The 144,179-nt window shown below is 43.2% G+C and overlaps 1 protein-coding gene across 2 annotated transcripts; it reads right to left on the bottom strand.

Moving 5' to 3' along the window:
- Positions 1-14,626: 14,626 nt before the first annotated feature.
- On the bottom strand, positions 14,627-115,447 carry GALNT4 (polypeptide N-acetylgalactosaminyltransferase 4). 2 transcript variants are annotated; one of them, XM_088442300.1, is made up of 12 exons: positions 115,185-115,447; positions 92,762-92,866; positions 87,310-87,740; positions 83,016-83,185; positions 81,042-81,231; positions 76,617-76,802; positions 42,482-42,599; positions 31,004-31,180; positions 28,509-28,640; positions 23,502-23,612; positions 23,157-23,309; positions 14,627-19,804 (listed from the first exon to the last, which is right to left on the bottom strand). In XM_088442300.1, the coding sequence occupies exons 3-12, from the start codon at positions 87,687-87,689 to the stop codon at positions 19,673-19,675; spliced, it is 1,749 nt and encodes a 582-aa protein (XP_088298426.1). In that variant the 5' UTR covers positions 87,690-87,740; positions 92,762-92,866; positions 115,185-115,447; the 3' UTR covers positions 14,627-19,672. The 2 variants fall into 2 exon arrangements, with proteins under 2 accessions (XP_088298426.1, XP_088298425.1); XM_088442299.1 differs by lacking the exon at positions 92,762-92,866.
- Between the last annotated feature and the right edge of the window lie 28,732 nt (positions 115,448-144,179).

Genomic DNA, 144,179 nt, shown 5'->3' on the forward strand with positions numbered 1-144,179 from the left:
TGACAAAAGAGGACTGTGTTAAAGAGCATACACTCACTTTAAATAGGACATTGTATACTTCTTACCTTATACTTTGAATCTCTAGTGTTGTAATAGTGTGATTGGATTTGTTTAATATAGCGTTATAACAGGGAGATAAAGTCATTGCTTTAGGAGCAAAGAACCCAATAGCTTACAGGTCTTTTTTGTTGGAGACAAATATTTATTTATTTGTTTTCATTTTGGAACCATGTTAAACATTATCTATATATAAACAGTATAAGCAAAGAAAAAGTTCTTGTTCAAACATATCATTTGCTCAAAGTCTGTTTTAGCAAGGAAGTGTTACACAAGATGTAGATGTACTTGCTTGTTCATATCTAATATATTAGTAAGGACTAGGGCTTTTCTTTACTTCAAATACAAGAAATAAAAATTGAAGAATGTACAATCATCCTGGAGAAAACATAAATAGCGATAGTTACGTCAATTCTGGGGAAATAAACACTCATGTTATCATTTTCAGAAAACAGATAAATAAAAAATATATATTGTTTTACATACATTTAGAAAAACTGATCATGATAATTTAAAGTGAAAAAAAAAGGAGAAAAAAAAATTAAGTGCTTTGTCTTATAATACCCCATGGAGTCTTTTAAATAGCTTTCAACTATAGGTATACAAAATATAGTTATTTAACATGAGGACAATCTCCCCTAGATTGTAAGCTCCTAGGAGAAGGGTCCTCCTCCCCACTGTCTCACTTCTTCTCTAGCACTTCTATGACAGCCTTCACCTTCTGAGCTGTATTGTATATGGAGAATTGTGTTGCTAATTGTTACTTGTGTTCTGTTTATATTTTGGTTACTGTATTGTTATGTAATGTTCTGTGTACCCTTTACTGTATGTATGGCGCTGCGGACCACTTGTGGCGCCCTATAAATAAAATGTAATAATAATAATATTAACCAAGATTTAAAGACCATATCATGTACTAATGTGCTATGGGTAGGTGTGCATGAGGGGGCGTACTCGTGTTATCTCAGTGGTTACTTTCTGATAAATGCTTATATTAATTTCTATGGAATATGATTAATAATTGTATACCAATTAGTCCCATACCAAAATACATTATTAAACGTTTGTTGTGCTATTTGTTCAAAAGCCTCTGAAGGTGTCTGCTAACTATCTTTTGTTTCTTTGAAATCTCACAAGGTTTAGTAGTTACTTGACTTTAATTAACAAATTCTCCCAGGAGAGCCCATGTGCATAACTTATTTCAATAAATGCATAACATGGAGGTAAATTTGACAGTGGAAATCATGTAAGAATGTGCGCAAATCTGTCATAACCAAATTTTTAAGTAAATAAGTGTATGTGCTATCAATAGTAACTGGGGCTTAAGGCTGAGTTGATATCTGTTCCTGCGTGTACCCACTATTATAGCCAAGGTACTCACAACTGTTGTTAATTCTTGATTATTTTCCTTATATTTATGTTTACTAGGTACAGACACACTAGTAATCAGGTTTGTGGTTGGGGCTGGAGTAAGTGCTCGCATAATATAGTTACTTCTATTTATTCTCTGATAAGTTTTCAAATTTGGATTTATATTAATGCCCATAAGATTAAAAGATCCCAGCAGGAAATGTGGTTCTGTGAAAGTTTCCATATGTTTGGTTTTCTCCCTAAAATCAATTTTTGGGTTTCACTCTGTAATAGCAAAACTTAATTACCCATGGGGTCCCTTATATTGGAATCTTGGGAGGTTCATGCTCAAAAACACATAAGGTGTTGCACTTGTGCATTTGTAACGGTAATATTTCTAATAGTTGAAAATGTTCCTGCTCCCTTATGCTGCTCCTTGTGTCTGTACCTGCTAATTACATATTGTGTGGCTTTTCCATAATGTCTGCAACTGAGCTGAATTTTAAACTGGCAAGTGGTATGACATGTGGCATTGTGGATCTGCAAGTTCAGTAGTATATCTTTTTTGGACAGCATCTGAAAGTAACACATTAATTCAGTGCCAAGACACCAGTTTGGGAAGCTTTTAAAGTTAGTATCGATGTCACCTGGGTCACCCAGGTATCAATCAATCACCGCTTGGGTCTTCCAAAACTGATTCTTGGTTCTGAACCAGGGTGTCACTTTTAGGTAAAATAAGGCATAATGTACTTGTATTGTGTAACTGTATGATTTCCCCTGATCAAAAATGGGGGAGCATATCCCTGGGGTAAATAACTTTTGTGATACAGATGTGCCCAGCTAGTTTGTTGTTCATGGCGTACATTCAGGGCTCTGTGTCGCACCACGGAATGTTACTTGATGGCTGGACTTGTGGTGTACCATGGTATTCTTCAATGAAGGATAGGCTACGGCATGTAATAAAGCGCTTAACCGTTGTATGGTGAGTGCTCCACTGTTGTAATTTGTACTGAATACCACACTGTTAAATTGGATGGATATCACATTCACGCACTGTACAGTATTTGCATGTTAGCACAACCAATTTTTTTTAATATCACATACAGTACAGTAAGCTCTTAGAACAGGAGGCAAATCAATACACATATTGTACATAACTGTATAGTAGTGTAGTTGCCCGAGTTGTTATCACGGTATAACTGATACTGTAGATTAATGAGATGGGGCGAATTATTCTCTAATGGTGGGGTACTGTGTAAATACAATATGTACTAGTACTGTATAATACCTGGAAAGGAAGACAATTTTTTTTATTATTAAAAAAAGCAGCGGGTGAGTGGAGTGCACAAGGATGAGCCCGCTACAGTATGTGTGGTTCTTCATATACTGTAGCTGGCTTGTGGGCTAGTGGTTAGGTGATCGCTTTGCAACAATGATTGCCCCAGGTTCGAGCCCTACAAAAGAATAATTTTTTGTTGGCACTGTTGGCTCTGGACACTATAGTGAAACTACTGTAGTAGTGAGCTGTTTAAAAGTAAAGCATTACAAACTGATTGTGCGTTTAAAAAGTGCAAACTTGCGTCAATGTCTGCGCTGTGGCGGCTGTCAGCTCCGAGAAGTTACAATGGGATCTCTGGTACATGCCCAGTGGAGGGGTTACAATGGGATCTGCAGCGCATGCCCAGTGGAGCCAAGCCATATGCCATGTATCGCTATGCCATGGCGTTTGGAAGATCATTGCACTGCGCATGCCCAGTTGTCTGTATAACTGTGCGGTTGGAGGGGGTACAATGTGATCTCTGGCGCATGCCCAGTGGAGCCAAGCCTTACGCCATGGCATAAGGAAGATCACAGCACTGCGCATGCCCAGTGGGTCAGGAGTCACACAGAGTGCATCAGGTCCCTTCCCCCAAAGCAAACAAGAGCCTCTCATTACCATAATAAAGGACACTCTGTTAGCCATTTACTGTAAGCAGTCAGTACTGTTCTTGTGTCCTGAGAAGGCTACGAATGGTGACCATTGGGACGCCATCCCCTATCTGCTAGGACAACTAATGTGCAGCTATGTGTCTGTACTGTATATTAAAAACTGACTGTGCATTTTTAAGTGCACACTTGCGGTGACGTTGCTGTATTATGTACAACACAATGTATAGTGCATTGTGGTTTCATGTAAATTACAGCTGGGTGGCAGGTGGTGGGAAGTTGAGGAGTGTCTACTGTACCGGAGTAAACTTGCTTAATATTGAACTTCAATTGCTCGGTATTTATGCAATGCTGTGTGTGCGTCGATACCTGTATGTGTTGGTATAATTGACAGAACTAACACACCACCAAGTGATTTCTGTTTAATCCTGTAGTGAAGATGTAAAAAAAAATCATAATAAAATTCTGCCCTTCCAGGATTCAAACCCGGGACGCCCACACTGCCTTGCGTTCTCCTAACCACTACACTACAGACACCTGCCATACCATATTTTGGGAACACACGGTGCATCTTGCTCGTCAGAACTGGAAGCCTGCAACGAAACAGAGCATCAGTTTGATACTAAACATTGTTCTATACCTTAGATATCAAATACATGCATTTCGTATTATAACTTATATTTTTAATATAAACCATATTGTGCAGGAACCTTTTATAAGTGTAAATATATGTATATGATTGTGGTCGCTAATGAGCATTTGTATTTAAAACTAAGTGAATGCTCAACAATGTGTATATAAATCAGTCAGCTCACGTGCATCCATGGGTACTTAAATAAGTATATATACAATTATCAATGTGTGTATATTTATGATTATATGTAAATATGTGTCTATGTTTGTGCGTTTATGTAATTCCGTGCATTTTGTGATGATTAATATATATATATCCCTCGCTTTATCTATTTACGTTGCTTGAACCAAATTCACAGCTGTTTGTAGGTGCCACTTCGTCTGATAGCCAATTCAAAAGCTTTCCTCTGCCCATTCAGAATACACTTGTCAGTACTTCCCAAGCAAACCTCCAACCATTGTTTCTGACTTCTCATTCAGACAAATTCAATTGTGCATATCAATGTCTGGAGTTACATTTCAATTGCCACAGCCATACCTGTCCGCATGTGGGGGCTTCTCAATCTACATGCAAAACACTCACAGTATCCTGGTGTATTTAATTACTTTTCTCAGACATGTACACAGAAGCTGTTTCTCATCACTCACCAAACCCTGCATGAACACTGTGTTTATCAGTGTGAGAGTGTTGTATATTATTCACTTATTTAGTGTTGTGAGAATGTGTAGATACTTGAGCACACTGAGTGCGTGCGCACGCAGTGGTGCATCATGGATTGTACCAACATAAATCGGACAGCGGACGACCAAATCGTCCGATAACAGTTGAATTGCGGTCGCATGCAATTATTCGACAGCTTCATCCGGGAGCACCCCATCATCAGATGACATATTGTCATCATAACACAGAATAGATTGAGATGACGGCAAAAATCTTTTAGCCGGTCTACTTTGGGGTGCCTCCCCCTGCCACACCTCAGCCACATTCTAACAACGCATTGGGAATCGTATTAACCCACGGGGGGGATAACACCTGCATGTTTGCAGCCGCTTGAAGCAGGTTCTGAGAGGTCATAAGCTGCTGGTGTGTGAACCCCAGTGGGGAAAACACAGGAGGGATAGCTAAACGTCCCGCAATGGCCATTAGTGCTTGTGCAAAGCACACCCAAGGGGGCTCCTGCGGAGTGGCAGAGACCATAGAGGGACCTGGAGGAGCATGGCACCTCAAACATAATCCCTCAAGGACCAGGTCTCCCACCCCTAATTCCGCTGTGCACTTTTTACATAACAGCTGGGCGGGAGTCAAATTTGACATATCACTCTCACTACCAGACATGGTGTAGAAGATATACACAAAAAGTAGGCAGCGTCTAAGAACACATATCAGGGAGTGTATTTATAAACCACCTTTATTTAAGGCTCAAATATCAGTATATATAAACTTTCAAAAATAGCAATAAAACTCCCGGGAGTATAAGAATAATTCTATACACACAGTATGTATTTAAATAAATAACATGTCTTCAAATGAAGCACAAAATTACAATAAAAAAATAAACAATCACAGTAAAATATCTATATTATTCTCAAATTGATGGATTGAACATCTGAGCTCTGATGCTTCAAAGAGCCGAGTGAAAATGACCCAGTTAGCAGCAATGTTCTGAATAACTGAGAAAAATAATTTATATTTTCATGTAGCAATGAATTGAAAGCTGAATGGCCCAATAAAACTAAGTAGCTGACAGTGTTCCACAGCAATTAGCAACAGTGTGTTCAATACTGAGAAAAAAAAGCTGCTGAGCAGCAGTACATTGAGAGCTGAGTGGCCCAATATAACTATATAGCTGACAATGTTCCACAATGCGCTGTGAATGTGCACTTCCAATGTGATAATGCGGAATGAGAGAACTCAGTTCTCCGCTGTACTCACTCCCATCTTGATGGTCCTCCGCTCCAGCAGCTTACAGATGATGGTAGCTCCAACTCCAGCAGCATATATAAAATATAAATTGCACACAAAACCACCGTCTATCCTGATGGAGAAATCCGTCCGCAGTCCTCCGAGTGTCTCACTCACAGGAGGCATCGCGGGTCTTCAGCTGTGTGTATGATGTGTGAGCAGGAGAGATGTATGGAAATAGTCCCAGGGGATGAGTCTGCTGCAGCAATTGGGTTCAGCTCTCACAAGTGGTCCGTGTAGAAGATACCAGTATACTGTATGTGACCCACCACACAGAACAACAGACTGTGAGGCTGCACCCTAACAACCCAACACGTTTCATCCTTATAAGGCCTTCCTCAGGGTTTTTTTTTTCTTTTGACTGCAGCTCCAAACACACCATGTCAGTCTCTGTGAGGTCACAGAGACTGACATGTGTTTGGAGCTGCAGTCAAAAGGAAAAAAAAAAACCATAGGAAGTCCTTATAAGGATGAAACGTGTTGGGTTGTATTAATTGGAGTCCCACCCATTATTTTTACCATACCAATATATACAGTGCATCCGGAAAGTATTCACAGCGCTTCACTTTTTCCACATTTTGTTATGTTACAGCCTTATTCCAAAATGGAATAAATTCATTTTTGTCCTCAAAATTCTACACACAATACCCCATAATGACAACATGTAAAAAGTTTTTGAGATTTTTGCAAATTTTATAAAAAAAAACCCCGAAGAAATCACATGTACATAAGTATTCACAGCCTTTGCTCAATACTTTGTTGATGCACTTTTGGCAGCAATTACAGCCTGAAGTCTTTATGAATCTGATGCCACAAGCTTGGCACACCTATCTTTGGGCAGTTTCACCCATTCCTCTTTGCAGCACCTCTCAAGCTCCATCAGGTTGGATGAGAAATGTTGGTGCACAGCCATTCTAAGATCTCTCCAGAGATGTTCAATCGAATTCAAGTCTGGGCTCTGGCTGGGCCACTCAAGGACATTCACAGCGTTGTCCTGAAGCCACTCCTTTGATATCTTGGCTGTGTGTTTAGGGTCATTGTCCTGCTGAAAGATGAACCGTCACCCCAGTCTGAGGTCAAGAGCACTCTGGAGCAGGTTTTCATCCAGATGTCTCTGTACATTGCTGCATTCATCTTTTCCTCTATCCTGACTAGTCTCCCAGTTCCTGCCACTGAAAAACATCCCCACAGCATGATGCTGCCACCACCATGCTTCACTGTAGGGATGGTATTGGCCAGGTGATAAGTGGTATCTGGTTTCCTCCAAACATCACGCCTGGCATTCACGCCAAAGAGTTCAATCCTTGTCTCATCAGACCAGAGAATTTTGTTTCTCATGGTCTGAGAGTCCTTCATGTGCATTTTGGCAAAATCCAGATGGGCTGCCATGTGCTTTTTTTTTTACTAAGGAGTGGCTTCTGTCTGGCCACTCTACCATACAGGCCTGATTGGTGGATTGCTGCAGAGATGGTTGTCCTTCTGGAAGGTTCTCCTCTCTCCAAAGAGGAATACTGTAGCTCTGACAGAGTAACCATCAGGTTCTTGGTCACCTCCCTGACTAGGGCCCTTCTCCCCATATCACTCAGTTTAGACAGCCGGCCAACTCTAGGAAGAGTCCTGGTGGTTCCGAACTTCTTCCATTTACGGATGATGGAGGCCACTGTGCTCATAGGGACCTTCAAACCAGCAGATATTTTTCTGTACCCTTCCCCAGATTTGTGCCTCGAGACAATCCTGTCTCAGAGGTCTACAGACAATTCCTTGGACTGCATGCTTGGTTTGTGCTCTGACATGCACTGTCGAGTGTGGGACCTTATATAGACAGCCTTTTAAAATCATAAATCATGTCCAAACAACTGAATTTACCAGAGGTAGAGTCCAATTAAGCTGTAGGAACATTTCAAGAATGATCAGTGGAAACAGGATGCACCTGAGCTCAATTTTGAGCTTCATGGCAAAGGCTGTGAATACTTATGTAAATGTGATTTCTTAGTTGTTTTTTTAATTAAATTTGCAATAATCTCAAAAAAACTTTTTACACATCATTATGGAGCATTGTGTGTAGAATTTTGAGGACAAAAAACAAGAGATATGGTAAGAACTTACCTTTGTTATCTCTGTTTCTACGAAGTCCATAGGGTCCACAGGGTTGACCTTGGGGTATAGCTGGATCTGGATCCACGGGCACCACGCAGTTAAAGCTTTGCTGCTCCCAGGACGCACTTGGGTCCGTCCTCCTCTATACCCCGCCCCCGAGCCACAGGCACCTCAGTTGGTAAGCAGCCAAGGCAGGAGGAGGAGACTAAACAGAGAGAAGGAAGACTGGAACACACAAGAACCATACTCACAGAAATGGGAGACGGAAAACCGGTGACCAGCCACACAGCCCATATGAAGCCAGGTGCGTCAGGGCGGGCGCCCTGTGGACCCTATGGACTTCGTAGAAACAGAGATAACAAAGGTAAGTTCTTACCATATCTCTTGTTTTCTACTTCAGGGTCCATAGGGGGCCCACAGAGTTGACCTTGGGGATGTCCCAAAGCAGTTCAACTAAGGGCGGGGATGCTCCTGTGCTGAAAGGAGCACCCGGCGCCCGAAGGATGCATCCTGAGAAGCGATGGTGTCGAACGCATAGAACCTCAAAAACGTTTGAATCGAAGACCAAGTGGCTGCCTTACACAGCTGAACAGCAGAGGCGCCACTTCTAGCAGCCCAAGAGGGACCCACAGAACGAGTGGAATGAGCCTTAACAGAGGCTGGCACAGGCAAACCCTCCTGTGCATAAGCCTCACAAATAACTGAACGAAGCCAACGGGCTAACGTTTGCTTGTTGGCAGGCCAACCCCTCTTGTGAAAACCGAAGAGGACAAACAATAAATCCGACTTCCTAACCGAAGCAGTCTGGTCCACGTAGATTCTAAGTGCCCGGACTACATCTAAGGAAGCTTCACCAGCCGAAAGATCAGGTGACTGAAATGCTGGCACGACAAGCTCCTGATTAATGTGGAACTTTGAGACCACTTTGGGCAAAAATTCAGGACGAGTGCGGAGCACCGCTCTGTCCTGGTGAAAAATCAGAAAAGGGGGGCGATAGGAAAGTGCCCCCAACTCGGACAGAAGCAATTGCCAGAAGAAAAACGGTCTTGAACGTCAGCCACTTGAGGTCCACCGACTCAAGAGGCTCAAAAGGAGGACCCTGCAAGACCCGAAGCACCACCGCCAAGTCCCAAGGAGCCACAGGAGGCACGAAGGGAGGCTGGATCCTGAGAACACCCTGGAAAAAGGTGTGAACATCCAGTAGTGTAGGAATCCGTCGCTGAAACCACACGGACAAAGCAGACACATGAACCTTCAGAGAGGCCAGGCGTAAGCCGAGGTCCAAACCCGATTGAAGGAACTCCAAGATTCTGGAAACCCGGAACACCTGAGGGTCATAGTTTCTGGATTCACACCACTGAAAATAAGTGCGCCACACCCTGTGGTAAATCCGTGCGGAAGCAGGCTTGCGTGCCCTAAGCATGGTACCAATGACCGAACTGGAGAAACCCCTAGACCTCAAGACGGCTGTCTCAAGAGCCACGCCATCAAAGACAGCCGACCCAGATCCGGGTAAAGGCAGGGCCCTTGAGACAACAGGTCCCGACGCTGAGGGAGAAGGTACGGAGCGTCGATGGAGAGGCACCTCAGATCGGAGTACCAAGGACGTCTGGGCCACGCCGGATCTACCAGCACGAGCGTGCCGCCGTCCTGCTTGAATTTCCTCAGAACCCGAGGAAGTAGGGATATCGGAGGAAACAGATACGCCAGGTGAAACGTCCATTTCACTGACAGCGCGTCTACCAGACTGGCGCCTGCGTCTCTTGTCCTTGACCCGTAAACGGGCAACTTGTGATTGTGACGGGAGGCCATCAAATCCAGCTCCGGCAGCCCCCACCTGTCCACAAGTAGCTGAAACACCTCTGGGTGAAGCGACCATTCCCCGGGATGCACGTCGTGACGGCTGAGGAACTCCGCTTCCCAATTGAGGACTCCGGGAATGAAGACTGCTGAGATCGCTGGAATGTGACACTCCACCCAAGCAAGGATGCGAGACACCTCCAACATCGCTGCCCGACTGCGAGTTCCTCCTTGGTGGTTGATATATGCCACCGTGGTGGCGTTGTCGGACTGCACCTGAACCGCCCTTCCGTACAGAATGGGACCGGACGACTGCAGGGCCCTGTATACTGCCCGCAGTTCCAGAATGTTGATGGGAAGAAGAGCTTATTCCGCAGACCAACGACCCTGAAGTGACAACGAGCCGGTCACTGCCCCCCAACCCCGAAGACTGGCATCCGTCGTGAGCAGGACCCAGTCCGGGATCCAAAAGGGACGCCCCTCGAGCAGATGAGCCGTCTGAAGCCACCAAGCCAAAGACTGCCGAACCACCGGGGACAACACCAGCAACTGAGAGCGGATCCGGTGTGGTAACCCGTTCCATTCCGATAGAATCAGCCCCTGCAGGGGCCGGAACGGAACTGGGCAAATTCCACCATGTCGAATGCCGACACCATGGACCCCAGAACTCTCATAGCCGAATGAACCGACAGGCGGCAACTGCTCAGGCAACTGTGTATCCGCAGCTGGAGGGAGGAGACCTTCTCCGGAGTCAGGAAGATCCTTTGCTGACGAGAATCCAGCAGAGCACCCAGATGAACCATCCGCTGAGATGGAATCAGGGAGGACTTTTTCCAATTTATCAGCCACCCGTGCGCTTGCAGGCAAGCGATCGTCAGGTGGAGATGTTGAAGCAGTACCTCCGGGCAGCTCGCCTGCAACAGATCGTCCAGATACGGCAGCAGCCGTACATTCTGGTTCAGCAGATGTGCGGCCATGACCGCCATAATCTTCGTGAACACCCGCGGTGCCGTGGAGAGACCAAAGGGTAGCGCCCGGAACTGATAGTGGTGTTGAAGGATAGCGAACCTCAGATACCTCTGGTGCGAAGGTGCTATCGGAACATGGAGGTAGGCGTCTTGGATATCCAGGGACACCATGTAATCCCCAGGTTCCATCGCCAGAATGATGGAACGTAACGTTTCCATCCTGAACCTGGGAACTCTGAGGAATTTGTTCAGAGACTTCAAGTTGAGGATAGGGCGATGAGAACCATTGGGTTTCTGCACCAGTAACAAAGAATAGTACCCCGTCCCTCGTTGTAATTGAGGAACGGGAACAATGACCCCTGCTTTCAGCAAGGACTCTATAGCTACCTGAATCTGTAAGGTCTTGGTCGTATCCTGAGAAGGACTGGTGCAGAAAAACTGGCAGGGCGGTCTGTGCCGAAAAGACAGGGCGTACCCCTGGGAGACCACTTCTCGAACCCAGGCATCCGTGGTGGTCCCCAGAGGGAGGCCCGTCCCATCAGGCAGAGGGCTTATCCTCCTGCTTGGAAGAAGGGCGCCTGGCACTCCAGGCCTGCTTCTTGGGCTTAGAAGCGGCCTTGGTCGCCGACTGCCTCGGGAAGGACTGACCTTTTGCCTTGCCCTGAACCCGAAAGGACCTAAAGGCAGAGCTCCGTACCTTGGTAGGTGCAGAAGCCGAAGGGAGGAAGGCTGACTTAGACTTAGCCCGCATATCCACAATTTTGTCCAAGTCTGGACCAAAAAGCAACTCCCCATTAAAAGGTAAGGCCTCCAGGCCCTTTTTGGAGTCCGCGTCAGCTCTCCAAGACCTCAGCCACAAGGACCGACGCGCCGACACAGTGGCAGCCGACACCCGAGAGGTCAGCAGGCTCGCATCTAACGAAGCTTCCCCAATGTAGGAAGCCGCATCCCTCATTTGTCCTATCAATGCTTTCTGGATCTCCGGAGCATCTTCCGGAAAGGTATCCTCCAAAGCGTTGGCCCAGCTCTCGATGGCCTTAGCCACCCAAGAGATGGCCATGGACGGACAGGCCACCGCCCCCGAGAGAGAGTAAATAGACTTTAAACAAATGTCCACTTTCCTGTCCGTGGGATCTTTTAGGGAGGAGATAGACGGCAGAGGCAGCGTAGCGCTTTTAATTAAGCGGGTAACGTGGGAATCCACCGCAGGCGGAGTTTCCCACTTCCTGCAATGAGCCTCAGGAAACGGATAGTTTGAAGCCAACCGTTTCTGCGGTTGGAATTTCTTGCTGGGCAACTGCCAGGCCCCTGCCATATGATCCGTTAACTGGTCTGACAGGGGAAAAACCGTCGAAGTCACCTTGGCCTTTTTAAAGTTAGGGTACTTTGACCTGGGAGCTGCACATCCTCCTCAATATGAAGGATGGCCCGCACCGCCCTAACCAATGCCGGCACATTAATGGAGGACTTAGCCTCCACCTCCTGGGCCCCGGCATCTGGGTCAGAGTCTTCATGGATCTCCCAGTCATCCGAAGACACATCCGTGTCCGGAAACTGAGCCGCCAGTGAAGCCGGAACGGGTCGCTTGGACGCCCGCGGGGGCAAATCACTGTGCAACATAGATTGAAAGGCCGATGACGAAGCCGCCAGGCTCTGAACAGAGCTGGAGAGGACATCCACCCAGGGAGGGGGCACCGTTTGATACCCCTGAAACGGCACCATTGACTGCTGCGGCACCGTGGGAGATTGCACAAATACAGGCAAACCCGCATAAGGACCCACAGTCTGAGACCTGGGCGGAGACTGCACCAGATGCGTCACACCTGGGGAACGGGGGATGGTAGGCTGGGGCAACGCCCTAGAAGGGGCCGCAGTCGGGACCGCAAGCTGGTCCGCGATCGACGCCAGCACCTGCGTAAACATCGCCCACGGAGGATCCTGCGCCACCGGGGGTTTAGAGGGACCAGGCACCAGCTGGCACTGCCCGCACAGACCGTCCTGAGACAAATCCGCCCCGTCGACCCCTGCCGAACAGCGACGGCAGGAAAACAACACAGGAGCCTCGGGGCACTCATTCTCCTCATCAGACATGACACAAACTTTTTTGCAATAAACGTGTATCACCGAAACGAGGTAAGGCGTACAACACCCACGCACTCCCAAGTATGCAACACAAACAGCCCACAATCTGGTACTGAGTAGCACACCGCTGTATGTGACGGACCTCACAAATACGTTGATCTATAAAAGTGAGGTATACAGAAAGAACACCCCTCCCCCACGCACCTGCGGACCGTAGAAGGAAAGGGATAGGTAAAAAGCTGACAGTAAGTAAAAAAAGCACAGACAGCAGCACTAGCAAAAGTCACATACCATGCAGAGAAGTATACTCACTGCACCTTCAGCTACAATCAACCTCCCAGATTCAGTGTCTGGGAGGGCTATAGCGCTGCGAACACTGTCCTGATCAGGGGAGAGGTACGCAGGGGGACCGGTCCACTGGAAGCCTGCCTGGGAGCTCTGCGTTGCTGCCTGGGAAGATGGCCGCCGGAGAGCTTTGAGGAGTGGCCGAGAGAGTACAGCCCAGCGACGCCAGCACGCTTGAGAGAAGGCGCGCTGGGCTGAGGGGAGGAGCCGCTCAAGCAGGGAAGGCTGCCTCCCCTGCTAGTAATGGAACCCCAGGGACGCCATTCCCTGACGGCCTTACACCCTGGTGGTCCAGCGGTCACGCGTGGTATTCCTTTGCAGGGGGAGCCCGCCGCCGCTACTAGCGCCGCCGGTCTGTCCCCAGAGACCGGCGGCATGAAGACTGCATTTACACTTCCCCCGCGTGCAGCGCTGACAGCGCTGCACATGGCTTACCTGGCTCCTTGTGTCCGGCAGCAGTCTGTGGGAGGTCCCGGAGCCACGCTAGCACTGACTCCGGGGTCCCGCTGCGATCCCCAGATCAGTACCGGCGTCGCAGCGCCAGCGGGGCTGTTGGAGTGGCAGCATGGACGTCCAGATGGACAGTCTTATGCTGCCGCTCTGAAGATAGTAAAAAATAAAATAATAAAATCTTCTTTAAAAAATTAAAATAAAGCTTAGGGGCTGCTTATGCAGCCCCACTGCGCCAGGGTGACCCGACTCCGGCCGGGCACCAGCTAAAACTGAGGTGCCTGTGGCTCGGGGGCGGGGTATAGAGGACGGACCCAAGTGCATCCTGGGAGCAGCAAAGCTTTAACTGCGTGGTGCCCGTGGATCCAGATCCAGCTATACCCCAAGGTCAACCATGTGGACCCCCTATGGACCCTGAAGTAGAAATTAATTTATTCCATTTTGGAATAAGGCTGTAAAATACAAAATGTGGAAAAAGTGAAGCGCTGTGCATACTTTCCGGATGCACTGTACAAAATATTTACGGCTTTTTTTTGTGGCAGTGCTATATAATTTATGCTGACTGTCCACCTCTAACTCCAAGGGCAATTGCCCCTAGGAGATAGAGTTCTAGATTTTGTGTGGGTGTTATTCTTCTCACATTAGAAAGTGCTATAACCTGTTTATTGGATGTTACTTCTGTTTTAGAAAGGATTAGTTTACTAAAAGCTTTAGCATACCTGTAAAGGTTTAGAGCTATGTTCGGAACTACAGTAGTTAATTTCATGGGTATACAAAGCCTTGCATTCCTCTGTAAAATAAGTACTTTGCCTCTTTATGCATCACATTTTGTTATATTTGCTGTGTTCTTGAAGCCTGCTTGCTCATTTCCATGTACTGAATCTGTTTATTTGTCTGTATACTACAAGCTGGTAAGTCTACTTTACAGTATGAGTTCATAAACATTACGTAACAATCTAATTGAAAAGGTTTTTATTTTATAACAAATTTAAATAAAAATTTTGCATGAAAATTACAACATTAATAAGATTACAATTACAATTATGATCAGTAGTTTAAAATGCTAAATTATTTTTACCTGTTTTCAATTCCCAGAACTCAGACCCACTAGCTTTTAAACATACAGTTCTTTCAGTATGGTGAATGCAGATTGAACAACTATATTAAAAGGCGATGTAGCCGGCGTCCCGACGTTCAGGATGCAGGCGGTCAAAATCCTGGCTCCAGAATCCCAACCGCTGACATCCCGAAGGGGAGTATTAGGGTTAGGTTAGGGGTAGGCACAAGGCGGAGGTTTAGTGTTAGGCTTTGGGAGGGTTACGGTTAGGCTGCGGGAAAGGTGGGTTAGGGGGAGGGTTAGGGTTACTTACTAAATTCTGCAGGGAGTCTGACTGTCGGGATGTCGCTGTAGTTATTCTGACTGGCGGCATCTTCACCGCCAGGATCCCATAGCCAACCCATTAAAAGCTCTCGGGATGTATTTCCTTAGCCCAAACTCAAGTGTTGGAACACAAGTAGTCACATTATTGGTACATCCTGCAGTGTGTGCCAAGTACTCATTTCCAATAAAGATCAATGAAACCTTAGTGGATATGTGCTCTCAAACTGCTGATACCAAGTTTAGAAAACAATAATAAAAATAAATCAAAATAACCCTAATGTATTTTTGGATCAGATTTTCCAGAAAACTGTGCATTATATTTATCTATACTTATGCATACCATGTTGCATAGAAAAGTCTGTACATTGACACAAGCATTACAGCTGGTTTGGAATCTATAAGGTCTTTTGTTGCAGTGAGAATTATAAATAGCTACATAGTAAGGAAGCACTATCATTTTTTGGACGGTATTTAAAGAATTTTAAGAATACGCAATCAGACAATGTTATCATTTAGAAAGGGAACAGAGAGGATAATGAAAGTAATCAAACTTATAACAATATATTATATATTTATATTAAGATGCTCTAAATTGTCCCATCTATGTCACGTGCAGTGGGAGACAGGTCGTGCTCAACCACAACAGCTCTCATTGCAGAAGCCTAGGAACTACTGCACCATGAATGTGGTTTGGTTAGTAATACAGTGGGGAAGGGGTGGGATGGCAGAGGGTAGGGTGTGGACAGAAGTGACATGGTGCAATGTACTAGCTTGCGTGTGTGTGTGTGTGTGTGTATGTATATATATATATATATATATATATATATATATATATACACACATACATACACACACACATACACACACACATACACACAACTATTTCATTTCTCAATGTGACATTATGAACAACAATTATGTTTCAATAACGAATATAGACAATACATGTAGAAATGGATTGTATATTAATTGATGAATGGGGTTATAGTAATGTCAGGTATGACATTACACAGTGGCAAAGTTTGAAAGTTAGAACTAAGAGTTCGAACAAAAAATGTTACTCAAACGGTCATTGATATTTCCTAGTACTAAAGACATAGGGTTCTATGTACTGTACTAAGCCTTAGGGAGATAAAGTACTAACCACCTTGGAGAGATAAAGTACTAACCAATCAGCTCCTGTTACTTTACAGGCTGTGGCCCATATTCAATCAGAAGCGAAAAGCAGAGATCCGCGTAAAAGGATCGCCGATTGCGACTTTTCGCCAGGCAGAAACTTATCGCCGTATTCAATTGCAAACACTTTTCGCGTACGCCAAAACGCACTGCAATGGGCAAAAAAGATTTGCCTATGAATAGGTGGAGAAAAAAAAAGTGCAAAATCGCTATTTTGGGGTGCAAAGGTTGGGAAACCACTCTGCACCCTTGGGAGCCCCCCAAAGGATAACTGCGTCAAAAAACCCTAAAAAAAAAAAAAGTGAGGAACAGCCCAAAAAAGCACTTTGAAAAAGGGGGCAAAAAAATGCAAAGTGGGGGTACAAACTTAAAAAGTAGCGAAATAGACATTTGGGGGTTGCAAGTATGGGTGAGGTGTTTTTTTATTGCAGGTGTTTGCTGAAGGTGCGTTTTTTTAAGTTTCTTATAACTCCACTTTAGCAACTCTTTAATATGCTTTCACCCATTTTCATGTATCCCAAATTTGACAGGACTACTTAATTTCTCCAAAAAATACTGCTTTGTGCCATTCCTCACCACTTGTGCAAAGACGCTAAATAGAGGCAATTGTGCGAACTTAAGTACCCCAAACTATTTCATTAGGGCTAATCGGGCACTATACATTGATCCCCAAAGTTTCCGCATGTTTTTGGGGGGTTCAGGCTGATTTCCCCGATTCTGATACCACTTTTCGCCTGTTCTGACATAGTGTATATCTGTTTTTGCATCTTTTGGAATTGAATAGGGCGAAATACGGGTATGTGCATGATAAGTTTCCGCGGCTAAAATATGTAGGCGAAATATCTGGCAGGCGAAAAAGTATCACGGGTGTGAAACTAATTAAATACAGGCCTGTGTTTGAAAAGTGATAGTTAGGAGCCGATTGGTTAATAATTTATCTCCGTCCACTTTCTCTCTCTCCAAGGCTTAGTACATTGACCCCATAATCACAAAAGGGAGTGTTAAATGTGAATTTGCCTCAAGGACCTGATTCAGAGATGTACACTAATGCCACCGCTGCTGTGTATTTGTACACAGCGGCTGTGCAAAAATATGCAAACAACACAGCAGAAAGGATTTGTACATCGTTTGACTGAGAAACAGAACACACACAGGAGACAGCCGAAGTATTTGGATAGAGTGATTCTAAGAAGTCACTATTTTATGAAAGGAAGATTATTCTACTAATTCTCTACTATAGCATACACCCCTGAGTAGAGGGATTGATACCATATTTGGAGATGCTGGTCTAAACATTGAACACCCCAGAGGAAGTCGATAATTCGACGGAACGCATTGGGTGATTAATGCAGTAGTGAAAGGTATATGAGCTTACACATCAAGTTTAACAACAGCTGGCCCGCCTAAATCACTCTGTATTTGCTACGTAAGATCCTTTTAAAACTTTTATGAATAAAATTATTTTAAAGATACAGTATATACAAGTTTTGATTTGGTCTTTTGGGTGAACTCTGGTATGATGGTCTCATTATAGAAATCTAAAGAAGAAATCCTCTCAAATCCTCCATCTTCAGAAAACATCTACAAGGAACATATCCATCCAGGTTACTGAAGTGTTAATTCAAAGACATTGTGGTGGCGCATCCTAAAGACCTCCAAACTCTATTAAAACTACATTTGTCCGTGGACTGGCAAAAGGACAGACTTTGGGATTGCAGCCCACATTATTTAATGATTATATTATATTGTTTTAGAGATGTTAGAGCATTGTGGGTAATTGAGATTACAGATCTACATTGTGTGTATATATATATATATATATATATATATATATATATACATATATACACATACACACATACACATACATACACACATAGATAGATATCTATCTAGGTGCCAGAATCCCGACATCACTATTAGGGTTAGGTACTAAGGGGATGGTTAGGGTTAAGGGACATACACACTAGATGATGTGCTGAAAGATACTGGTGAAACATATTGAGTGTACACACTGAACAATATGTTTAACAATATCGTTCAGCGACGTCGTCCTGCCACATCCCTGAACAAGCACTTTCTAAAGATATGTCAGATTGGCCTGCATGTTTGCATGACAGCAAACATCGTTAATGACCCGAGGGAGCACGTATCGTTGGTCGTTTGGTGCATACACACTGAAGATATGAACGATATATCGTTGAACGATATCGTTATCGTTCACTTTTATCGTCTAGAGTGTATGCCCCATTAGGCTGCGGGAAAGTTGGGTTAAGGTTTGGACAACTCACCTTTGAGCGTCGGGATTCTGACTGTTACACAATATTGTATAAGGTGTTTTTCTATTGTAATCCTAGAATATTGGTTGCATTTTCAGGTTTTATTAGGTTTAAATGTTACTAACAACATTCAGATTTAAAATTCTGTCCAGTGCATCATTAAGATAACAAATCTTTGCAGTGTATTTAAGGAACAAAAATACAACTTCTTATGTTGCTGCACGATTTGTACGTTCATTATTATTAGTAGCCTTCTGTACCCTACAGGTGGAACTCCTGCTATGGCTTTCCAGAAAGAATTATAGTGACCATCTACAGAAGAATTTGTCCATAGACAACAGATATAGGCGCAACTAAGCACTGGAAAATGATCCACTGGAGAGTGATAAACTGCCAGCCAATCAGCTCCTGTCAGTTTTCAAACACAGCCTGTAAAATGACAGTTAGGAGCTGACTGGCTGGTAGTTATTACTCTCCAGAGCTTAGTACATCTGCCCAACAAGTGACACTAGCTTGCTGGAAAATGGAACTTATGTTCCATCAAGTAATACATACACAGATCTGTGCATAACTATTGTCTCCTCTCCCAGCAATAACAGCACACTTCATTTTTAGCCATAGTACATCATTTCCTAGCTTCTATTTGACATTTCAAGTTGGCCATCATTGCTAATGTACATACCAATGGAATGCACATAAATTGAACTTTGTACAAGAACTTGGTGAAGACGCAAAACAAAAACAAAGAAAACTGGACTGTATTAGCGACATATGGCACAAGGTAACTGCATACCATGGCACAAGAATACGGAGTGCAAATTTATACCCCACTTTGTAGTAAACCACCACACTTTCTAAAATTGTATATTACTTGCAAGTCAGATAAAAATAAATAAAGTGTTTACTGTAATTAACAGACTTCTTATGTACCATTCAATACATACTTAAAAAATCCAAGAAAAGAGCCTCTAGCAGCACACAATGTGTATAAAGGCACTTTTGGATATGAAGAAAATTGTTATATGCTGGCAAGTCATTGTGTTGCAGTCAGGCAAACTAAATTCCATCCAGTAACCAGTCTTATTTTGTCAATAAATCTTAATGGTTAGGAGCTTTTTGTTTAACTGCAGAAAATTATATTCCGTCTGTAGTCCCATCTTTTTTTCTACCATTCAAATTTCCAAAGTTGGTTTTTATCCACTGAGTTACAGGGCTTCATTTCCACATCTGCACGACCTTCTGATGTACGGTATGAGCTAATACATTTGGCTGAATGAGGATGATAGATTGTTCCATCCTAAATACAAATACAAACAGTTTCTCAATTACAAATAATTAGACAAGTATTTCAGAACGGTTAAATCAAACAGCTGGGTACACACCTATACAATCCTCGGCCCGATGATTGTAAACAGCTGGGTACACAACTATACAATCCTCGGCCCGATGATTGTATATGTGTGTATGCAAGACCGCAGGAGCGTTAGCTGATAAACGGCTTATAACGCTCCTGCGACAGTCGGGAACCAGAGGTCGCATCTTATGTGCTGTTTAATATTTATCGGGCCAACCTCCCGATCCCCTCGAAACCCGTATACACTGAGCTATGTCTAACACAGTGTGTACGAGGCTTATGTAAAAGCAAAGTGACCCATGTCAAGAAGGAGCAAATGTTTTCTCAAGATGTTTTCAATCCATACTTTCTAGACTACATTTTGCACCAGCCTGATAACAGACATTCCTAATGCTGGCCATACACTAGTGCGATTTCGGAACCAATTGTCCAATTTTCAACGCATCGTACAATGAATCGTGTGGAAATTGTGTGATTTTTAAGGTAGGATACCATCCGATGCACGCTACCGCCGCTCTTAAAACGTATCGTGTGATCAAATGTGCAGCCCATATTATCCGTCGTAATCGTATGCTGTTCGTGCCGTGTATTTGAGCATGTGATGCATCATGCATCCGGTCGTCCAAGCGGCGTCATTTAAAAAAAATAATAATAGACTGATGCACGCACGGGTGGGGGATGGTTCAGTGAGAACCATCCGTGCATCTGTGAGGAAAAAATAAAAAAAGAAACTGATTCCACCCCACCAAAGAGCAACCAGCCCCAGGCTAGAGCGAACCAGCCCTGGTTGCGCAAAATACGGGGGTCAAACGACATAGCTGTCCCCCGTATTCTGCGCAACCAGCATTGGACCCTGATCCGGTCCTGGTTCTGGAAATACAGGGGGAAAAAAAATACTTAGGGTCCCCCTGTATTTTCCAGAACCAGCACCGGACTTTTTCTAGCGGTGGGCTGATGCCACAGCCCGGAGAGCCCTTTCACCGGGTCCCCAAGCCAAAGCATCAACCTTGATCGCTAGTCAGTCCAGGCAGGGGATTCCTGGAGAGCAGGGGACCCACCCAAATAAAGCCCCCCCCAACCCTCCTCGATTGCACCTCAGGCCTAGGCTGATACCCCGAGGCTATCTCCGGCACCCCCCCTGGGGCCGTGGGTGCCGGGTTGATAGTGTATAAGTGTAGGGTTGTCTACTTTACGAGTAGAACTGCAGGTCCCAGCAAGCCTCCCCCGCATGCTGGTACTTGGAGAACCACAAGTACCAGCATGCGGGGCATTAAAAAGCCCGCTGTTACCTGTAGTTCACCTGTAAACAAATGTTCAAATAAACACAATACACACACCATGACAGTATAGTTTTAATACATACATACACACTCACATACATTACCTAGACTGGTCCTCTTGTCCCTGTAGGCATCCTTGGTCTTGGTAAAAAAAAAAAAAAAAAACCCACGAACTAGGTACCAACCACGATGGTTGATACCTCCCGAATGAAGAGCTCAGATGCGGCATTTCGCTTTGTAGTGCCGTGTCTGAGCGTTCATTGGCTGAGAGGCGGGGGCTGACCTCTCACAGCCAATGAACTCTCAGACACGGCACTACAAAGCTGCGTCTGAGCTCTTCATTCGGGAGGTATCGACCATCGTAGTTGGTACCTAGTTCATGGGTCTTTTTTTTTTTTTTTTTTACCAAGACCAAATGTGTGAGAGTGTATGTATTAAAACTATACTATCACGGTGTGTATGTAGTGTGTTTATTTAAACATTTCTTTACAGGTGAACTACAGGTACTAGCGGGCCCTTAATGCCCTGCATGCTGGTACTTGTGGGTCTCCAAGTACCAGCATGCGGGGGAGGCTTGCTGGGCCCTGCAGTTCTACTCGTAAAGACAATGTTTTCACTTCTTTTTTACACTACACTTATACACTATCAACCCCGCACCCACCACCCCAGGGGTGCCGGGGATAGCCCCGGGCTATCAGTCCAGGGTGCCCTGGAGGGGTGGGTCCCCAGCTCCCCAGCCTGGACTGACTAGCGGTCAGGGTTGATGGTTCGGCTTGGGGACCCAGTGAAAGGGCTCCCTGGGCTGTGGCATCAGCCCCCCGATAGAAAAAGTCAGGTGCTGGTTCTGGAAAATACAAGAGGGTCCCTACGCATTTTTTCTCCCCGTATTTCCAGAACCAGGACCGGATCAGAGCCCAGTGCCGGTTGCACAGAATACGGGGGACCCCTACGTTGTGTGTCCCCCGTAGTTTGGCAACCAGGGCTGGTTCGCTCAAGCCCGATGCTGGGTCACTAAAAGCCCGGGCTAGTTGCTGGTTTTTCTTTTTTGGTTTGGGGTGGGGTAGGGGTATGCATGCCGTTTTTTCTCACTGAACCATCCCTGCATCTGTGTTTATTTTATTAAAGACATATGCATGCACCATGAATCTCCCTCACCCGTGATTACATCAGTCGTCTTTTTTTAACAAGTGACACCGCTCGGACACACGATGCATCAGGGCAAATAATCATATTAACATTGCGTGTCAAAAGCACCAAATGGTGCGTCCGGGACTGCCAGGGAGTTCAAGGGAAACTGTAAAATGAATCTAATCTTATGCTGGTCGTACTAGTGTATGGAAAGCTTAAAACAAGTTTGTCAGGTTTGCAACTTAATTAAATATCATTATGAGAAGACAAGGTTCACTGAGGAAAAAAAAAAATCTATAATTATAAATATATAATTTAATTTTGAATTAATTACTACTTGTGTATCAGAGTACACCAAATAAACTAGTCTTAAAGGTGCCTATCCACTTGACAATTTAAATGAGCGATTGAACGATAATGATATCGTTCGAACATCGTTTGAAAATTTGGTCTTTTAGACATCTATCATCGTGCAAACATGTTGTTCAAGCTGACGATATCGTGAGGCTCAGCATGTTTGCAGATGATTGATTGTGCCTGCACTGAACGACATATCGTTCAGTGTGGGCGCCCTGCAGTGTAGTGAACGACTGAACGAAAACGATATCGTTATCGTTCAGTGGATACCCACATTTATTGTCCAGTATTTTTAAATACAGATATATATGATACTCAAATCACTAATATATGTGAATTAATAAAGAAAAATTTAGTCTAAAGTGAAACAGTTATAGAATGTTTGGTGCAGAAATGTAGATATAATAATAAGAACAATCACACAGAAAGAAATTAACTCATTCTAGAAAATGTTATAATTAAACTTCCATGACCATTTTAATTCAATATTACAATATATGTACAAAGTTTTTTTTTTTTTTAGTACTTACAAGTCTAAACTCCCATATAATATGTTCAGAAACAGGACTACCATCTTTAGGACAATGCCTCATTCCAATATATTTCTGCTCTTCGGGGACTTCTGCACATATTTCAGTGACCGAATTGAAGCGAATCTCTTGATTTGTTGTATACTCAAAAAACTGAAAAGCAGACAACACATACACGTATGATGAAAGACCAATCTTTTTAATTTGGTAAGATTGATTATTTTGTTTTGCAGTGTCTAATATTTTACGATAGATCAGCAAACCTTAATTTTATTTGCTTGCTTTATAATTAAGCAAAGGATATTGTCGTGCACAATATGTATGAACAAAATATTAGAAATGTACCTGATTGCCACCTTGCCCATGGCATCCAAACAGAGAGAGGTGAGCCCCAGTGGGGTTATGGTCTGGGGCATTATAATCTAGACACTCACTTGATATGCCCATGCTACGGACCTGAAGGAAGAGTCAAAGGTCTTGTGTTACACAGAATAGTAGAATATGCTGTAAAATATAAAGAGATTTCACTCTACACGAGGATGTTTACTGAAGCAAATATCAGGAAAGCTTGAACATATCCTACACACCTATTATATACACAATGACAAACCTTTCCACCTTTGTATGTAACAAGACACACCTAAAAGCACACTCTCAGGTACTGTGCTGCAGAGTCATACTGCAGGAGGAAACCCTGCCTCACACCAAATACCTGCACCATTCAGTCTTTTTATTTGTGGTAGGTAAAACATTTTGTAAGCTGCCCAGAGGCAGTGACTGTTGAAAATGATTAAATATTCTATAAAGGGCTCCGTAACTGTAGGCACTATATAAAACAGTTAATAAAACTAAAATATAGTTTGTAATTAGTACTTCTGTTAACACTTTAATGACACAATAAAGTTTACACAAAAGTCAACATTTTACTGTAATATTGCTGATAATGATGTGCTGCTACAGTTATGTTGTGGTGTCGCTTCTATTAATTAGCAGTCAGTGCTGCATATAGACGAGCAGATTAAGTCTTTCTGTTTCAGTAAATAGAGGTAGAGACATAACCATGGCAAACATAATTGCTCTTCGAGGCTCTAATAGATTCAGGAATGGTTCTGCAAAAATTATTCCAATTCAGTGGTCAACATTTCAAAAGCAGTAACCCTCCAGCTTTTCAATTCCATAGTGAGTGCACATGGACACCACTGACATGAAAACCATGACAGTAAATGCTTACAATTCATTGAGAAGGCTCAAAAACTAGCACCATAAAAAGTCTCTCATTACAATGTCCCTAATTAAAAATATTATTAAGTGTATATAATGTGTGAATGGTATTGCATTATTAATTGTGAGATTACTGTACAGTATGTAACAGATTTGTGTAGAATGGCATTTACAGTACAAGTAAAACACACTATTAGGGGGAAAGAAATGTCGGACAAACAAAACTAAAATGGCAATGGCATTGGATAGCAGGGAATGGGAAGGATCAAAAATAGGATTTTTGGTACTCACCATAAAATCCATCTCTCTTGGTCCATCTGGGAGACACTGCTCACCATGGGGTGCAGAGGGCGCTGTGAGGAGTTGATGCATCAAACAATACTTGTTTGTTAGTTAACCCCTCCCCCTTACATCTCATAAGCCGTAGATAACATGAATCAGTCAAACTTTATAAAGTCCTAAAAGACACCTTACTAAACAGTTGAGCATACTACACATAACCAAAGAGGTAAGAAACATGTAGTAGACAACAACAACAACAGGAGGGAATGCAGTGTCCCCAGATAGATCAAGAGTAACAGATTTAAAGGGGAGTACCAAAAATCCTATTTTCTCTTACATACAATCTGGGGGACACAGCTCACCATGGGGATATTCCAAAGCTGCCCCTATAGGGAGTGGGAACGCCCAGCCACCGCAGCACACATAACACTACGCCCGAAGTTGGTATCCTTTGCCAAAACACATAATTGCTCCACTGACGCAACATGCTGCACAAGAGGCGCTCACTGACCTGGTCTAATGAGGCACTATACCCTCTGGAACAGAAAAGTTCTGAAACGTACACTTGACGTATGGTTGCTGTTATCCATCGCGCTACAGACATCTTGAATGCAGGCCAACCTTTCTTGTGCACCTCATACAGAACCAAAAGACTACCCGTTTTTTGCACAGGACCTCAAGCGATCAACATAAACCTGTAAGGCTTGCTCAACATCCAGCAAGGACAAGTCATCATCTTCTTGAGACAAAACAGGAAGAACAATTTTCTGATTTAAATGAAGATGAGATAACATCTTGGCCTGAAAAGATTATGTAGGCCTCATAAAAGCCCTAACCTGGTGAAATATCAAATATGGAAACCAGCATGAAAGAGCTGCCAGCTCCAACATACATATTGCACAAGAAATGGCCAATAAGAAAGCCACCATGTGAGATACTTCAACTGAAAAGCATCAAGGGGCTCAAAAGGAGATTTTTGTAATCTATCAACATTAAATTAAGATCCCAAGGGGTCACCGTTGGCACATAAGGGAGGTAAACATGTAACATCCCCTGAAGAGAAGTCTGGACCTCGGATATAGAGAACAACTTCCTTATAAAAAATAGACAGAGCTGAAACCTGTGCCTTTGTCTAGTCCATCCCACAAAAGGACAAAAAATGTTGCAAATTAAATGCCAAAGTACTACCCTCCCTTTCTTCACATCAAGCAATATATGTCCTCCAGACCCTATTTTTGGAAGACACCATTTTCATGCCCTTGATCATTGTCTGGGTGACCTTGTCAGAAAACCCGTTAGCCTGGAAAATCATGGCTTCAACACCCATGCCGTTAAAGCCAAACAAGCTACATCTGAGTGCTGGATGGGACCTTGATTGAGCAGGTCTCTGGTGCAGAAAGTTGCTACGGAGGTTCTGCTTCCAATAGAACGATGTTGGCATGCCAAGCCATCTGAGGCAACTCCAGAACCACAAGGATGATGACAGTCTTTTCTGCCTTGATTTTTTTGAGAATTCAGGGAATCAGAGGAATTGCAGGAAGAGATACGCCTGCGGGAAAGGCCAATGTGCCGTAAAGGCATCCACCATATACACTTGAACATCCCTGTTTCGAGTCCCGTACTGCTGCACTTTGTGGTTTTTCATATAAGCCAATAAGTCAGAGGTTGGCAGACCCCAGCGCTGTACTAGCTGGAAAACACATTAGGATGCAAGGACCACTCCCCTACGTGAACGGCTTAATCTGTGGAGGTAATTGGCTTCCCAGTTTTGTACTCAAAGGATGAACACTTGTACCCCCTTGGTGGTTTACATATGCCATTGCCAGTTTGAGTATGTAAGGGTCTGCCCTGAAGAGAGCTCTGAGCAGAGCATGGTGTACTGACTGTAGCCCGAGGACATTCATTGGTTCAGGACTAAAGACCCTGAAACTGAAGACACAATGAGACAACACCCAAATCGGAGAAACTTGCATCCGTGGTTACTATAATCCATGCCTCAACTGACAGGAGCTGCTCCTGATTGAGAAAACTCCTAGCCAGATACCAAAGTAGGGAATGGAGAGTTGCTGGGGACAGTCTGAAGTACTGAAAAAGTCAAATAATGGAAACATGAGTAGGGAACCGCCTCAAAACAGGACTGCCTAACAAGTGCATGCACTGGAGTACTGAGACCTGTCTGCAAGCCAGTATTACCAACACCTGTTTGTGCACTGCTGAGATCTAGTCTTCCTGCAGGAACACCCCAGAAGGACCTGGTACCAAACAAACACCATGTGCTGCAAAAAAAACAGACGATGTGAAGCGGACTTCACCTTGATCAGCAGATCATCCAGGTATGAAATCACCATCACCTCTTTTGACCGGAGAAGTGCTGCCATTAGCACCATGATCTTGGTAAAGACTATGGGCCTGATTCAGAGCCGGACGCTATTTGCGCTCGCTCGTTCAGAAAAAGGGGCCGTCTATTTTAATAGAGCGCTCGCTCTTTGCGGTCTGTTGACGCCTCTATGTCTGAGCGAGCGAACAAAATATGCGCTCGCTATTTTGTAAAGACGCCCCCTGGCCGTTCGCATCATACGTCATCTCCGCTATTTATTAGATTAATCGAGTACATCGAAAGGCGTCTGAACTGCTCGCAGTGCTTGTGGTTGGATTTTCCTACCGCAATCATGGGAACAGTTCAGGCTAAGAGACAACCAAGTGACGTGGCAGATGACGCTGCTTTGTTAATTATGCACACCCTTAAAACGCCAGTTTTGACCGTTTGGCACGCCTGCGTTCGGATCTCCACTCCCCGTTTTCAAGCACCTTCCCCTGTTACCACCCACAAACGCCTCATCCTGTCACTCAAATTAGCAGGCACTCGCTGTTTTGCGAACACACGATTTCCAACCGCTCTGACTGGTTGGCGCATGCCCATTACGACCCATACGCATGCGCAGATGTGCGAACATTGCTAGGAGCTTACGAATCAGGCTCTATGGGTGGTATGTCCAACCCGAATGGCAGCGCACTGAACTGAAAATGGACCTTCCATACTGCAAACCTGAGGAGGCTGTGATGACCTTCCCAAATGGAGACATGTAAGTTTTTGTCGGACATCTATAGACGTCAGAAACTTGTCCCTCTGTATTGCAGCAATCACAGACGAAAGGGAGTCCATTCGGAATGTTGCTACTCGCATGTATTGAATCAGAGGCTTTAGATTCAGAACATGCCGAAAAGACATATCTGGCTTCTGTACCAGGAACAAATTTTGTTCCTCTGATACTGAAACAATAACACCTGACTACAGTAACCTTCAGAAGGGGAGAAGGACCTGTGAGGTCTAATACATAGCCTCTAATATATTATATTATGTATATATATTTAAGTCTCTTTCACAAACAAAGAAAACGGCAGCACTCGAGCATAAAAAATTCACAAAGCTGATCCCGCAGCAAGCCGAAGTTGATGCCTACGCTACAGACACATATATATTTAAGTCTCTTTCACAAACAAAGAAAACGGCAGCACTCAAGCATAAAAAATTCACAAAGCTGATCCCGCAGCGAGCCGAAGTTGGTGCCTACTCTACAGACACATAAAATAGACTGATTTCTGTTCACTCTGGTGGGGCTTATGGCATGTAGAGGGGAGAAGTTAGCTTGTAGTTTGATGTGCTTAACTCCTCACAGCACCCCCTACACCCCATGTGAGCAGTGTCCCCCTGATTGGATGTAAGAGATATAAAAAAAGTTAGTTCAGTCAAATCATCAGTTTAAGATTTTACTATTAATAGTTAAGATACCATAAGAGAGATTGGTGAAGTTCTTAAAGAAAAAAAAAAAAAAGTAAATGAATACGTACTGCCCCATGCCAGCCAGGACGATCTTCGGGAACATGCAATTCGGGAAAAACATTTTTCAAGTACCAATTAAAATCGTTACACTGCAGTCGCTCTCTGAGTAATTTGCGTTCAGAAATATCTCCATAGTTTTCCTAGAGTAAATTAAAGGAAGTTGGAAGTGTGCTGTGCAAAAGCAGAAATGATACTGTACTTTGAGTAGAACTAACACAGCAGAATGTATCCCTGGATATTTATGAAAGCATTAAGCTAACAATTCTGGCTTGCCAAATTTCTTCTCTCTAACCACTTAACTAGCTAATTGTTTTTCCAAAAAGGTCTTAAAAAAAATGTAAGTTTTTTTCTTTTTGAAAGAATTTGGTTAAGAACATCTATTTAAAACTTATCCAAGTAATATTTATTAAAAAATATTTTTTCTTTTTTGGAGAAATACAGTATAACTAAAAAAAACCCAATAAAACAGAATGTATCAGGTGGTGCTGTCTGACAGCTGCTGGTTCAAGGAGGATGTCACTCTCCTAACTAAAAAGACCACAAATAATGAAAGAACCTGCGCTAAATTAGGTGTATACCAGATGGTTGATCTAATGATCACATGCATATACCATGATAACTGAACAAACAATGATGAAAATATAAATAAATGTAAATCACTGAACTGGAGTGAATTGAGATATAGCTTCACAGATCTCAAGTAAATAAAACTTGAATAATAATAAATAGATAAGTGTAAGGCTTGACTGACGGTATAAATATCATTTAATAAGCATGTCTATCATGCCGTAAGAACACAGGAGTGCACAAATAAATCAATAAACAATAATACAATAAAAATGTATGAATAGGGGTTAAAATCAAGTAAATAAAGTCACAGGGGTGGGATAAAAATAATCAGTCCATGGGCCAGTGTTAAATAGTCAATTGTACTCCTCAATGGACGGAATCCGGAATAATGTCCAGCTAGGATATAAATAATTACCAACTTGAAGTAGACAAAGGTCCTGACGAGTAGGCAAGTACCCACAGATGGTGAGGAACCTGAGGTCGCGACTTGTGGCTTCCGGACCGGCCTTCTCCATTTCTCCAACTACGGTGCCTCAGGTTCCTCACCATCTGTGGGTACTTGCCTACTCGTCAGGACCTTTGTCTACTTCAAGTTGGTAATTATTTATATCCTAGCTGGACATTACTCCGGATTCCGTCCATTGAGGAGTACAATTGACTATTTAACACTGGCCCATGGACTGATTATTTTTATCCCACCCCTGTGACTTTATTTACTTGATTTTAACCCCTACTCATACATTTTTATTTTATTATTGTTTATTGATTTATTTGTGCACTCCTGTGTTCTTATGGCATGATAGACATGCTTATTAAATGATATTTATACCGTCAGTCAAGCCTTACACCTATCTATTTATTATTATTCAAGTTTTATTTACTGGAGATCTGTTAAGCTATATCTCAATTCACTCCAGTTCAGTGATTTACATTTATTTATATTTTCATCATTGTTTGTTCACTTATCATGGTATATGCATGTGATCATTAGATCAACCATCTGGTATACACCTAATTTAGCGCAGGTTCTTTCATTATTTGTGAAAAAAAACAAAAACCTTTTTTTCTTTATATAATTTAAAATTGTACTTTAGAAACTTTGGGCTAAATTTAGGTCCATTTAAAGGCCACAGGAGTGGGAGGGGGGTGTCATCACTGTTGTAACGGAGAGCTTGGGAGGGTGTGCAACTAGGTGGATGTGCAGCTCATCGACTGCAGGAAGCCATAGGTGCGCAATGTTATGACCATTTGTGCAAGAATAGATGGGGAGCAACTGGAGTGGGGCGCAGAAGATGACGCATGATGCTATAAAAATAAATATTACATGAAATAACTAGTCAACAGTAAAAAGGGACATGACAGTGAAAACGTATATGCTTTGTAGGTTCCTTCAGATTAAAACAAAGTACTTTAATATCTGAGATGGGGTTTGTGCAACAGTTATTGCTCAGAAAAGCCAAGAAAGTATTCTAGCATTTTGGCCACTGACTTTAATGCTGCTACAGATTCTTAAACCAAATATTTTAAATTGTGTAATGTAATCATAATGACAGCTTTAACCACTACTATGAAATAGCAGCCAGTCTTCCTTAAGCCTTTATTATAATAAGGGCTTCTGAAACTGGTAGTTTAAAGTGACAGCAGTCTACATTTTAAATATAAGCTTTAACTTGAGAAGATATTTAACCACCAATGACCCTGCCACAGATGCCACGCAAGGGAAACTATATAAAAAGAACCTGCTCAAACACTTGGTGTCAGGATAAATAGAAGTAGCTGGCCTGTAGGACTGGATTGGTGCTACCTCATTCATAATTACCCACCCTAATATAAGCATTTTGAAAATGTATGTGCAAAGTGTATATAAACACTGGTGATGTGATAATCCCCAGTAATAAGTTTATCTGGACACTATACACTGGTTTTCCAATACCTTTCTGGCAGGTGGGTTCCGGTTGTAAAAATGTTCCTTATAGCCATCCATCCACACTTCAGCAGCACGCGCGGTGTTCTGCAGAAAATTTGGCCTGGCGTAAGGTGCCTTCTTGGGAAAAACATGACCAACATGAGAACATGGGTGTATCTCAAGAGTCCCGCCACACTGCCACACCTATAATGTTTGGAAGAAGAAATAAAATAATTGTCCAGACCACAAATTGTTAAATTTATCATCACTGCAGGTATACAGCTATTCGTGGACCATGTTCTAAAAAGTCTTCTCTAGAAAGTTGTGTCCCTCTTAATATCCTGTGTTTCTACATTTCATTGGTTTTTATTCAATGCAAATTTTGTTATAAATCGGTTACAGAAGAAAAAGAAGGTTGGTAATGTACAATAGATGCAATTGAGACACTGGTATAGCAAGTATAATATTCTGATGAAACAGCCTACACAGGGATGTAAATACAGTTTTGAGAACAAACAATCAATATTAAAACACGACATGCCTGTAAAAATGCAACTCATAGGGAAAAATATAAGTTTTTATATAGTTTGTCCCTTCATACAGAGTAAAATAAAGTACTCCACATATGATTTCAAACATTCAAAGTATGGGAAGAATACAAAATGCATAGAGATTATACAAAGTTTAGTGTGCCCCTTCTTTGATTGGCAGCCCATATTCCACAACAAGAAGCCCTCTGTGGAGAGTGCAGAAAGGAGAGTCTCCATTTTATAGCAGTATTGGAACTAAAGACATTATTTTTGTCTCAGGAGACATAATTTTTCCCACATCAACAGTAATCATATAGCAGTATTACAGTATTTGGTACTAAAATCCATTACTTTATCAGGTTCACAAAACAAACTAAAACTGTTTTTGGCTGTGCTACTACTAGAAGCCATTCTAAACATGCGCCTTTCTCAAAGGTACCTCGACTTACTTTTGAGAAAGGCGTGGCGGGGGATTTATTATCTGCAGCCCATACAGCAGTGACTGAAAATTGCACTCTCTTTTGGATTCCTAATTGGATAATTTGTTTTTGGATTATTCTGACAATCTATTGGGAGTACAATTAGGAAGAGAAAGAAAAGGAAACGGTTATGTGAGCACTCTTGAAAATAAATGAATCTGGTTGCTATAGGCACTTCAACACCACTTCTAACCCGCACTTTAGCAAATATATCCCCTAGGACTCTACTCTTAAATCCAAATTATTAACAGTCCCTCCAAACATAGCAGTTCCCAGTGGCAAGGTAATGTAGATCTCATCTCTGCAGTCTTGCAGGTTATTATGAACTCGGGTCAGGAGAGCAAACACCCCCAATAGGTTGTAGAAATAGGGAAATGGGAGAAGGGGAAGATCGTCACACAGGCCAATGTAAGTTGATGTAAATGTATTTCATGAAAAACAACCACTGTTCTTAGTTTGTAGTGCTATACCTAGACAGTTAAGTGGTAGTAGTGGTGCTCACTAGTTATAAATTATGATCTACAATTGGGAAGAGAAAGAAAAGGAAACTCATGTGAGCACTCTTGAAAATGAATAATGACGTAATTAAAACATTACTTTTAATACAAAATTAAGAATAATTGCCTCTTAACACCAATCAGGCATCCAAATAAGTTCAGAAGACATATACATCATCATATCCATATTTATCATCCCTAATGTGACTTAAGTTCAATCTGTGTAAGAAATGGTAAATTCGATGATTCAGGAGAGTGGGGTGTATCCCCCCTCGTGCTGGCTTAAATTTTGTCAGCATTGTTTAATATCACATACGATCATGCATATTCTTTAGCATGAAAAATTCCATAGCACCATGACTAATCAGTTAGCTCAATATTTGTAATGTAAATATAATGAATTGAGACGTCCCTTAAAATGACTGGAAATACAAGAGTAAATGCAATATCAGGTACAAACAATTTGAGATGGACTAATATATTAAGGAGAAAAACATATATAGAATAAGATAAAATAGACTGTGTATTTACATGCACTGGGATCTGCTGTTTTCAGTCTTGCAAAGGCATCAAACTGGAAATGAGAGTCCCGTACAACGGCACAGGGAAGAAACAATAGACCTGTTTCTGCTGCTAGCACTAGACTAAGGCCTAAATCCTGTTGCAGAGCATTGTAAGAAGAAAGCCCCTGGCATGGCCAGTGAGAGAACAGGAAAAATGAATAGAGCACCTGAGATGTATAGTAAGAATTTTCCAGTGGGACAATGGTCAATAGTGCAGGGGTCCTCTGTGGAGATTTCACAAAGTAAAAATAGCTAAGTCTACAAATCCATACGCATCAGTTTGTATCCTCTGTTTAATATCTCAATAGAGGAGCAAGGTGGGAGGTACAGTAAAGCAGCCTCCTCCTGTTGTGTGTACAGAATCTCCGGCGAAATGTTTACAATAATTTGAGATTTCATAAAGCAAAAATAGCTAAATCTACATGCATCAGTTCGTATCCTCTATTTAATATCTCAATAGAGGAATAGGGGGATGGAAAAAGGTTTTGTAGCACTGTGTCCATAAACGTTAATCACTTAATGCTGTAACGGCTTGATACTAAGCCGGCTCCAGAATTGGTTACAATGTCTATACAATTGTTTCATGTGTGTAAAGTATCACCAGGGTTGGACAGCTGTTTAATCGGAAAAAAAACATACACTTATATAAGTGATTATACAATATATTGGTCATATTCAGTAACGTTTCACACAAAACAAATCGTATACCCTGATGAAAAAGCCGCTAGTCGACCTGAGTGTAGAACGTCCTCAGTGCTATATTTCAGTGCCCCATCTATTGCATAAATTGAATTGTAACAGTGATATCTAGGTTAACTGCAATAAAAGTGCTGGTGCAAATAATAATATAACAAAAATCTGCGGAGAGGGTTAATTAGAACGGATCTAATTAAGACCCAGAGTTCTCTCCATCCATTACAGCTATTAACCTTGTCAAAGTAAATAACGGCAACGTGCTTCGAGTGAATCTATAAAGCACAGTCCTTGAAGTGTGTTAAGAAAAATGTTCTACACTATAGAGGAAAGTAGAAATATACAAACTTGATGCTGGGGTGTCCCGTGCTGCGCAGCCACGGACACCCTGCCAACGGCCGTTTCGTCGCTCTGGCTTGTTCACAGAGGGAGTAAATGTATGTACGGAGTTCCCGGCAAGCCTGACTTTTAAGCTAAGGAGCAGCCAATCATATAGTGGCTATTTTAGACTGACGTGTGCTGCAGCCTATCTACGGTTGTCTAAATGACAACCATTGTAGATCAGACGCTCCTCCCTTTTATTAGGTTGATCTTTAACTCATGGTGTACATAGTGCGGGGGCAGGGGGTTGTCTTGCCCCTGCTCTTTTAATCATCTTTCTAATTATAGAAATGTTAGGTATGACTGTCATAAATAATCTGTCCATCATAGAAGGATCTGTGCTTGTACAACAAAGGGATATAAGGATAGATTTGTACGGGACCCATTCATTATGATATCTGGAAAAAGTATTAGTTTATTTTATATAAAAATCCCCTGACTGTTAAATCACGTAATATGGAAAAACATCTATCAAGATTACCTAATTTTATTATAAACTTAAAAGGGATACTGTGATGCATTTAACATACAAGAATATCCGTTCTTCTAATTTAACGGATTATGGGGTCTATTTACTAAGCAGTGTTAGGAGACAAAGCGAAAAGTGATAAGAAAGTGATAAGGTGCCTGCCAATCAGTTCCCAACTGTCATCTCACAGGCTGTGTTTGAAAAATGACAGTTGGGAGCTGATTGACTGGCACCTTATCACTTTCTGATCACTTTTCACTCTGTCTCCTAACACTGCTTAGTAAATAGACCCATAAATATATACAAAATTATGAGGGTAAAAGGTAAATAATCCTTCTATTAGATTGTATGTGAAGAGCATTACATATGTCAGAACTATTGAGTTCTAACCTGGCAATTATATATGTCTGTCTATAAGAATAAAATTAAATATAGAAATATGACATATTGAATGTTTTAAAAATTAACTACGTCTGGGCCAGGAAGGAGCTATTAACATGACTATGCCTCCCTCCTGTCTGAACTTTGGAAGCACTTGAAGCAGGGATATTGGAGGGAAGAGATATGCAAAATGGAAGTTCCATTTCACCGGCAAAGTGTCTACGAAGGCCACGTCGGGGTCTTTTATTCTGACTTCAGAAATTGGAAGTTTGTTGTTGTGTCTGGAGGCCATGAGGTCCAACTCCGGAAGACTACATTTGAGGAAATCCGTCTCCCAATTGGGAATTCCCAGGATGAGCACTGCGGAGATGGCTGGGAGATTGCGTTTGGCCCAGTTGAGATTTCAGGACACTTCTGTCATTGCTGACGGACTTGAGTGCCCCCTTGGCGATTATGGTAGGCCACAGCTGTGGCGTTGTCGGAGCGTACTTGTCCTGGCCTGTTTGAGCCATCTACAGAGCTCTCACACAAAGTTCCAGGATGTTGAATGGCAACACTGCCTTGACTGGGGACCATCGGCTCTGGAAGGAGTATGGCCGGTTACTGTGCCCTCCCACAAAGGCTACCGTCCGTGATGAGGAGAGCCCAGTCCAGGATCCATAAGGGACAACCCTGGTTCAAATGGGAAGTCTGTAGCCACCAGGCTAGTAACAGGCGAACCTCTGGGGGGAGGCAACTCATCGGGAATTTGAGCAGATGGGGTAGCCCGTTCCACCTGGAGAGGATCAGGTGTTGTAGGGGGGTCCTGGAGTGAAACTGGGTGAACTCCACCATGTCGAAAGTGGACATTGATCCCAAGGACTGCATTGCACAGTGAATCGACACTGCGATTGTGAAGCAATCTGCGAAGTCTATGCTGTAGTGCTAAAATGTTGTCCGCCGTAAGGAAGATTCTCACTACAGGTACATGTAGGTAAGCATCCTGAATGTCTAGGGATACCATAAAATCTCCAGGGCCCATAGCTAGGATAATAGAATGGAGGGTTTCCATATGAAACCTGGGCACACTGATAAACTTGTTCAGAGACTTGAGGCTGAGGATAGACCAATGAGACCCATTGGGCTTCTGAACTAAGAAAAGGTCGAATAATAGCCTTTGCTCCGTTGTGAGAAGGGGACCCGAATTATTACTCCTGAATTCAGTAAGGCCTGAATGGCTTTTTGGAGCAGCAGGTCCTTGGTTGAGTCCGATGGAGGTCCTGTGCAAAAGAACTGTTGGGGGGGGTCACATCAGGAAGGAGAGGGCGTATCCGTGGGAGACCACTTCTCTTACCCAGGAATCTGACGTGGTTTGATGTCAAACTTTGGCGAATTGAAGAAGTCAGACTCCCACCCTGGGAGCCCCCAGGGAGAAGCCCACCCCATCAGGCTGCAGGCTTGTCCTCAGACTTGGCAGGTGGACATCTAGTAAGTTAGGCTTGTTTGGCCCTAGGCTTGAAGGCCTTTTCTGATGTCTGTTGCCGTGGATAGGACTGACCCATGGCTTTGCCTTGAGGGCGAAAGGATGACATCTGCGGCTTTGTATTTTAAGCAGAGGGCAGGAACGCAGTCTTGTTAGTCACCAAAGTAGTCACAATTTTATCCAATTCTGGACCAAATAGGATGTCCCCTGCAAAAGGTAGAGACTCCCGTTTTGATTCTGAATCTGCTTTCCAGGAAAGTAGCCAAAGACGTATACGGTGGGCCACTACCAAAGTGGCAGAGATCCTGGAGGCCAGGAGAGCTGTATCCATAGCCGCTTCAACTAAGTAGGAAGCTGCATCTCTAATGTGAGATATGTAGAACAGCTGTTCCCTCGAAGCATCAGGGGAAAAAGTCTCTGTTAGGGCCTCTGTATAACTCTCAAATGGCTTTTGCCACCCAGGCCGTAGCCCTAGCAGGAAGAGTAGTAGCTCCTATGAGTGTATATAGATTTATGACAAGCTTCTATACATCTATCTGTGGTCTCCTTCTAGTAGGTTGCAGTATGAATGGGCAAGGTGGCATTTTTAACCAGACGTGTTACATGAGAATCCACCGTTGGGGGAACTTCCCATTTAGTACAATCAGTAAGCTGGAAGCAAGTAAAAGGAACTGAACCATATTGGAATTTGAAACCTTTTACCGGGCATATTCCAAGCTTCACTCATGTGATCAGATAGCTGGTCAGAGTGAGGAAACTCTGGTAAAACGTTTGGTCGCTTAAAAAGTGCATGTTTTTTCTTAGGAGCTGGTTCATCCTCTTCTATTTGTAGAATAGTTTTAACGTCACTCACAAGAGCAAGTATATTTGGTTTAGAGGGTGGCTCCTCTTCTCCTGAGACGGAGTCAGAGTGAGAAAGATCTGCATCTTCTGCCTCCCCAGATGATATCTCAGAATCAGAGAACTGTGTGGATTGAGAAGATATCACAGTACATTAAGTAGGCTTAGTAGGTAAAGCTTTATCTTTTTGCAGCATTTGCTGGAAAACCGTAGAGGTATTAGCCAAACTCTGTACTGAGGTAAACAGTACATCTATCCAAGGGGAGGCAAAGGATTTGCAAGGGGTACCTGCTGTTGCCATCCCATAGTGGGAGCTACCACGGGGACTGCTACTTGGTCCACAAGTTTTGCCAGCATTTGTGAAAAGGCAGCCCAGGGTGGGTCCTTACGGAGGGACACCGGGGCTGTGTAACAATTAATACAGAGACCATCCTGAATGAGATCCTCTGTGGCTAAGCCCGTAGAGCAGGACTTACAAGAGTAAGAGGAGCAGCTTGTTATTCTTTCTTCTGCAAGACATAGTCACAAGAATAATAGAATACACAGTATGATACAGTGCAATGAACACCTTTCAGTATGTGTAATATGGCACAATTCAGTGTGCAATCGCGCTATATATGGCACAGTGTAGTGTGCAACCGCGCTATATAGTATGTGATAGTCCTCACACTTAAATAGCAGATGTGATGTACAATGAACCCCCAATACCTTAGTATGTCAGGGTATAGTAGAAAAAAAGGACAGGCATAAACTGACACAGTATAGAAAATAGAGATTAGCGCTAGCACAAGTCACATACAAATGCAGAAAAAAAACACATTACATATCTGCAATGGGCACTACAATCAACTACACAGATCACAGTGGCTGGTAGGATATAGTACTGTACAACCTGGCCCGTGGGAGAGGTATACAGGGAGACCGGATCCAGCGTTTCCCGGTGACCTGCTTGCCTAAAATGGCTGCCGTGCGTCTCTGAGGGGGCGGAGGGTGAGGGAGGAGCAGCTCAGGGAAACACCAAGACCGCAGTGGAAAGGCGCCCTGAACTGGGGGAGGGTCTGCGGGGAGAGCGCCTTATCCGCTGGCTGAAGTTAACCACCGTGTCCCCTGGCCTTTACAATATGCCTCTGCGCCAGTATCGTTATGCCCGGGGGGGCCTAGTGGAGTAGTGGGCGAGCCAATTTCCACATCAGCGCCTCCTGTCTGTCCCCTGAGACCACAGACAAGACTGTACTAAGACGAGGGTCCTTGCGAATGGGGTTCCTCCTTACCTGTCCCCTTAGCCTGCTAGCTAGTCCCCTTCTGAGCCCCGCCGGGAGTACCTAGCACAAGCTTGGTGTCACAGCGCCGCGAAGGTGGTGATGGGGCGACAGTACAGACGTCTGGAAGACAGTCTGATGCTGCTCACCCGTTTGGTAAAAAATAAAAAGTAAATTAAATCATAAAATTTTAATTAAAGCTTGGGCTGCTTAATGCAGCCCTCTGTTATAATGGTGGTCCAGCTACTGCCGGACACCAACCAGTATACTATGCCACTCTAATGGGCATGTGATCTGCGATGTTCGATCCTGACGCGTGGCTCTGGATGTCTGATGCTGGCGTCTTGCAGTTGAGTGCCATTACAATTATTGTTGTGGCTATACAGATGTAGCCACACTCATTTATGCCGCGATGCGTGTTCGCGGCTATGGCACACCATAGACTTAAGTGGCGTAATCACCGGAGCAATTGCTGCACCGTGCCACGATGCATGTGCACGTGTGGGCCATCACGGCATGGATGAGGCTAGCTCCATCTGTATACGTTTGCTTGATTATTCATTTACGTGTAATATATATATATATATATATATATATATATATATACACACACACACATACACACACACACACACACACACATATATATTTATTTTTTATTTTTTTTGGAATATGTGCATACCATAATTAAATATCTTGGGAGTAGGACCCAAATATACACACAGAATGCATTTATGTGTTATATGCACCTTATACACATAGCCTGCAGGTAATTTTATACAATATATTCAATAATTTTGTGGTTCAAACAAAGTTTGTGTACAGAAATGAAATTCATTTATGTTTCATATACACCTTATACACACAGCCTGAAGGTAATTTTATGCAATATTTTTAATAATCTGTGCCTTAGACAAAGTTTGTGTACATTGAACCATCAAAAATCAAAAGGTTTCATTATCTCAGTCATGCCAAATAAATTTTGTATTTCGGAATATTTGGATATGGGAGACTCAACCTGTATATATATATATATATATATATATATATATATATATATATATATATATATATATATATCTCCTAGTCACTTCAGAGCTGCAAAATGCGTGAGCATTTCTTTAACCATTTGCTGAGCCATCAACTTGTACCCTATAGCGTCTTTTACTCAAAAAAACTAGCGGTAGACTGAAAATATGTTCAATAAGCGCTGCTCAATGGCAGATCCAGCGAGGGCCAGTCAGAGTGAACCGCTGTCAGTGTGGCCACGATGACCTGCCTTCTCACCCACAACATACCAGTGTAGCCACATGCCCATATTTCACAGATGTTCCTGTTGGCACATTCTCTTTTATTTACCATCATATCTCCCATACAGAGGGGCAGTACTCCAGGGATTGGGGAGCAGTAGATTTTTTTAATAGGCAGCTAAGATGCTCTGGCTGCAGGGTAGTTCTAATTGGCACTTACCACTGCATGTGGGAGAAGTGGGTGTCGGATGGCAGAACGTAGTGTGCTTGTCCACAATTAAAATGTCAACAAGCACAATGGGGACCCAGACGCTTCGGGCATGACACTCAAGGGGATTTTATTTTTTATAAATTCTTTATTTTTCAACAAAATTTTTATTTTAAGAGAAAATACAGTTCATTTGAAATACAATCAGTTAGTAGTCTTGTACATAAATAAAAAGTATTCACAGTATATTACTTCACAAACTTGGCAAGAACACAGTTAATATCTTGTATAATCAGATATAAATAGCCTACTACCACATAAGAATCATTTATTTAAGAACAGAAAAATAAATATAATAAATGGGTGAACAAGACAAGACAAGACAAGGGAAAAAAGGAAAGGGAAGGTCGAACACATCAAAATAAATGAACAAAAATCCTAGAATATTGAAAAATTTAAAATATAGGCTGAGGTTAAGACATAGCCTAGAAACAGAGCAAACACTACAGAGATGTGTGGTCGTGTCTAATTAATCCTATGGTAGTGGAGCAAATGATTTATATTCAGGGGATGTTTTGAAGTCTATCCAAGCAGACCATGTGTCAATGAAATCAGAGTATTTCTCTATACCAGCATGAAAAATATCCTCCATAGTCATAAAAATCAACTCACTTACACCATTCCCATATCGAGGGGGCTGCATTGGAGTGCCAGTGTACGGGAACTACTGCCCTTGCCGCATTTGCCAAATGTTTAAGGAGAGATTTTTTTATATCTTGAGATTGGTATGTTAGAGTAAGAGAAGCCAGAAATTTAGTCCTCTGGGGGCCCGATACCCCAGTATTCGTATCGATAAATCAATAATTTTTCCCCAAAAGGGCCTTAGTAGTGGACAAACCACCAAACGTATCAGAGTGCCGATATCCTTACCACAGTGCCAGCACATAGGGGACACTTAAAGAGAAAAACTTATGAAGCAATACCGGACATCTGTACCATCTAGTTAAGAGCTTATACTAAGTCTCGAGAATCTCCAGGCACAGAACACACCGAAATAATTTAACATGCCTTATCCCAACTTATTTGGATGCCACGCTGCGCCAGATCAATCTCCCAGGCCGTACAGAAGGAGGGGATGTCCAAGAATTGTCCCTGTAATAGTATTTTATAAAATTGCTGACATAGAACCAATAATCCTTATTCAGAATGCCTGTGGATGAATATAGGTCACTGAAGGACTTGAAAATGCCATCAGCAATTAAATGTTTCAGCCTAGTAACTTCAGCTTCCTTCCATTGAAGTGCATTTCTACTTGACGTCCCTGAAGGGAAGAGAGGGTTATCAATGATAGGGGTAAGAGGGGAAATCTAAGAGATATCCGGCCTAGCACATAATTTCTTCCTCAAGGGGATTTTTAAAATCGCAAAAAAACCCACGTTTTACTATTAAAAGCATTCTGACTTAAGCACGCCGGGAATCAGCAACTTAAAAAAACTGGCACAAAATAAATAAACCCCTGTAACACCAGCTGTCAAACATGGAGGAGGATGGGTGACAGTCTGGGGCTCTTTTATTGCAATACATTTGTGAGAACTTCTTTAACATCATTTGATTTCTGTTGTAGAACGAGTGCTACGAGTGTGTCCAGTGGTTAAATCTGCAAAAGCTGCTACTTTGAGTAGTCAAAAATGTAGATAGAATTTTGTTAAAAAGAAATCCTAGAATTATTTTTTTTATCTCCAACTGTGTATGTTATATGCTTTAATTGAGACATTACAACATAAACATATAGGTCAATAAAAACTAGAAAAAAAATGGGTGTTTTAAAACGTTTAACTATGCAATTCCAGTCAGATGAATTTAGGTTTTAGAATTTGTAAAAACAAGTTACTTTCAGTGAAATGGAAGTGTTTAAAATAACAAACAGGAATACAAATTAAAACACAAATAAAACAAATATATCTGGCCACATTTGCTACAATGATTTTTAGTCTCACATAATTTATATGTGCTTAGCTTACATTTAAAACATGTCAGAGTCAGAATTTTAACACTAGTGTTTACGTACTTCATTCCTTCCTCCCCCCCACCTCCACCACTGGAAGGTGTTCTCAGTATTGGTTGTTAACCTGTCCAAAATTAAAGAATGACATATATAATACAGTAGAACTGAACTGGGATCATGTGCAGTGCTTTTGTAATATTGAGTGTTCAGCACACAAAGCATTCTGACTCGCCTGCATATTGAGTACAGTGTCAGGAAATGATTTCAATTGCTGGCATGTATGCTCATCTACACGCCCTTTAATCCAATATAAAAGAAAAAAAGATGTACTATGAACTTTGTTTCATGCACAGGTTGGACACCACAAACTTCCTGCATCAGTGAGACAGGAGCCTCATAAGACTAATAATTGCAATTGGAGATATATGAGCAAGTAGTAACACGCCTTTGAAATTCTACCTGGTGATTCAGTTTTAAGCAATACGCACCCTAAAAGAAAGCTCCAAGTTTTCTCCTCCCCAAACCTCCATCCCCATGTCGTAAGTACCAAGGTATTCAAAATATTTCTTGCTCACAGCAAACAATCCACCAGCCATTGTCGGAGACCTAAAATGAGAAAATGTAAATTAAGTGCAGCCAACACCAACAGAGTCATAATGTTCAGAGGGGCTGCCCTGATTGTATCTCCTTGTTGATAGCGAAGATATTAAATTTGTGAGAAATCAAAAACAAATAGGCATCTCCTAAGGCAGAAAAAAAACAAAATGCCAGTGTGAACCAAATGAAACATGTGATAACTAGTATTTTGGACTCATCATACACCGGGTTGCTAGTCATCGTCCCCGGCACTGCAGGGCTTTTATTTTTCCGGCTTCTCATTTCTGTTCCCCATATCACCCCTTCCATCTTCTTATTTGTCATTTCTGCCCCCCCATCTTCCTATCACATATTTCAGTCCCTCTCAAGCCGCTCTAACCCCTCCGCCCCTCTTCCCTACTGGAGGTGCTGACAGGAGGGAACAGCACCCAGAGGCGGGTGGGGTGGAGATGGTGGGTACTCATTACCTGGGCCTGTCATTCTGTGGAGGAGGAATGTCATCCGCCACAAAGTGTGTTTTGTCTGACGACTGTGACTACAAGTCATATCTTCATTACAGTCTCTACAAAATGCTCCAGGCCAGTAAATCCAGAAGCTTACCATTTACATACTATCACAGATTTTACAAAACTCCTGTGTTTTCTCCACACCATCTACTATGAGCCTTTTGAAAGCAAGACTAGGCAGCTAATAAATAGGATTGTTTTCATTTCCATTTTTGAGAAGTGATTTTATAATTTCTTAAATGTAAATTTGTTTATACATATGTGGTTGCAATATATAAAAGTGTTCGTCATTTATTAAAAGATGTGTAACTATTTTCTAGAAATAAGCGGTTTTAACCACTTAACTGACGGATTTTTTTTCCAAAAACTGCTCCGAAATTGTCGTTTTTTTTTTATGGTTAAATTAAATCAAGAACATCTTTTTGAGACTTTTCCAACACAGTTTTATGAAATAATAATTATTTTTTCTTTTTAAACACTGTATACCATAAAAACAGCAATTTTTATGGTATACTGTAGTGATGGCCATTGACAGCTGTACCATCGATGGCCGATGGGTTCATCCATCGATTGAAACCATCGATTGGTTGAGACCGCAGCCATTGATGTTTCTTTAACATCGGTTGGGGGGCTGCCATCGTTGGTGCAGCAATGTTGGCCGTCGGCGATGGCAAAATCACTTGTCCTAGACTGTCGATGGTTTACAATGTATACTGTATACAAGTATACCATCACAAATTGGAGGCACCTTATTGAGTGTTTATCGATACAGGACCACCATAAAATATATATTTATATATATATTTTCACACACACACACACAATAAATATATATACACATATATACATACACACACACAGTATTATATGTGTTATATATATGTGTTATATATATAGTGTGTATTTATATATTATATATATCTATTTCCACTACCCGATCACAGTGGCCAGCAGTGATCGGGACAGAGGCGGTGCTTGAATAGGAGGGAGGGAAGGTGTATGTTGACACACACGGAGGACTGGCAGCTGGGAGAAGGAGGAGGAGGGGGGAGATGGCCAAGCCCAAGGCAACAGCCCTCAGCCAGGGAGTGGGCACTTAGAACCAGAAGCCGCTACACCGCAGCACCGGGAGAAGGAGAGGAGAGGTGGCCGGGAACAAGGCAGCAGCCCTCGGCCAGGGAGGAGAAGCGGGAGGTGGGTTGGGGAGTGGGCACTTAGAAATAGCAGTCGCCGCGCCGGAAAAAGGAGGGGTGAGGTGGCCGGGCACAAGGCAGCAGTCCACGGCCAGGAAGGAGAAGTGGGAGGTGGGTTGGGCACTTGGAAGCAGCAGCCTCCGCACCAGGAGAAGGAGGGGGGAGGTGGCTGGGCACAAGGCAGCAGTCCTCGGCCAGGGAGGAGAAGCAGGAGGAGGCAACACAGAAACAGCAGCCGCAGTGCCCCGGGGACGCAGCAGTACAGGAGAGGAGAAGGTCAGGTACTTGGCAGCAGGCAGCCAGGCCGGCTGCCCAGGAGGAACAGCAGAAGCCGCGGCAAACAGGAGCCGTGGCTACTGCTTACAACCACATGGAGGAGGGTCATGCAGGCTGCCCGATCACTGCTGGCCTCATACAATGGAACCTGCATGCCCACCGGGAGGGGGGTGCCGCTGGTTTCCCGATCACTGTGGCCAGCAGTGATTGGGATACACTGGAGGGGCAGCCACAGGTGCAGAGGGACCAGCAGGTCCCTCTGATGAAGGCGGCAGCAGGAAGATTAGCTTCCCGCAGCCGCCTAGTGGGCATTTCTGACTGGTCGTATCAGATACGACCATGTCAGGGAAAGCCCAGCCTGGTGTGGTCGTATCTGATATGACTGTGCCAGGCAAGTGGTTAATATTTCCAATACTGCCAAGTAATAGGGATTTTATAGAACCATGATATGGAAGAAATAACATAAGTATAGCAAAAACATAGGCCACAAGTGGTCTTCACACCAGCCCATGAATGCTTGATTCAAAGTTTGACTCAAAACTATTCTGAATAAAACTGTATTAAATCGGTATGGAAGAAGTCAGTTAGGTAACGGACATTTCAACATTTTAGCACTAATTTAGGCACTAAAAATGTTGACTCCACACCATACTTGCCAACTCTCACTAAATATCAGCGATAGCTACTATTTCAGGGAGTATCTCCCCGACTGCCTGAAGAGTCTAGCAATCTCCTTAATTGCACCTTACCCCCATTATTAAACAGTTATAAAAATAAAAAATATATATATTTAAATGGGATCATTAGTATAATTTCTCTGCATTGGTTATAAAGGGACAATGATCTCTAAGGATACATGCATTTTCAAATAAGTTTTCCGATGCCATTACTTTATATGTGTTTTCATCAACAAGTAGATCTTACTAACTGCTTTGGAGCTCAATTACATTTGGATGTAAGTAAATTTTATGGCACGCCTCTCAGATTGTAGCAGTACACGTCCATGCACACTCATAGGTGTTGCTTCACAATCTCACTGAAATGCTTTTTCAAAAGTAGTGAAGTATGGTCCATACTATATAGTACCGGAGCAGTCAACCACTTCGAAGATTTGGCCATGCGTTTACTATTGAAGCCTCACCTTTATAAACCAGTAATGACAAAAACTATGCAATATCTGGAATTGTGCCACTAACAAATTTAGACACAATTATATTTTTGGAAATGCATACAGCGCAAATTACAGTTAAGTATAAGCTTAAATACATAACGTTAATGAAACACCTATTACACCACAGTCAACAAAGCCCTAAAATAAAGCAATAGTTTGCTTTGTTATGCTTAGTTACAAATGAACAGCAACTCTGTCAACAAATAGCTTGGATGTCCTCAGTAATTGCTAGTGTCATCTTGGCAGCTCAACCAGCCAAACTGGAAGGGCAGCTTGTGAATACTGAAGAAACTTATAAGATAGGGAAGTGAGAATCTAGAACATTCACCTTCTAGCTCTACTCATATATCCATAAGTAATTAGTTAAATAGTGGAATTTGCAGGTTTGCTGGAACTGAACATGCTGAACTATTAAGACAGAAAGTAATGTATGGAGAGAAGTTGTACATGCAGATGTGTCCACATACACCTATTGCGCCAAATAGCCCATGGCGGAAAAATACTAATCCTAAATATTTCATATACGATTAGCGAATTTAGATGCAAAGGTCAATAAAAGTACACAAGCATGGGATTCGTTACCAGTGGTTGAGCATCTAAGTCACACCATGCATCGTGCGCAACACCTGGGACAAAAGCGATAGGTGTATGAGGACACATCTATCCTAACCTCCTAGTATCCTACACTTCTCTACCCCTTCTCTCCTGCTACTCCACTTTCATTCTCTTCTTCCCTACAATGAAACTACTACCCCATCACTAAGCCCGGCACCCACCTTCATCTCCGTCACCCTACCTCCATCCACATCAACACTAAACTCCCTCCCTACCCTCGTCCTACAAGTTCCCTTCCTAGCATGGGTGCTCACACCATCCCAACAGTCTCTTCATCCCTACCTTCCAAATGAATCTTACCTCAATGCTACAGCAACCCTACTAATCTCATTCACATCTCTCTTGTTATCCTCTAGAATGCCATATCTGTCTGTAATAAACTGGTCCCATCCCATGAACTTTTCACCTCCAACGCCCTGAATCTCCCATTAGTGAAACCTGGATATCCCCCTGACACCACTTCTCCTGCAGCTCTCTCCTGGGGGGGGCTCACATTCTCTCATCCCCCACTGCGGGGGTCGCCACGGTGGGGGGTCCATTCTATTCCCCAGTTACTCCTACCGACTCATACCCTCAGATAAGTCTCTTACATTCTCTACATTTGAGGTTCATGCCATACGCCTCTTCCAACTAGAAGACCTTCGAGTAGCTGTCATTTACCATCACCGAGGCCTTCCTTCCAAACTCCTTGACAACTTTGCATCCTGGCTCCCTCACTTTCTCTCTTTAGATCTTCCCTCTATTATCTTAGGTGACTTCAATATCCCAATCGATGTCCCCACAGAATCCTCTGCCTAACATTTTCATTTGGTCTCTCCTAATGAACCTCATCACTATCCAATGTGAGTGGGCACTCACTTGATCTGGTCTTCACTCAACATTGGGATATTACGGATTACTCCAACTCCCCATTACCCCTCTCTGGCCATCATCTTCCCTCTTTTAATATATCACTTTCTACTTATACACCTCTGCTTCCAAAGGCTACTATCAACAGTTTCCTTATCCTACTGGCTCAAGTCACTTCTCTCCCCTATTCTCGGTCTTCTGCCCTGAACAAGTTGCTTCCCTATAAAATGCCTCCCTTACTTCTGCTCTGGACTCACTGTTGCTCCGGCAATCACTACTCCCCCCGATTAATACCTCAACCCTGGAATTCCAAATGCACCAGATACTTGCAAAAGTGTTCATGAGCGACAGTGGAAGGAAACCACACTTTAAAACAGACATCCTCCATTTCAAATTTACGCTCTCATCCTACAGTGCTGCCCTTTCCCTCTCTAAACAGTCATATCAAGAACCTCATCTCCTACCAGTCCTCAAATCCCCAACATCTCTTCACTACTTTCCACTCCCTCTTCTGCCCACCCCCCTCCTCGCCTCCCCTCCACACTCTAGGCTATTGACCTTGCCACCTACTTTAAGTCTAAAATTTAATCCATACGTCAGGACATCATATCCCACCAGACACTCAGCACTCCACCCACTCCTTTGCCTGACCATTCCTCCCCATCCATCTTACCAACTTCGACATCTTTCTCCCCTGTATCTGGAGAGGAAGTCATGGCTCTCATCCAGTCCTCATCCCCTTCTACCTACCCCCCTTGACCTTATCCCTTCCTACTTCCTCTGCTACCTCTCTCTCTTTCTGCCTGTTCCCATCTTGCCCACCTCCTTAATCTCTCCTCATCCGGCACTGTCCCTTCTGAATTCAAGCATGAGCTTGATCCTAACACTCTCTCCAACTACAGACCCATCTCTGTCTTTCCTTTTGCCTCCAAACTCCTTTGAGATTATTATTTATAACCATTTTACCACCTTTTCTTTCCTCCCACTCCTGCTTGACCCATTTCAGTCTGGATTCCGTTCTCGCCACTCCACTGAAACTGCCATTACAAAAGTCAGCAATGACCTACTTGCTGCCAAATCCTAAGGCCAGTACTCTATGCTTATTTTTTTTTACCTCTCTGCTGCTTTTGACAAATTCTTCACTCCCTTGGTCTACAGGATACTGCCCTCTCCTGGCTGTCCCTCCTACCTCTCTGACCATTCCTTCTCTGTCTCCTCTCACGACTCGTTTCCCCCCAGTTCCACTAATGGTAGATGTTCCCCAAGGCTCTATGCTTGGACCTTTCCTATTCTCCCTCTATATATCTTCTTTAGTTGAACTCCTCAGCTCTTCTGGCCTCCGATATAATCTGACCTCTTCCCCTCTCTCCTCACTCATATCTCAACTGTCTCTCTGCTATCTCTTCCTGGGATGTCCCAGCGCTTTCTTAAACTTAACATACCTAAGTCTGAGCTAATCATCTTCCCACCCTGCCACATAACCTGCTCTGGAGAAGATACATTGATGATGTATTCTTTATATGGAGAGGCAATGAATCATCGTTGACAGCTTTCCTGACTGGGATCAACAATAATGACAATCACCTACACTTCACCACCAATTACAGCAAGATGAAAGTGGAATTTTTAGATCTCAATATATTTATAGAACGAGAGAGGATCCACACCAACACTTACAGGAAGGCAGTTGATGTTAACAGCTTTATCCTGTCCAGTAGCTGGCATCATCCCCGTTGGCCAAACACAGTCCCAAAAGGACAGTTTCTCAAATTAAGGAGATCTTAAACACAAGTTAGTTCACAATCACATTCCACCGAAATATCTAAAACAAACCACGATTGATAACAGTACACCCAGTTCAGGATTCTTCTATTGTGGCTCATGTATAGGATGCAAGAATATGGGACAGAATACAACCAAACCCACAGCCAAATTTAGATCAAACGTGACAGGCAAGGATTATCCAATAAAAAGGAGGATTACATGTCACAGTAAAGGGGTGGTCTACATGTTGGAATGTGGGTGTCACAAACAATATATAGGGAGGACCATAAGACCTTTGAAGACATGCATAAATGAACACATTACCAATATCAAAAACGGATTTGAAGAACATAATCTTTCGAACCATTTTAAGATCCAGCACAATAGTAACCCCACATCACAAAAAATTCATAGGAATAGAGGAGATCATACCGAATTGGAGAGGAGGCGACTATGAACATAGATTAAACAAAGGGAGCTTAACTGGATGTACGAACTAAAAACCTTTGCACCTAAGGGACACAATTTGGACAATGAAATAAAGTCCATAATCTGTAAAAAATGACCAAATCTCAAACAGACATTGAAACAGACTCCAACACTCTCCTTATCAAATCAATATGGAACAAATAACTAATGTTCTATATACTATACTAGAACTGATACCATAGACTAGCTTTGCCTTTGTCCCCAGCAAATATAAATTATTCAAGAAGTAAACTCCAAGTGACATCACTAACCCTGTAATGTTCTATACCAATGTACATAGATTTACCCGTGTGAATAGACACTCATCCATTCTACAGATAATTATTCTATTTTCACGATTAAATCCAATGTATATTATGTTTTATTTTAATTTATTTTATTTCATCCAATTCCAATCGTTGTTCTCACTCATTCATTTCATTTTATTTTCATTTGTTTAATTAATTTTAATTAACTGTTAATAGTTAATAATTGGCTATTAATTATTATTAATTTCTATTCTAGTTATTTATTTTTCTGTATTACTATCAAAACTACATAATTTCATATCATCAAGGCTACTTTCATTGTTTTAATAACGTTACAAACCAAAACAATCCATTAGAAGATGAGACCTATCAAAACCTACTTCATTTACATATAATCAATGATGAGGAGGAGCTTCTCTCCTTATAATCCCCAAGAGACAGACCCAGACCCAGTGCACTAACTCCTGGAAAAAGGCCAATATGGCTGAAACGCGTTGGGAGACTCATTATCATCTGAACACTGCAAGAAGGAAATCCCCATACAGATATCATTGCTGCTGTCTGATCATAACAATCACACGTGCGAATACCCTCAACACATGACAGTACCCGGAAGCTGGAGACAGAGTAGGAGAGGACGCGAACACAGGACTGGACTTAGAAGATCTACGAGAGGGAGGAAGCATCCGCATCGAGATCTGAACATTGCTGGCCAGAGGAAGGAACGGCTATCGGCCAGGCACAAAGAGGTAAGTGTCCCCTGTGGAGCGGGTGCACGGGGAACGGCTCTAGCGAGTCCTAACTGTACACACCTCCTCCACAGACGACAGCAGCCGCTCCATAGTGCATTGGTGGGTAGGCGTCCTATACAGATGCACTGCCGGCATAGACACTAGGAGCGACCAGCCTGTCTGAGACCCACCCTTTAGTTGCCGGCCCTACCGTACTACCTTCGTCGGGAAGATTTACCCGGGCTACTAGCGCTACACAGCACATCCCTCATCAGCGGGACGCCACTGTGATGACATTATCCCATTTGTATATTCTCCTGATACTCCAGCATCTTGAATTTAATACAGTTTTAGGAACAGTTGCACCACTATTATTGAAACAGCAATTTTATGTGATTTGGAGATCTCCTGTTTATGTACATTATTTTTATTAATTATTTTTTCTAATTTTTTCTTTTTTTCTACCTTTCAACAAAGGTTTTTTCCATTTATTGTAGTTATTTCTCTTGGCTTTGTTAGCTAGAATAAATCACTCCTTTTAATTTTCATCAATCCAAGGATTCATTTGTATTTTTACCCATCTGTTTACATCAATTATTATGGCTAATAGTAATTAATTACCAATATATATTTTCATTTCTCATCCAACTGTATTATCTCATTACCTTGCATTACCTGTCAAGAACATCATATTGCTTATACATACTAAGTACATTTCAAAGGAATATAGCATTTCCATAATACTCCACACTTGACTAAGGTCTTAGAATTTGTTAATTTAACATCAGAGCTGAGCACAGTATATTATTTTCTTTGTTTTACTGCCACATAACCTCACTTCCCACAATTTCATTATCTATTTGTGGAACAACTATCTCCTATAGCCTCCAAGTGTGCTGTCTTGGAGTTATCCTTCACTCCTCCTTCTCGTTCAAAACACACATTCAGTACCACTCGCAGTCCTACCGTTTCCATCTGAAAAATATTTCCAGGATCAGACCCTCTCTCATCCTACTAAGGTCCTTACTTTCACTTAGAAAGCCCTTACCCAATCCCCTCGCATTTACATCTTAGACCTCATCTGCCTTCACACTGCTGCCCAACCACTTCACTCAACAAATGCATGCCGCCTCTCCTGCCAACTGATTACTTCCTCTCACCTCACTTCCGCCTCCAAGATTTTGCCCGTGCTGCTCCCTACCTCTGGAAATCTCTCCCTATCAGAGTCTCTAGAAACGGGATTTTAAGACTACTTCATCAAAGCCTTCCAAATCTCATCCTCACACTGCTCTATGTTCATTCCTCACAGTCTACCCCATCTGTGTCACCCCCATCTGTCTTCCCCTCCCCTTTAGAATGTAAGCTCTCACGAGCAGGGCCCTCTTCCCTCAATGTGCTTCTCCTTCCCTTACACATACTATAGTCTACTCCGAGTTCGAAGTCCAAACAAGGGCACTTAACGATTGCAAACACCCTGCTGCTTATATGCATGTTATGATAGACAATGCAGCAATGTTTATAAACCATGTCCTTGTCATGCATTGTTTTGTACTGTACGTTGCCGTTTTCTTGTTCGCTCATTTGTGTAAGGTGCTGCGGAAACTTTGTGGTACCACATAAAGTATAATAATAAATAGGTAAATAACAGAACGGGCGTCTTCCACCTTGAACCACAAGCTGTGTATTATGTATTGTAAGAGGCCAGTGCACCCGCATTAATTTAGAACTAGGTAACGTGGGCAAAAAAGTTAATCAATTGCTCAAAAAATATATGTTTTTCTTTAAATTGCTATATATTCTTTCAGTGTTGAAGCTTTTTTTTAAAGAGATAACTGGATTATTTATGGAGAGATAATGGATAATAGTTGAGAAAGGATCATCACAGTGGTCACCAAGCCCACATTTGTGACAAGGTGTAGTCCAGCATATACAAAAATGTCAGGTCAACTTTTAGGATCCTGGCTGAATTATGTTAAACAGAATTTTGCAATACTATAGGTATATATGTTCCGTTTATGTGTAAAATACAAAATGTGGGTTGTACCTATAAACAGCTAGGATGATACAAACGTTTTACCAATGAAGTTCTTGATTTATACCTAAGCAATGTAGGCACTTATCTTGCATCTTTTCAGGTATCTCTAGACAACTATCATTGCATTGCATTTATCAACACAAAATACTGTACTTCTCTACTTGATGAACAGACCGTCCGAAGTAACAAACAGTTCAAACATTTTTTTTATGATGGATGTAAATCCACCAAATGTCTTTCATACCAAAATATGTCCAAATTTTTAAATTGAAACATTTATACACAAGTGGGGCTCATTCTAAACCTTTCCAAATTCATTATTATGTAATTAAAAAGTAGAAGTGTACTGCAACCCAAATCATGAATAACCTATAGTACAACTGATGCTTACAAAAAAAATATTTCCCACTCTTACAGTTACCTTCACTGCTCCCTTCCACCCTACTTACCTTTTGGCAGGCTCCTGTGTGTTCTACTACAAAAATGCTCATGCAGGAAGGGAGGAAATATGAACACTAGCAATCTGAGCCACTATGTCTGAAGTCTTCTTGAAGCACCTCTGAGGAGACTGTACTGCATGGGAAAATCCACGGTGACCCCTCTGCACGGAAAGCGGATTGGCTGACTGTCCGCTGCAATAGACCCCCTTACCAGGAAGTGCACTGGAGCTATACCAGTGATGAAGATACAAGGCGAAACATGCGTCAGACCCGAGGCTTCCTGCTGTGCGCACAACGGGAGCACGCCGCACCACACCTGTAAACAAGCACAGCGGCAAGCTTGGCTACAGGTACCCAGCATTGAGGACACATTAGGCTGATATATTCAAACCTACTAGAAATGTGTATTCACACACTATATTTCAAATATATGAATATATGAATATCTGCCAGCACCATATATGCTGAAGTTAAAAATGCAACAGATAATCTCTATGGGGGGGGGGTTAAATTAGCCGCTTTTTGGCAAAACGGCTTATCGTGCAATCCTATCAGCCACGGTTTTCACATCTGCACCTCCATAGCGAAAATCTGCAAAAAGTTTTCACTACCTCCTGATCAGGTGATACATTGTGCAAAACCCCTCTTTTAAAAAGGTAAAAACGTAGGGTCTTGGTTCACAACGACTGGGACACCCTCCTTAATGACTAAAAAAGTTTTTAATTAGCTGGGGTGAAAAAGTAAAAAGTGTTGGAAAATGGGTTTAAAGTAGTGGGACAGGTATATGGGGGTGCTATATGAAAGGGACAGGTGTTTTTATGATTGCCAGTTGGGTGTTAGAGGTGTATTTTGAAAGTTTCTTTAAAAGTGCCTTTAAATGACACATATATACTTAATAGCATTTTTATGCACCCCCAAATAAAAGAACATTTCTAATTTGCAGAAAAAAAACACTGCTTTTTATAATTTTACACCATTTTAGAAAACATCGGATTATACTTACCGATAATTCTGTTTCTTCGAGAGACTCCACGGCAGCCACATCTTGGGATATAGGACCTGTTCCCCTTCGTATAGACATGAAGTTTTTTCAGGGACCACTCCCTCACGGTTTATAGTCTAGCCCCTTCCTCTTGTCCCTTGTCTTTTTTGTGTATCCTTGTAATCGGTTCCCCTAAATAAAAAACACTCAAGGGAGGGTATCTATGGGCTGCCATGGAGTCTCTTAAAGAAACAGAATTATCTGTCATCCATGGCAGCCACACCTTGGAACATACCAAAGCTAATATACAGGGAGGGGGGCAATAACCAAACTTCATAAATTCTGCATAACAAATATCTTTTTATTTACGTGCCTCTTGAAGCACCTTATCTCCAAAATGAGCACTTGACAAGTCCAAAGCATAAGTAAATGTATGTACAGACGACCATGTTGCTGCTTTACAAGTCTCTTCTACTGACGCCTTCGCCTTCTTTTGTCCAAGAGGTAGTTACAGCCCTAGTCGAGTGTACTTTAAGGATTTCAGGCACCTTAAGCCCTTCTCTCTTGTAAGCAAAGATAATAACTTATCTTATCCATCCTGCAATGGTTTGCTTGGCAGGACAATGGCCTTTTTGGATTCCACTTGGTAGGACAATTAAATGTTTTGTTTTTCTGAATTCACTTATCCAGTGTATGTTAGTTCTTTCTCTTTGTCATCCTTCGGCTGAGAGAAAAAGGCTGGTAGTACAATATCTTGATTGAGGTGAAAAGATGAGACCACTTTTGGTACAAAATTCGGCTTTGTCCTCAATATAACTCTGAAAAAAGAAAATTGCCCTCCAGCACACTGCAGATAAATCAAAAATACTTGAATCCTACATGATAATAGAAATTCAGAGGTATTGGTTTACATACATTTGCAAATATATGAATAAGCGCTGGGCCGTCGTCAAGGCTCCTCTATACCAGCGTCCCTCAAATTAAGGGGTTCACGTCCGAGAAGCAAGGCACCCCAAAAAATTCCAGCCAAGGACCACCCCCAGGGCATCACACGAAAAGGGGAAAAAAAGGTGATAGTGAAGTGTTAAAGGATAGGTATGTAAAGATAAATCAATAAGTGTTAATGAGATGTAAAAAAATTAAAATGACATAAATAATACACAAACGCATAGAAAAGTGAAAAAATATTCTATGTGAATTAAGTGGTGATGCCATGAGCAAGGTCCAGCCAGAACAATCGTGAACCCCTTAATTTTAGGGACGCTGGTATAGAGGAGCCTTGACGACGGCCCAGCGCTTATTCATATATTTGCAAATGTATGTAAACCAATACCTCTGAATTTCTATTATCATGTAGGATTCAAGTATTTTTGATTTATCTGCAGTGTGCTGGAGGGCAATTTTCTTTTTTCTGTGTTCAGTGTAAACCCCGCCCTTTACAAGCACCTGTAGTATATTAAGCTGATTGAGCAACTACCATATTTTTTGCTTGCAGTTTGGAGGCATGAAAGGAGTCAGCATTAGGAGGAGGTGCTGATCCTTATAGTGCCATGTGGAGGTTTTTTGGGGTACCTCCAAGGTAAGTTAGCTCTCAGCTCATACATGTACTGTTATCATGCAGTACATCAATTTGTTATTATATGACCAAGAGTGGGTGCTACTATTATGTAGCAATAATTATTTTGGGGTGAGCGTTTGGGAGTGAGGCCCCCGGGATTGTTCTGGCTGGACCTTGCTCATGGCATCACCACTTAATTCACATAGAATATTTTTTCACTTTTCTATGCGTTTGTGTATTATTTATGTCATTTTAATTTTTTTACATCTCATTAACACTTATTGATTTATCTTTACACACCTATCCTTTAACACTTCACTATCACCTTTTTTCCCCTATTTGTGTGATGCCCTGGGGGTGGTCGTTGGCTGGAATTTTTTTGGGTGCCTTGCTTCTCGGACGTGAACCCCTTAATTTGAGGGACGCTGGTATAGAGGAGTCTTGACGACGGCCCAGCGCTTATTCATATATTTGCAAATGTATGTAAACCAATACCTCTGAATTTCTATTATCATGTAGGATTCAAGTATTTTTGATTTATCTGCAGTGTGCTGGAGGGCAATTTTCTTTTTTCTGTGCTCAATATAACTCTGTCTGGTCTAATGTTTAGGTATGGTTCCTCTGCCCACAAGCCCTGCAGTTCATTTAATCTTCTTGCTGATGTTATCGCAATTAGGAAAACTACTTTTAATGTTAGATGCTGAAGAGAAACTTCTAGGAGGTTCGAATGGAGTAACCCAATGCTCTCAGTAACTAAATTCAAATCCCATGGATTTAACTTGTGGACGGATCCTCTTAATTGCCTGACAGAATCTTTTCACTAAGTCATCTTCTGCTTACTTCTTATCCAGAAGTACACGGAGAGCTGATATTTGCAGTTTGATTGTTGAAACTGCCAAACCTATAATAAATCCCTCATGTAAGAATTGAAGTACCTTTGTGCCTTCATGGCCTCAGCTTCATTTCCCATGAAAGAGATAAAATGTTTTCCAAATCCTGTAGTAGATCTGTGAAGAATTCTTCTTTCTTGCTTGTAATAGAATCTGTATTACTTTGTTTTGAAAGCCCCTTCTGCTTTAAAATCTTCCTTCCAATCTCCAGACCGCTAAATTGAGGACTATTGGGTTCTGATGTAGTGACGGACCCTGTGTTAATATGTCCGGCCTGGCTGGTAGCAACAATGGTTCCTCCACTACGATTTTTAATGCTGTTGAAAAGCAGGTTCTTCTAGGCAAATAGGGTAAGATCGCTATTACCTGTACTTGTTCCTGTTTGATCTTTTTCAATACACGGTATATCAGCAGGAGGGGCGGAAAAACATATGCCAGGTGAAAGTTATCCTTTGTCCCGGGTACATGATTTCTTGAGAAAAATTGAGGTAAATTTGTGTTTCCATTTGTTGCCATCAAGTCCACTTCCGGACATCCGAATCTTCTTATTATCGCTCGAAATATTCAATTCCCATTCTCCCAGGAAAATGTGTTTCCTGCTCAAGAAGTCTCCTACCACATTTTCCTTGCCGGCCACATGGAGTGCTGAAAGGGAAAGCAAGTACTTTTCTGCCCAAATCATGATCTTTGAAACCTCTTTCATGAGGGCCTGACTTCTGGTGCCACCCTGGCGATTTATGTTTGTTACCACTGTCATATTTTCCAAAATTACGCTTAAATGAGTTCCTCAGATAGTCTTAGAAGTATGGTATTACCTTCTATACTACTTGCATCTCTTCTTGATATGAAGAAAGTTATTTTTCCTGTGGAGTCCAGCGACCTTGTGTTACCAGTTGGGACACATGTGCTCCCCATCCTCATTGACTTGCATCTGTTGTTAGGACTAGGTATTGTTGTTGTAACAGTGGTGCTGATCTGTTCTTCAGATTCGCACTGTTTCACCAGTCCAGAGATTATTTTGTGTTTTGCTTCAGTCTTATGTGATAAAGAGGTACTTTCCTCTGAATGAACTTTAATATGCTCCACTGTAGGTCTCTCATGTGCCACCTTGCCCAAGGGTCTACGTCTATGGTTGACGAGATCATGCAGTCTTAATCTGGTATGGATTTGAGTCCTGCTGTGATTTTGTATGATCTTGACAAACTTCTGTATCTTCATACATCTGTCCTCTAAGAGGCTGACCCTGTACCTCTGGGTATCTATAATAACCCCTTGAAATTGTGTTTTCTGGACTGGATTCAAACGACTCTTGTACCAATTTATAATCCAGTCTAACTTCTGCAGGAATTGTAGAAATGAGCCCACATTGTTTTGCACTCTCTCTTCCGTCTTTCCAGAAATCAATTTGTCATCTAAGCAATGCCAGATCATTATTCCCATCATGATCACTAATACCTTGGGAATGCCCTTGTGAAGTCAATAAACGGAAGACATCGAAATGTCTTCCTGCGACACAAAACTCTGATATTTCTGATAATTTATGTACACTGGAATGTGGAAGTAAGCATATTTTCAATCAATGTAAGGAAGTCCCTTTCCATAATGCCTGCTAGAATAGATTTTAGTGTCTCCATATGAAACTTTTTTGTTTGAATACATGCGTTCAGTTCTCTTAAATCCAGGATGGTCCTGAATTCTGATGATTTTTTTTTTTTTACCAGACATTCTTGATGGTACAAATTTGTCTATTTCTGGTTCCTTCTTGAACTCTTTTCGATATCCGTTGGACACTACATCCAGTACCCGTCTGACCTGAATACAATGAATCCATTGACTGACAACTGTAGTAATCTTCCCCCTACTGCTATTTCCAAAGAGGCCCTGTAGTCATTGCTGTTTAGGACTGAATCTCCTGAAATTCTGCCGAAAGGATTGTTTGGTCATTCCTTAAGAATACCTTTTATTATACAGACGATCGGGTCTGTACTGTTGTCTTGATTATGTAAACGAGTATCTATTCTACTTATCCTGAGGTAATCGATAACATTTACCTCCCGTCACCCTTTGCATCAGCGATTCTAATTTACTCCCAACTAAAGAGGAACCTTCATAAGATACTGTAACCAACCTGTTTTTTTAATTTGCATCAGCCATCCAGGATCATAACCATAGAGCTATCATTGCTACTAACCCTATAGCCATATATCTTGCTGCATATATCAGTGTCCAAGGACGCTTCACATAGATATTCAATAGCCTTCTGCATGATCTCTAAATCTCACAAAAGATATTGTTAGGATATCCTTTTATCTGTATGCAAGGATGCACTCCAGAGCCATAGGAGCTCATTCAGACCCGCTCGCTAAGATGCAAACGCTCGCTGCTGCCGATGGTATGCAGTGTGTATGCATCGCAGTGTGCATGCGCATACCTTAGCGAAAGTTCATAATGCATTCGCTCGCTGCACATAGACAGCCCAACAGAGTGAGTGACAGGGGCTGGCCATTAAAAAACGGGAGAGGGGAGGTGCAAACACAGGAGTGCCTGAGCATCTCAACGGCATTTTAGAGGTGTGCATACTTAAAAGACAGCATCATAGTACACGTCACCTGGCTTATTTTTACACTGAAGTGCTCGCAGTGCTTGTGGCAAGGTATGATCAACCTCAAGCGCTGTGATAGCATCCGATTTTACCAGATGTACCGATGGTTGCGTACACTTCCTGGACATGACGTGCACAAGTGGGCGTCTTAAAACAGGCTGGTGGGTTTCTGCATACACTATGTGATCTAAGAAATACTGGGTGTGCTAATGCATTGTTGTGCGATAGCACTGACTAAGCAATTTGAATACATATCGTGCGAGCGATTGCATCTAGCGGGCGGCTCTGAATCAGGGTCTTGGTGCCCTAGAAACAGAAACCATAGCTATACCAGCCTTCAGGGATACTGCAGTGGAAATATGTAATTTCTTGAATTCTTCATTCTTTTATCCATGGTATTTTTAAATGCTGCCCCATCCTCAAAGGGATGGTGGTTCTTGTCAGTTATTCTGCAATTACAGCATCCACTTTAGGTAATGTGCACCAATTAAGCAAATCATCATCTCCAATAGGATACATACTTTCAATACGATTAAAGTTACTTTGCCTTCTATCTAGAATTCACCACTCTTTGGATACAATTTCTTTCATCACTTTGTGAACGGGGAAACTTCTACCCCTTTTACTTGCTCATCCCTTTGTTCTGGAACCTCTGTATAATTGATGGTTTTATATATATTTTTCAACATGCTTTCAACCAATTCAATATTAAAAGCTCTCATATCCTCATGAATCTCTCCAGGCTCTGTACTGGACAAATCATCACACTCCTATACAAGACCATATTCAGATGAGACAACATCATGTTCATAGTCAAGACTTGCTACAGATCTAGACCTTTAAGACATATGCATAAACAGAAACTCTTCTTTAGATACAAAGATTTCTTCATCCAGTTCATTAATTCTTGAAACTGGTTAGGCTGCTGGGCAATCATATGTGTAGGATTCTTCTGAACACAATACAATACTCACAAAACACCATTCAGTGTATCCCTAAGAAAGGTTGATCACAGGCAGCACACAGACATCTTAGATGCTTTTTCTTAGTCACTTTCTTAGCTCCAACAATAGTCAAAGGCACACTAAATAAATCCAAAGTACCCTATTACTAATATGTTACTAGCCAACATAATGTGTATAAATGCCCATTAAAAGTGACTTACCTCGACTGGGCACTATTTGAGTGTTGGGGAGAAGGTTATGTATTCATTTTGTGGCAAACCTGCAAAATTTCTAATGTCCTGGATCCTCAGGAGGTTATAAGGGAGACATACCTGCCTCCGGTGTGCAGCGCCATTTTATAGCCCTATGACCTTAGTAGAGGTCGGGCACATGCGCTGTGCACTGCCTTACAGGCTTCTGGTCCAGAGCATCATTGGCATGATGTGCACTTGCGCACAACGGCCAGATACGCCATGACGCCACCTTTCTCCATGCACTCCGGCTATGAATTAGCCGCCGGACCACTGGAGACCTCCCTGGGCTGAACCACGGGTGTCACTGTTTCATTATATTGACTGCTGCACACCATCCTCCATGCTGTCCCTCTGAGGAGCCACCAGGCCTCAAACTGCGGTGCTAAGGGCGCACTAGGCTAAATACAGAGGTAAGTTTCATACCATTAGTAAAATAACAAAACTTCCCTATACTGCCTCTATACTGCTAGGATACAGGAAAAAAAAAAAAAAGACAAGGGACAAGAGGAATGGGCTGGACTATATACAGTGAGGGGGCAGTCCCTGAAAAAACTTCCTGTCTATACTAAAGGGGAACAGGTCCTATATTCCAAGGTGTGGCTGCCATAGAAGAACGAAGAAGAAATATGCATATAATAGCCATTTGACACAATTTAAGAATCCCAAATACTTTTACTAGGGCCACTAATACACTTCTATATTATTTTGCCATCTCAGTTTGCCTTTTTGGGGCACAGGCAGATTTCCCAATTTTCAGCTATGCTGTTCGCAGGTAACACCACAAACAGTTTTCGCGTGAATGCCACATTGCAGCTGAATTGGATTGTGCAAAAAACGGGAGCGCATATAGGCAAAAGATGATAAATTATCGCACAAAAAGTGGTGAACTGTGCGATAGCATACGTTAGCGCATTATCACGGCTAAACGAATTCCCTCTTTATATACTTTCTTTCTCCTACCGACAGACTTCTAATGGTGTAGTTTATATATATCTATGACATCATTGTAACAATACACTGCACGGTAATCACATTTACTGCCTGCTATTACCACCATCCGCACCTCCGTATTCCATACCGGATGAATCACCTGCAGACTGCTGCTGCATGCTTTATACATCGTACTTGAGGTGAGCCGCTTTCCACGTACCTCCATCTAGGACCGCTCCCCCGTACTTGACATCTAACAGGTTGGAGCTGGAGAGATGATCCCCTCGCATATGCTGCTCACATACAGCAATTGTTTCTAACCAACTGTGGAACAGAGTGTGCCACTGGCTAAATTGTGACAGATTTAAATAGCATGGTACTGGTGAGTTATCAGAGGTCATATGCAGACTGTTCTTAGGTCATCCAAATATATTGCACAGTTACTTGACACAGGCCGTAAATCGGTCAGCAGTTTTGTATTTGAAAGTTGTTTTGAACGGGCTGACATATACTGTCTGATATCCATTATAATAAATACTTGGAGGAACACATCCTGACTAACAAGTGACTGTATTTGCTGCTGCGCAGTCTGGATTCAATCACTTTTGCTATCACGCAGCTGAGTTTTACCTATGTTTATTCGAGGTCTAAGAAAACGTTACATTTTTAAGAAACTGCTACAATTACATTTCTAATAGTTACTTATTAGCAACATAGTTGCAGATTGTACTTGGGATACTTTGTGATTTTTATGTCACTTGTTGTGTCTAGGCTCTTATATGGGTTGTTTTTATGTTTGATTTTTAATATATCATGGAATAAATTGTTAAATTGTATATGCTCCTGGCAGTTTGATTAAAATTAGGTCAGTGCACCCTGGTCACCCCCTATTCCTCTTGTTAATCAATTACGGATGACACAGACACCCTTTTTCAGGTAGGTTGCAGACCTATTCCTTTATTTTTTGCTACCCATCTCTGAAATTGCAAATTAGAACTTCCACACCTGCATTATTTAGAATTTTTAAGCTATGTATATTTTATGTTAGATATTGGCACAAATTAGACCTTCATTTTGTTGTAATACCTTTATGCCAACAACGGCTTGTACACATTTTGTATCTTTGTTGCAAACACTGTACTTTACAGATACCAAGCACTGAGGCTGGTAACTGACAACAGGTGTATTTACACACCTTATTCAAGCTATAATAGTTTATTTGCATATCTGTCAGCACTACGTAGGCACAACAATATTGAACTGTTTAACTCACTTCAACTGTAATCTTCATGGATACATTTCCACTGATGTAACTAAGGTATACCTTTTCTGTGATATTGTACTTTCTTACTATTAGAAGCTTGTACTCATTTTGTATCAATATTTCTATATGATCAGGAGAGCAATGCTGCTCCAGCGTACCTGAACTACCGTTTGTTCATTCAATTGTTAATTTCTTGTCTGCCTATACTTATTCACTAAATTATATGTTCTCTTGAACCTTCACTCAGAGAATTATATACAGTTGCATTTTGCACTGAAAACAAATCAGTTTATCTAAGTTTTTTAAAGTTTTCTTCATTTGTTCCAATTGGCTCATTTTTGTGGTACGGGTTGAGTCTCCGATATCCAAAATGCTTGGGACCAGGGGTATTTTGGATAACGGAATATTCCGTATTTTGGAATATTTTCATATAATAATGAAATATCTTGGGAATGGGACCCAAATATACACACAGAATGCATTTATGTGTTATATACACCTTATACACTGGGTCTGCAGGTCATTTTATACAATATTTTCAATAATTTTGTGGCACAAAGTTTGTGTACATACATAAAATTCAGTTATGTTTCATATACACCCTATACACAAAGCCTGAAGGTACTTTTATGCAATATTTTTAATAATTCGTGCCTTAGACAAAGTTTGTGTACATTGAACCATCAAAAATCAAAGGTTTCATTATCTCAGTCAAGCCAAAAAAATTCTGTATTTCGGAATATTCCGTATTTCGGAATATTTGGATATGGGAGACTCAACCTGTAGTCATAATATTATTGCTCTATCATTCCATTGATATTACCTTACTCTGTAATATTCATTTATTTATTACCGTAGGAGTACCAGTATTAAATCCAACTGATATGCTAATAACTGCTGACTCGCTTACAAACACAGTGCGACTATTACTTACAAATGCGAAACAGACTTAGCTTTGAGCACTTTATTACTTCGGTGTAGGTAGTTGTATTTCATATGTGAGAAAAAGGGGGGAGAAGGCGTGGTGGCTGCGCTACACGACTCTTGGGGTCCTAGTATAAAGTTGCCTGCGAGGTATACAGGGATTCACTTTCCCTGTTTGCATACAATGTAGAAAAGAAAAATGCCTCAGGTGCTATAAACCGGACCAAACGTGTTTTAAGAAATACACTACCACAACGGGTAAAATTTATAAAAAAATGTATATTTAATATAAGTAAAACACTGTACTAGGACCACTCCGGTTTATAGTGCCTGAGGAATTTTCTTTTCTAAATTGTATTTCATAGACAGATTTTTCTCTTTATATCTCTATGTGACATATTCCACTTCTACCCAGACAGGAATACAGTGGAACGATCCAAATCTCTGGTTACACATTTTCACATAATCTTTATATCTACTGAACCTTTTTCAAATCTCTCATATGTATATCTAACTCTCTCATTGACCTTCCTATGTTTTTGGAAGATGGTGAAAAGCAGAATTTGGGTTCCATCTTCATATGGATGCTTTATATTCCTACTGTCTTCTTGAAGATGGTTGACATGCAATAGTTGCCCTCTCATTCCTCATTCACTACAATCAGCAAACAAGGGAAAGCATAAGTCACTGTGCACTCTCCTCCATTTTTCTATAGCTACTTGCTGGATGCTCTGAGACTCATCTCCTGTTCACTGTTCTGGTGACACACAGGAGAAAGCAGAAGCCATTACACCCCTTTCATTTCAAATTTATTCCACTTATTTTCTTCCACTCCAAGATACAGCTGACTTTACTCAGTAGAGGTCTAATTGCTCAAGATAAACCAGGATTACTCTATTATTTCCAATAAGAGATAGTTTATTTCTTACTCATGAAGAGCACCACCATCAAATAATCAGCATTTGCCTATACTCTGTTGTACAGGGCTTTAAATTAAATTATATTAAATATTACATATCCACTTAAGCTTATCCTGTGCAGGAATCATCCCTTTGCATTAAGATTAGCCTTATGTATTTAAAAATGTGATAATTAAAAGTTTTGCATTCACAATATAAGAATGCTCAAATTGTATTTATCACGATGTGGCCTGGGATTGGCCGCTACTCACCTCCACGCCGGCGTCCTTGGGCTTAGGTATTCAGTCCCCGGGAGTGGAGGTGAGTGGTGGCAGAGTATTCTCCCTTGAGTCTGCTAGGGCTTCCGTGCGTGCATCCTGGTTCCCGTGGTGGCGGGCAAGGGCGCAGCCATGTTGGTCCATATCATCTGACTAGTCTCTCCCAATGGTAGTCCAGTGGTCACTCAGCTGATTCTCTGATCCAATGACCAACTACTTAAGGGTATTTATAGCCTGACTCCAGGAACAGGAAATTGCCGTTCAACTTCGCTTTCCCAATGACTATGATGCCCGTATTTGTTCCAGTCTCCAGGTTACTTTCTTAGTATATCCCAAAGATAGTCTGCGTCTGGCTCTTTAGACTTATTGGAACCAGCTCACGTCTCCGTCACCTGTGCCTTCCTGAGCATATTCTCGTCTGGATTCCTAGTTTAACCTCAAGTTTTGCTTCAGTTTATTCTTCTGCGTTTACCCAGCTCTGGCTCATTTACCAGTTGCCTGTGTCTACTCCTGTACCATTCCCAAGCACTAGTTTCAGTAGCTTTCCTTGCGTCTGGATTCACAAAGCACCTTCCCTTATCCCAGGGATGGGGAACCTCAGGCCTGGGGGCCATATAAGGCCCCCGGAATAGTTTGGTCTGGCCCTCAGAGCTTTTTTCTGCAGCCTCATCTGGCTAGCATGGTGCCTAGAATGGCACCATGCAGCCAAAATCTATGCAGCAGTGCCGCATGGGGCGTCCTTAGGATGCTTCAGACGGTCACACCGCTGCCCTTATAGCTCCCTGGAGCATTCTCAGGGTCCTCCGGGCATTGCTGTAATCACCGGCGATTGTGGCCTCACCCCCGGGGCATGGCCTGCACCGGGCCCGCGAATAATTTCATACATATCAAAATGGCCCTTGGCAGAAAAAAGGTTCCCCACCCCTGCCCTATCCCCACGATTGTATCTACAGTGTATAAAGTTCATTCACCTGCGTCTCAGTTCCCTGCACAGTTACTTGCATTCCGTGATTGCATCTACATAGGGTGTCTTTACACTACCCTGCGTCTGGGTTCACTATACACCCAGTGTTCCTCAAAGTCTGGATTACTGAGCTTCCGTTACACTACCCTGCATTCAGATCTTCCGAGTTACCCAAAGCATTCCGTATCAGACCTTACATTATTCCTCGTTACTCCCAACTAGTTTGCGCCTGGACCTCCTGTGTTATTTCCTGGTGTATACTGCAACGCTTCATAGAGCATACCAGTGCATAATTCAACTCATTATATTATTGTCAGTCCTTGATCTCCTCGTCACTCCCAGGTACCTAACCAGAGGGCCGCGACCTGCTCACTTGGTACGAAATCCAAATCCAGTAGTAGGGGTCACTGGTGAAGACCACCGAGTGGGTTAGACTCCGCGCCACTGGTTAGGTTTAGCCAACACCTGGGTTTGACCTTTATTGAGGGAACTAGTACTGTCACTTCTCTTGCTGCCTCCTAGCCATCTGAACCCCCTCCCCACGGCTCCCTGTTCTCCACGGAGGAATTCTAGCACCAGATCGTGATAGTATTTTACAGGTGTTATTTGGAGATGATTAGTCTCTTATATCTTATCCTGTAGGATAAGACATTATTAACTTTATTCATATAGAACAACATGCTCCACAGCATGTGGAACAAACTCAGAAAACAAGAATAAGTATTGACATGCAGAGGGATAAATGGACACGGCTTCCAAGTTTACAAGCTATATAACAATTCAACATTGGGCCGGCCACCTCTATAATCCATTTATAGAGCAATGTTGATTGAGGGTCAGAGGGTTTGTTCAGTATAACAGCTGAACAAATGTAAGTTTTGAGTGAACTGTGTAAATGTGTGATAATAGGGTATAATAGCCTACAGAGATTTTTTTTTTTTCAGGAAATTTGATTAGCTTTGCTAAAGAGGAGAGAGTGTCCAATTAAAGCCAAGATTTTTGCACTTACTTTAGAATGGGTACCACCCAAGAAAAGGTGTAGGTGTAATAATAGAATTGGACAAAAGTTATATTCTTAAAATATCAGTATATGCTTGACAACAGAAATATGCCAGGGGAGAGAGATTACATGTCATGTTGTCATAGAATAAGAGCTTTGAGCGTGAAGTTGGGTACACAAGAACAAACCCTGTACCTGTCTATTTGGTGTCTGGGCACCCCACAAGCGAGACAAAGGTGCTGCAAGGGCATCGGCACTCACTGCACACTCCTTAAAGTCAAAGTAAGAATAGGCGACCTGAGGCATAGAAAGACTCCTATAAACCCTTGGCTCAGGAGGCCCCACCAGTGGCGGACCCTGAATAGGTTCCGAAGGACAGGCAGAAGTGCAGCATAATTTGAATGAGAACTGCTCTCAAGTTCCCACACAGGGTGAACCCTCATTGCACATCTTGCTGTTACCAAGGTGTCTCAGATTGTTACACTTGCTTTTAGCAGGTGGTCACCAGAGAATATTGTGAAGGACCAGGAGAAGTGGTGTGCAACTTCTCACTCACAATAAGATTTGTGATTGATGGAGTTTACATATTTGCAATTAAATACTCATATCAATTTACCTGTGCATTTTCTATTTGTCTAGCTACCAATATTGACTGGTCTGCTGTTTGCTTTCCTAATTAGTCAGTTGGATTGTTTTTTGTTATTGCTATACAAATCTGGGATAAAAACGGGCTGTTAGATTATATGCACTATTATTGCTCCCAAGTCATAAAGAGTTTGACATGGTCCACTTGACATGGAATGAATCATAGAAATAATTGAAAAAAAAAAAAAACAGATAGCACTCCTCTAATCCGTAATACCCTGGTGCTTAGACAAATCATAAGCAATAAATAATAAATATAAATCAATAAAATAGGTAGCATTCAAGGGACGTATCCAGTAGGATGTAATGCAGGACACTTCACTGCAATATAGTACTCTACGCACTTAGTGAGTGCTTCAATAAACCAAAAAATACTTATGAATGACAAATTCAATTTTGGTATTGAAACAAAGAAAGCGCTTGTCAAGAATAACAGTATTTAGTAAATACGTGCTAAATACATCAAAACCACACTGGTGTGTATGAGGCCTAAGACTCTAAAATAAGAGACCTTTACTCTACATGATTAGATGCTAATTTTCAGGAACACTATTTATATAATTTATAAGAGGATTTTTAAGTTAGTGTTATAATGCTTTGTGGTGAAAAAAAAAAAACATTACCGTATATACTCGAGTATAAGTCGACCCGAATATAAGCCGAGGTACCTAATTTTACCACAAAAAACTGGGAAAACTTATTGACTCGAGTATAAGCCTAGGGTGGGAAATGCAGCAGCTACTGGTAGTAATCCCCCCTCTGGTACTGTCCCCAGTAGTAATCCCCCCCTGGTAGTGCCCCCAGTAGTAATACCCCCCCTGGTAGTGCCCCCAGTAGCAATGCCCTCCCCTGGTAGTGCCCCCAGTATTAATCCCCCCCCTGGTAGTGCCCCCAGTAGCAACATCCCCCCTGGTAGTGCCCCCAATATTAATCCCCCCCTGGTAGTGCCCCCAGTAGCAATATCCCCCCCTGGTAGTGCCCCCAGTATTAACCCCCCCTGGTAGTGCCCCCAGTAGCAACATCCCCCCTGGTAGTGCCCCCAGTATTCCCCCCCTCCCTGGTAGTGCCCCCAGTAGCAACATCCCCCCCCTGGTAGTTCCCCCATTATTAATCCCCCCCGTCTGGTAGTGCCCCCAGTAGCGATATCCCCCCCTGGTAGTACCCCCCGGTAGTAGCCCCCCCAGTAGAAAGAAATGTAAAAAAAAAAAAAAACACTTACCTGTAACCCCGCTCCTGGTCCCGACGCTGCTACAGGTTCCTCCGCCGCTTTGCATAATGGGAGAGACGTCGTCATGACGACGTCTCTCCCATTACCCACTGCGGGAGCCGGAAAATGGCTCCCGCAGTGGGAGCAGCAGTAGCCGCTGAGAGTCTGACAGACTCTCAGCGGCTGCTGATTACACCAAACACATAGCTGCCGGCTCCGGCGGCTGTGTGTTTGGCAGTGTGTAGCGCTGACCGAACTCCGTCCGGTCAGCGCTACACACGCGGTGCAGGCTGTGTCACAGTGACACAGTCTGCACCGCGGCCCGCATGGTACGCTACTCAGCAGCGTACCATGCGGGCATGACTCGAGTATAAGCCGAGGGGGTGCTTTTTCAGCACAAAAAATGTGCTGAAAAACTCGGCTTATACTCGAGTATATACGGTACTTCTCTGCTTGTGAGTTGGAGATGTCAGAAGACACATTTATATTTGTAAGGGTAGCCTCAGTGCTAGTTTTTCCTCCTTGCTCTGTTCAATACAGTAGAAGTTGGCATACAGCAACAGCTATCCTTTATTGCAAGTAAGGTTACAAAATATTATGACAGAAATATCCCCAAGATTCATTAGTGTACCACAATATGCACCCATAAGCAAAAATGAGATTCCATTGTGGTATGTTTTAAAATAATTAAGGGGTTGGAGAGGATGTTCACTAGTTTGTCAGTGGCCATCAGGGCCGTAACTAGGGTGGTGCGACATGTGCCGCGGCAAAGGGTATCACAGGGCAGGGGGTGCTGCTCTGGCCTGTCAATTTTCTGTTTAAAATCATTCTCACTTGTAGCTTCCTCTTCTTTTATCCCCTGCATCTCCTGACTGCCCTTATCTCCTCCATGGTAGACTCCCCCTGCATCTTGCCACCTCCCCAAGCACCTTCAGTCACATCCTCTTATTTAAACACACACACACATCTCAAAATACTGTCATACCCCTTACCCATGAGGCCACACCCCTTTCAGACACACGTCTTATATCCCTATATGAAAATAAAAGGGGGGAAGGGGGCGCCAATGCTCTTTCTGGCCCAGGGCACCAAAAAGTCTAGTTACAGCTCTGATGGACATGGAGCCCATTTCTTTACGCAAAATGACTTAATATTTACAGGTGCTGAAGGGGTGTCAATAATTGAGACTTGTCCATTACTTTCCATGGTGTAGATTATCTTACCATCAAGTGCATTTGATGCAATTAGAGGTGCACAAACAGCTATGTAATAAATCTCTTTAAAGAAATAAGGAGACTGCCAATGCCCCCATGCTGTCCTGCTTAACACAACATCACTGGTGTCAAACAGAGTAGTATTTTCGAACAAAAATGTAAACCTGTAAATAAAGCTATACGATGTGTACCCAGCCAACAGAACGTCACAACATACAGAATATATTGCGCGTGCCGTACACGCTATACAATCCCGTGTACGACCCTGTGATATATTATTTCATGCTGAATTTAGCAGAATGGTGTCATCTACTACATCGTTCCATCTGCTGTGCAGCACAGCACATGGGATGATGCGATGCAAGCCTGGTATGCACACGCAAAAGAGCGTACACCAGTGGCGGGCTGGGCCGGGGGGCAGGGTGCCATCTGCCCCCGGGCCGCAGCGTCATGCAGGCCGCAGCGTCATGCGGGCCGCGGGCCGGTGCAGTCTGTGTCACTGTGACACAGACTGCACCGCGTGTGTAGCGCTGACCGGACGGAGTCCGGTCAGTGCTACACAGTACAAACACACAGCCGCCGGAGCCGGCAGCTGTGTGTTTGCTGTAATCAGCAGCCGCTGAGAGTCTGTCAGACTCTCATCGGCTGCCGCTGCTCCCACTGCGGGAGCCATCTTCCGGCTCCCGCAGTGGGTAATGGGAGAGCCGTCGTCATGACGACGTCTCTCCCATAATGCAAAGCGGCCAGAGGAGCCGGTGGAAGCGTCGGGACCAGGAGCGGGAGTTTCAGGTAAGTGTTTTTTTGTTTTTTTATCAAGTCTCTCTCTACTGGGGGCACTACCATCGGGGATTACTATGGGGGCATTACCAGGGGACTACTACTACTGGGGGAACTACAAGGGGGGACTACTACTACTACTGGGGGCACTACAAGGGGGGGGTACTAATGGGGGCACTACAAGGGGGGGCTACTACTGGGGGCACTACAAGGGGGGGCTACTACTGGGGGCACTACAAGGGGGGCTACTACTGGGGGCACTACAAGGGGAGGGGACTACTACTAGGGGCATTGCATAGGGGGGAGGGAACTACTACTAGGGGCACTACATAGGGGGAGGGGACTACCACTGGGGGCACTGCGAGGGACCACTGCTGGGGGCTCTATATAAAGGGCAATACTAGGGGTACTGCATAGGGGGGAGACTACAACTGGGGCCACTATTTAAGGGACATTGCATAAGGGTTACCACTATTGGGGCACTGCATGGGGTGGTGGACTGCTACTGGGGGCACTGCATAGGGGGTACCACTATTGGGGGCACTATATAAGGGGCTTACTACTGGGGGCACAAGGGGCACTGAACAGGGGGGACCACTACTGGGGGCACAAGGGGCACTGCATAGGGGGGGGGGATCACTACTGGGGGCACTACTGGAGGCCTGCATAAGGGTGTTATCTCCTGTGGCACACGGGCACTGCATATGGGCACTACGACAGGGGGCTGCCCCTAATCTTTATTTTTACCTTACATTAATCCCATATGGACCCGCCTCCTCCCTGAAACACTTGAGGGGGGGCGGCGCCGTAGTACGCACGTTCTTCGGGCACCCTGGCTACACGCTACTCCTCTGCCAGGGCCGCCTGCATGCATTTGCCCCCCAGGCTAAAAGTTGCCAGCCAGCCCCTGGCGTACACGCTATACAATCTTCACGATATATATCACTGCGATATATATAGTGTGTTGCACATAATGCAGTAGAAAATCCAGACGCCTACAGTGATAGTTAGTCCTTTGTGACTATACACTAGTAATCTGAGTCATAAGCATCTATGAAATTGCAGTGCAGTGCCCCAGCCTTCCATTCATGAAGTCATAAGTAACAACACTTATACCTATGCCTAGCTTGATGCAGAAAATGCTCCATATTATTTCAACTAGGGAGGCCGGGGATCCCTAGGCTTTAGGCCAAAAACGCCGGGATTTGAATTGAAGGATTGTCGCCTCCAATTATGGGATTCAGCTGCGCATGGCGCATTGCGCAGTTTAGCCAAGCCTTCAACGTGACAGTGATCTAAACGAGGTGCCAGAAAAACACTATTGTGTCTTAAAAAATAAATAAGTGAGCTTGGTGACATACAGATGTGTCCACATACATCTATAGGCCCCCATACATCAGCAATTGCTTGCATCAATCGTACAATTTGCAATCGATTGAAAAAGGGAACATTTTTATACACAAATCGATTGCAAATTGCACGATTCCTGCAAGCAATTGCTGATGTATGGGGGCCTTAACCTCCGTGCGCTGCAAGTCACGTCACACATAACGTGTGACTCTGTAGCAAGAGCGTCTTTTCGAGAGGCTTTTTCCCTTCAAATGAGTTATTAGCAGTGATACGCATGGGACACAAGCAGCTTCTGCTGATTAAAATCACAGCTGCTGACACTGTAAAGTAGCATTCTGCATGCAGATACACCCGCAGCTGCCACAGTATATAGGCATGCCGCATATCTTTTTAATCAGCAGAAGCTGCTTGTGCGTCCTTTCGCTTTGCAACTAAGACCCGTATTCAATTTGAGGCGCGTGTTTTTGGCGGAAACTTTTCGCCGATGACGTCATTTTCGCCTATTTTGACTTTACTCCGTATTCAATTTCCGCCTAGGCGGAAAGTCAATGCAATGTAATAGGCGGAAAAGTTTCGCCTATGAATGGGAGGCGGAAAAAAGTGCAGGATTGCGGTTTTGGGGTGCAACGCTGTGGGAACCCCTGTGCAGCCTTCAGACAGTCCCCCAGAGGTAAACGGTTGCAAAAAATAAAAATAAAAACATTTAAGAACACCCAAAAAAATGACTTTGAATATGGGGGCGTAAAATAAAAAATGTTGGGGCACAAAGATAAAAACTAGTGAACTTGACTCTGGGGGGGTGCCCAAGTATGCCCCCAAGTGTTTTTTTGATTGCAGGTGCTAGCGGCAGGTGGATTTTTCACGATATTTTCAACTTTACTTTAGCAACTTTTAAAAATGCTGGCCCCCATATTCAAGTACCCCAAATTTGCTGGGATAAGTTATTTTATGCAAAAAAAAAACCTCCTGAATACTATTCTGCACCACGTATACAAAAACGCTAATTAGCAGCTATTGAGCCCGTTTAAAAACACCAAATACCTTCAGCAAACCAAATCGGGGGCTACCATAGCTAACCCCCATGTCAGAGCATCTTTTGGGGGGTGTCAGGCTGATTTCCCCAAATCTGACAGTACTTTCCGCCTGTTCAAGTTTCGCCGGGTCCCGTTTTCACGTACTTTCATATTGAATACAGGGTAAAGCGGGCACACACGCGATACTTTTCCGCCTACAAAACACACGATGTAGGCGAAAAGTCTGGGAGACGGAAAAGTATTGTGGGTCCGCTATAATTGAATACGGCTCGAAGATGAATTTGAATGTAAAAAAAGTTGCACGGAAAGACGCTTGGCACTGCAAAGTCACGCCATGGCACGGCGCAACTAGAAAGGTTGTTTAACACGCAAAGAGGATGTATGTGGACACATCTGTTAGTTCAAGTCTTGAACTGAACTAGATTGAAACTGTGACAAGGATTCACAATCAATCCTGTAATTTTCTATGGTTAGCTGATATTATTTCTGTATTAATAAAATGTAAAGATTTAGAACATTACATATTAGTGTTCATTCTAGCACCATGCACCTGTCACAACCTGTGCAGTTCCTCTTACCTGCCTGGGGTGTCACTCAATGCTCTGGTGCTTCTAGCACACTCTGGTCTGTATCTCAGCAGTTTGTTGCTGAGTGTGATAGAAGCACCAGAGCAGGGAGGAACTGCACAGGTTGTGAAAGGTGCAGGGTGACGATACAATGTAATGTAACGATACAACGCGCAGTGTACACACTGCAGGACCCAATGCACATCGGTGTTATGTGTCGTTACATGCTGGATGTCGCATCATTTATTGCATCATCCATGCAGAACAGCAGATAGGACAATGCGATGAACGGCCGCTGTGAATGACAGATCGGGCATACACACTATATGATGTGTACGATATATTGTTCCGATCCGCGTCTGAACAACAGATCGTATAGTGTGTACCCAGCTTAAGGGGACATGTTTTTATTACACGTGTCATTTTTATATATAGGTGTGTGCGTATAGAGTTTTATATCATTGCACACAGGGCCTGATTCAGCGGGTCGATGGCTGGGCAGTGCGCACACGCACGTGTGCGAGCCCCGGAGCGAGTGAGAAATTCACTCGCTCCGGGTCTCGTTACAAACGGGGCGGCTGTCGATGTTGATTGACAGCTCGCCCCGTTTTGTAGGCGTGGAGGGGGGGTGGCTGACCAAACTGAGGCGTTCCTGAAGGAATGCCTGCCATTTGAGGGCGGCCCAACTGACATCACGAGTGATGTCAGTAGTGAGCTTCCGGCTCTATTAGAGCCGAAAGCTCACTGGTGCTTACGGCACACGAGACCCTACCCACAAAAAAAGCGGCCGCCCTGATTCAGAGCAAGCGCTCACTTTTTGCGAGCGGCTCCGAATCAGGGCCATAGTACAGAAGAGTGCTCATCTTTCTGCATACTACTGACATACTCGTGTATAACCCCTTTCAACATGTCACAGAACAGAGGCCAGAGAGGTTATCACAATGGATTTGATGATTGCATGTTACACAATGATAAACCCTGTGTGACGGCACTGAAACATATGAATCAAGCCAAAACACACACAATACAGAATTGCAGACAGAATCCAGGTTACACATTTGTAAGAAAAGACAGCAACATGCCAAAAAAAACTGAAATGGCTTATTTTGTGGCTATTATTCACCTTCCGCTTAGGGAGTAGTAATAGTGTTGCAGAACGCACAAGAAGGATGGCGTAATGAGGACATGGCTAGAGTATGACGGCACAAAGTTTGTATGAATAGCAGCATGACAACCTGTGTAGACTAATTATTTTGTGTTCGCACACAATGGTATGGACCTTGAGATTTAATTTCAGTACCACGAGATATATATTCATCTAAATGTATATACACGCACACACAAACATATATCGTACTTGCCAACCCTCCCGATTTGGTCGGGAGCCTCCCGAAAATCGGGTGCCACTCCCGACCTCCTGGGCAATCCTGCCGGCTGCCGCCCATCCAACCCTATCCCATCTCCCTGCACTTACCTTAGAAACCCCCGCTGCAGGAGGGGGCGGTGACATGATTCACGCTGAATCGCGTCATTTTTGCTCCGCGTCCTGCTTTACAATACCTGTAATATCGGCATTGTGTAGCAGGGGCAGGCCCACAAATGCACATCGTCTGGCCCTCCTCGCGATGGCCACGCCCTGTCATGCCGATCTGGCTGCTCCCTCCCGGAAAGGGCAGCCAGAAAGTCAGCAAGCCTGACATATACATACATAAACATATAAAACAAGAGGTGTGCTGGCTTCCTTGTTTTTCATGCTTAACTATTTATGAGAACATTCAATTGTGTGCTGCCTGTACATACATGCACATTATATATAAAAAGCCACGGCCGCTTCATCGTAGCAGTTCGTATACAAATTCAGAACGCAGATATACAAGTGTTGCATAACAAATGAATCAGTGCAGTCTCCTGAAGCGGTTTACTGCACCCAGGTGAACAAGATGCGACATGGCACGCCAAGAAGGGCTGTATGGCGCGATTACAGCAATACTGTATGAGGACACATCTATCTATATATCTATATTTGGAAAAAGGCACAAGACAAGATGTTGAGGGTTACTAAAAACACTGTCCAAGGGCCAAAACCTGCACTAAGCCTACAGCAACCAGATAGAAGATCAAAAACTCCCATTACAATAAAGTCATTAAATCTAAAACAAATATATAAATCATGCACTTACAAGTGATACTGTATAAACCAAATGTACTGTAGAACACTTACAAGTGAGCCTTTTCTACTAGCTTTAAAGTAATCTAATAATCCAAAGTGAACCTAAACCTGTGGAAGAGATTACCTAGCAATTAGTAGCAATATACTTGTTGTGTGGTTAACCAGGATCTGTCTCATAGTATTTAGCAGGCTTCTAAATATTCTACATGCATTTCACATTGCATCATTGGTGAATTTGCAGACTTTAGGGGTTTGACCGCATATCTCATATGCACCTAGCACCGGAGTGCGATGCACCCATGTATGTACGTATATGAAGTTGCGTCTGGGTGGGGGGGAGGAGCAGACGGGGGAGCGCCCATCTCCCCTAAGCTGCGATTTTGACGGCACGAGTACGCTGGCCTCACAGTAGAAGACGCTAACTAGTGCGTCTACTACCCATCCTCGGCGACAGACGATATGGCCCTGGCCGCCTTAGTGAGTACACGTTACACGAGGCCTTCGCCCGCAGCCGCCTCCGGTGCGTCTCCTGCAGTATATACAGGATCTTATATAATTGATATTGGAGAACCTACTCTATATGCTTTCTGTAATTAAAGAGCCTGAACTATCACCAGCCCATCTGTGTAGGGAGATAAACAGACACTGGGTCTCATTCAGGCCCGCTCGCGAGCGCAGGACGCTTGCAAGCGGGTCGGTTACCCCAATGCGCATGCGCACGACGACAGCGACAGCCGAGCTGTCGTTCCGGGTCTCGCACCAAAGGGGGCGTGCTGTCGATGGTGAGTGACAGCACGCCCCCTTTGGTCGGCGTGGCTGCCAGACGGAGGCGTTCCTATGGGAACGCCTACCGTCTGGGTCCGGCCCCACTTTATCACTAATGATGACAGTGGGAGTGATTTTGGCTCTGATAGAGCCAAAATCACTCCAGGGCTTGCGGCCACGAGACCCTACCGCAGGGTCTCGTCGCAAGCCCGATGGGTGCGATGGTCTTGACCATCGCGACCATCATCATGGACGCTCGCATAAGCTGTGGGTGGTAACCCACAGCTATGCGAGCGTCCAAAAGGCCGTTCCACATTTAAATAGGACGGCCCTGATTCAGAGCGAGCGCTCTGAATCAGGGCCACTAATCAGAATGCATACTATGTTTCAAATAAAAGAACTTTGTTATGTTGTTATTCCAAAAGAATTCCAAACAGGGTACAATTTACAAATTTTGCTTATTGGATAAACAATGTGGAACTTGTAAATTACCTTAATGGATCTATCCTAGACTTCCTTCTTTGGCGCTCCTTTTCTGGTACGGCATGCCATTGAAACGTCAACCGCCAATCAAATCCACCAATCATGGGTTCACCAGTCTGCATGTAAAACTCAAAGGTGTTCCAGTCAATTGTGTCAATTACAGGACAGACAATTGCAGTTTCATTCTCCCCAATCCTGCAAGACCATCAATAACATTATCATTATTTATATAGCACTATTTATATTATGAGGCACTGTAATTATTAGTATGTTTTTGGAGCGTGGAGGGAACCTGGAATACACGGTGGAAAACCAAACACGAGCAGAACATATAAATTCCACCCAGTGTGGGCCCTGATTTGATTCCAATAGCTAATTACCATCCATTTAATGCAGAGGTATTTTCTAATGTAGATTTTGTAAAGATCACACTGTTGCCAAACACTGGAGGCAATTCAATTAAGCGTGTGGTGAACAGCGCCGGTTACTTGATCCCAGAGCTATTCTATTCAGCGTGCTGTTTAGTCCAACTACAACAATTTAAGGCCTGTATTCAATTAGAAGCAAAAACCCAAGATCCGCGTAAAAGTATCGCTGATTGAGACTTTTTGCTACAAAAACTTAAACGGAAACTTATCTCCGTATTCAATTCCATCTGCCTTTCACGTACGCGAAAACGCAATGCAATGTAATAGGCAAAAAAAGTTTCGCCTATGAATAGGTGGAGAAAAAAAAGTGCAAAATCACTATTTAGGGGTGCAAAGGTGGGGAAACCACTCTGTACCCTTGGGTCAGCCCCCCAAAGGATAACTGCGTAAAAAAAAAAAATATGAGGAACAGCCCAAAAAATTACTTTGAAAAAGGGGGGCAAAAAAATGCAAAGTGGAGGTACAAACTTAAAAACTAGCGAAATAGACTTTTGGGGGATCTCAAGTATGAGTGAGGTGTTTTTTTGATTGCAGGTGTTTGCTGAAGGTGCGTTTTTACGTTTCTTAGAACTTCACTTTAGCAACTTTTAAATATCCTTGCACCCATTTTCAAGTACCCCAAATTTGACAGGACTACTTATTTTCTCCAAAAAAATACTGCTTTGTGCCATTCTTCACCACTTGTGCAAAGACGATAATTAGTGGCAATTGCGCGAACTTAAGTACCCCAAACTGATTCATCAGGGCTAGTCGGGCACTATTACATTGATCCCCAAAGTTTCTGCATCTTTTTTTTTTTTTTTTGGGGGGGGGGGGGGGGGTTTGTTTCAGGCTGATTTCCCCGATTCTGACACCACTTATTGCCTGTTCGGACATTGTGTATCTCCGTTTTCGTGTCTTTTGGAATTGAATTGGGCGATACATTTCCGTGGCTAAATTACATGATGTAGGTGAAAATTCCTGCAGGCGAAAAAGTATCGCGGGTGCGAAACTAATTGAATACGGGCCTAAGTCTGAGAATGGTTCACGTGACTTAATCGTGTTTAGTCTTGAGAACCAGCATTCTCGGACTAAAGTGCCAGCCGTGAGGCTGTTAGCGCTAAGCTGGCAGACAGCCTCGCGGATCGCACTTTAGTCTGATTTCTCCTCGCACCCTAAGGCGGGTGCGAGAACGAATCGTCTAGTCGGGCTAACAGTGTGCTGAATTGAATGGCTCCGGGAACTCTGTCCCGGCGCTATCAACAGCATGCTTAATTGAATCACCCCCTATAGACACAAAGTACAGAAATAATATATCATAAAATGCCCACAGCATAGCAAATTTATATTAGCCAGTAACCTGGAAATTCCATGCTATTTCGCCTTTGTATATAGCAGGTCTGCCAAGACACTTATCCTTTTAGGATACTACTTGTTGTTAAAACAGATCAGTGACAGTTCAATGGTTAAAGTAGTATCTCTTAAAAATGTCCTGAGTTCTCAAATAGAGATTGTTTTATATAAAGCCTTACAGAAGCATCATCAGTGATTAGAGACTAAAATTAACCTGCCATGTTTTCTTTTCACTATTTGTATTTAAAAAGTTAATGTTATGTGGGTAATCAAACAATAAACGTAGGCGCTGAGCAAAAAAAAGTGGTTATGACAGAGCAGCTGCTGATAGGTGGCTGCAACCATTTAAGTAATAGGAAAAGGTAAATAATAAATCAGCAGCGCCAAGTCACAAACTAGTGTAGTGGTGAGCAAAAAAAGACACCAATATGAAGCGCGTCTGACAAACTACAGCCTAACCTAAGAAATATCATTTAATAAGCTAAATGAAATACTTCCGCTAATATGTATTAGCAATGCCTTTGTATAGCAACAGATAATACACAAATTTTGCAATCTAATGAAATCAATAAACTTATATGTCCAAATCTTTGTATTGTAGACAAAAATGATTATATTGTCCAGTACTCTGCTTTTTCAATATTAAATCCAGCTCTGTTAATAAACCAGCTTAGTAGTTAGAATTAGCTTTAGTAAGTGTAACAATGATCCAAATATACAATTGCAATAAGCTGTTTTAGTGCAGAATCAAATTAACCAGTTTAGCAGATAGGATTAGCTTGGTTATTGTAGCAATGAGCTATAAGCTTGTAACAAGCTGTTTTTAGTGCAGAATCAGATAGAAGTCAGTTTAGCAGATAGAATTAGCTTAGTAAATGTAGTAGTGATCAATGGCGGGCTGGGCCGGGGGGCAGGATGCCATGTGCCCCCCGGGCCGCAGAGCAGACTGTGTTTCTGTGACACAGACTGCACCGCGTGTGTAGCGCTGACCGGCGCGCGGACCGAGAGCTACCTGGTTGATCCTGCCAGTAGCATATGCTTGTCTCAAAGATTAAGCCATGCACGTGTAAGTACACACGGCCGGTACAGTGAAACTGCAAATGGCTCATTAAATCAGTTATGGTTCCTTTCAGGCAGCTGTGTATTTGTTGTAAGCAGCAGCCAATGAGAGTCTGTCAGACTCTCATTAGCTGCTGCTGCGCCCACTGCAGGAGCCGCTCCATCTTCCGGCTCCCGCAGTGGGCAATGGGAGAGGAGTCATGACATCATATGACGTCTCTCCCATAATGCCCGGGTAGGACAGACAGAGGAGCGGATGGCGACGGCGGGAGCGGGGATTCAGGTAAGTGTTTTTTTTTTTTTTTTTTACTACGTGTGTCTACTGGGGTGGGGGAGGCTGGCCCTGCAAGGAACAACTACTAGGGGCACTGCATAGGGGGGAGGAGACTACCACTGGGGGCACTGCATCGAGGGACCACTGCTGGGGGCTCTATAAAAAGGGCAATCCTGGGGGTACTGCTTAGGGGGGAGACTACAACTGGGGCCACTATTTAAGGGGCACTGTATAAGGGTTACCACTATTGGGGGCACTGCATGGGGTGTGGACTGCTACTGGGGGCACTATATAAGGAGCACTTGCATAGGGGGTACCACTACTGGGGGCACTATATAAGGGGCTTACTACTGGGGGCACAAGGGACACTACACAGGGGGAACCACTACTGGGGGCACTGCATAGGGGGATCACTACTGGAGGTCTGCATAAGGGGATCCTCTCCTGGGACACAGGGTGGCACTGCATATGGGCACCACGACAGGGCTGTTCCTAATCTTTATTTTTACTTTACATTAATCCCATATGGACCCGTCTCCTCCCTGGAACACTTGTGGGGGGGGGGGGAGGCGCCGTAGCACACATGTTCTTCAGGCACCCTGGCTACACGCTACCCCTCTGCCAGGGCCGCCTGCATGCATTTGCCCCCCAGGCTAAAAGTTGCAGGCCAGCCCCTGGCAGTGATCCATATAGAAATTTGCATTAAGCTGTATTTGGTGCAGAATCGGCAAATTAGTCCAGTAATCAATTCTAATCACACCATTTACATAGTTAGTGTTAAATCAATAATGAAATTAACTATATGCAGTATGGTCAATATGATAACAATGTAACTAGGGGTGTGCGACCAGTCACACCGCACAGAGCGCAAGGGCTCTGTGGGCGACACCTTCGTTGCCCCACAACCCTTGCTTCTGGCTAGCAGGGTGCCTGGAACGGCCACATGCAGTAAGGATTGCTTGTGCCGTGCCATCTGGGGCATCCTGTGGACGCTCCAAACGGGCACACTGCAATCTGTGCAGTCGACCAGGCGTTCTCAGGACACTCGGTCAGCGTTGTACTTATCGGTGCTGCCAGCCCCGTCCATTTTGTGCGAAGCCATGACTCAGGGGCTAGGGTGGCACGAAGATAATTTTAGGATCTCCTGCCATGGTATGCACCATTCTGTTTTACATATTGCACTAGCCAAAAAAAAAAAATCCATGATAAAAACTATAAACCTTCTTCAGAATTACCTATGACATGCATGACTTTAGAGTAGAACATTCCATTATTGCACTTCAATGTAAGAGCTACAGCAAAATTCCCATCCAAAGTGAATTATTAAATTAAAGATAGTACCTCTCTAGAAGTGGTTCTAGCCAACCAGTGATACATTCACAATGGCAATCCAGAAACGTGAGCACATCACCTATGGCATAGGTTGCACCAATTAGTCGTGCTCGCACCAGTCCTTCACGTTTTGTTGTCCTGATCAGACGCACTCTCTCCAGGGAACTGATATAGTTTTCAAGTTGGGACTTTAGAAATACTATAAAAAATGTTTTTTATTTTATGGAAAAAAAAGTTCAGTAGACAGGGGAAAACTTAAAAAGCATTCACAAAACTCAAGAAACCTTTTGTCAAACTTTCAATGGCCCCTAGTAATTTGCTCAAGTACCTAAAGAAAATAGATTTAAATGTGTACTTCATATTATATTTACTATATTTTATTAACAACTAGCTGTTGCCCGCGGCTTCACCCATGATGAAATCTCTTCTGTCAATATTATTTTTATTTGAGTGGTTATAGTTGCATTGCTTCGCATAGAGGCCCTGTTGCTGGGGTGGTCAATGTGACCAGCAGCGCTGTACAGACTGATGACAGCAGCACCTTCACCTACCATTTGCACCAATGTCACTATGTGCCCTGTGCACTAACTGCTATGTAGTCTAGCTTGATGCATATGGACACATCGCAGCTCCATAGAGTTATATGGGGACTGCTGTGCCGCAGATATCCCTTTTTAATAGATATGGGGATCCATATGTGTTGTGCTAAACCACAGAAAATTGCAGATTTCAGGAGGTTTTACTGCATTTTTAGTGGGTGTGGATCATTAGGTCTACATTGTCTAGATAGACAATGTTTGGGTAGACAATGGAAGATAGACAGGGACTGAAGGTCGACACACTAAAGGTCGACACACTAAAGGTCGACACTAAAGGTCGACTGGTAACAAGGCCGACTGGTAACAAGGCCGACTGGTAACAAGGTCGACAGCTATGAAGGTTGACAGGCAGTAGGTCGACACTCATATAGTGAAATGATCACTTTTTTTTTTTTTTAGGGTTAGTCACTTACCCCGACGATTAGGGTTAGGCACTTATCCCGACTGTTAGGCTCTTACTCCGTAGGTTAGGGTTAGGCACCAGGAGGGAGGGTTAGGCACCAAGAGGAGGGTTAAGGTTGGGGTAAAGATTAGGGCTAAAAAACAAAACAAACCATGTGTTGACCATTTGCATGTCGACCATATGAGTGTTGACCTAATGACCATGTTGACCTTCAGTACATGTCGACCTTTTAACCTTTAGTGTGTCGACCTTCTGACCCTGTCGACCTTCAGTTCGTCGACCTACTGCCTGTCGACCTTCATACCCGTCGACCTTGTTACCAGTCGACCTTCTGACCCTGTCGACCTTGTTACTAGTCGACATTCAGTGTGTCGACCTTCAGTCCCTATCTATTGCCTGTCTATCTTCCATTGTCTACCCAAACATTGTTTATCTAGACAATGTAGACCTAATGACCGGATACCATTTTTAGTACATTCAGCCCACAGGCTCCGACAAACCAAACCTCGACCTTGGAATACCAAAATATCTGCTACCTGCAAGTATACCCCGTACTGCTGAGCGCCACTAGAAGAATTATTGCTCTAAAGCCATCTTTCTCCACTATAAATTCATCCTTCCATCTCAACACACTTTTCTTACACTTGCTAAGCAAACATACTTCACTTATCTAAAATTCACCCACTTTTCTAACCAGATACATCTTTGCCATCTTCGACTGTTCCCTTAGCAGACCCCATACCACCACCCCTTTCCCTACACTCACAGAACCACTAAGATAACCAAAATAAACATCTCTACACTAGCTGCATGTCCTCCAGAATCCACTTCAAGTGGTTTTATTTTGTATATGATCTTAAATTCTTTTTATTATTCATGAGACTCATACATGCATATGGGAATGTGACAATTGTCTTTCAAGCATGTTCAAATGACCGCTATCAAACTGTATACACTGTAAAACAATAATACAGAAAGTACCTTTATCACTGAAGTCATCCACTAATATAATTTCTTTCAGAAGTACAGAGGGAGACATTTCCAGTACACTGTGTATTGTACGGAGCAGAGTCGATAATGCTTCATTATAAAACGCAATTATAACAGACGTTGTTGGAAGCTTTCTGTAGTTGAAAGTTTTGGACTTACACCTGTAAAATATTATACAAATGGTAAAAGTTATAGGCAACACATACATACATATATATATATACATATATATACACATACATATACACATACACACACACACACACACACGTGGGATGTAGTCAGCAGGATGGCGGCGGTCAGAAACCCGACGGTCATCACAATACCATCTCCGGAATCCCAACGGTCAGAATCCTGATGACGAGTATTAGGGTTAGGTTTAGGCACTAGGGGGGCAGTTAGAGTAGGGCTAGGGTTAGAATGCTCACCAAAATGCATCAGGATTTTAACCGCATTGTGACCATTGCGATTCTGACCATCGGGATATCGTACCCAACCCATATGTGTGTGTATTATATGTATAGTATATAACATACATAATTATTTACAATAGCTTTACAGTACATAAGTTTTCCTAATAAAGTCATCAGAATTAGCAATATAGATATTATGAGATTTATTAAGAACCCATAGATATATAGTATCTATGGGTGAGGTAAATTGATAACTGATGTTCGGCTGTGCACATTATAGTCAATTCCGGTAGAAAATCTTTCCTAATTTTCCTTTGCATCCCATAGAGCGTAGATATGGCGCTACGGAGTACTTATGGTGCCCTATACATTTTTTTAGAATAATAATAAAACTAATCAAGAAGTGCTTTTGCTTGAATGACTCGGAGGCACCTTGTGGCCTTAGCTATGAATTAAATTCACCTCAAAATATATATATTTTTTTAAACGTAAAAATACTAACATAAATAATAGGCCTGTTAAAAATAATAATAATACATACATACATACATACATACATACATCACTCCATGTAAATTCGCTAGAAGGGGTGGGGGAGCTATAAAAATCAATGTTCGGTTGAGTCTCCCATATCCAAAATGCTTGGGACCGGGGCAATTTTGGATATCGGAATATTCCGTATTTTGGAATATTTGCATACTGTAATGAAATATCTTGGGAATGGGAACCAAATCTAAACACAGAATGCATTTATATTTTATATACACCTTATACACACAGCCTGCAGGTAATTTTAAAAATGTTGTGGCTCAGACAAAGTTTGTGTACATACATGAAATTCATTTATATTTCATATACACCTTATACACATAGCCTGAAGGTAATTTTATACATTATTTTTAATAATTGTGTGCCTTTTTGTGCAAAAGGTAAAGGTTTCACTATCTCAGTCATGCTAAAAATATTCCGTATTTCGGAATATTTGGATATGGGAGACTCAACCTGTATACCTAACTTAAAAACACCAGAATAGGACTAAAAACAAAGCTCTTAAATAAACAAAATACAATCTGCCAAAAATAAAACTTATGGAATAAGAAATGAAAGCTCTGCATTATACCAATGGAACACTCAACGGAAGCTTCTCCTCTAACGGAGACAAAAAAAGAGAGTGGGAGATTGGGTAAATAAAACGAACAAAAAAATAATATATTAACCTTACAAAAGGCTTTTTATGTGGTAAACAAAACATTTTTTAAGTACTTGCACTTAAAAACTGGAAATATGCCATGTTTAGCTCGGCACACTGCTTCAGGGTGTATTTTGTTGGTCATAGAGCAGATGTGTATTCCATTTTCACTGAAACATATGAGAAGTTGGCAGACAGGACAGAGTGCTTGGATAATGTAGGCTTTGTGCACAGCAGCCACACTAAAAGGTAGCAGCGAAATGCTGAAGTCAATCAATGGAAGCTTCCATCACCCTAAGGTATCAGATAAGGCAAACTTTTATGTTCACAATGAACAGGGGAAGATAAAAATGTATAAATTACCAAATGGTATGTGTTCTTTTACATTCATTTATTTATATGGTGAACACAGGAAAAAAAAGAGATTTGCCCCCCAGCACACTGCAGCAAAAACAATACTTAAATCCTATATGATAATAGCGATTCAGAGGTATTAGTTACATACATTTGCAAATATATGAATAAGCGCCAGGCCAATCGTCAAGGCTCCTCTATACTGGCGTCCCTAACATTAAGGGGTTCACGTCCAAGAAACAAGGCACCCCAAAAAAATTCCAGCCCAGGGCCTTGCTTCTCGGGCGTGAACCCCTTAATGTTAGGGATGCCAGTATAAAGGAGCCTTGACTATTGGCCTGGCGCTTATTCATATATTTGCAAATGTATGTAACTGATACCTCTGAATCGCTATTATCATGTAGGATTTAAGTATTGTTTTTGCTGCAGTGTGCTGGGGGGCAAATCTCTTTTTTCTGTGTTCAGTGTAAACCCCGCCCTTTACAAGCACCTGTGTTATGCAATTAAGCTGATTGGAGCAGCTACCATATTTTTTTTGCAGTTTGGAGAGGCATGAAGGCAGTCAGCATTAGGAGGATGTGCTGATCCTTGTAGTGCCATGTGGAGGTTTTTAAAGGTACCTCCAAGGCAAGTTAGCTCTCAGCTTTTATATGTACTGTTATCATGCAGTACACCAATTGTAATTATATGACCCAGAGTGGGTGCTACCATTATGTAGCAATAATTATTTTGGGGTGAGTGTTTGGGAGTGGGGCCCCGTGGGGGTTCTGACTGGACCTTTCTCATGGTATCACCACTTAATTCACATAGAATACTTTTATCACTTTTCTATGCGTTTGTGTATTATTTATGTCATTTTAATTTTTTTACATCTCATTAACACTTATTGATTTACACACCTATCCTTTAACACTTCACTATCACCTTTTTTCCCCTTTTCGTGTGATGCCCTGGGGGTGGTCCTTGGCTGGAATTTTTTGGGGTGCCTTGCTTCTCGGACGTGAACCCGTTAATTTTAGGGACGCTGGTATAGAGGAGCCTTGACGATTGGCCTGGCGCTTATTCATATATTTGCAAATGTATGTAACTAATACTTAAATCCTACATGATAATAGCGATTCAGAGGTATTGTTTTTGCTGCAGTGTGCTGGGGGGCAAATCTATTTTTTTCTGTGTTCAGTGTAAACCACGCCCTTTACAAGCACCTGTGTTATGCAATTAAGCTGATTTGAGCAGCTACCATATTTTTTTGCTTCTTTATATGGTCCAAACTACTTTTATGTATATTATATGTACATTTTCGACAATTTAGTTTTACGTTTTTCCAATTGGGAAGCAATACATTAAAATAACATACAGGTGTTTTTTAAAGTCACTAAACTTAAACCTTGTTAACATTCAAAAGTATGTAAACCTCTCCGTATCCTATGGCAAATGAAGGCTAATGTGTGACTGTGAAACACCATTAATTGCCTATGCATACAAGAAACACATTGCACATGCCTTATGACCAAGGAGGAGATGAAATCATAGCTAGAAGCTGATTGGTTATTATGGGAAACTTCTCCACCTGTCCTCTTTAGAAGATTTGATACATCTCCCCCCAAATGATCAATATAGCCATATACTGTACATGTGCGCAGTTTGCATTGATGAGGTTGTTCAATTGTCATACTGAATAGATGAAACAAAACCGGATCTTTCAGCCTGTTTTTAAACTATGCACAATTAAATAGGATTGGGCTTGAATGAATCCAGCTATAGTTAAGAGCTCACACACCTTACAAAGACTGGTCCATTGTATCAGCAGAAATAGAATTTTCTATATGAAGCTTTCTGTAGATTGGACCAGATAGGCAACTCCATCTATAGATGACGTTGCCTAATAGAAGCCAATGGGCTTCTATTCAGAGCTTTCCCCGAGAGATATCCAATAGGATCCCTCCCAGGGTCGCCTAAGGCTCAAACATGCGCAGAGGGACTCCTGGGTCATAAACCCAGAAGTCCCCACACTGCAAAGGACAGCTTTTATTGGGAGAGCGGTACTTTGCTTAAATGTATATGCATGCGTTACTAAATGCCGGTATGCATGCGTTCATTGGTGGGATGATTCGCATCCAAAATGCGATGCTTGATGTATCCTGCCCAAAATGTGCTGGATGCAATCCTGCCATTAAACTACAGCAAAACGGTTTCAAACCTGACACTTAGAAAATTTTACCCCATGTGTTTTACATAAACCTATACAAAGCACAAGGAGGTAGAGGGACCAATTTGAAATTGGCAGGCACTTAAGCAGAGACATTTGACAAAATTCCCTGTTACTTACTCATACATTCTGTTATCCTGTATGTGCCGATGCAATGATATCTGGTCACTAACATAAATATTAAGGGCATATTTTTCAATGCTTTCCTCCTGCATCTTCATTTCAGCTGAATTAAGCTGTAGTTTTGCAGCTTTCCCCCATTCTCCGAGTGCGTTCGGGTTTGGGGGAGGTTTAATGTAAACTGGACGATTCAGGTCCTTAATTTTCTCCTCTGTAGCAGCAAACTCTCTCTCCCACCTCCTTTTTGTGGTAGGATCCTGTACCTCTGATGAGCGTAAAGTAGAAACAGAAAGTTCCACAACCATATAGGTAATCATGAAGAGACCAACCAATACAAAAGTCTTCACAATAAATGGCCATTTTCTCAGACGGATCCTCATTGCATGAGACTTCTGGTCTGGCTGTATACCAATTCAACACAAATTGCATGTCTGAAAGAAGAAAGATGTATTATCAAGTTGACAAATACCAGTAAAATACCCCATTAACTTAAGCAGTGGTAGAAATTACTTTAGCTTTAGTATCAAGATACTAACCTTGTTACCATAAAACCAGATTAAGGAGTCTATGTACTAATAATCGCGAACCAGCCGCGATCATCATCTACCTAACTTGCTGGGGATATTTTTGTTTTTAATAAAATATATCCCCGCTATGTACAACAGGGAACTCGCAGGGACACTGGTTGTGGTAACTGCTGCCCCCACGAGTTATATCTCCGGCATTTAGTGTCCGCTTCCGTGGGAAGCGGACACCGCCATGCGCACAGTGTCAGTTTCCAGGGCCAGCAGGGGGCTACGTGGAGAGATCAAAAGATCTCTCTCCTGCACCTGGAACCCCCATAGGCTTACAGTAGTTTACACCATCTGAAGATGGTGTAAACTACCGGACTAAACTCCGAGAAGCGTCGCTCTTTGGAGTTTAGTACATAGGGGTCAGATCGTAGTCCCCATTGATAATAATGGGGAGTGCGATCTGCAGTGCTAATTAGCACTTTGCCTGACATTTCTGTGAAATCTCCTGCATTGTGCTTTTAGTACATAGGAACAATAATTAAAATTATGTAAAAAACTGCTTGATACATAGGCCATAGAAGAATAGAATTAGTTGCAGTACTAGTGACCTGCTAGCCATAAGTAGCTCATATAAAGTACAGTATAAGAATCATACTGCAATATCTGTAAAGTAGTAGTAATGGAATGAAGCATATGGTTAATCTGTACCTTTAAACCTCATCATGTACTTGGTCAACACTTGGAGGAAATATAAAGAAGGAATATTGATAAAATATTCAACAAAAAACGTCAGCAAATGACACATCATGAACCTCTTAAGCAGGGTAGTTCTATCTACAAACGTCTGTAAATACACTTTGGCCAACAGCTGCAGTATAGCAATTGGTTCATGAACACACACACACACCAAAACAATGGATTTTAGTTTCATTAATGTACATTATGACACATGGATGTTGGTTAACTTTCTACAAAATATTACTCCCACAGCAAATAGTTTACAGTTCGTCACCATACATTTATTTTCTCTCCTAAAGCTATACCTGGCAACTTTTACTGTCCTCTCCAAAAAGCCAGGAGGGGAGATGCGGCCGATACATGATTAGGGATTCATGGCATCATGCTATGAAGGGGCAATCCTGATGATGAAAGTTGCTTGCACCTTCGTGACATTATGCCATGAATCGCATCATATTGGCTCCGCTCCCAATGCATAGACTGGCGGTTCGCTCCATTGTCCTCTTGTTTTACTCATTTCACTAGGAAGTGGGCGGGATACAGGAGAACATCCACTCTTCCAGGGGGTAGGCAAGTATGCATAAAGATTATATCAATAGCTGTATCTATATCTTCACACCTGACCATCTCTAGGACTTGTCTGCTTTAAGTGTTCACCTTCAACAGAATCAATGGATTTGTAACTGCCAGCATAACTGCCCATCAGTGATCTGATGTGGAACGACGCTGAGGTAGTTTTACACAGCCTCATGTTGACCACATACAGACCATGCCAGCATAATATAGCCTCATACAGACACAATACTGCATAGCACAACCACATACAGACCCAAGTCAACAGGGTTTGCACTTACATGCTATAGTGCATATTTAGGTGAGAATTCACTGCAGGGACTCAAAATAAAAACTCAGGGTCCCTCAGGACGTGCTCTGTCCTGAGCCTTCAACCACTATCATACTATACAGCAAATGAAGGAGTGGAGACCATGGAGAGCGTGTTCTCCAGCCCTTCCCTCCCCCTCTGCTCCGCACAGGATTAGAGCAGCCTTCTGTGTGGCTGGGGGATGTCACCAGAGGACTGTATGACAGCAGTGAAGGAAGGTGTATGCTGAAAATGCCAGCTGCAAGTGGCGGGACAGGAAGTGAATGTGTGGGAGGGTGGAATGCACTATGAGTCTGCAATGAGCAGGAAGAGGAGACACAGTATGGGGGATACTGAGCAGAACACAAGCAGGATATGGGTCAGGTATACTGTAGGTAGGCTTACCATATTGTCCCTTTAAAACAGAAATTACACAAGTTCTGTGGCTGATTAAAACCAGGTGAAATGCAGGCTTTAAGTCAGCCAGCCACAGAACCTGTGTAATTCCTGTGTGTCCCAGTTAAAAGGGATAGTATGGTAAGCCTAGGTATAGTAGAGGAGCACAGTTCATATAAACCACTGTGTGCATATGTGAAGTGTGCCCCTCTCCTATATCTGACCAATATCCTGTTGTGTTATGCTATGTATCTCCTTATCCTGTTTAAGTACACTGCTCAGTGTGGGCAGTGTTTGACCGGGAACAGTGTACTATATGCACATACAATGGGGGCAAGAAGAGGCAATGACACAAACACAATGTATTATCAGCAGAGAAGAGGCAGGGCTGGGGTATTACATGTGTATAATGTCAGTAAAGGTAATACAGGTCAGTGGGAAGCATCGGAAGGGTAGACCTGGAGCATTAGGTTATGTTCAAGGGGATAATACATGCCTTTGGGAGTAATGCACAGTGGGCTAGAGCTAAGACACTTTTTGTGTTGTATTAAAGGAGCAAAACAGATCACTGGGCAGCAGGGGTAGAGCCATGGTAGTATAAACACTGAGTGGCCAAGGTATTATGATCACCAAGATAATACTTTACTGGACATGGATTCTACTGTCGGTATGTTTTGTGAGGAATAATAGCCCAAATGTGGTGAACTGCATCTCCTGCCTCATTGCCTTCGCTATACTGAAGACTCATGACGATGCAAGGATCCTTGTTTTTTGCTGTTTGTCTCCATATCCTCACCCTACTATCTATACAATAAAACAACAACAACCTCATTTGCACTTATGCGTTGGTTCTTCAGTAGTTCATGTCACGTGTCCAAAATGTTCCAATGTAGGTAACCCAGTCTGCAGTTAAAGCACATCTTGTTTGTTTCATTTCAAAGCCATTGTGGTGGTGAATAGAGGCCAAAATATGAAAATTCTGTCAATGTCCCAATATTTATGCACCGGACTATCTCACTTTCTGAGCGGCACTTTATTATCTATGGAGATATAGGGGTAAATGTAAAAGCCTGCGGACTGCAGGCATCGGCAACTTCCTAGAGAGTCTGGTCAAGGTTTACTGTGGCAAAAAAGGTAAAACCAGGTTAGTTTTGCCTTTTAAATAATTTCTACTACAAAACATCGGCCAGACTCTCTGGGAAGTTGATGATGCCTGCAATTTGCAGGCCTTTACATTTACCCCTATAGTGGTAGCACCAGCTAGATATGAATATTTATTTTTCCAGATCATGCAAGTAGAGGTATCATTACATTATAATATATATGGAATACAATGCAGTGCAGCAGGTTACCCTCTTCTTGTTCAGTTATTGTTACCACTTCCCCTGTTTTGTCAATCTCGCCACACACAACTTGCCCTGCTGCAATTCTCAAGTACCTTGTACTAGTCACGTCCTGGGGGCATCAAGGTGAATGCTCAGGAGATAGGTGGCTTCTACAGATGCTAAGCCCAATAATGCTTTTCTCTTGTAGGGGTTTGTGCGACAGGTCATTTCACATCCCCAACCTTGTGTTATTCCTGCCTCAGTCTTCTCTGGTATCTTTTGCTGTGTAATCCTTGTTTATGTTTGTATCAACTCCTGGTATTAACCCATACCTGGTTAGCTACCGGTTTCAATTTTGACCTTTTGTTTAATGACTACCAGCTCTGGATGCCAGACCGTTAGCGTTCTGAGAAAACTCTTAGTGATATTTTCCTTAGTATTGATGTCTAAAGCACAACCTCTTACCATATAATTTCACAATTTATCGATCTTATCCATGTATGTTTGGATATTGCCACCATGTACCATTCTCTCTCAGTTACTAATCAGTTGATGTCTATCAAAAAAAAAAAAACATGCTTTCTTCAACCACATGAATAAAAACATTTGAAGATACAAAAAAGGATACAAGGAAAGTCCCGATGTCCACTCACTGTCACGATCCGGTGCAAGAGGTCTTCTGGTTCGGATGGCTAGGGAAGCGACAGTCCTAGTATACACAATAAAGGTCAAACCCAGGTGTTGGCAAAACCTAGCCAGAGGCACGGAGTCTAACCCACTCGGTGGTCTTCACCAGTGACCCCTCCAATTTGGATGTGGGTTTTGCCACACCGAGTGAGCAGGTCGCAGCCCTCTGACTAGGTACCTGGGAGAGATGAGGAAACAAGGATAACACTATAACTAGTACACAAGAGATGAACAGAATACAGGCAATGAACTGAACACTGGTGATGAACGGAATACTTGAACACTGGCGATGAACTTGAGAATGTAGCGATCCTAGTCGCAGGTTTGCTTGAAAACACAGGGAAATGTACTGGGAACTGCAACAGATTCAGGTGCTGATTTCCATAGAGAGACACAGAGGGAAGTGGACACAGGCATGTACTAGGAATTGCTATAGATCCAGCTGAGAGCTAACTAGAAATTAGTAGGAGACCTGACGCCTCAGTAACACATGAAAGCTGCAGGAGGGCTAGCAGCACACTACAAGACACACAGGAAAAACAACATAGAACACTGGACTTCTGAAAGAACTAAAGTTTCAGACAGAGAATTAGCATGGGAGCTAATGCAGGAAATACTGGATACCTGTGAGTAGGCTGAAGCAACACTCTGAAGGAAATAGCACAGAGCAACACTTGGTGAGTATCACAAGGCACTGGAAAAGCAAAGTTGAACAGCAGTTTCCTGTTCCTGGAGTCAGACTTATATACCCCTGGGTAGCTGATCACTGGATCAGAGGATCAGCTGAGTGACCACAGGACTACCATTGGGAGAGGCTAGTCAGGTGATATGGACCAACATGGCTGCGCCCATGCCCAGCACCCCGGAAACCAGGACGCTTGCACGGAAGCCCTAGCAGACCCTGGGGAGAATACTCAGACACCACTCACCTCCACTCCCAGGGACAGGACACCGAAGCCCAAGTACGCCGGCACAAAAGGTGAGTAGCGGCCGATCCCAGGCCACATCCTGACACTCACTCTCCTGATAAAGGACTTGACAAGAACAGTATTTTAGGAGAAAGATGTAAAAATGTTGAAATTAATACAGGGGATTTTTAGACAGTGAAAGTAGATTGGACTTTGTGTGACATTTTCCAGTCTTCATCGTGCATATTTTCCCCACAATATACTGTACAAACATGCAAATGTAGATACAGCTTAATTTAATGGAAAGCAGGATGTGGCATGCACCTTGAAACGTGGTTAGCAAATAATTACATGCATCAACACCAGACTAAAATTTTTTGTTGTAAGTAAACATTTTGGCCCTCATTCAGAGTCGTACGCTCTGAGCAGAGCGCACGCTCTGAATGAGGGCCGCCCTCCATAATTATGGAGCGTCCTCCTGGACGCTCGTATAGCTGTGGGTCACCACCCACAGCCTATACGAGCGTGCAGTTTGATGGCCGCGATGGTCTTGACTATCGCGACCATCGCCACTGCGAGCCGGAGCCTACGGTTGAGGTTTTCAACCGCAAGGCCCGGAGTGATTTTGGCTCTATCAGAGCCAAAATCACTCCCACTGTCATCACTAGTGATGTCAGTGGGCCGGCTTCTGACGGTAGGCGTTCCCTTGGGAACGCCTCCGTCAGGGAGGCACGACCCCGGCACGCCCCCAAAGGGGGCGTGCTGTCAATCAACATCTACAGCACGCCCCCTTTGATCAGACACAACGAGCGAAGGAAAGTCCTTCGCTCGTCGCGTCTGGCGCATGCGCACGACGGAGCTCCCGCCGTCGTGCGCATGCGCAGTGCACAACATCGACCCACTTGCGAGTGGACAGCCGCTTGCGAGTGGGTCTGAATCAGGCCCTTTGTCTCTAAAGGTGCATACACACAATGATTTTGTAACCAACGATTTTCTGTCAGATTTTCCCTTAAAAAAGTGAACGATTTTTTGAAGTGTAATGAACGAATTTTTGAACGATGAACAAATAATGTTACTTCCTTTAATGAAAATAGTCATGTTGGACAGTCTGAAATGGACGATAAACGATAGCTACAAACTACAAATGGGAGTGCGCATTTGTGATTATCATTCATCGTTATAACTCAAACTGAACGATTTTTTTTTAACGATAACGACGTCGTTATCGACAAATCATTCAAAAAAATCGCTAAGTGTGTATGCACCTTTAGGCTCACAGTTACTAACTCCAGAAGTATTTGAAGAGAATGTTAAGTCAGCCAGGGAAATGACAGAGGTTTGCATTGAGCAACAGCAGCAGTTAAGACAAAAGGGAAATTACTCAAAATGCAGTGAAGTTTTCAGCTTTGTAATTATAGTATTATTGCTAGAATACACTTTGTGCCAATATAGTAATTTAGAAACAAAAAGGATTAAGGAAATACTAGCATACAGCAAATAGATCGCTGCACAAATAATACTGTTGCTGCCAAACAGGAAGTTAAATCTTGATTTTTTTTCATGAGAGAGATAGATAGAAAGATATCCGATGGAAGCTTATACATCGCCTAAAAATTTAGCTTTGGTGATAGAAGACTGAAGAACATATGAAGGTAGAATTAGTATTTCATTACTAACTCTGCTATTAACAAAATAATATCAAAGTTCTCACTTTATTATTATTTTTATGAGTGTCCTCCATATTCTGCTGATATTTCCTGCTTAAGCAGTGGTTTCAGTAAACAAACATTCAGTTAACAAGTATTTTGGGGCCTAGACATCAGCAATCAATTGGGGCAAATCTGCATTTTGCAGATGATTGTGTAAAAAAATAAATCAACTGTTTCGCAGATCGTACTTATTAAATTGATCAGCCTTTTACAATTGGTAAATCCGTTCTTTAGTGAAGATGATCTGCGAATATCTGATACATATATTTGCACTGTATGGGCACATATTGGTAAATTGAAGAATTTTTAAAATTTGGAAAACAAAATGCAGAATCGTTTTTTTTGTGATTGCTGATGTATGGCCCCCTTAAGACAGATCTAACATTCCTGTAGTGTAGAAACATCATGTAATGTAACTGTGGTTGGGAGAGAGAATGGAAAAAGTTAATTACAACCATTACTGTTATAATTAACTGATTTAGGCAAATTGGTCTGTGTAGCTTTGAAGACACTATTGAAATTGTATGTGGCGGATGATGGCTCCACTGAAAGGAAGTTTAAAATTGCTCACTGGGCAAAATGTAAAAAAAGATGTTCCCTTTCCCGTTTTCTCATTTGTCGGAGTAAAATTTGCCAATAGCAAACACCATATTTTAAAAGCCCCATAAATCACCAAAGCCAGGACAAATTACCTCATGCTACCCTATTAATTCTTCTTGCTGTTGCCATAAGAGCCCAGGTCACTAGTACATGCTACAGCGTCTTGTGAACCCCAATGTTAATGAGAATTTGAACAAATATAATGAAAACATTCAAACACAAAGAAATAAATATACAGGTACACCACCGATTTCCCAGCAAATTATGGTCTGACAGAATCGGAATGTAATGCCGGCAGTCGGGATGCTTCCGGTCAAAATACAGACAGCGGCATCCCGATGGTTGGCATCCCAACATGGGTTGGTTAAGTATACTTACCCCCTTCTCCCCCTAACCCTCCCTGTTTGTGCCTAAACCTAAGTCTCCCCCCTTTGTCCCTAAACCTAACCCTCCCCCCTTAGTGCCAAACACTGACAGCCTGAAGAAGATACCTGGCAAGGGCAGCTACTGAATCTACTCGTGACATGCACTGGACATAGAGGGGGGGGGAGGGAGGGGTACACAGAGACTGCACAAAGTACCCTTCCTCTGTTAAATCGGCCCTTGATGCACATGGTCAGAAACTATACTCAGTTAGGCTGTGGCAGATAAAAGATGCCGTGTCCCTCACCATTACACTATGAACAAAGCTTTGTCTTCCAATCTTCGACTGTCCAGTGCTGGTGATCTGGTGCCCAGTGTAGCATCAAACTCTTGTTCGAAGCTAAAAGGAGGAGAGGAACCCAATGTGGTCTTCTGCTACTATAAACTAGGGATGTGCAGGCTCGGATAGGTTCGAGTTTGCACGTGGAGTTCGGATTTTTCCCTCCAAAAAAACGGAACTCAGAACGAGGCAAAACGTCATCTTACATGGACGAACATCATCATTCCTGGTCTTTTGTCCAGGAATGATGATGTTCGTCCATGTAAGATGACGTTTTGCCTCGTTCTGAGTTCCGTTTTTTTGGAGGGAAAAATCCGAACTCCACGTGCAAACTCGAACCTATCCGAACCTGCACATCCCTACTATAAACCATACATTTCATGTGCTGTGCATTCAAAGATGTTGTTCTGCATAACACTTTTGTAAAACAATTATTTGCCTTAGCTTCCTGTCAGCTTGGGCCAGTCTGGCCATTCTCCCCATATGTCTCACTGTGCGTTTTTTGTTTTGAGCACTATTCTCTGTAAACTCAAAATGACTCCCAGCTTAGTGGTATCTGCGTTTCCCACAGCCACCCTCAACACAGGTTTCCAAATGCAGTTCTCAAGGCACCCCAACAGTTTAGGTTACAGAGCTATCCAAGGTTAAGCACATGTGGTTAAATCAAATTGACTAAATAACCTAAATCACCTGTGGTCAACATGGATATCCTTAAAACCTGGACTGTTAGGGTGCCTCTAGGACCAAGTTTGGGAACCTCTGACCAGAGAGAATAAAAAGGAAGTAGTTTAGGCATAATGACAGTGACAGCGGGACAATTCTGCATGTACGATTGCTATAGAAGCAAAGCGCTTTGGTGCTGATTTTTTTTCTCTCTCACACAATTAGTCTCATGCGTAGAAATACAAGTGAAGGCCTCCATACACTGCACGATGCATCGTGCCGTGTATGGGCACGATATCATACCTGATATCGTGCTGCACGCCCCGCGGAATCGTAAATCGCACCCCAGGTCTTCCTGCATGTTCATCTGATCTGGGATGCGATGTACGATCCCAGTCAGATGAAGGAGGGGGGAGGTGGCATATTGTGCGGTCTGCGGGGACCACACGACTGCTGGTGGTGACAGCACGATCAGATCGGCAGTTGCCCTACATGGTGCATCGCACAGTGTATGGGCACCTTGAGACTAATTTTTGGTTTTGTCTGGATCCTGTCCATGGTCAAAGTCATTTAGATCGCATTTCTCCATTTTGGTGTATGGCCTTAACAACAAATTAACCTTTTGACAATGTCTGTATGTTTTATGCATTGAGTTCTTGCCACATAGCTGGCTGACTAGATATTTGCATTACTGAGCAGGTGTACTTAATAAAGTGTCCATAAAGTGTATATAAGCAAAGAATATTTTAGAATTTGATGGTTTTCTCCCAAACTAAAGGCCCCCATACACCAGGTGGCGTATTGTCTGATCCTGTGATGGGATCGGAAACTCTGATCTGCCAGTCGGAAATATCGACCAGCGGCCATCGGTGTTCTCCGATCCATCGGAGGATCAGTGAAATTATACTGCTTTGCAAATCACTATCATATTTTGATCGTGATCAGAAAATCAATGAAATCCAATATGTTCCATGTTTACACTATTAGACAAAAAATTATTTAAAATGATTAAATATCATGGACATGTACTGAGGGATTTTATTGGTTGTACATATGTGTCCTCATACATCTAGCCTCCTTGCGCGTTAAACAACCCTTCTAGTCGCGTCATGCGGTGACTCGGTAGCGCTGATCATCTTTTCATGCGACTTTTTACCTACAGATGCATTTTATTCACATAGTGATGTGAATAGAACACACAAGCAGCTTCTTCTGGTTATAATGATATGTGGAATGCCTATATTCTGTGTGTGACTGCGTGTGTATCTGCATGCGAAACATTGCGTACAGTGTCACAGCCGCTGATACTGCAACGTAGCATTTCGCATGCAGAGAGGCAGTCGCACACAGAACATAGGCATGCTGCATATCATTTTACCCAGAAGAAGCTACTTGTACGTCATATTTGCATCGCTGTGTTTATAAGACGCATCTGAAGGTAAAAAGTTGCACAAAATGATGATCAGCGCTACAGAGTGACATGGAGCTCCCGCGTTATGTGTAGCGTGACTTGAAGCGCATGGAGGTAAGATGTATGTGGACACATCTGTAGCTGTACATTTTTTAAACAGTATTGGAAAAGTTATCACATTGCAGAGTCATAACAGTGTACATGAATCAGATTTGACCAGATAAGAGTAAAAACAGGGTAAACTATGACGTCCATTACCACGTGTGAGGCATCTTCCATTCCTGTGTGAATTATCATGCACACTTGTCGATATATTGTTTATGCGGTCAGTCGAAGAACGATATTATCTGTAGTATATTAGCTGGTGTGTATACAAGAAAGGTCTGTGAAGGACTTCATTATTATTATTGTCGTCCTTAATTTACATGGCACCACAAAGGCTCCACAGCGCCTTATAAAGTTCATAAGCATTTAAATGATCACACAAGAAACCAGTTATTAACATTCCAAACACTGACATGGTTTATACACTTTGCAGCATTAGTGACTAACAATTAAAGCAGCAGGACATCAGCAACCAAGTGTCAGGTGCAGTTGTGGGGAGTTGGGAGTAAATGATAGTGTAAGTAAGGGAAGGAGAAGCACATGAGGGAAGAGGGCTCTGCTTGTGAAAGCTTACATTATAAAGAGGAGAGGCAGACAGACAGGAGTGACACAGATAGGGTAGTCAGTGAGGATCATGGAGCAGTGGGTTAATATCAGCGTTGTAAAGCTTTGTTGAAGAAGTGGGTCTTGAGAGCCTGTTGGAAGGTTAGTAGAGAAGTGGAGAGTTTAAAAGAGAGATGGAGAGAACTCCATAGGTAGGAAGCAGCACAGGCAAAATCTTGGGTTACTGGAGTGGGAGGAAGTAATCAGTTGGAGAGGTGGCACGCAGTTGTGTAGCAAAGTGGGTGGGTGGGTGTGTGAAGAGAGATGGAGGTCAGAGATGTAATGGGAGAGGACTTTTTAAGGGAGTGTGAGAAGTTTGAATTGGGATGTGGAGAGGAGCTGGACCTAGTGTAGGGCTTGTAAGAGAGGGGAGTCAGATGTAGAACATTTGAAGAGGAAGATGAGCAGAGCAGTGACATTGAGGACAGATTGAAGTGGAGAGAGGTGAGAGTTAGGGAGGCCAGATAGGAGGAGGTTACAGCAGTCCAATCTGGAGATGACCAGTAAGTGGATGATAGTTTTAGTAGCATCCAGGGTGAGAAAGTTTCTGAACATGGAAATATGTTTTGGAGATGGAAATGGAAGGACTGCGAAAGATACTGAGGGCCTGATTCAGGGAGCTCGCATGTGCAATACGGGTGCACGCAGTCCGGCAGCAGACTGTTAGTGATTGATAGCCTGCTGTCGTTTCTGAGCGGGGAGGGTGCAGCTATGGCCTCATTCCCCAAAACAGAGGTGTGTCGCCGCCAATGGGGAGGGGAGTGGGGGGGACAAAGGGAGTGACGAAGCCAGGATCTCCTACGGCCAATGGCGATTTCCTGTCCTCTTTTGAGCATCTGCGATGGCTGGCTGCGTGACCCCATGTGTCACTTAGAAGCAGCTTGGATCAGTAACGCATGCAGGAGGCGTGAAGCGAGGGAGGAGTCAAGGATAACTCCAAGACAGCGCACTCGGGGATTAGAGGAGATGGTTGTGCCGTCAATAGATAATGAAATTGTGGGCTGAGGTTGGGAAGATGGTCAGCTCAGTCTTAGACATGTTAAGTTTAAGAAAGCACTGGGACATCCAGGAAGAGATAGCAGAGAGGAAGTTGGAGATATAATTGAGAAGAGGGTGAGAAGTCAAGGGAGCAAAGGTAGACCTGAATAACATCAGAATACAGAGGACATTGAAGGCCAAAAAAGCTGATAAGTTCACCTAAAGAGGACGTATAGCGGGAGAATAGGAGAGGTCCAAGAACAGAACCTTGAGGGACACCTACAGTTAGTGGAAGTGTGTATGGGGCTGAGAGAAGATGAGTAGGAGAGAAATGGGTCAGTAGGCTTAAGAATAGGTTTTTTTAAGAATGGTGGGACAGTGCCTGATGAGAGGGAGAGATTGAGGAGGTGGCTAAGATGGAAACAGGCAAAATAGAGGTAGAGAAGGAGGTGATAGGGTAAGAGGGGAGGGGAACCAGATGAGGCGCATTACTTTTACCCCTTACCACCAAAATTCCGGGTCTGACCCGGAGTTGGAACAGAGTTCCTATCCGGATCAGACCCGGAATTTAGCCGGCGCCGACTCGGTATATTCCCAAATTGGCGCCGCTCACACCGGAGTCGGGTCTGCATAGACCCGGCTTTCTTGGCGTGAAAGTGGACGCTTGGAGATGACGTCATCTCCAAGCACCACTGAAGCCGGACCAGCTTGCAGCGCACTCCAGGTCATCGTGACCCGGAGTGCGTTGTTCTCACAGCAGGGTTTAACCCTGCTCATGTTAAACCCTGCTAGTTACCTGGGTTGGATTGCTGGGTCACTCGACCCGGCGATCCAACCCTCTCCCCTTTTACACCAGGGAGCTGCCCGGGTTAACCCTGCAATAACCCAGGTTTTAGCTCTGGTGTAAAAGGGGTATTACTCTCCAGATACAGTGGATAATGATGTCAGAGCTGGTAAGAGATGGGGAGGTATAGTCTGGGAAAGGAGATGGTAGAGTGCTGAGGGTCTGGTGGGATGCGATGTCCAGATGTATGAAGTCAAGGGCAAAAAGTGAGGAGGGGAGGCAAGGAGGAGATGTTCTTGAAATACGACTGCTTATAGAGGGAAAGGGCAGCGCTATAGGAAGAGATACATTTGAAATGGAGGAAGTCTGCTTTGCAGAGTCATTTCCTCCACTGCCGCTCGTCGGTTTGTGAACACTTTTCACAGACATATTAGGTCAGCTTTGCAGCACATATATGCAGATATATTGGTACGTCTGGCTGTGTGTACGGGCAACACACTGGCCGCAGTGACCGCCAACACTGACATCACAACTGAGCTGGAAATTTTAGATACCCGCCCAGTTGTGAACAACAAATTGACCAAGTGAGTCCTTGTCCTTCATTAATATTACCAATACAACTTTAATGAGAGGAACTTCGTCTGCTCATTAAGGATTTGGAAGTTTATAATTACTGGTGTGTCAGTGCAAAAGGTCATATACAATTATTCACCACACTCAGGGCCTGATTCAGAGCCGAACGCTCTAACCAGAGCGCTCGCTCTGAATCAGGGCCCTCCTCCATGATTATCTTGAGATAACAATGCGCTTCAATATAGGATGCAGCTAGAACAAAAAATAGAGGTCACAAAACTCTATAATTCAAAGACATAAACAAAAACAATAACAATAAAGTCCCAGCGCTTCCTTCTAGGTCAATGTAAAATGTTATTCCCTCCTGTAGGTCCTTTAGAATAAAAGTACTGTATAGATGATTCTTCTTCCTTGTTCCACAATAGTTGCCACCAGGCATATATTTCGGATGTATATAAAAGAGAAAAAAAATTTCCACATATAGTGAAGTACAATCTATTTATTTGAAAAACAATTTTAAAACATATTATCCTCCAGCACTTAGGGGTTTGGGTAACGTACCAGATGGAGAGGTGTATATGTACACCGGCAAACACAAGTGAGTCAAGAAGCAATCCCGGACAAAGCCCCTGTCTTCACGATCCCTGATGTAGACAATCCACTCCTCACATCTGCATCTGTTCCTTCTCCATAAACACCAACGCGTTTCAACAATTCAAGTCTTTATCAAGGTGTGCTGGTATGGTGGTTATCCCACCCTAATATACCCCACCTTACCCTCTCATTGGTTAACAACAGGAAGTGGGAAAAACTTTGTGCATTTCATACATAAACATTATTCTCTTTCATAAGCACCTTCTACTTTCATATATAATATCAATTTTATTCAAAGTCCTCTGAAATAATGCTTCTATAATCCATAAAATATATAATATCCATTTGGAACGCATGTATGACTTCCGGGTATAGTCACCTGACTTATCACATGACTCACGAGATGCTGCTTACTTCCTATTGTCTGTTCTATTGAGACACAGCAATTACTTCCGGGTGCGGTCACCCGACGCACCACGTGACCGGATCCATACTATCATATATTTACTAATGCGGCTAATGTTCACCGGCCGCCTTTCCTTATAGTCTATCATCCGGGGTATATAGGTCATCACCTTTAACACACCCCTGGAGTCTCCTTCCAGTCTATTAATTCCGTCACCTCTATATAAGTGACATCTCGTATTGTCACGTGATCCGGAGACATGCGGGTCATTTCAAAGCAAAAAATGGCTCCCGCTGGAACGCAAAGCGTATATTGTAGGAACAATAACTATAGGATGCAAAATACTATAGGACTTGGTGAAAATGCCCACTGATATCCGTTTTGAAACAAAAGTGCAAAGTGCTTATAACTTACATTAGTAATGAGACATTCATATTGTTATGGATCCAATATAAGATATAAATAAATAAAATATAATATACAAAAATGGAACTACACAGATAATATTAAGACTTCATAAAATACATTTAAAATTTGTAAAAATTCATAAAAATTCATATGTTAAAAATATATAACTATAAGAACCACTTAATTTCAAAATCATTATTCAGGCCACTGGGTATTAGGGTTTTTAGCTCATATATCAGCTTCATTTCTGTTTTAGCTAAAGCATTATCTATGCCCCTTTGTCTCCAGTTGGGTTTCACTAATTTAATCCCCATTACATTCTTTATTCCTGAAGTAGATTTCTGATGATATTCTCTAAAATGATTAGAGAGGGAGTGTTTCTCAAAACCTTTTTTAATATTCCTTAAATGTTCACTCCACCTCTCTTTTAACTGTCTAGAAGTGCGTCCAACATATTGCAAACCGCATGTGCATTCAATTAAATACACACAATTTCTACTATTGCACGTTATAAAATCATCTATTTCATATGATGTATTCGTCTTAGTAGATGTAAACTGTAGAACTTTGCTCTCTTGTTTCAAATGGTTCCGACACATTAAACAAAGACCACAAGTTTTTCCCACTTCCTGTTGTTAACCAATGAGAGGGTAAGGTGGGGTATATTAGGGTGGGATAACCACCATACCAGCACACCTTGATAAAGACTTGAATTGTTGAAACGCGTTGGTGTTTATGGGGAAGGAACAGATGCAGATGTGAGGAGTGGATTGTCTACATCAGGGATCGTGAAGACAGGGGCTTTGTCCGGGATTGCTTCTTGACTCACTTGTGTTTGCCGGTGTACATATACACCTCTCCATCTGGTAGGTTACCCAAACCCCTAAGTGCTGGAGGATAATATGTTTTAAAATTGTTTTTCAAATAAATAGATTGTACTTCACTATATGTGGAAAATTTTTTTCTCTTTTATATACATCCGAAATATATGACTGGTGGCAACTATTGTGGAACAAGGAAGAAGAATCATCTATACAGTACTTTTATTCTAAAGGACCTACAGGAGGGAATAACATTTTACATTGACCTAGAAGGAAGCGCTGGGACTTTATTGTTTTTGTTTATGCCCTCCTCCATGAAAATGGAGCGGCCTCCTGGACGCTCGCATAGCTGTGGGTGACCACCCACAGCTTATGCGAGCGTCCATGATGATGGTCGCGATGGTCAAGACCATCGCGACCATCGGGCTTGTGACGGAGACCCTGCGGTAGGGTCTCGCTTCCGCAAGCCCTGGAGTGCTTTTGGCTCTATCAGAGCCAAAATCACTCCCACTGACATCACTAGTGATATCAGTGGGGCCGGCTTCAGACGGTAGGCGTTCCCATGGGAACGCTTCCGTCTGGCAGCCACGCCCCCGGCACACCCACCAAAGGGGCATGCTGTCAATCAACATCGACAGCACGCCCCCTTTGGTGCGAGACCCGGAGCGACGGAGAGCCCGTCGCTATCCGGGTCTCGCGCATGCGCACAACGGAGCTCCCTCCATCGTGCACATGTGCAGTGGGGCAACATCGACCCGCTTGCGAGCATCCTGCGCTCGCGAGCGGGTCTGAATGACCCCCTCAGTGCCTTGGATTATATCCAGATATAGCAACAAGTGGTTACACTCCTCAAAGTCCCATCTATGAGACTATGATACATTGTATCCACTATTGTCCATTGTGTTTTTATCAGGTTTTTTTTATTGAGATTATAACTTTAAATGTCTTGACATTTGAAAGGATCTGATCCTTGGCATATATAGCTGCTTATTTTTGGCATTAACTCTGATTTCACTTATACATGTTCTATATTCATTTATCTAATTACTGTTGATTGTTTATTTCTGAACGTGACTCCTACAGTTTAATATCTAATTATTATTTATTGATTTTTAAACATATCTTGTCAGGTGCACTGCGCTTCTTTCCTTTCTCCTTTCCCCTATTAGGGTTACTCTTGAGGTTCCTCAGCACCTCTCTAGAAGCAGAGGTCCTGCAGGACTTTATTAATATTTACCATATTTATCTATTTAATTTCTTGATACCCACATTTCTTTTGGCGCCCTCCATTTGTTTCCATAAAACACAATAATTAGATCACACAGGAAGGATTATAACTTTATAAGCAACATACAACATTCAAACTTGAAAGCTAATGGAAAAACAAGAGATATGGTAAGAACTTACCTTTGTTATCTCTGTTTCTACGAAGTCCATAGGGTCCACAGGGTTGACCTTGGGTATAGGTTGGGAACCAAATCCGGGCACCACGCAGTTAAAGCTTTTAGCTCCCAGGATGCACTTGGGTCCACTCTCCCTATAACCCCACCCCCAAGCCAGAGGCACCTCAGTTAGTAAGTAGCCAAAGGCCGGAGGAGGAGAGAAAAAGAGAGAGAAAACTGGAACACTCGATAACCATACTCACAGAAATGGGAGACGGAAAACCGGTGACCAGCCACACAGCCCATTTGAAGCCAGGTGCGTCAGGGCGGGCGCCCTGTGGACCCTATGGACTTTGTAAAAACAGAGATAACAAAGGTAAGTTCTTACCATATCTCTTGTTTTCTACTTCAGGGTCCATAGGGGGTCCACAGGGTTGACCTTGGGGATGTCCCAAAGCAGTTCAACCAAGGGTGGGGACGCTCCTGTGCTGAGAGGAGAATCCGCCACCAAAAAGGAAGCATCCTGAGAGGCAAAGGAAACCAATGCCTAGAACCTTAAAAAGGTGTGGACAGAAGACCACGTAGCCACCTAGCAAGGCAAAACAGCCAAGGCGCCACAGCGAGCCACCCACGAGGGTTACATGGCCCGAGAAAAAACAAGCATCAACAACAGAAAGGCCTACCCATGGGTAGGCCCCTGAAGAAGACATACGAGGCCGTCCAGCCAACATTTGGCCATAGGCCGGCCATCCTTTCCTGTAAAAACCAGAAATCTCAGACCACCAATAAGGAGTCCGATTTCCGTCAGGAACTTGAACGGATCACATAAATCCACAGAGGCCGGACCACAGTCAATGAGGCCACACCAGCCGAGAGGACTGGGGACTGAATGGCCGCACCATAAGTTCCAGACTAATATGGAACCTAAAAATCACTAAGAAGAAACACAAGGTGAGAGCAACTCACACCCTGACATGATGCCCTCCAGAAGAGGGAGCCACATGAGAACGCTTCCAATTCCGACACTCACCTGGTTGATATAAACTCCCTGAGATAAAGAGAGAAAGCCAAAGCAATAGACCATGTAATGGCTATCACAACCAGCGGTTCCATTAACTTTCCCCGGAGTTAACGAAGAACCACTACTAACTCCCAAGGAGTCCCTAGGGAGGACAAATGGAGGCATAATCCAGAAAACACTCCAAAGGATGAACTGGATACCAGAGCGGAGCAATTCCATATCTTAATCATACTGACAGTGTAAAGATCCGCACTGTCAGGAAGGCCAGGCCGAGGGTGAAACCCAAGCCAGCCGGAAGGAATGCCAGAATATCTGGAAATCCTGGACACCAGAGGATCGTATTGACAGGTATAATACCATAAGAATTATGGCTGCCACAGTTTGTGGTAGGTCCCAGCAAAAGCTGATCCATGTGCTCTAATCATTCCAACGATGACAAAGCCAGGGAAGCCGTAAGACCACTGTAGGGACGCAGTCAAAGACAAATGACCCAGGACCAAGGCAAACCCCAGGACCCTGAGAAAACAAGTCTGGGCAGTGAAGCATCAGGAATGGAGTATCGATGGAGAAACTCCGAAAAACCAAGTACCCCTGACATCTGGGGCAATCAGGAGCCACCAGCAGAAAAGCATCTCCGTCTCGATTGAAACACTTCCCTCGAGAAAGAATAGAGACCGGAGAACACAGGTACGCAAATTGGAAGAACCACTTCACCGACAAAGAGTCACTGAAGGTTGCTTCAGAATCCCCAGAGTTGGACTGTAACACCATAGTGTGATAGAGTCAGAAGGCCATGAGGGTCACCTCAGGAGGGCCCCCCCCCCCCTGCTCACCAGGAGATGAAACCTCTCTTGGGGAAGAGACTAGTCCCCGGGATGCACGTCGTGACGGCTGAGGACTCCCGCTTCCCAATGGAGAGCACCTGAAACCAACAAGTTAATTGACAGGGTGGAATCGACAGACATCCAACTGCACTGAAATGGATGCGAGCCAGACACTGTCCTTAGCAAAGAATACCCTGGACAAGATGGCCATAGTCACCCGAAAAGGGACCGACTTGCCTCCGGGGAGAGCATCATCGTTTGAACAGTGATCAGACAGAAAAAACTTGTTCCATCTGGAGATAAGCCAATTACGGAAAGGCCTGGAATGGAACTAAGCCCATTCCACCCTTCCAAAGGCAGACACTGAATAGTGGGCCGTGCATCCCAGAGTGTAAAGACATATGTCGACTGCGCAGACATCCATGTACTCCTAATGGAAGAGTGGAGATGCCGTCTTACGCCAGAAGAATTCTCAGATTCTGAGAATCCAGCAGGGCTCCTAGGTGAAGAATACCCAGAGAGGGATGCAGGGAGGACTTTTTCCCCATTGATTAAACGTCTGCACCCTGAAGCAGCCACAGTCAACCTGACCCGGCTGTAAAGTACCCCGGTGATCCTGCTAAGAGCAGGAGGCCATCCAGGTACAGGAGCATTGGGATATACTGAACAGAAGAACTGTCAGAAAATCCAAAACGCTGGTAAACCCCTGTGGGGCTGAGAACAGTCCCAACAGGCAGAGCCCGAAAAATCGAAAGTGCTGTGATACAGCAAACCTCAGTCCATGCTGAGGCAAGGTCTCTGTAAGTACCCGTAGGCACGCGTCCTGTATATCCAGTGATACCATAAAGTCCCCAGGTTCCAAACATAGTATGATGGAGCATAGGGATTGCCTCCTGAGGCCAGGTAGCTTTAGGAACTGGTTCAGGGAATTGAGACAGAGAATAGGCCAAAGAGGACCATTCAGCCACCGCACCAGAAAGAAAGCAGAACAACCAGTCCCTCGCTGAGAAAGTGGGGATGGCCCAATTAGCTCCGCTTACCCCAACAACTGTATAGCTTTCTGGATTTGTAAGGCCCTGTTCGGATCCGAATAAGGGCCTGCGTACCATCACATGGAAATAGGCCGCCGGAGCAAAGAGAGGGCGTACCCTCCTACCCACGTAGCCGCGGCAACTAGACACTAGTACCGGGCGAACTGAGAAAATCGCCATCTCCCAGTGGTAGGCCTGTCTCGTCAGGCTGAAGATATATCCGTAGGTTCAGAAGCACGATCGGCTGGCAGTCCAGGCCTGCTCGGTACTCGATATGTCGGCCCTTGTAAAGGCCGACAGTCTATGAAGAAACAGACCTTTAGGCTGACCCAGAGGACAAAAAGACTTAATAGACTTAGTCTGAGGCCCTGTAGTGGGCATAGCTGAAGGCGGGAAATTTGTACTGCCACTGTCAAGGTCAGGACCCAACAAGATCCACCCTATAGATGGTATCTGCACCTCTGCATTCCCAGAGCGCAGCCATAGGGTATTACGGAGGATACCGTCGCAGCCGGAACTCTGAAAGTTAGGAGACTGGTATCCAATATAGGCATGTCCACCTATGACAACTGCATATATTACGTGAGCGACCAAATACATTTGAACCCCAGAAGTGTTGGAGGGGAAAAAACATTACAAATGCATCAGCCCAGTATGCAATAGTATTAACCAACCACGCTATAGCCATGGTAGGATGGGTAACAACCCCTGAAAGCGAGTATACTGATGTCAGGCAGAGTTACCACATACGGATCCGAAGAATCCGACCACGCAGGAATGGGAGGCGTAGTAACGTCTGTAATCAGACGAGTAACACACCCATCCACCCCAGGAGGGGCTCGTGATGACACTCAGGGAATTTGGGACAGGAGGCCAAACACTGTTGTAATACCTCATATCTGGCAACAGCCAGAGTCCCGCCATGCGATCCACCCGCTAGTCAGCAACAGGGAACCAGAAGGCACGTAATACTGAGGGTGTATGATACAGGTGTAGGTCAACATTCACTCTAACCAGAATGGACCTGCTACCAGCCCTAAAGCAGGGATAATAATACTTGAAATAGTCTTCCCCCCGTGTAAGAGGGAAAGAGCCCAAAACAGTATCCAGTTCACGGCAGAGCCAACTGGGAAGTAACCACAGGGCGTCAACCACACCAATTTGCGTTTCGTAGAAAAACGACATCCACCCAGGGTGGCTGTTGTGGTAATCCCTGCTAGGGGCATGACAGACTATTGTGGCACCAGGGAGAATTCATATACACGAAAAACCCCTGCAGGGAGCGATAGTCTGTGTCACAGGGGAAGAGTGCAAGAAACTGCGAGATACCCTGAGATGAAAAAGGGTAAGTGAGGTACAACAATGGGGCCCGCCCGGCGATCCGCAATTCAGAGGATCCCGAGAAAACAAACCGCCCAAGGAGGTCGTGAAAGGGGCCGGCACCCGATGACGCCACATACAGAACCCTTTAAGAGTTAAATCCTCCGCACTAACACCTGCAGCACATGGCTTGCAGGATAGTAAAAATGGGTGCAGTATAACGCTCTATCTCCTGGTCAGATATATCTGACCAAGCCTTGCGATCAAGCAGCGCTATACTGGTCCTGACTGATACTAAAAATTAGCTGCAAGGACCCATTTTCAGCGTATGCAACACACAGTTCCACTCAAAATATGGCAACGTGCAGCACGCAACAGTATGAGACAAACCTCACAAATATTAACAAGTATATAAATGTGAGGTCTCAGAACCACCCCAAGTACAGATGTATTAGGGCAGATAAGGAAAAGGGATAGATATACACTGACAGGTGAGAGAATAAAGTACAGTCAGCACTAGCATAATTCACATACAATGCAGATATATACATATATACATAAACATGTCATATAATATACTGCACTATTACACTGCATGCAACTTACCCAGATTCAGTGTCTGGGAAGGCTACAGCGCTGTGTACACTGACCTGATGGTGAGGTACGCAGGGGGACTGGGCTCACTGCCATCTCCGGAGATCTCTGCTGCACCACAGAGAAAATGGCCGCTGGAGACCTCAGAAGAAGCGTGGCCCGCGGAGGAAGCAGCTCAGCGATGCCAGACTATAGATACTGAAAGGCGCGCTGAGCTGAAGGGAGGAGGCGCTGTAACAGGGAAGGCTGCCTCCCCTGGCCGGCTATTAACCCCCGGGACGCAGGCTCCCTGCACCGAACACTAAGTCCCTTGTGGTCTAGTGGACACACGGGGTATGGGGGGCCCGCCGCCACCGCCGGCGCCACCGGTCTGTCCCCAGAGACCGGAGGCACAGGACTGCATTTCAAATGCGCGGATCACCGGAAGCGGTGAACCGCGCCTTACCTGCTCCCCGTGGATCCGGCAGCAGTCCTGGGCGCCCGCAGAGTCCGGCTAGTACAGACTCTGGGGTCCCGCTGAGATCCCCAGATCTGTACTGGCGTCTCAGCGCCAGCGGGGTGAAGGAGCACCCCTGTCCTATGGACAGTCCGACGCTGCCGCTCTGAAGAATCCAAAGTAAAAATAAAAAGACTCCGGCCGGGCACCAACTTAAACTGAGGTGCCTCTGGCTTGGGGGTGGGGTTATAGGGAGAGTGGATCCAAGTGCATCCTGGGAGCTAAAAGCTTTAACTGCGTGGTGCCCGGATTTGGTTCCCAACCTATACCCAAGGTCAACCCTGTGGACCCCCTATGGACCCTGAAGTAGAAATATCTGTTGTACATAAGAGGTAATCAATGTCCTGTAACAGGGAATGGGAGTGGATTATACCCCTTTCAGACATACTAAGATTCCCATCTCGCGTATGTCAGAGTAGTCACCCCTGCAATTGACTGGGGTATTTTCCATGACTTAAGTCCCGGGAAGACAACCCTGCTCCAGTCTAAAATGGTGCAACCCAGGATTTTACTCCCGGGCTGCACCTAGAAGCTTCCCTTTAGCACAGACTCTGACACCCCCTGTAATCCTCCCTCTGTAGTCACCATAGCAGCGTAGTACAGGGTCCTCCCCCTGTAGTCACCGCCAGCAACAGCACCCCCCCATAATCACCAGCAGCAGCAGCTGGAAACCTGGCGTCAGCCCTGACAGCAGCCGCCCCCCTGTCCTCAGTGCCAGCAGCAGCAGGGGGGGGGGGGGGGGTTGTACCAGCTGTCATCGGGCAGGGAGAGATTAAAGCCTCCCTGTAAGAACCTGATTCTCACTGCTGCACGGAGCCTTGCTGGCACAGGGAAGTTTTCACACTTGCTGCATACGGGAGAGGGGGCTGGGGAGAGAGAGAGATGGAGTAGGGGGGGGGGGGGGGGAAGATATTTTCCCACCTGTCCCACTGTCACTTTTCACCAGCTGTCCTATGCACCTTACCATCCACTTTAACAAAACTGTGAGATACTGTGTAAAAACAATGAAAAACCCTGCTTATGTCTGAAAGGAGCGACCCGGGAATTTCCCGGGTCATAGGTGTAGTGTGGAAGGGGGTCTAGACCAAATATCCGGGAATTTGCAGAGGAGAAAATCCCAGGTCTGAGCAGGGAATTTCCCAGGTCGTATGTCTGAAAGTGGTATTAGTGAGGATGAGAGGCACAGCGAACTAGTGAGTTGGGAGGTAATTTTGAGACAAGGCAAGAGATGCTTTGTTTTTGGCTTTGTATGTAGGGAATATGATTTTATACTGGATTTTGTATAGTATAGACATACAATGTAGCAAACGGAGCAGTACGAGTACATTTTGAGAATATAATAAGTTTAGAGGCTGCATTCAAAATAGAAGTTCGGCATATAATTCTGGTTAGGGAAGACCAGGAACTAGGTGTTTTAATAGTCAATGCGAGAGAATATAGGGTTTTTGTTGAGTTTAGTTTCCGCCAGTTCAATTAGCGCAATACACAAATTTGAACTGCATATAATGACTGAATATGCAGATCTGCCATTTGCATTAGCAGAAAGGGAAAAGAGCGGGTGTGCAAATGCAGCCCAATTTCAGTAAGGACGTGTTTGCATAATTGGCAGACCTAAAGTTAGCTGCTTCTAGATAGAGGTGCAGTTCTCCCAACCGTCCCAATTTCAGTCCTGTATTTCAGGCACTGTCCTGCTCGCGAGCCGGAGCCAGCCCTGTCCATTTGTATACGAGAAGGAAGATTATACCTGCTGTAAACTAGAGGCTTTATTTAAATCAAACCTAACAGATTAAAAAAATTTTTCTTTTCCTGGAACAAGGACAAGGAGTGCGCTACACAAATATTCTAGAATGTTGAATATTTATAAGGAGTATACCACGATAAATACACAGTCAATGAAAGTAAACCTTCAACAAAGAAGCCAGCAATTCTTGAATCAGTTGATGTATCGGCAAGAATACATCAACTAACCAAGACTGTCTTCTTTGGAGAATCTCTAAGTCAGAACTTCAGACTTGGATATCTTCAAGTATATGATTCCTCCTTGAAGTAGTTACCTAAAAAAGACCCTCGCACCAGGATATCACCCAAAAAGTCCATACACATGCTGAGAGGTTGAGTCAGTAGGATCGTTTCTCAACACAACCCAGTTTCCCTATCTTGCTCTCCTGAGGATACAAGGTTGAATTTGTTTAGGATTGAACAATAATTGGTTGCTACCATCTTTCTAAAAAAAATGTAAACACCCCTGATGAAGTCCTTGTAAGGATGAAGCGCGTCGGGTTTCTATTTTCTATGCATGTGTCCATATAAGGGGCCCACTGTTGCAATATTCATATGAAAAGGTGCGATAGTGTTCTCTTTTTATCAATGTTACATTATCTTATCAATGATCATATGATTTTTATCTGTCCTAAATATTGGATGTGAACTATTTTAAATGCAATAAATATTTTTTGCGGTGCTAATGGTGGCCATTGTGCCTTTTTGGGTGATATCCTGGTGCGAGGGACTTTTTTAGATAACTACTTCAAGGAGGAATCATATACTTGAAGATATGCAATCTGAAGTTCCGACTTGATGGAGATTTAGAGACTATCCAAAGAAGACAGTCCTACAAATTCTTGCCGATACATCAACTGATTAATGAATTGCTATTTTCCCTGTTGAAGGCTTACTTTCATTGACTGTGTATTTATGGTGGTATACTCCTTATAAATATTCAACATACCAGAATATTTGTGTAGCGCACTCCTTTACCTTGTTCCAGAAAATCTATTTAGAGAGTCTACTAACAGGGGGCCTAGAAGGAGGTGCAGCTGGTCTAAAGAAATTTTGTTCGAAATTGGAAACAAGTAACGTTTATTCTATAGCACAACTTAAGGGCAATTTTTTTGTATAATATATCTATATCTCTTTGCCACATTTTTTTATATATACAGTGCATCCGGAAAGTATTCACAGCACTTCACTTGTCCACATTTTGTTATGTTACAGCCATATTCCAAAATGGAATAAATTTATTTTTGTCCTCAAAAATCTACACGCAATACCCCATAATGACAATGTGTAAAAAAAGTTTTTTTTTGATTTTTGCAAATTTATTAAAACAAAAAAAAAAACCTAAGAAATCTCCAAGTCACTCAGCACCCTTGGGACAGCCCCCCAAAGGACAACTGTGTCAAAAATCCCGGGAAAAAAACTTAACACCCCAAAAAAGTACTTTCATTTTGGGAGCGAAAAAGAACAAAGTGGGGGACAAGCATAAAAACTAGCGAAATACACTTGGGGTCTGCAAGGATGGGTCAGGTGTTTTTATGATTGCAGGTGCTTTGCAGCAGGAGCGTTTTTTAAAACTTCACTTTAGAGACTTTAAAATACCGGTAATTTTCAAGTACTCCAAATTTGACAGGACTACTTATTTTCACCAAAAAATACTGCTTAATGCACCTCTGATGAAATGACTCACATGATTGGTCGAGAAACGCGTCAGTCACTGTGACTCATATCAGGGAGTGCTGGGACGCTGAGTATCTGGAGACGTTCTAACGCTGAACAAGCCATTGCAGCCAAAAACACAGTCTGATCTCTCCACTTGTGGGACCACACACTGCCGGGAGGTGCAGGCGCTGTGCGGAGGGTGAGAACACCGCTCACCTCTACCATCTATCACCGACACCTGACAGGTCCGGACGCCGGGACCAGATCCCACCCACGGACATTTCTCTCCTTGTCACGGCTGACCACCACTGACCTGAGATGTGGGGATATGTTTAAGGTACCCCAGCATGTTTTTTGCAGCATGACTAGGAATGCAAGTCTTGCATTGACTGCTTTACCACAAAGACTGTGGCACACGGTCTTATTTATTAAATAGCTTCCTGAACAGATACAGGTTTAAGGAATATTACTTGCTGCTGCACGAACCTAAACCTGCTGGCTGATGCTACTGAAGACTACTGCTTCCTGGTATCCATTAACCCCAAGTTTGTTGGTTGCTGCTATTGACACCTAATGACTGCATACATTGTGGGTTGTTAGTGCATGTTGATTTACCCAATTCTGACAGCATGCAGGGGCGTATCTACTCACTGGCCAGGATGGCACTCGCCAGGGGTGCCGGCCGAGGGGGGGCGCCGTCCGGCAGTGCCTCCCATGGTCAGTGGGTAAAATAAAGACAGGACTGCCGGGGAGTCCCAGGTACAACCCTACGACGTCCGTCCAGGGCCTGGCAGCCACTGGTGAGTGAGAGGGAGTCACCCGCCCCCTACTTCTCGGCACCTCCTCCTCATCTTTCCCAGCACCTCCCCGCTCATCCTGCCCCAGCCTCCTCCTCCCTGTCCTCGGATCCTCCCCGCTCGGCCTCTCTGGCAGCCACGGCTGACTCGCCGTCTCACATGCCACCTGGGAGCAGAGGATGTGGGAAGGTACCTGCAGGCTGCTCCTGCTCCTGTGCGGGCTGACAGCGGGACACCCGGGTGTACTGTTATAGGTTACAGAGTGTGAGTATGTGACAGGGTGTAGTGTGAGACAAGGTGTAGTGTTACTGTAACTGGCAGGTGAGACATGGGGGCTGGCTAGGGAGAGGTTTTAAGTACAGATTGTGTATTTATACAGAAAATATGGGGGGAGGGGGCGCCATTCCATTACTTTGCCATTGGCGCTCGGACCCCTAGATACACCCCTGACAGCACGTACTGCCTGTTTTGAATTTGTCGCTTGCCGTTTTCGCCTGGTTTGTAATTGAGTAGCGGGGATGCACACGATAAGTTTCCGGGTCCAAAACACGCAATGTCGGCAAATAGTCTGGCAGGCAAAACTTTTCAGTGGGTGCAAAACTAATTGAACACGGCCCTTGATGTGAACCTGGTGCATATATGAATCATGCACAGCTGGACACTTCTTAAGATGCCTACAACTCAGCAGCATACGGGTGTACTGTAAATACACTATTTTTATGTGTTTAGATTCGATTTCGTAAATAAATAAAAAGTGAAGAAAAAGGAAAGCTATAAAATAAAAATCAGGCTATATACTGGTTACAGATTACCCAGAAAGTCAAGGAGGATTGATAATGTTAAAATACTGTACGGGGCATTTCATACTTAATGTTTTGCTGTAGAGAACAATTCTATACTAAATCTCTCCTTAGACATTCGGACCTTGGACTTGCTATAAAAGTTATGTGCAGCAAATAGGAGGCCACATTCCAGCAGCATTGCACAGACCAGTTACATGTCACAGAAGAGTGCAGTTACCTTGCACCTGCAATCTCTGCTCCCCGCCCTCTCCTGCCACTCACCCTACCCCACTTCTGCTATACCTGCTTCTTCCAATGTATACTATATGTATTATTGCCAGCACATCCATACTGTGATCATTGTGTGCTAACAGAAAGAGGGCATGTGGTGGTGTACTCACAGTGTATGCTGCACTCCGGGAACACCTGCCAGCCATGTGTAGGTGGTGTGGGCACTCAGGGCTGCTGCATTCTTGGCTCCGGTGTTTCTGCTGAGGTGTCCGGTATACTGTTGCTGTGCTGCCGCTGCTTCCTTTCACTTTCTCGGAGCTTTCCTGACGTGTTTGTAGCGGCCCCTCCTCTGCTGCCTCCTCAAACACAAGGAGAGCCGCCCTCCCTCCGCCTCCTTTCTCCGCTCCCCTCATCATGGTCATGTGCCCGTACTGAGAGCGGCTGAGGCGGCGGCAGTCTCTCTCCGGCTGACCTCTTCGCAGAGAATTAGGCCAGGACGTTGCTCCTTCCTTCATGAGAGGACAGATGTGGCCATCCCCAGCATGAGCACCAGCGTCACCGCAGCCGCCCTCTATCTCACCCAAATCCAGCAGCGCTTATTAGTGACACTGCGTTTTGTTATGGTGTGCAGAAACTACAGTGCATAGTTTTATGTATCCCCGCTCTGTGCTTCTATAGCATAATATACCAATTTCCAAAAAGCAGGCTTTTCTGAGTTTGGTCCCGTTGGTTTAACCAGTTAACTGATGATTTGTCCGGCAAAATCAGTCGGAAATTGGTGCGTCAGCAGGCGAGGCCGGGGAGTCAGAGGAGATATGTGTCAGATTTCCCAGAGGGGTCTTTCAAAAATGAGAAGGACTCCTCCGATGTGAGGTTGTGGTTAACTCCACCGCTCTCCCTGCAAGTTAACTTTCGTAAATAACAGTAAAATTTTCATTCAAAATGAAAAGATCAGTCTCAATGCTGGCTGTTAATATTCAAAGCAGTGCCTTCATTATTAATGCATATGCCCCTGTATTTGTTGCTACAATTATTACAAAATGTACAATTATTTCTTGGTTTAGTTTCAGTTTATTTTTGTATTTTACTATTGTGTGTTGTTTATATGTATGGGAAGTATGTATTTGTAAATACATGTCAAAAGTACAAAATGCAGGTGGGTGGAATCATGGTCGTACTCGCACACAAGGGTAGAAGGGAAATGCCCGATGGGCCCTGCTACATGAGAGCCCACCCCCTCCACCCTCTACAGGTAACGTTCCAGACTGCACTCAAATTATATATTGTTACTTTATTAGAGGGTCAAATACCTGGTGGAGCAGCACTACTGATGAACATGGGCACTTAGTTCACTTCTATAGAAACTACAAGATTTGCCCTCCTTCCAAAAAAAAGTGCATCGGACCCCCTCACCATGCAATGGGGCCCCCCTCCATATCAGGATAGGTCTTCCCGGTGGCACCAGAAAGAGTCCTTGCTGCATCCCTGGATTCTATTTTCACTGGAGCCACTGAATATCAAATGATCATTTCTTTTCCAACTCAGTTTTTCCAAAGTGTATTCCATTTAATGTATAAATAGCATCTATATTACCATGGTCTTTATGCATAACCCCAGATACAAAGAGAAAAACTGCGCTAATATACAAATATTACAATTATTTAATCAAATCTTGTCTAGATAATAAACATATATAGCAATAAATACATACAATAAATCACAAAAACATAGTAAAACAAATTGAAAATATAAAAATGGTCGATAGTAGATAAATAAAAGGTAATAGATGGTTTGAATAGTGTCAAAGAAAAAGGGGACACTGCATGGTGAATAAGTCCCAATTTGATAGTAATCACTGTCACTATATATAGCAGGTAAAAGTCCCGAATCTTAGTCTATATTTAGTGTACACTAAAACTGTAGCAATAATAGCAAGTATATCAGCACTCTGTAATTTGTAAGTATTTGGATACAACAGTTACAAAAAATATTTCCATCAGTTACAATAATACTGTTACGATCCTCTAGCAATTGCTAGGACCGAGATAGAGGTGTTGGAGATACGTGGCACATCGAAGAACAAACACAAGAAGTATAGTTAAATCATGGCAGTTTACTAAATAAATGATATGATGGACCAGTGAAAACACAAAATGTCAATGGTGCAATAAGGAGCTGAAACCATAGGACAGTCAATAGAATATACTGTAGGTTTACAGTCCAAACTAAAGTTGTTAAATGGCCAGGAGGCCTAGTAGACAGCAATGCTTGAAACATGGTGAAGAAGCAGGATTGCTGGAGGGCCTAGCAGACAGCGATGCTTGAAACCTGGTATAGAAGCAGGATTGCAGTATGGCCTGGAGGGCCTAGCAGACAGCGATGCTTGAAACCTGGTGTAGAAGCAGGATTGCTGTATGGCCAGGAGGGCCTAGTAGACAGTGGTGCTTGAAATGTGTTGAAGCAGGATTGCTGTATGGCCTGGAGGGCCTAGTAGACAGCATAGCTAGAAACGTGGTTTAGAAGCAGGATAGCTATATGGCCTGGAGGGCTCTGCAGACAGCGATGCTTGAACCGTGGTGTTGAAGCAGGATAGCTGTATGGCCTGGAGGCTCTGTAGACAGTGATGCTTGAACCGTGGTATAGTAGCAGGATAGCTGTATGGCCTGGAGGGCTCTGCAGACAGCGATGCTTGAACCGTGGTATAGAAGCAGGATAGCTGGAGGGCCCTGGAGACAGCGTTGCTTGGACCCAGGGTACTTGGGTCACTTAAAAGCCGGTGAGCAGAATACACACAGCATGTAGAAAATATAGCTGGAAGTCTGGATGCACAGAGAGCAGCTTGCATAACCAAAAGTTCCACATGAAAACTCTATAGCCAACAGGGCGGTGACAGTCCAGGAAGTTAAAATAGGATCAGGTGCCAATCAGGCAACACTAGGAGGAAACATGTGAAATCCTCTGACGTCTGGGTCTCCTAGCAACTGGCAACCTAGAAGCATGGTCAGGAGCAGGAGGAATACTGGCAGGAGACAAGTCCTGGACTGGAATTGTAACAGATACCTGTGCTGGTAAATTGTATCCGTTTGTCCGTGTCAGCTCCAGAAAGTAAAGTGGTGCATGGCTCACACAGTTGGTATAAGCCGCAGTAGCTATCTGACAACGGAGCAACCCGTCTGCCGCCTTGATCTCCAGCCAGCAAGTTGAAGGAAATGAGTGAACCCAGCGTGTAGTGCCCAGGCTAACGTGTGAAGTCCGGTGACCGGCTCTGTTGTACTCACTGGTATGTGAGAGAGCCGCCCGTAGATGAAATACCTGGGAAACCCTGGAGGTGGAAATCCAAGATGTAGGAAGGCGCGGCCGCGATTTGCAGATAATCCACCACACACACATGGAGGAAGGCGGCAGATGCACAGTAATAGCGATGGTAACTGGTAGCAACGGAAACAATGTCCGGACAAGGCAATAATAACAGTGTTTATTTAAGCGCTTGGGTATTTTTCTTTTTTTGCTTGTCCTTTATGCATAACCCTACATTTATCTACATTAAATTTAATATCCCATGTTGAACCCCATTTGCAATTTTCCAAATCTTCCTGTAGCACATTATTATATTCCTCTCCATAGCTAAAGGGCCCCATACATCAGGCAGCCGTTTCACAAATTCCACGATCCGAACTGAATCTCTGGTCGGAAATGCCGATCAATGGCCATCAATGATCGCCAATCCGTCTGGGAATCGGTGAAATTCTTCATGTAGAAAATCCCAGATTTGCTGATCATGATTATATTTGTTTTCACAATCAGAATCTAAGGGAAGTCCAACATGTTGGATTTCACCAGTGCTCCGACCCCGGCGTCTTGGGATCGGGGAATTGGCTCAATCTATCGCTGATGTATGGACGCCTTTAGTGTCGTCAGCAGATTGATAATGCTTGTTAGGCATGAATTGTTCTTTATTAAACAAATCTGACACTGTTTTACCAAACTATTTTCTACAATATTGTTAAAAACCACATCTCTTAGTAGCCTTTCAAATAATTTACCAACAACAGAAATTAGGCTCACAAGTCTATAAATTCTTGGTTGCAATTATATTCACTTATTAAAGCTTGGTACCAATCTGCTTTCTGTAGCTTTGATTCAGTTATGCGAGAGTACATAACTACAGGAAATGATGTGCAGATTATCGAATTTAGTTCTTTTAATACATGTGGCTGGATGCCCTCAGGGCCAGGTGCTGTAATTTACTCAATCTTGTTTAAGCATAACTGCACCTTATCCTGTGTTAGACAATTAACATTTCATGGTATGCAAAGGTTATTGCTACACAACCTGTTTACTGCTATTTTTTCTACTTTGTAATTAGTACAGGTGGAAACACCCCCTGCTGCATTTGCAACCGAGATTGCAGGCTGAGATAACCATTGCGACCTCAGTTTATGCAGACTGGCTGGCTTGCAATGCCAGGAAACTGCATCTGTGGATGCAGCCCCTGGCCTTGCCACTCCTGGAAAACGGGGCCCACATGCCCCATTTCTGGGAACTCCAGCCGCCACTGCACTGTCACTTAAATTCCTCTGCCTGTCAGTCAGGCAGAGGCATAACGGGCTGTGTGCGATCACGCAGGACCTGTTCTGCACATTCGCATTCACCATAATCAGGAATCTGCAAACGTGCAATGCTGATTCATCCCCTAAGTTGATACATTTTATGCAGTGTAAAGAAACATGGGCCCTGATTCAGACCCACTCGCAATTGGGCGTACGTACGTTCGGCGTACGTAAAAAAATATTTAAATTCAAGCACTCGCTCGTATTTTCGTACGCAGCTAAAAATCCGCCCCAAACTCAGCCGACCCCTCCTCTAACTAACGAGCGTGCCAAATAGCGAGCGTACATCCCCGAAATGGCTTGAAGGGAACGCACGCACAAGTACAAACCGGAAGTGGGACTGTCAGATTCCGATTACCTGCTCGTTTTTTCTGCCTACCTCCCTCAATCGTATCATGCGAATCAATGTATCAATTAGCTTAATTGTTGTTTTTTTTTTCAACACAATACAATAAACTTTAATCTTGTCCGTGTTTGTATTTGCTCGCAGAATACGTACGGCTGAAACCTTCGCTTTTATTGTTCAAAAGACATGTTAGCCCCAATTAAACAATTGTTCTATTTGTTTGTATCCCCACAAATTTTCTGTGGTTCATTTCTTTATTTAAATTTGCTTACGCATGTCACTGCATCAAGCCTATCATAACTCTCAAGAGAATTGTGGCCCTGTTGAACACATGACTCATACACTAACCAATAGAATTTGTCCTGTTAATTTCCCAAATACATTAGCCAATCAAATTTTTTTGGGTGCTTTATTAAAAATATTTAAAAAAAAAAACACCATTGCCATCATGAGATCCGCCGCATTCACCAGGCGCGAACTGCTGGTGCTGACGGAGGTGATGGACAGGCGGATCACCAGTCAGCCTCCACCCATCTCAAATAACCGAAAGCGTTCCGCATATGCGGAGGTACGTCGCCGCCTGCGCTCCTTCGGCTCACGCCAACATATTGGCCACCTGGAGCGCAGGTGGTCAGACCTGCACCGGCGTACGCCCCGCTTGCTGGTATGCTTTCGCATGCAGATCGCGGAAAGTAAGTTTTATGGACTGTGGTTTTCAAGTTTATCTTGTGGGCCCTAACTGCGTGTGCATGTTTTCATGTCTGTCCTATTGAGTCATTGTAGTCATATCTGCATGTGCATGTTTTCATGTCTGTCCTATTGAGTCATTGTAGTCATATCTGCATGTGCATGTTTTCATGTCTGTCCTATTTAGTCATTGTACATTTTTTTTTACATTTTTTTTTTTTATTTTCGATTCCTGTTGAAACTAACCACAATATTTTTTTCATTTTTTTAGGGGCACAGCAAAGACTACGGCGTCATCGCCAGACAAGACGCCGGTCCCGGCCCCTCTCTCCAACCCCCAATTCCTCAATTACCCCCTCCTCCCCAGACCCTGTGGCCGAGATTTCAGGTCTACTTCCCCTCCAGCCCAATTCCCCCTCTCCATCCGTCCCTCCTCCAAATACCCCCTCCCAGGATTCTTCAAACACCCTGCCCCTAGGTTTGGGGAATGTAGCCACCTCCGAGGTGGTCCAGGGAGTGGCTTCTGGCTCTGGCGTTTTGGCGAACGGTATGTTTTTTAGAAAACAAAGAAAAAAGGTATGTGACTTGCGCTAAAAGAACGGCAGCCGGGGTCCAACCCACAGAATCACCAGCTCTTAACCTTGCAAAACATATACAGAAAATAAGAGAAGGCCACCCAGCGCTGCTCTGAAAAACAATTATTTGTTAAAAAGATTAATAAAATATATTATGAAAGGTTCTTCTGTCCGATAACACCAATCCAAGTCCTTAGGGAACTTCAAGCAATCGATGTCAACTGATATATCCCAATGAGAGTATGCTCACCTCAAAATGGTGAAAAATGTGCACATAAAGGTATCTTTAAGGAGATCTTCTAGATTTATTCAGGGATAACCTTTGTCCTACTGTAATCGATGTTCAATGGACCCTCAAATAGAATCACAGAGAGCGCACTCCCATCGTGTAAAGCAGTAAAGCAATTTATTCACAATAAACACGTAACAAACAGCACAGGACAAAAAGATATGTATAATAATAATAATTTTAAAAATCCCCCTTCGGGGTATCCTGCGTACCGGAATGGGCCTAGAGATAGGCACTGTAAAGAACGTGGGTGGATAGATGTTAACCCGGGTACATCTCCCCGATCAGTCCAGAGAAAATCCTTTCCTAGGTCCAGCCAGGCAGCAGTAATTTCTCCCACACCACCAACGCGTTTCGGAAACCTGTTCCTTCCTCAAGGTGTATATCCTTGAGGAAGGAACAGGTTTCCGAAACGCGTTGGTGGTGTGGGAGAAATTACTGCTGCCTGGCTGGACCTAGGAAAGGATTTTCTCTGGACTGATCGGGGAGGAGATGTACCCGGGTTAACATCTATCCACCCACGTTCTTTACAGTGCCTATCTCTAGGCCCATTCCGGTACGCAGGATACCCCGAAGGGGGATTTTTAAAATTATTATTATTATACATATCTTTTTGTCCTGTGCTGTTTGTTACGTGTTTATTGTGAATAAATTGCTTTACTGCTTTACACGATGGGAGTGCGCTCTCTGTGATTCTATTTGAGGGTCCATGGAACATCGATTACAGTAGGACAAAGGTTATCCCTGAATAAATCTAGAAGATCTCCTTAAAGATACCTTTATGTGCACATTTTTCACCATTTTGAGGTGAGCATACTCTCATTGGGATATATCAGTTGACATCGATTGCTTGAAGTTCCCTAAGGACTTGGATTGGTATGTTTTTTAATTTTATTTTGGGCACCACAAACTGTTTGTATGTAATCATGTGTCGTCCCCATTTTTGTTGGCTTTCTGTTGCCTTAGGGTATTTTTGGGGGTTGTCTTTACCTGTTCCTGCTGATTTCACCATACACATATCACACCTGTGTGCATTTTTTTAGGGCCCTTGTATTTTTGGCCTAGGACATTTTGGGGTGCTGGGTTTTATCCGTGTAATGTTTTTTTTGGCCACAAGCTTTTAAGTTTTGGTTTGCTTGTTTTGTGTTTTTTTAGAATGTTGCTTCATTATTGATTTATTAATCCCCAAACTTTTGTCACCCACAGAGGAACAGAGGCGTCGGGCAGAAATCTGTCATTGTGTGGCACGTATGCGGGAGCAGGTCACCGGGCTTCTGCAGGGCCTTGACCATCTGTTGGTCCTCCTTAGGAATTAGGTTTTTTTTGTTTTTTGAATTGTTTCCTAATAAATCTGTTTTAATTCAAGCTCTGTCTCATGCGTTTTTAGTAAATCCAAGATTCCTTACACTGACATAAGTAGACTCTTCAAGCAAGGATTGCCACAGAATCTCACTACAGATTGTGTGTTGTATTTTGAATGCAAACAGGCACAAGAAACACCTCCCAGTACCAATGTCATTTTCCTTTTTTGGGGTGGCCAACATGATAGTTTACAACATTTTTCAGGTTCCTATTTGGTGGCCAATCTGCTTAGGACAATCTTACGAAGGCAACTGATTGTACAGGATTCCTTGGTGTGTTGGTTAGTACCCCGAAAACATATTACATTTTAGCTCCACTTGCTTCATTACTGGGTTACCCCTTAGGTAAAATTAACGTTTGGGAGTTTGTTTACACTTGCTTCTAACGTGCCCAAAAAGTAAACAAATTACACTCTCCAAATATTTATTCACAACAAATCAAAATACAAAGTGGTCACTCACAAACAAAACACACAGTGATAATCAGAAATACACCACATACCAAAAACAGGAAACAAACACACAACAAATCAAAAACTGGTTGACGAAGGTCCATGCCCACATGATTTCAAAAATATGGCGTTGCAATATGGGTGTCATAATATATTCCAGAAGTTTCCACATAAAGGTTTTTGAAGGGTAGCAGGAAGTAGTCATCGTGGGAGTGCCAAAGATTATGCAAACAAACAGAAGATGGTGCAAGAATTAATATCAAAAAAGATGAACGCCAAAAAACCGTAACACATTGGGTATACACACTGTTGTTTGGTCAATAATTACCTAAAATATCGGGCCACCACATCATCGTGTATGGCCCCCCCACATACTGACCTCGACCAACCTCGGGGGGGCCATCCTCAGGTAAGGCATCCTCTGGCTGCATTGGAACACCACTCCTTATGGCGATGTTGTGAAAGATCCCACACAGGACCACAATTTTCGAAACCATATCCGGCAAATACATGAGCTCGCCACCAGAGCGGTGGAGGCATCTGAATCGGCCTTTTAAAAGGCCGATACAGCGCTCCACCACTTGCCCCGTGGCTGTAAGTGCGGTATTAAACTCACTTTGTGGACCTGGTGTGGGAGCCAAATAAGGAGTGAGCAGCCAGGGCATGCAAGGGTATCCACTGTCTCCTGTGAAAAAGAATAGGCAACATCAGGATCACTGTGTATCAAGCTTAACATTGTTATGTACTAAAGGTCTCCACTTACCCAGAAGCCACGCATCACCAGCTTGTAGGTTGTTTAATTTGTGCCATATCCCTGATTGCCGGATGATGAAGGAGTCATGTGCACTTCCTGGTAATTTTGCATTCAGGGACAGGATCTGGAGGGAGGCATCACATACCACCATTACATTCAGGGAGTGATAGTGTTTACGGTTGCGAAATATTGCCTCCAGCCGTGCTGGAGGCTGAAGTAGTATGTGAGTACCATCCACAACACCTATGATGTGTGGGAAGCCAGCTATTTGGTAAAAATTGGCCTTGGCCACACTAAGGGCACCCATATCCAAAGGCATTTTAATAAAATGATGGAGGTGCTTGAAAAGTGCCTCCATCACTGCCCTCAGGATCCTGGAAAAGGAGGACTGTGAAATGTCCGCCATTATTCCCACCGTTGTTTGAAACGATCCTGAGGCACAGAAATGTAACACCGCCATAAATTGCGTAAGTGGTGGTATTGCTGTTGGACTGTCAATTTGCCGCTCAAGATCACTCTCTATTAATGAGAGAGTGTCTATGATGATTTTGGGAGGAAGACGGTAGCGTCTTAAAACCTCATCATCGGGCATTCCAAAAAGGGTGACACGTGTTCGAAATATCTGGGGCCTTGCACGCCTACGATGCCTACGCCTGGGACGAGATTGAGGTTGGTCGGCTTCCGGGAGCATGGCCAGAACAATCCGCCCAAGATCAACCTGAAATGGCAAGATTTGAATGTAAGGCTTTGGACCCACCCCAAAAGAAAATTAAGAACAACTTAGCTTGATGATACCATCCATTGCTGCTTACATGCCGGGGTATTGTCATGATACGTCCAAACTGAAAATAATCCAAAAATTAATTTGGAAAAGTTTAGTCTGTGCATTTATGTTTCTAAATTTTGTGCTAGACAAAACATAAAATAGGCGAAACACACATTTGGCCAAAGAGCAAAACGACATTGCACACAGTACATCAAAATGGGTTGAAATGTAAGCCAAAAAAGCGAAAGGGCAACCACAAACAATTTTACAGGATTAATAAGCATTTAAAAATGCGCTAATTCGTTCGCCAATACAAGTTAATAAACAAACAGAGAAAAATGCGCTAATTAGTTCGCAAATACAAATCAAAAAACAAACAGAAAAATGCGCACATTTTTTCGCCAATGCAAGTCAAAAAACAGAGAAAAATGCGCTAATTAGTTCGCAAATACAAGTTAAAAAATGGACTTACCAAGAGCAAATATATAAGATTCCAAATCAAAAGGTCTTTGGGTCCGAAATAAAAAAAAACCTAAAAGAGATGAAATTATGGATCAAAAAATAAAAAAAAAGAAGAAACACAATGAGACACCAATTGAACCAAAGTTAGACTTCACAAAACTTACCAAATCAAGAAACGAGTCCAAAAAAAAAATAACAAAAAAAGCGAACGGAAAATAAAAACGCAAATCTAGCAAACAAAATAAACTCCAAACGCCAACTCCTTAATCCGCAAACAAGAAACTCCAACCAAGGTAACCTCCAACAATCCAAAAACGCCACCTCGACTCGAGACACACCAAGCCATAAATAGTGTTTCGTTTCCCGCACAAATTAAGGAGGGATCATAGGAACGCACAATCAATGATGCGGCCGCAAAATAAGGACGCATGTATAAATACGTCACGAAAACACTTTTAAATTCTGGTGAATTTCTTGTTTGGACCTCAGACATGGCTACAGACCAGGGAAACAATGGACAAGAGTCAGGCGGTAAGTCTTTCATGCATTTTGTCTCAATGATTAATTTGAAACATAAGATTGGGCAAGTTGTGAATTTGAGAAATCTGAATATTTACACAAATAGGTGAGGAGGATGACATGGAAGAGGCTGCTGGGCCCAGTATTCTGGCCAAAGCTGCAAAAAAAAAAAGGCAGCCACATTTCACAAGAAAGGAGATGGAGGTTTTGATTCAGAAGTGTGTGGACATCCTGCCACAGGCAGACAGGAATATGAGTACAAGCCAGAAGTAGAGAATGTGGGAAGAGGTAGCCATTACTGTCAATAGGGTGGGTGATTATGTCCGTCTAGCCCGGGATGTCAAACAGCGGTAAGTAAACACTTGCCCCCCCTAAAAACAAACCCCATTTTAAACAAAGGATAATGGTTTGCATTTTATCCCACAGATGGGGCGACTTCAAATATCGCCTAAAGCAAAAACTCGCGGACAGGGCTAGGCATGCAAGGGGGACAGGTTGGGGTCCCACCCCTGTGTCATTGGAGTTGACGGATTTAGAAGAGCTGGCACAGGGGTGTGTGCAGCCTGTGGAGGTGTTTGGCGTGTCCAACATGGATACGGACATGCCAGACTTTGCGGCTCCTCATGTTGTCCCAGGTAAATCTTGTGATGTCACCAACTCTGAAATGTTAGTGGGCCAATATGTAGATTCTAATGTGAGTCTTTTCTAATTTTTCCAAACAGAGACACAGGCGGATGAGTCTGCTCCAGAGGGGAGCCTTGGCCGCCGAATTTCTGCTGGCTCTGCAGGGGAGGAACCAGTACATCCGGCTGAGGACCCTGCAGAAGCCAGTCCAGGGCAATCCCCCTCGCAGGCAGTGGCCCTCCTCACAGAACTCAATTTCAAATCGGATTTCCATACGGAGATTCTGCAGAGGATGGACGCCAGTCTGCTACGGGTGGCTGAGGCCCTGGAGCAAATTGCTGCGGCCAATGTGACCATTGGTCAGGCCCTGGCGGAAAATACCAGGGCCAACATCCGCATCGCCAATGCCCTGGAGCAGCTCGTTCGCCAGCACATGGTGGAGCCGACCTCCCTTCCTGCCGGAACATCAGGATCCTCCACCTCTGGCACAACATCAGCCAATCCTCCAAATGTGCCTAGCCCTGTGCCTAGTCCAGAGGCCACAACATCTGCCTCTGGACAGGCAAGCCCGATGACATCCTGGACCCTCTCTGGCGCCCTCCCTCCCCCAGCCAAACGGGTGAAAAAACGGTGAAAGCATTGGCGACTTTTCCCACACTCCTTCTGTGCTTGCCTCATATTCCTTTCTGGTCAAAACTTCCCTCTCCTTTCTTGTGAATTGTTTTTAATTTTGTGTTCTACATTTCATAAATCTTTTATGTTGGCCCAATTATTGTAACTTTGGAAATGAACCCTGCAAAAAAACTTTGCCAAAAATTGATTTTTTGTGATTTTTTGTTTGAGCAATAAAAAAATAATAAAAAACTGACATTGTATTCTCACATTATTGTCAAAATGGATTACATTTAATCCTGGGCCAAAAGGCACAAACTGGCAAGAACCACATTTTACATGCCCCCCCCAAAAAAGGGCTCTTTAAGGAACGTTTCAAATTTAACATAACGAGGCAAATTCAACAGGCCAAAAGAAAAAGGTAAAAATCCAAAAAACATGATGACATTATTGTTACAATAGGCCCTAACCAACAAATTGAGCCCCAAAGAAACTACCACAAATGTACGTAAATTGATTGTGTAATCATCACATTAGCAGCTATGATTTCCACCTGCGTACGCTTTTGTGCTAACACAAAAAACTACTTTCAAAACACATACCAAGCCGGTTTTCAATCCACCACTAATTGCTGTTCAGACCACCCGCGATTAATCGCAGAAACATCGAGGAGTGCCGGGATGGAGGAGAAGGCCATCGCCAATGTGGTCGAGTAATCCAGACCCTAAGCTGTGCAAGCATTTTGAAGGGAAAGAGGATCATCCAGTGACGTATGGGTCGGTCCGTACACATTTTACGCTCGCATCTGCTAATGTATGTACGCCCCAAAAACGCCTCGCCACGCCTGCGTTTTTCCATCTCCACCCCCGTCAACACCCAAAAACGCCCTGTTCTGTCAATCACATTTGACATGTCACTTCCTGTACGCTATTTGACGAACGAGACCAAAAAAACTCGCAATCTGCCGTACGCACATGCGCAGTGTTACACCGACGCAGGCGCGGTTAGTCAACATCGGAACGCAACGAGCGTACTGCTGTTTGCGAGTGGCTCTGAATGAGGGCCATTGTTTCTTAAACTGCACTATTAGCACTTGGACTGCATTAGAAAACTGTCTTTGGTGGACATAGATATTATTTTAAGTCTTTACCATTAGTTCTAAGTTTCCATTTAAATTAAGTCCTATCCATAATAAAATCTATACCAACATTCCTTTTTTGTTTCAATTAACTTCATACTGAAAGGCATTGGATGCATTAAAATACAATAGATACTTACAGAACAACTTTAAGATTATTACTATATTATTACTATGAAAATATCCCCGATATATACAATATCAAGGGAAACTTGCAGGGACAGTGGTTGCAGTAACCACAGTCCCTGCAAGTTATATCACCAGCATTTTGTGGAAGGCTTTCACTTTTGTTAAAGACTTCAGGGGAAAGCTGACGCTGCACACGCGAACAGTGGGCCAGATTCAACAAGGATCACTATTGCGTATGCAGCTGTGAATGTATGCTAATGCCTGCCACATCGCAGCGGGCATAGAGACGCCCACTGCTGCTTTCTCACATTCGCACTCCGGCGTATACATCGGTACCAACAATGCACGTAGTGCCCCTCACGCACATTTTACACCAGGTCTGACCACTCGCAGAAACTGCAAGTCTCGTAGCATGCAGTGAGTACTCAAGGGGCGTATGCAATCGCAGTGGCTATTTTATACAGACCCATTAAACAGCATTCAAACAGATAGACTCGTCTGTGTTTAGATGACCACTTCCCATCACCACCCCCAAACGCTCACAGCCTGTCACTCACTCTGCGATGTCTTCCTCTGTGCATTTGTAATTGCAGTTCGATCGCAGCGCAAGCGCAGTGCGGTTTTTACGCATGCGCACTAGTGAACAATCGGCCGATCTGCGTATGCAGTTGCATCTGTGAATGCTGCTGAATCAGGCCCAGTGTCAGTTTCCGCCGCTAGCCGGATGTTGCGGGAGAAGGATCAGAAGATCTCTCTTCTGCTTGTGAACCTCCATATGTTTCTAAATAATTTTATGACAAAATAGTTTGATAAATAGTCAACTAAGTTTTAACAGTGCACCATCTCAAACAAATGTTTTTCTTCTTCTTTCTCCAAATTGTCATCTAAAAGGTGGGTACACATTTGCCCAATTTTGACGGACTGGAACGAGAAATAGTTGAAATCGTCAAGTGTATATGCACTATGCGTGCTCCTGTTGCATCGTCCATTACATCTTCAGGTTGACCGAACATGCATCTCAAAATCTCATTTAAGATTTTGGGGTAAATTTACTAAAGTGAGAGTTTTTAGAAGTGGAGATGTTGCCCATAGCAACCAATCAACTCATAGTGCTGAGTGCGAGGCGTGCAGTAGGATAGCGGTGGGCGCAGGAGCGGGAATTCAGGCAAGTATAGTGTGTTTTAAACAGAAAACACAAAAGAAAACAGTCTAGCGCTGAAAATACTACATAATCACACAGTTGTTTGAAAGACCATGAGATTCCTGCTTCAAATATCAAAACAGGCTATACTCTACCTATCAATAAGAATAAACAACTAATACTATTAAAACAATGAAGCGCTATCTCAATATCAAATAAATGTTTAATATTAATCATAAAAAAATATATGTAGTAGACTAGTTTGTCTTATAAATAGTATCCGCAAGAATAATTCAATATATGCAGCTCTATTCGCGCTATATGCGCTAAAATCCAATAACGGGTCAAAATTTCTATGGTATGAAAAAAGAGCTCCTCCTAGATGGTATAGAAACTGGGAAATCAGTCCATCTAGCAGTTGTTTACTATTAACAACATCTCCGTGGAACAAAGGAGAAAGGTCCGGTACCCTTTAGAAAAACGTGAGTGCACCACATGTTGTTAATTTTAGCGCATATAGTGCGAATAGAGCTGCATATATTGAATTATTCTTGCGGATACTATTTATAAGACAAACTAGTCTACTACAATGATTAAGACTATATAAGCCAGCATTACTAAGTTGTACATATTCTGGACACTCCAGTTTCCATATAAATCGGAGGGACGTCCCTATATATACTGGAACAATGTCTATGCGCTGGATGCAGTCTAAATTAAGTGGGCTGCACCGTTTTATAATTTGTCAATTGGCATCTTACAAGACTATCCTGTTATAGAGAAATTGGCATATACCTAATTACAACTACTCTGGACTCCCTTTTATCAAACTGGATACATCTTTTCTTTTTAAATGTGTCAGAAATGCTTCTAATGTTACCAAGTCTGTTTGTTACAATTGTATTTTAATTTCACTCAATTGTATTTTAATTTCACTAGCATAGAGGGTTTGACTAATTTGTGATCTGTCACACTATAATTGCTATCATTATCCGTCTGGATTCTAAATTGTGATCTGTTCACATGAGGTATTTTCCACTGTGGTCATTTATTTATTTATTTATTACCAGTTATTTATATAGCGCACACATATTCCGCAGAGCTTTACAGAGAATATCTCACCATTCACATCAGTCCCTGCCCCAGTGGAGCTTACAATCTATATTCCCTACCACATGCACATACACACTATGGTCAATTTTGTGGGCAGCCAATTAACCTACCAGTATATTTTTGGAGTGTGGGAGGAAACCGGAGTACCCGGAGGAAACCCACGCAAACCAAGGGAGAATAAACAAACTCTGCACAGTTAGGGCCTATATATATATATATATATATATATATATATATATATATATATATATAATTAATATTAAATATTTATTTGATATTGAGATAGCGCTTCATTGTTTTAATAGTATTAAGTATAGTGTGTGTGTGTGTGTCTCTCTTTATGTGTAAGGGGCACCATTACTGGGAGCACTGCATAAGGGGCACTACTACAGGGGGCACTGCATTAAAGACACTAATACCTGGGGCATTGCATAAGGGGCACTACTACAGTGGACATTGTATAAGGGGAACTACTATGGGCATATAAGGGACACTACTATGTGGTATAATGTGAATCAGGTGCACTATGCGCGGTGTAATGTGAATAAGATTGTGCTACTGTGTGGTGTATGTTGAATTGGGGACACTACAGTATGTGTAATTTTGGCAGGACAGACCCCACACCCTCCTGCTGCGAGGTCATGCCTTCTTTTTGAATGCCATGCTCCATTTTTCGGGCTGGGTAGATCACAAAAGGTTTTAAGCTTTATAAGTAGATCACTGAGTCCAAAAGTCTGGCCACCTCTGCACTACAGTAATGCTAACGGCGAGTGGGTGAAAAAAAAATCCAGAATATGAGGACAGTATTTTTAAAAGAATATAAGAAGGTGGAATCCTCAATGACATCTGGAGTGGGGGCAGATAATCACCACATTCCCACGTTGTGGTATTATAACCTTCTTAAATTTATGTTGGACCAGGACCCTGAGCGCCTGTCTCTCAGTTCCCTGGATCCCTGGCTGGGAGAAAAGGTGGAGGATGGTGGTGAAACTTCCAGAATTGATTTGATAAGTGGGGACACAGTGCTAACACACCATGCTAAATGTTCAATTGTAGTTTGTAACATTTTAAATTGTGACCTCTATAGTTTATTTTAGGCAGTCTTCCTGCCATATGCACTGCCTCCACTCCAATAACATAGTTCAGGTATTCCTCCCTGACTTGTTTGGCATGTGCAGAGGCCATTGGTACAACCCCTGAAGCTGCCACGGAAGACCACTGATCCATGTCCTCTGCGTGATCTGGGTCATCTGGCATAGCTGTGCTTGTTGTCTTTAGTTGGAGGTTTTTCCACTGTAGAAAATGATGCAGGACACAGCATGCCAAGACGACCCAGTCGATCTTGTCCACGCGTAAGTTGATGGCTGTGTGGTAGATCCGGAAAAGATTGTTAAGATTTCCAAAGGCATTCTCCACAATACAATATGCTCTTGAAAGCCTGTAGTTGTAAATTTGTTTCTCCTTGGTGAGTCCCCTTTATGCATATGGCCTCATAATGTGCTCATGTAGTGCAAAGGCTTCGTCGGCTACAAACACAAAATCAAGGCGTGCCTGGTTTCCTCAACAGACAGTAAGTTAAGGATGTTGGCGATGAGCTTCTCGTAGAAGACAGTCTGCTTAAACGACCCACCATCAGAATCACAACCATTCTTGCCAACATCTACAAGCAGGAATTAGTAGTTGGCATTGACCATGGCCATCAGAAAACTGATGAAGATTCCATTGCAATTGTAGTAACAGGATCCACAGTTGGCAGGAAGGGTTATGCACACATGTTTGCCATCTATAGCTTCTCCACAGTGAGGGAAGTTCCAGCATCTTTTAAATTTGACTGCAATATATTTTTCCATTTGTCCACATTTCCACATTGGTGGACATTGATGTCACCCCTGAATTAATCCGGATGGCAGACAGTGAAGGGGAAAGCTTTTTTAACAATTTATAGTTGTTTTTTTATGTAAGGACCCCACTTATCACCAAGTTTTATCATAATTAATGACATTGGTGCTCTATGATACAGTCAGGTGCATAAATATTGGGACATTGACAGAATTTTCATATTTTGGCCTCTATTCACTACCACAATGGCTTTGAAATGAAACAAACAAGATGTGCTTTAACTGCAGACTTTCAGATTTAATTTGAGGGTAATTACATCCAAATCAGGTGAACGGTGTAGGAATTACAACGATTTCTATATGTGCCTCCCACTTTTTAAGGGGCCAAAAGTAATGGGACAAACTAAACAATCCTAAATCTAACTTTCACTTTTTAATACTTTGTTGCAAATCCTTTGCAGGCAATTACAGCCTGAAGTCTGGAACACATAGACATCACCAGACGCTGGGTTTCATCCCTGGTGATGCTCTGCCAGGCCTCTACTGCAAATGTCTTCAGTTCCTGCTTGTTCTTGGGGCATTTTCCCTTCAGTTTTGTCTTCATCAAGTGAAATGCATGCTCAATCGGATTCAGGTCAAGGGATTGACTTGGCCATTGCATAACATTCCACTTTTTAGCCTTAAAAAACTCTTTGGTTGCTTTTGCAGTTTGCTTCTGGTCATTGTCCATCTGCTCTGTGAAGCGCCGTTCAATGAGTTCATTTGACTGAATATGAACATATAATATTGCCCGAAACACTTCAGAATTCATTCTACTGCTTTTGTCAGCAGTCACATCATCAATAAATACAAGGGAACCAGTTCCATTGGCAGCCATACATGCCCACACCATGACACTACCACCACCATGCTTCACTGATGAGGTGGTATGTTTTAGATCTGAACAGTTCCTTTCCTTCTCCATACTCTTCTCTTCCCATCACTCTGGTACAAATTGATCTTTGTCTCATCTGTCCATAGGACGTTGTTCCAGAACTGTAATGGCTTTTTTAGATGTTGTTTGGCAAACTCTAATCTGGTCTTCCTGTTTTTGTGGCTCACCAATGGTTTACATCTTGTGGTGAACCCTCTATATTCACTCTTGTGAAGTCTTCTCTTGATTGTTGACTTTGACACATATATACCTACCTCCTGGAGAGTGTTCTTGATTTGGCCAACTGTTGTGAAGGGATTTTTCTTCGCCAGGGAAATAAATCTTCTGTCATCCACCACAGTTGTCTTCCGGGTCTTTTGGTGTTGCTGTCCGGTGTGTTCTTTCTTTTTAAGAATGTTCCAAACAGTTGATTTGGCCACACCTAATGTTTTTGCTATCTCTCTGATGGATTTGATTTTTCAGCCTAATGATGGCTTGCTTCACTGATAGTGACAGCTCTTTGGATCTCATATTGAGAGTCAACAGCAACTGATTCCAAATGCAAATGTCACACCTAGAATCAACTCCAGACCTTTTACCTGCTTAATTGATAATGAAATAACGAGGGAATAGCCCACACCTGTCCATGAAATAGCTTTTGAGTTGATAGTCCCATTACTTTTGGCCCCTTAAAAAGTGGGAGGCACATATAGAAACCGTTGTAATTCCTACACCGTTCACCTGATTTGGATGTAATTACCCTCAAATTAAATCTGAAAGTCTGCAGTTAAAGCACATCTTGTTTGTTTCATTTCAAAGTCAGTGTTGTGGTGAATAGAGGCCAAAATATGAAAATTCTGTTAATGTCCCAATATTTATGCACCTGACTGTATATGTTTTTTCTGCCACTCATTTGACTAATGTCAATAAACACGTGCCATGCTGACTGCAGCACCATATATCAGGCCACCAAAGTTTTTAGGATTGATTAAACTTGGTGATAAATTAAGTGAAAAGTTTTAAGGTTGTCTACATTCAAAATCTAAAGTTATATGCACATATTGTTATGCTAATAAGGTGCTTTTTGTTTACTTTTATTATTTCTAGGCCCATATTTTATTGTTTAAGGCCTAAACAAGTTTTAGATATGCATACAATATAATGTTATGCCATTTGTGCATATTGTTTTATATATATATATATATATATATATATATATTTACATTCTGGTTTGCACTTTAAAAAACTTTTAAAATAAAAACAATGCTGCCGTTTTCATACAATGTTCAGAGTTTGTACTTTTAATAACAAACAGGTCTCCGTGATGATGAGGCCCAAAGCTTGAGGGGAAATGAGGGAGCCAAACATGAGGTCAGCCAGGGACTTGCCAGTAGCAAGGAACTTTAGGGTAGCCACTATCCTCTTAAACTTGGTGTTCTGCCTCTGGAAGAAGGGTGTCACCAGACTCAGCAACTCTTGGAAGGTGGCGCAGGATTATGGGATATTGGGATTATGCTCACGAATCTCCATAATCAGTGGCTTGTGAGAGCGAGACTCCCTCTTTAACAGCCACTCCTTTGTCCATCACAATCTCACACTTCTCCTACTCTGAGCACTCTCCCTATCAGCTACTAACACCACAGCCGCAGCATATGATGTTATAACTTGATAGCGAAAAGGATCCATCATAAGAGATACAGGGGTCTATTTATCAAGCAGTGAAAAGTGTGGAGAAGTGGACCAGTGAAGAAGTTGCCCATTATAATCAATCAGCTCCTACCTATTATTTTATAGACTGCACTTGTTAAATGCTACTTCAAAAGTGATTGGTTGCTATGAGCAACTTCTCCACTGGTTCACTTCTCCACTAGTTCACTTCTCCACCCTTTTCACTGCTTGATAAATGGACCCCGTACAGAAGCACTTTGTTAAGCCAGGAAAAACAAAGCAGAGCAGTAAAGCAATGTACTGCATTCAGCAGGCATACACCAAGCCTCACTAGTCACAGAGCAGAACTGCACAGAGCTACAATGGCGCCTGATTTATATCCCTTATAGAAAATACAGTCCCCTATATAAATTTGGTCAGAAATCTTTAAGATGGTCGTCAGGTGTTTGAAAATCAAACGAGATATCATTAACGAACGAACAACCGAACGACATATGAGAAATCGTTTGGCCGTTTGTTAGATTGCACGGTGTGTAAGCACTATATCGTTTGTCGGGGAGTTCAAAGGAAATCAAGATGACCATTGCATCGCTTGCACATCATCTAGCTTGTACTCAGCTTAAGATACTTCGCTGGAGCAGGCAGGCCCGCCAAGAGCCGTGGCGGGCCCCGGTAATAGGGGGCGTGGCCTAATCATGAGAGACGTGGCCACGCCCCCTTGCCGAGAGCAAAAAAAAGATTTGCAGCGCCGCGGAGCGGCACTGCGCGCTGGGGAGGGGGTGCTCTGAGCCCCCTCAGCCCGGCGCAAAGCCAGGGGGGGCGCGATCAGTGTGATCGCTCCCCCGCACAGGCATAGGAGACTGCTGTGGCTGCTGCTCAGCAGCCACGAGCAGTCTCCAACTGCAGCTCAGCACACACTGTGTGCTGGGCTGCTGTGAGGGGGGAGCAGCGCCGGACCCGGGCCCCTCAGGAAGCCCGGGCCCGGGTAATCTGTACCTGCTCCCCCCCCCTCTCGGCGCCCCTGGGAGCAGGTGAGGGTTTGTGCAGACTACTGTGCATTGTACTAGCGTTGACAGATCATATGAACCATTGATAATTGCATCTCAGTGAACTCCATCTGTGTCAGGTGAGATTTCTCGTAATTATTGGCTTATTTAAATGTTGCACAGTGGTTTCTAGACACATAACAATTACAGTCAGGTGATCTGTAGCAGCATGTGTCAAAAGTTTTGCAACATTTGAAATTTTACTTATATTACCAAGATTAAAGGGCCTTTGTATCAAGCTTTTTTTTACATAACATTATGTAGAAACTGCAATTTCTGCATAATTAAATGTATTGTAGCTATCTACTAATGGCACAATACTGGAGATGTCCACGGCATACACTGAGATTTCTCGCAGTGTATTAGCCCGACATCTGCGCTCCGCCCCCCCGGAGTAGGAGATATTTCCCTGTTCCTTCCATGGGAAGGAACACAGGAAATGTCTGTCGGCCGCGGCTGGGCATACACTGCCCGATGCGGCCGACATTGTACTCATAAATATCGCATCAGACGGGCATGCTGGGCAATCCAACCAAGTGATATTTAACCCACAGTCCCCCACACACGCTACAATTATAGGGGCGATCCGCAGACTGCCCCGATAATTGTAGTGTGTATGGCCAGCTTAACAGAAGTGTGGATAAAGTGGGTGTTTAGGACATTCTTTTGTTTTTTTAACAGTGATTGGTGTAGATTTCATTTGAAGTTTGTTTTATTTTTCCATTAAATTTAAGTAGCTGTGTGTGACTCTATTTCTTGTCACATATTACTGAGTGCACAGACCAGATTTTCACTTCTTTACAGAGGTTGCTAAAAATGTGATTTGATGTTTGGTTTATTTTTTTAATAATTTTTTTTTACTGTAAGAAGGTAATTGTGTGCCTCTTTTACTTGTCAGACCAGGTATTCAGAACACTCTTGTTTTTTCCTTTTAGTGGTTGCTGTAATATTTTTTTCAACTTTTGTTCATTTGAAATTTATAGTGTCTTTGTATGAGTAGGTGTGTGTGTGTGTGTCTCTTTCTTGTCACATATCACTGTGTGGGCAGAGCAGGTTTTCAGGATACTCTTGTTTTTTCTTTCTGCATTTGCTGTAGTTGACAATTCCATTTATGTTCATTTGGAATTTGTGTCATCTTTGTGACACAAGCCATGGAGAGACCGCTCAACATACCAAATCAATTGCAGACTTCAGCAAAAGAATTAATCTGGCAAGAAATCACTACTGAAGCCAATGCCGAGGCACCAATATTCCAGACAAAGTCAGAGGTTAAAAAACCAAAGCTGACTCCAGATCTATTAGCACCCTGTGCAAGAAATTTTGGAGAACCCCCCAATCCAACTTTATCCATAATTAATACTTTTATTATTATTTTGAATATAATTATTAAAAAGCATACACATTGTCCCACTCTGAAAAAAAAAAACACACACATTTTCCCCCACAGGAAAAATATAAAACGCATTGGCCCCCACAGGAAAAAAAAACTCACACATAGGCCCCCATAGGGAAAAAAAAAATCCCACACAGGAAAATGATCAAAATCATTGGCCCCCCACAGGAAAAAACTCACACATTGTCTCACACAAGAAAAAAATAAAACACACATTGGCCCCCACAAAAAGAAACGCACACATTGGCCCCCAATTAAACATTATTTTCCCCTGTACCCCAAAGAAGACTGACCTGTTGGTTCGCTAAAGAAGACAAGTAGAGGAGCTCCCAGTCCCTCCATGCCCCTCAACTGTGGCGTCAGTGGCACTCAGCTGTGACTGCAGCCTAATGCCCCAGTGACTAAGTCTCTGTAGAGCACTGTGCAGGCAGGACAGCAAGTAGCTGCATGACCTATGGTGTCACGCCATTGCATCATTGTAGGTCACCCTAATAAGCCGAGTATGGCCCAGGCACGAAGGTAGAAATGGTAGTGCATTTGTTGATGTAGTTTCCAACAGACCTGCTGGTCTTAACTGGGCCCAGTGGAAGCCCCATTGCACCTCCTGTGTGGTAGTGCTCTCTTGCAGCTGCTCCCCTGGAATACTCAATCTGGCCCTGTAAAAAATAGACAAAAGTTCATATAAATTGAGGGGACATGGCTTGGGCGGGCTTCTGGGACAGACACACTTCACATCTCCACTTGATTACCAGAGCTCTCTGTGATTCCTTAGACCTGAAGGTGGATGGGCTCTGTATCCACCTGGGAACATTGAGGGATCGGTCCCAGCTGCGCTTGCTGTGACCCACAGCAAAGTCAGCTAGAGCCAATACTTCAATGTTCCCAGGTGGATACAGAGCCTGTCCAGCCACCTCCAGGTCTGAAGACTCACAGAGAGCTCTGGTAATGAAGCAAAGATGTGGAGCCCCTGTGAAGTGCTGGTTGTGGACCGTAATTCCAGCCTGAGGCTGCAGATCTCCAGCCACTGCAATTGTAGCCCATGTACTCAGCTTCCTGGCAGATGGTTATTGGCCTCTGGTATCTAGTGTAATTACTTTCACTCCTGGCTCTTCTGCTCTTTCGCCTGATGCCTACTCAGATATCTAGCTGCACCATTATACAACAGGCAATCCTAAAGGGTGAGCTTTACTATCGGTTTGTTTTACATAGCTGACTTACCTGTGAAAGTGCGACCAGTGCGCTCAAAACACTGTTATCTTTTTGTTAATACTGCTGTTCGACTACAGTGACTATAACATGCTGAATTTGATAAATTCATTTTGGTATATTTAAGAGAGGCAGGATCTGCAACTGGTGCGACTGTTTCCTATGTTGTACTAGAGTTACCTGTGGCAGCCTCTGGACATTGGCTTCCATTTACAATACATCCTGGAGTGTCTGCACAACTCTGCAGCCATCTGTCATGGTGTTGACAACATTTTGGATGGTTGGCATCTGCCGCCATGCTGCTACTTTATAATTAGTTGACTTGCTGCACCATGTGTTCAGTTAGTGCTACACCCAGATGGATGTATCTCCTGACCCCTTGTGATTGGTAGTTTCTGAATGATGCTCCTCGTTCTACCCATGCAACTTGTTTTTAGGTAAACCCCTATACCTGTTTTTCAGTGTTATTACTTTTCTACCTTCAGAAAACTTTTATGGGGCCCAAGAATCGTTTTCAATCATGGTGGTATATTGATGTGGGAAAATCTCCTTCAGCAACCTTGCCCCACTCACCTGAGGTGTCTCTTCAGTGGTCCAGACAGCCCCATTTACTTCAGCTGCCATAGTGGATCTAGATGCTCCTCTTACCGCTCACCTACTGCAACATATGTTTCAGGCTCTCTGAGCCGATGTCACATCTGATGTGCAAATTACTCTCCAAGACGTTAAAGACATTGCTGGCCTAGGGGCTTGTAAGCAACAACTTGAAAATAAAATGCAAATAAAATGTTTTAAGTTTTTTATGTGATGTCATCCAAATCCATCCAGTGGAAGGCCCAGAGCAGGCTCCCTGGGTCCATGTTTTGCCCGACTCACTCCGCCGTGAGGTCCAACCGGGACCCAAACCACTCCATTAGGCATCCGTGACCAATTGCCAACCCTCTGTGAAGTTTTCATCCAAATACATCCAGTGGAAGGCTCGGAACAGGTTTCCCAGGTCAAAGTTCTGCCCAGCGTACACAAACGGGAGGTCCGACTGGGACAATAACCCCCCTTAAAACCTGTCCAAGATACATCTAGACCACCTAACATTAGTTTCATCCCAATTGATGCAGGGGTATCCGAATGTATAACCGGACACTTTCAATACCAGTCCTGGTATTGAAAGTTTTTGTGGTTAAATGTTTCCTTGTAATGTAATAATACACAGTTGTCTAATTACATCTTCATATTGACACTAGTCACATCATAAGTGTGTGTTTGTAATTGTATTGGTATAATCCTGTGTGGTATTGGACTAGGAGAAGGAATGAGGGGTTGAATGGAAATAAGTGATGTAATAAGTGTCATGATCCTGACTTATTTCCCTCATATTCTACTAATTTGTCCTGTGACTTACCTCTGCCACCTGTTCTGCAGGTTAGGATATCCAGATTTGCCTGAGAGATCTTTCAGCATACAAGCTGCAGCATGTGTTTGTGTTACTAATTGCTGGATTCCCTTCTAGACTGATTATGCACCTAAGAGCCTCTCTGTCCGTGAGATCTGCAGATTCTCGATTAAAGCAGAGTTTGTAGTCCAGCTGGTAATGCTGGAACAGCACTGAAGAGAAGTATTGTTTCCAGTCCTTTAGTGCTTGCCATTCTCTATTCATGTCAACTGTGTGCTCCATGCCTGAGTTCCCTCCAAAATCAGAGATGAGTGCAGGCATGACAGATAATTAGCTAAACACCAACCAAAAGCCAGGCTGCAATCACATGATACTCTCGACCAATTCCTGGACAGCCAGGGGCATATAGGGAGTGTCTAGGACACTCCCAATCTGCCAGTTTTCATCTCCAGTATTCCGGTTCAATCCCAGTGTCCAGCATTCTGATTCAATCCCAGTGTCCAGCATTCCGGTTCAATCCCTGTGACCAGTTCTAATAGAGCAGGAAGTCCACTACTGACATCACTGCATTTGTGCAGCCGCCACCCCTCCCCGCCTACAAAACGGGGCGAGCTGTCACTCACCATTGACAGCCGCCCCGTCTTGTAGTGAGACCCGTACCGACTGAGCTGCCGTCGCTGGACGGGTCTCGCGCATGCGAATGCCGGAGGCAGGGCATGCGCAGTGGGGGACCATCGACCCGCTTGCGAGCGCTGTGCGCTTGCGAGCGGGTCTGAATCAGGCCCGTTATCCGATGCTCTTGTGTGGATCACTCTGTTAACCTATTAGTAACCTGAAGTATGGTCATATTTTGTTGATGTATGCATACCTACACAGGGCTAATTACCCTAAAAATAAACCTATCACCATTAGTAGGATCCAACTCTAGGATACTTATTACATCACTTATTTCCATTTAACCCATCATCCATTTCCTAGTCTAAGAACATACAGGATTATACCAATAAAATTGCAAGCACACACTTAAGATGTCACTAGTGTCACTATAAGGATGTAATTAGACCACTGTGTGTCATTACACTACAAGGAAGCAATACATTTCAATACCAGGAGATAAAGAGATATACCCAAGATTGTCCTAAATGATTTTCAGTGATATGCAAAAAAGGACACTAGAATAGGTTCTCCAACAGTGCACCAGAACATTTTTGCCCCTTTATATTCAAAAGTTTCCCCTGTAATATATTAGAGGTAACTAAACCCTAAGAGGTCTTTTTGTGGTTGCGGTAACCCACGACTTACCGCAATATGAAAACCTCTATTACGCAAAATGAAACATGGAAAAATATTTGTCTTTAATAGGATTTAGCGTCATGCTATACATTGTTAGCCTTGATTGTTTGAGAGACTTATTTTAATAGATAGTCAATAAAAGTTATATTTTAATACTACTAAAAATCATTTACATTAAGAGTAATTGACTCTAGGGTACACCATCAACCTGAGCAAATGACCTTGATCCCAAATAAGAGTATACGAAATTATATGTTGGTTATACTATTACTGACACAAAATACATTTCTCTATGCGGAATCTCCCCTCCTTTCTTTCACATAACTCTCTTCAACTGTTCCCAGATTTCTCAGTGTCTATGGTAACCAAATGCCACACCTTACAACTTATTATGGCGGTGCTTGAAGACAACAATATTCCCTATAATTGGGGATTCTTAGTCAAGCTCCTGATCCAGAAGAATGACTCCACACATATTGGGCTTGATTCAGATATGTACGTGAACAACACCCGATGGTTTACCAACCAATCAGCTTCTAACTGTAATTTTTCAAACACAACCTGTAAAATGACAGTTTTGAACTGACTGGTTGGTACTTTAGCTCTTTCCACTTTATCTCTCTCCAAGGTTTGATACATCTCGCTCAGTATATAAAAGTGGCTGAAGTCAGAGGTGATATTTACTCACAGTCACATTTGCCTACTGTCTTGGAAAGTCTTGGACACTGCTAGAATGTCTGGGGGACTCCCACAATATTGTGAGACACCCCATAGGCTACCTTATAGGATCCTTATTGTACACCCCAAACTACAGATGTGTGCATATGTAGCCCTTGCTTACTGGCTATCTATATAAGTTACTCGCATAAGCAAAGCAAGTTGCTGCTTAATCCACCAAGGGCTTACTTGGGGTAACTCTTCTCTACTTATTTAAGCAGAGTGTTGGTGCACTATAATATATAGATGTTACTCTTTAGTTATTACTGAACACAATATACATTAATATTTTGAAACAAAACACCAATAGGTTTCTTTATTGTTCAGGAACATGCAGGAACAGGACCTATCCTGGATGGGATGCATAGGCAAATGCATGGGGAGGTCCAGTTGCCTTGAAACCCCCCTCCCCAGCCCACACCATGATGACCACAATATAAATAGCATATAATACTAAAGTTGCATGCTTTTAAGATCTCCTCAGTGTCACAAATTAAATGATTAGCACCACCTATTGATCTTTTAAAATGTGTGAGCCAGTAATGAATACACTTATGCACCAACTAGGAGATCTGGAAAACATGCATTGTTAGGGGTACACTGATATAGACCACCTACAGGGTTAATAAGTAATAATGTATAATAATAAACTAGCCAGTACATAAAGAGACCAATCTGTACATACTGTATATGTCAATGGCAGTGCAAGGTTCTTTTGCTGCCCCCCAGCTTCCCGAACTTGCTGAAATGATCTGGAATGGATGCCACTTCTGAAATAAAAACATTCAGCTCAAGCAGAATGGCCCTTCTTTCGCAATCAATGGAATACTGTGATGGTAGGTCCTGTATATGTCAGAATTATTACATACACTATACTTCGTATGATGTATATTATAGCTGGTTAATTGCTTATTATGCCCTCTTTGTCACAGACGTAGGGGAGTTGAGGCTGTGTTCCCAGGCTGGGTCCTGGATTTATAGAAACAGCTGCACGCTGGAAACTACTAGGTTGAATGTAGTTTCTGTGCATAGATTTGGGCATCAGGTAAAGATATGGTGAGGAGATGAAGCACAAACAAGTAGAAGTTTAATCTTATACAGGAGGATGACTGGACTCCTGGTATTATGGAGAATTATTGGGTGCCTGATTGGTCCGGTGAGTAACTGGACTACAAGGGTTTCCTAAACCGCTGAATGGCCCCACTAACTCGAGTAGCCTACATAATTTCCCTGTTCTCTGGTCAAGCACTCGATTGGGCCTCGCCACTCTGGGAGAAATCGGATCCATATAGTTAATTTCTATATTCAGCATGATCTTCAATGAACCTGGAAGAACCACTTCCGCTTCAACAGATATTCTATGTTTCCGTCAGGGCAGCAAAACTGTTGGCCAATATGTCATCCAATTTCGAACCTTGGCTGTTGAACTTAATTGGAACAAGGATGCTCTCATTGCAGCCTTCTGGAGTGGTCTCTCGGAGAGGTTAAAAGATGACTTAGCTTCCCGCGATCTCCCAATCAAGTTAGATGATTTGAACCCACTCTCTGCAATAAGGTTTAGGAAACCTCTGCATACTGTAGCTTGGGATTGCCATCGAACTTACTTGGAGGTGCAAGTTGAAGATGAGCAGTAGATGGTGCTGGGGAGGGAACCGACACAGAAGAGGAGGATGCAGCTTGAGGGTTAACTGAAGCGGTATTAGACTGCAGAGTCTGAATACTGTCCAGGTGAGTAGATATATCCTGAATTAATTGAATCAGCTGTAACTGAGAAGTCTCTTGTCTTTCCAGACGAGATAAGACATCTTCAGAAGAGTCAACTCCAGATCCCTGATGGCTTGCCAAGTTCATCAGGCCAGCTCAAACTGTCACAGATGTAGGGATTTGAGGCTGTGTCCCTGGGCTGGGTCCTGGGTCTGGATTTATAGAAACAGCTGCATGCTGGAAACTACTAGGTTGAATGTAGTTTCTGCGTATAGATTTGGGTATTATGTAAAGATATGGTGAGGAGTTGAAGCACAAACAAGTAGAAGTTTAATCTTATACAGGAGGATGACTGGACTCCTGGTATTTTGGAAAATTATTGGGTGCCTGATTGGTCCGGTGAGTAACTGGACTCCAAG

The sequence above is a fragment of the Taudactylus pleione genome, unplaced genomic scaffold (genome assembly GCF_031769625.1).
Source record: "Taudactylus pleione unplaced genomic scaffold, aTauple2 ptg000309l, whole genome shotgun sequence".
Classification (NCBI taxonomy): domain Eukaryota; kingdom Metazoa; phylum Chordata; class Amphibia; order Anura; family Myobatrachidae; genus Taudactylus; species Taudactylus pleione.

Bases quoted from the DNA above. Each gene is read 5' to 3' on its own strand.
- GALNT4 (XM_088442299.1), bottom strand. From the start codon at position 87,689: ATGAGGATCCGTCTGAGAAAATGGCCATTTATTGTGAAGACTTTTGTA. The intron at 76,803-81,041 runs GTACTATCTTTA...ATGGTCTTGCAG, and splicing joins CTAGAACCACTTCTAGAGAG to GATTGGGGAGAATGAAACTG. The intron at 31,181-42,481 runs GTGCGTATTGCT...CAAACATTATAG, and splicing joins ACTTGGAGCTTTCTTTTAGG to GTGTGGCAGTGTGGCGGGAC.